This window comes from Nelumbo lutea, chromosome 4 (assembly GCF_056320005.1).
Source record: "Nelumbo lutea isolate HS-2025 chromosome 4, American lotus-T2T, whole genome shotgun sequence".
In the NCBI taxonomy this organism is placed as follows: Eukaryota; Viridiplantae; Streptophyta; class Magnoliopsida; order Proteales; family Nelumbonaceae; genus Nelumbo; species Nelumbo lutea.
In genome coordinates, this window is record NC_142687.1 from 32,117,017 (window position 1) to 32,261,195 (window position 144,179).

The following is a 144,179-nucleotide window of genomic DNA, read 5'->3' on the forward strand; positions in this document are numbered from 1 at the left end:
ACATTTCCCATAATTATATGTTATTATTTATGGAAGATATTCCTAATGCATGGTGGAATGTGTATATAGAATCGTTGTGAGGTGCCCTGTGTGAGGAGCAAATCCCAATTGGTGTTAATGGCGCTGACTTGTAATAAAACACAATAACAATGTTGCATCTCTTTATGCCTTCAGCATTTTTTTTCCCGATTTCCAATGCATATACCACAAAGCATGCATCCATACCAACATATTGCCCGCCTATATGATAGATGGTAAGTCATATCACATGTAGATGCTATATGAGAGTTCGCATCTCCGCTCCACCGCCCCTCGCCCCACACAATGTGCGACTGTCACATGTCTAGTAGCACGCCGTGGGGCGTTCTTGCATGTGGGGCTAACGGATGGCCATTAGCCCCAAAATGAGCCCAAAACCTCTCTCTCATATTCCCGCCCGCCCCGTGAACCTTAAATCGTGTCTGACCCCATTCTACTCCCCTCCACTAGAGCTTGGATCCACCTCTATCTTTGGCACCAGTGATCGCTCCGACCAATTCACCGTCACTAGGTATAATTCAACCCTCATATTTTGTTTTGATATTTGGATTTTTCATTTCAAATCAGAGATGATATTTTGTTTTTTCATTTGAAACCAGAGAAACTTTTTTCCCCTCTTCCTGCCCTCTCTTCGGCACCGACAATCGCTTCGGCCAGTTCATCGTCACTAGGTACTTGCAATTGTATGATATTTTGTTTTTTCATTTCAAACCAGAGAAACTCTTTTTTCCCTTTTCCAACTCCCTCTCTGGCACCGGCAATCGCTCCGACTAGTTCACCGTCACTAGGTACTTGCAATTGTTTGATATTTTGTTTTTTCATTTCAAACTAGAGAAACTTTTTCTTCCCTCTTCCAACTCCCTCTCTAACACCGGAAATCGCTCCGACCAGTTCATTTATCTAGTTTGAAATAAAAAACAAGATATCATCTCTGATTTGAAATGAAAAAACCAAATACCAAAACAAAATATGAGGATTATAGCGCACCTAATGATGATAAACTGGTTGAAATGATGGCCAATATCAAAAATGGAGTTGGATCTGAGCTCGAGCAGAGGGGAATAAAACGGGGTCAGACACGATTTGACTTTTGAGGCTGAGGGAGCAGGATGGGGCTAACGGGATGCAGTAACGGCCATCTCATTAGCCCCCCACACAGGATGCCCCACCACGTGCGACTGAACATGTGGCACTTGCATGTTGTGTGAGGCGTTTGTGGGGTGGGGCGGAGATGCGAACTCGTTATAAGATCAGCTTCCAATGTACACATTCCATCCCTATGGCCTGGATCGTTATTTTATTTTTCTCGGCAATCCAATAAAAAAGTTTCGTTGCTTACTTAGAGAGGTTACAAAGCTCCTATGGGGAAGGATGAGTGCAAAATAATATTCTCATCCGGTCCGGAGGTTCATCGTTAGATTCCAGCTGACAGTGCTCAGCTAGCCCTAGAAGCCAACTCATGGCCTGGATCATTATATTGTCTTTAATTCTCCCATAAACCGTCTCACAGAATATCTATTTATAATGACCAAATCAATTCAAATAGAGGACCCTTTCTACGGGACATGTGCCAATTCTCCTAATTCACATCAACCCAGTCTAAGTTTGGGAATAGTATATATATATATATATAGAATTCAAATATAAGGTTTTGCTTTTGCATTGTACAATTCAAGTATTTATTCCACACTTACCCTGTAATAGTAATATAAGGTTTTGCTTTTGCATTGCCGACTTCAGTAACTAACTCTGACCAAGTGGCAAACTTACCTGTTGAGGGTTTTTGTTCTAGGTTGAGTGGTTTAACCCTTTGACCTATACTTTATATTTTAAAAACTATGCATTCATATGATTCATTCATGTGATGAGACTTGTATAAAATGACTTATACTTAATATATCTTCTTCTAGACTTATACTTGTGGCAAAAGCAGCAATGTGAACTTTGTTAGGTGAATGCCTAGAACATTCTGAAACTATATATTTGATTATTACAGAAATACCTGCCCAAGATTGTTTTTGTTTTGAGAAGCTAAAGTATCAGGTATTCATTAGAAAATTGGGTAAAGATGTAGAGAAGAGGTACGTATATGCACAATTGGCAGCTATACATCCAGTAAGAAAATGACACAGAAAAAAAGGTATTCCATGTATCAAACTCCCATACCGCATATACAGATAGATAATACAATGAATAAAAACCAACAAAAATGAGTGTAGCAATTTGTTGAATTCTTTGGTTATGGTTAGCCATGATCAAATTGTTTATTTCTTTTTCCTTTGGATTGATGACATTGCTTGTCTGAACAAGCTGATATCTTTTTGTTCAAACATGAAATGAAACTTTTGCTTCTTTGATACCTAGTAATGCTAGCTCATTAGTAGTCTGTAGACAACTGGTAAGTGCCAAAACAAAGCCTATATGTCTATAGTGATGAGGTTGCACCCAAAATAACTATTTTGTTGGAATGTGTAGATCAGCCCCTCCCCCCTTCTGGTGGAAAAAGTACCATTAGCTCCCCTGAAATTTTATCACTATGGCCTAGCTAGTTGGTTGCTATAATTTTGGATGCTTCCTTCAATTAACCCGATTCATCTTTCTCTTTTCTCATTCCCTCTCTCTTCTCTTCTCCTCCCTCCTCACCACACCTACACACAGCATCTAAGCACCGCCCACACAACATCGACGGCAGAGTCCTTTGAAACACTCCAAGTTGATTAAAGTTATATAATTTTTTAAGTCTTGTAGAAGGAGGGCACACTGCCTTTGTTATAGTTTTCTTTCCTGAGAGATTCTTATGTACCAAATTTTGAGTTGCAGAGAAATTTGTACATTATATTTCTAGGATAAACCAACTAGGACGAACAGAGCAATTGCAAATTGTCTGTGCAGAAATGGTTTTTCCATGATATGTTGGATGTGGTGGACCAACCAAACCACACTTGTAGCATATGTGTGCAGGTGCAGCCAAATTCATACTAACGCGATCCGAGTCCACTATATGGGATAATGGGATTGTTGTTTCTTCCCGAGCCTGAAGCAATAGCATTATAGGAATATTTTCAGTTGAATGTCAGGCCTCTTTTATGGTTTAGAATCACTGGTCAATCTGTACACCCAATCACACAGTCATTTCTATCATCAAGAAACAAGAAACAAATTACTATTTACAGGATGAGGCTGGATGGGGGCTAACGTCTGGTTTGTCCCACCTAGATATCTCCTATTCCAAAATTGCTAATCAGATCTCAGATGTTTATAAATCCATTCACTTATTCTTGAAGAATGAAAGAGGAAACAGATAAACAAGCACACTGAGTTAGTTCAACTTTAAGCATAGATTCCAAAACTTTTACATTTTAAGCTCTTGATTCAAGGCTTGCCCACTTGTGCAGATTAGATGGCAGGTTTAACTTCTCTGACATTTCTCGTTAATGGAAAGAAGAAAAAGAAGCTTCTGATAGACCGAGAAATACCTACAATGGTATGCCGGCCAAAGAATTAAGGTTGCAGAGTAGGAGCAGTGGGGCGGGAGGAGAAGGAGAAGAGAGAGGGAATGAGAAAAGCGGGTTAATTGAATTTCATAGTTTTTTTGGGGGTCCAGACTGCTGTTACGTCTCGACTCCGTTAGTTTGAAATGTAAGAGGGAGGAGAGTGGCGTGTTCGATTGCCATCGGATGGAACAGAAAAAATTCTGTCCCTAGGGGACAGGCAATGCGAACTCCATTTCTTACTGCCTAAAACTATAGATCTTCATTCAAGATTTGTCACTCTTCAAGTGGTAAAGTTTTAGATACTATATCTATTTGCTTCTTTCATTTAACATTTTGTTTTGAGGGTCAATCCTCTTTTTGACTTGAAATTTTTATTAAAGAGGTTGTTTGGTATCGATAGCGTTTATAAGATGAACGTTTTGTAGGATTTTGTCTTGAAAAATGAGAAAATCTGCTTTAAACGTTTTCTATGATTTTTTACACCTCAGTGCCATTAAGCGCCACTAAACGCCATATAAGCCAAACAGTGAAAAATCAGTATTGAAAATGAAAAACGTCAATATTGATTTTTTTATAAATGGTTCACATGATTTTTAAGAGAGCCGTTTATCAATCAAATAACTTTTTAGGCGTTTTATTTTTATTTTGTTAAACGCATCTCCAAAGCTGAGTTGACACCATTTCTTCAAAAAGCTACATCGATACCAAACACCATCCAAGAAAAGGGTACCAAAATAGCATTCCACAAGAGGGCCCAAAAAAGTTCTTCACTGTTCTTTCCTTCAACTGTGAGAATCCAATGTAGTAGAACCAGGGTTGATAATTTTCATGACAAAGTATTAAAAACTCTAAGTAAAAGACAAGTTTATGCAACTTTTGGAAACTCTGCCCTGCAGACATGGTGAAACAAGTCACCCACCTTCTCTTCTTTGTGACTACACCGAACATAGCACATCTCTCTCTTTGTTTGGTGGAGCCTTACTTTCACCAACAGCACCACAAAAGTTTCTCCCATTTTTTCTTCCATTCCACCTGCTATGAAGTGAAGATGAAGAGGGTTCAGTGTTTTCGTAAACATTGGTTTTGACATTAAAAAAACACCTCCACCTTTCCAGGTGAGATAGATGTTTTCAGACCCTGATGGGAAAGGTCACTAGATAGGCTTTCATACTTCATTTTATCATTCTTATGCATTCAATTTCAGGTACTCAAATGAAAATTTTCTGTGCTTTTTATCTAATTACCTAAAAACTTAGCTAAATAAAAGAGTTCTTCAAACAAATTTGCTGCTCAATTGGGTTGCACCATTGTGCAGAAAATTTTCTGCAGCAACCAATAGCAATAAAAAATTATTTTAAATTTGAAATAAGGAAGGGAAAGACTGCGTGGCAGACTGCTATTGTTCTGGTGCAGATGATGTGAGTTCAGGATCAGGATCTGCTACAAAGAGTTCAAGTCAGCCCCCCACAAGACTGACTCCCACAATGTCTCACAGCACATCCTCGCAGTGTATTGGGAACATCTCCCGATGATAATACCCTGAATGATGATATCATCATGGAGAGATGTTTTCAATATACGGTGGGGATGTGATGTAAGATGTCCTAGGGGGCTGATTTGGTCTCTGCTACAAATAAGACATTTACAATGGGTTACTCAATCATCAATGAACATATCAGATTCAGATATGGATTCCTGATGTTCATACTCTTGACTGGTTCGTAGGCTTGTAGCCCATTGTCTATGTCTTGTTTGTAATAGATCCAGAATTGTTTCTTTCTCCCAGAATCTGAACTTGGACTGGGTTCGGGCCAGCGCCCTGGACTGAGTTCAAGCCTGGTTATGGCTTTAACCTAAAATATGTAGGGCGAGCAGGGGTGGGTTAGTCGGGGGTAAGCCTGATCTAATATTGACCCAGTCATCCATGGTCAAGATGAACCGTGAGCGACAATGTTTGCACTATAGAGCTGTAAATGCAACCTACCAGGTGACTTTAGGTTCTTTCAAAAGCAACGTATGATTTCAGAGTCTAAGATCTGCTACCTTTGTTAGTTCTGTACTTTTTGTGCATTTGCTTTAAAGTGACTGTATGGGAGGGCTTTGGCTTTAATTGAGCTACGTTAAGACTGTGTTTGGTTGTATTATTCCCTTCCTTTCCCTACCTTTTCTTTTAAAGTTTAAACCAAACACAGCCTAACTGAAATATTTAAAAATTTTATCTATTTTTGTCATATTTTTTCAAAATTTAAAAAATATTTAAAAAAAAAATTAACGAGTCATACTTGTTAATTAGGGTCTGAGTACCATTGATTTGCTCATAAGAAAAAGAAGACGTGGCAGGCCTAGAAGTTATCATCTGAATTTGCCCACTAACACTCTGTTGGCGGTTTGAAATGGATAAGTGTCTCACTTCTTTACCGGGCAAGTTCTACCTCCTAAGAGGTTGTTAACCCAAACCACGATGGTATTTCCAGTCTCAACTCTTCCTTAGCTACAGGATCCAACACCTATAGTCTCTCAAGGGGAAAGCTAACTATTCAACCTTGACTTATCGAGCTCAACCAATATCGTTGTATCTATGCCCCCATGTCTCACTACAGAGAGGACCATCTCATCTTTGACACTTGCATCTACTACCCATTGTCACTCATTCCAATAGGTACGCCTTAGTTCTGTTCTTGCCATTTCTACTTCAGTAATCTTAATCCTAACTCATCTATTGCTATTGTTTAGCATTATGAAAATCATTCCCTGGAACATTAGAGGAGCCAATGATAATAAAAAAATCCGAGAGTAAACTAAACTCGTCAAACAAGAAAAACCGGATTTGTTATTCCTCTTGGAGACCAACTTGTTGCACCTAGAAGTTCATCTTTGGCAAAAAAAAACTAAGATTTAACAACTTTGTTTATCATGAAGTGTTAGGACATTCCGGAGGTCTCCTTTGTGGTTGGTTGGATTCAATCTCTGTTAACATCCTCCATGTTAGTACCCACTTGATTCACCTACAAATTTCAAATTACCCCCCAACAATCCTTGGCAACTACTGCTTTTCTATGGCCATCCAACCCGACATCTTCGTAAAGATATATGGCTCCAACTTATCCAATCTCAAGAGCTCACCAACCTACCCTGGATTCTCATTGGAGACATTAATGATGTTTACAAATTAGACAACCACAAATCCTTTAGAAATAGAAAACCCCACCTCTCCAAGCACTTACAAAGTTTCATAAACAAATTTGATTTAATTGATTCCGACTTTGTTGTCCCTCCGTTCACTTGGACAAATGGGCAAAAGGGAACATCAAAAGTTCTTGAAAGACTAGACCGGGCCTTAGCTACCCCTTCTTGGTGTCAGATATTTCCCAATACCATGCTTCGACATTTTAGCTATAGCACTTAACACCTCACCAACTCCCCCAGGAGAAAACCACATTTTCATTTATTCCCTTTCTGGGTAGAGCACCCTGCTTGTAAACAAATTATTTCTGATTATTGGAATCAATCGATTCGTGGCTTCCCTGCACATCAAGTCATCAACAAGCTGAAATCTTGTAAAATTGCCCTCAAACACTGGAACAAGTGTCAATTCGGCTTAGTACAAGGCAACATCCAAAAAATAGCCAAAAAAAAATCTAAACCCTGCACATGAGAGCTCTAAATGATGCAAAACAAAAGGAAGCTTCAGTCACTCTCTAACCAATACAATTATTGGCTCTTAGAGGAAGAACTTCGGAGAGTAAAGTCAAGAGAATTATGGCTCAAAGAAGGTGATAGAAATACCAAATTCTTTCATTATATGGAAATTTTCAAAAATTCCAAGAATAATATAGACTGGTTAAAATGTTCTGATGTCTCCTGGACTTCAAGCGGTACTTCCATTGTACAAATATTCAAACAATCTCAAATGAAGGTGTGCGGGCAGCAAGAAGATTTTGACCCCAATTTACTAAATAACATACCTCTTCCCACTCTTTCTACACAACAACAGGACTCTCTGCTTGAAGAGTTAACCAGGGTGGTTAAACAATTCAGCCCTCATAAAGCTCCTCGGCCCGACGGATTTACCCCATTCTTCTTTCAACATTACTGGGATTTGATTGGAAAAGACACCCACTCAGTCATTCAGAAATTTTTTAATTCAGAATCCCTACTGAAAGAAATTAATAATACCAACCTGGTCTTCGTTCCCAAGAACAATAAACCAGTGGTTGCATCAAGTTATCAACCCATCAACTTATGTAATGTTCTTTACAAAATTTTATCCAAGTGGATGGTACTACGATTACAACCTCTACTTCAAGAGATGATATCTCCATATCAATCAGGATTTCTTAAGGGGAGACGAATTTTGGATAACATTCTCTTGGTGAAGGAGATTTTGCACAACATGAAGCACCAACAAAGAGGCAAAAGATATATTGCCCTCAAATTGGTCATGTCCAAGGCATTTGATTGCATAGGCAGGTCTTTTTTATATCATGTGCTTAAAAAGATGAATTTCCTAGATAAATGGTATAATATGTTGCATCAGTCCATGTCCACTGAATCTTACTCCATTAAAATAGCTGGTGAGTCTCACGAACATTTCACTCTGAAGCATGGTACAACAAGGTGATCCTATCTCTCCTTACATGGAGGCTCTTTCCAAACTGTTGGATAAAGCTTCATCATTAGAGCAACTGGAAGTGCTGCAGATTAGTCGCAATAACCTACCTATTACCCATCTCTTCTTTGCTGACAACTGCATCCTATTCTGCAAAGCTAAAGTTGAACAAGTAAAATGTCAGTTTACTAAAATCCTTTGAAACCATGTCAGGCCAAAAAATAAATTATTCCAAATCCAATATATTCTTTAGTCGAAATGTCCCTCGTCAGCACTGAAGGTTTTTCTCTCACATGCTACATGTCAGCAAATCTCTAGTCGGCACCAAATACCTAGGCACCCAAGTTGGTATAAATACCTGTCACCTCTCCTCACACAAAGAGATATCAAACAGGATCTCCACAAGGATTAATTCTTGGAGCTCTAAACTCTCATCAAAAGCATGAAGAACTACCTTAGTTGAATTAATGCTACAATCAGTTCCAGTTTACTCCATGTCCACATCGATTCTTCCCCAAACAGTGTGCTCTCAACTTGACAAGATGACAAGATCATTTTGATGGGGAGATTCAAATAAAACTTCTAAACACACAATCTCCTGGAGCAAAATTTGTCGTCAAAAGATGTAGGGTGGTTTGGGATTTGGTAAACAAATTTGGAGGTTATTAATTCTCTACTGGAATTTGGAGCAATCAAGTCAAAGCCAAATAATTTCCACATTCTTCACTATTTGCAGGCAAAAATTGCCACCATAGCTCCAAGGGTGGCAACAAGCTCACCAACTGGTAAGACAGCTACGATCGAATCTGTTGTGGTCCGTTAAAGATGGTTGTTCCATCTCAGCAACTAAAAACCCATGGATACCTACTCTATCAGGTCACATACCGCATCTGAAAGAATCAGTGACTGACACCTAGGCGCGAAGCTTGATGTTTTTAGAATTGCTAAACATAGATAAATCTTGGGATCTGTCAAAATTACATCATTTCTTCCATGAACCCACCATCAAACACATCTTACTCGTTAATCCAGGGCCAAGTCAGTCTCTAGATCTTCTTAGTTGGAAACACAATGCTACAGGTATCTTCTCCGTCAAATCAGCCTATCAACACATCATTGGGTGGTTCTCCTTCAAATGGCCTACTCACTAAAAACAAACGTGCAGCTTGGTTAAAGGAGACAGAGAGGACTTATTCCTTCTGCAAACTTCATGAAGAAACAGCACATCACCTATTCTTTCAGTGTACTTTTGCTCGGGCAGTTCGATGTGAAGCCTAAATTGGTTTAAACCCATCATACATCCAAACTTAGCCCATTTGTTCCATCATTGCTGACTGGTTCCAAATTTTAAGTACACACCATGGTAAACCACAATCTGTAAGGAGCCTAAGCTACTTCGGCCTCATCAGCTATCATATATAGAAAGCACGAAATAAATGCTTATTCGAGAATCTTACACATGACCCAAAGCAAGTGGTTAAGTCATCCTTCCAACTTTCTCTGAAAGAGATTTCATCTCAACCACAACTTCAGCCTCGTCTACGCTATTTTCCCCAAAATAATATGTCGACACTTTTCATTGATGGTTCTTTTGATCCAGATGCAGGTCATGGAGGACTAGGGTTTATCATCCAATATTCCAGTAAGCAACTTACCATTGCAAAAGGCACTCCCTGTTGGGCCCTCAACAGCTACGATGCTGAAATCCGAGCCCTCTTAGGAAGATTAAATGAAGCTAGAGCAAATGACATCACTGATCTTTTGGTATTTTTTGATAACGCAGCTTTGGTAGATTTTGCTACAGATAATAAAGCATCTCATTGGACTGAACAGTTGCATAGAAGTCATGTTAAAAGTCTAATTTCTTCTTTTGTATCTATACATTTTGTGCATATCTACAGACAAGACAATCGTATGGCCCATCTTTTTGCTTATGTTTCATGTAAGGGCCAGATAAAGCTACATTACAACTCTTCGTACTCTAGCCATGTAACTTTCTTGTTACGAATGGAATGTCTCTTTTTTTATAAAAAAATAAACTTAATGGAATGAGAGCAATAGTTGTCACAGAGAGGAGCAAAAAGAAAAGGGTAAAGGGGAAAAGGGAAAAAAAAATAGGGATAAGTGGGCTTAATTCTCACTTCAGAAATCTGAAATTGCAGCCCCCTCCTAATTTACTAGTAGCCCCCTCTATAAACTGCATCCTGCCTGTGAGTACGTAGATTGAGACCGAATCTGGTAGGCACACTTTGATAATGATAAACACACAGAAAAAGCACTCAATTGTGTGTTGACACCTGTCCCACAATTGTGCTTAAGTCATCGAGCCTGAATCTGCTATTAAACCAAAGTATGTTATCACACTATAATCCCGCCACTTCTATATTTGTATGTTGTCATTCATGGGAAGATGTTGATGTACAGTTGAACGGTCCTGTTAAAAGTGTCTTGACATTGCTCATCAGTACTCCAGAATTTTTCACAGATACTCCTATTTTCTTACTGTTCCAAATATTGGTCGTTCCAAAATTCGATACGATATCTAACCATGTTGTTGGATATGCATCCATATTCTATCTAACATTGATTCAGATTGTAGGACCATCACTTAGGATATGTGAGGATAAGTATCAAGGTAATGAATGAATGCAACTATGACTTGAATCTGTGAAAATGACAGTGTCTATTGTCTTTATTAGAGTGAAAAATACATTTGAATAGAAGAAATGTGGTCGGTGAATTTGTGTGATAGTAATTTGGCAGAGAAGTTGAATGTTATTTTTCAATAATTCAGAAGGGATTTATGATTAGATGGTGTTTCAATATGTTTATTAAAATGTAGACATTGCAAGTAATGCAATGACATTAACATCAAGCTCAAATTCTTGGGCAGGAGATTATTATTTCACAAGCATGTTTCTAACCAATCATTCATATTTCTGTTATATAGAGACATTATAGGTGTTCAAGTTCAAAGCTTAACAATGAAAAACTATATATATATATACATATATATATATATATATAGATAGATAGATAGATAGAGCATCTTCTCTACAGATAATTAAATAAGTATAAATTCAGAGGAAACTCCAAAATATGTTTCCATTGTTGTGTTTCCACTAGGTGACACCTAATGGCGTGAAATGTAATAAAACACAATAAACAATGTTTCATTGCACTTTATGTTTTTTTTTTTTTTTTTATTTCCATTAATGCATATAACACAACGCATCCATACCAAACACCACCTAATGGTACATAATAAGTGAGTATTATCACATGGAGATCATTGCATTTAATTCTCCCATAAATAAATAAAATAATATTTTAGCACCTCCCCACTGAAAAAAGGTAAAGAGTAGCTCTGTCTATAATGACCAAATTAATTCAAATAGCCAATTCTCTTAGTGCACAACAACCCTGTCTTAGTATGGGAGGAGTATAAATATATGTATAATGCAAATAGAAGGTTCTGCACTGTATATAATTGTATTTGTACTGTTCCCAAGTTGGAAGGAGTGTAAATAAAATATGTAGACTATATTTTGTATGTATTTTCACTGTATATATTTTGTATTTATACTCTTTCCAAACTGAGCCCAAAGTTCACCTTATGATGGAACCCTTTGCTCCTACATGGTTGACTTATTGATTTTTAGATCTAAATTAAATCTTAAACCCTGAACTTTATTTACCAAAAAGAAAACCTTATTTACTTAAAAACACCCTAGACCTTAAACACTATTCTACCAAAAAAAACTTAACCCTGAATCTTAAAACCTAAGCTCTAGACCCCTAAACCTAAACCCTGAGCCTTAAACCTCATACCCTAAAACCTAAATTCTAAATCCTCAAACTTAAACTGTAAACCCCTAAACCCTAAACCCTTAAACCCTAACCTTAAAACCTAAAAATGCAAAATGCATTTGGTCATATACATGTCCTCCAATCAGGTAGGAATCATATTTTCTCAAGCAACAATAATCTTGAAACTGCAATCTTTAGAGCATTATTTGGCTCCTACCATGGTTGGACATAAGTGTCCCACCACCTCTTGATTTTTAGATCTAACCTCTAAACCATATTCTTTAAAGCTTAAACCATAAACCCAAAGCCCTAAAAATATAAACCCAATCTTTCATCCCAACTCCTAAGGTGCTCACAAAATACGGATTGTAGTAAGGGGTTTCTAGCTAGCAAATCTAAAGGCTACATCATAATTAGCAAACCTACTATTGGCCATAGCATAAGTAGAGAGGAGGCTGGTAGATATGGAACTGAGAAGCATTGGCCTTTGGGCCCCAACTAGGGATGCAAATGGATCGGATCATATTTGAATTAAGGTATTTCTGAATCTGATCCGATCCGATTCAAACTATGAAAAATCTAATAAATTATTAAAAGAAAAAACATAAAAGTTTGTATAAAGAAAAACAAATAATATAAGCATTTTTTAACTATTTTCATCATATATATTAATATATACATGTCTTTTTAAGTAAATATGTTTATATATATATAGGTCAAATTGGATCAAATAAGGATAATCCAAACCCAATCTGATTTTTAACCAAATCTGATCCGAGAAAATCCAACAAAGGATTATCCAAATCCATAAAAATAAGATTGGATTTGGATTAGATCTTATTTTTCGTTCCATTTGCACCCCTATCTAGCCCCAACCATGGTTGACACAGAAGAGTTCTGATTGGTGTATCATCTGTTTGATTGTATTTGTCGTTGTTGAAACCGAATAAAGCATATTACTAATTTTGCTATTCAACTAGTGAATGACCCCGTACTAAGTACGGGGAATCAATAATGTTAAATTTACATTATAGAATCAATAATGTTAAATTTAAATTTATTAATATTTTAAATAATTATTAAAATTTTAAAAAAATATTTATTTCAAAAAATAGTTTTTCAATAAATTATTATAATATGGATTGAAAGTGGTTGTGGATAACTACTTTTGCATTTTCTGTATTATTTTAGGAATGAATTGAAAATAATGATGGTAGATTGTGGGCTTTAATAGGAATTTCTCAAAAATTGTCACGTGTCTAGCTTTTTAAAAAAATGAGAAAACCACTTCTCAGAATGCATTTAGTCATATGCATGTCCTCAAACTTAAACTGTAAACCCCTAAACCCTAAACCCTTAAACCCTAACCTTAAAACCTAAAAGTGCAAAATGCATTTAGTCATATGCATGTCCTCCAATCGGGTAGGAATCATATTTTCTCAAGCAACAATAATCTTGAAACTGCAATCTTTCGAGCAATATTTGGCTCCTACCATGATTGGACAAAAGTGTCCCACCACCTCTTGATTTTTAGATCTAAACCTCTAAACCATATTCTTTAAAGCTTAAACCATAAACCCAAAGCCCTAAAAATATAAACCTAGTCTTTCATCCCAACTCCTAAGATGCTCACAAAATATGGATTGTAGTAAAGGGTTTCTACCTAGCAAATCTAAAGGCTACATCATAATTAGCAAACCTACTATAGGCCGTAACATAAGTAGAGAGGAGGTCGGTAGAGATGGAACTGAGAAGCATTGGCCTTTGTGCCCCAACTAGGGATGCAAATGGATCGGATCATATTTGAATTAAGGTATTTTTGAATCTGATCCGATCCGATTCAAACTATAAAAAATTTAATAAATTATTAAAAGAAAAAACATAAAAGCTTGTATAAAGAAAAACAAATAATATAAGCATTTCCAACTATTTTCATCATATATATTAATATATACATATGTCTTTTTAAGTAAATATGTTTATATATATGTATATATAGGTCGAATCGGATCAAATAAGGATAATCCAAACCCAATCTGATCCAAGAAAATCCAACAAAGGATTATCCGAATCCATAAAAATAAGACTGGATTTGGATTAGATCTTATTTTTCGTTCCATTTGCACCCCTAGCTAGCCCCAACCATGGTTGACACAGAAGAGTTCTGATTGGTGTATCATCTGTTTGATTGTATTTGTCGTTGTTGAAACTGAATAAAGCATATTACTAATTTTGCTATTCAACTAGTGAATGACCCCGTATTAAGTATGGGGAATCAGTAATGTTAAATTTATATTATAGAATCAATAATGGTAAATTTATATTTATTAATATTTTAAATAATTATTAAATTTTCAAAAAATATTTATTTCAAAAATAGTTTTTCAACAAATTATTAGAATATGAATTGAAAGTGGTTGTGGATAATTACTTTTCTATTTTCTGCATTATTTTAGGGATTGATTGAAAATAGTGATAATAGGTTGTGGGCTTTAATAGGAATTTCTCAAAAATTGCCACGTGTCTAACTTTTAAAAAAAAAAATGAGAAAACCATTTTTCAGAATGATGATAATGGATGGTGGACTTTAACAATAATTTCTAAAAAAATGCCATCTATCTAATTTTAAAATGTTATATGTCTAAATTTGAAAAAGCTACGTATCTTAATGGTGGGGGCGGATGTCTTTATTCTAGTTCCGATTAATTAAGTGGTGGGTTTTGGAAAGTTAACGTAACTCACGACATCAAAGCATTTGCAGCGCTATCCAGCCATCCAGCCATCGAGAGACGCATCAACATCCATTTATTTGCAATGCCAACCCATGTTTGCTCTATATTTTCTGGGTCACTTGTCTCTCATAATCGAAGTGTTGGTTATTTTATTTTCTTGCATTAAATAATCCCCGACGTTGTACAAGGGTAGCATTTATATGTCTCACGGGATTAAAATCCTACTCTCAACCACCTCTTTTGATAAATGATGACAACATTCCCCACTCCCTAAAGAAGACAAGCCATCTACAATAATCTGTCACATATGCCAGGGGAGGAGTGATCCTCCGATAAGGCACGGAGCCACGGATAGATTTCAAATCATCTTCTCAGATGATAATTGGATCCTATGGAAGTTAGAAACTTTTAAAACCAGCTGGGAGAGCCTGAGCCCCTCTCATCACCAGCCAATGGTCTACAAATTAAGATTGATGTATGCCCAGAGCTAATTAAGCTAACAGCATGTTGGCCAGAAAACTCATTGATGAAGCAGCTTGGTACAGTGTCGAGAATTGAAGTATCAACCATCTAAACTGACATATAAATGTAATGAGCTATGAGTTCACATCCTGTGAGCCCGTGGGTTTATGAAAAGTGTGAACTCACCAACAACAATAAACAAGTATGCTAATTGAAAGAATCCGGTTGAACCAAACACGAAAGGACAAAATCCTATTTTTTTCGGTCATTTGGGATTTTTAAACTCCCTTCCATTTTCTCCTCCCCAGTGCTAAGCCCTAATCAAAAAACACCCCACAAACGACCTCACTGCAATGTGATGAAGAGGGGATTGTTATATTGAAGCACATCCACAAGATGAACTACCAACCACCTGTGGAGTGGATGGAGTGGGAGAAGTGGTATTACGCGCAATATGATTCGGATTTCTGTGAAAACAATGGAGATGTTGCAAACCCAGATGATGAATATGAGGCCAAGCCTGGCTTTGGGGGTGATGGCTCTTGTTTCATTGAGTATCGTCGAGTCCATGGTCGCGACCTGGTCTGGGTTCGTGGAGAGAGCAAAGTGGATTCTATCTACAATTCGACTTAATCATCAACACTAGAGTACTGTAGAGTGCTTGCATGGCTCGTGCTATGTAGATGGGGAATTGCAGCGAGGAAGAGAGAAATGGCCCACCAATTGTTATGGTTATCTAGATTAATTTATCATCCATGGAATGGTTGGTCTATCATCTATGGATGATTTATCCACAATTTAATTTAAATTAAAAAGTAATCCTTGTTTAATGGTTTTAAGTTAATGCGTTGTTGGTCATATACATGAGAATCTATGGCTTTGGAACATTTTGTTCATATTCAAGAGTTAAGATTTCCATCTTTTCTGGTTGATTACTTGAAGCTATATGCCATCACAAACCAAGATGGAAAGGTCTCCTTGTTGTGATAATTCCAGTGTGAAGAGGGGTCTTTGGACTCAAGAGGAGGATGCCAAGATACTTGCTTATGTATCAAAACATGAATTTTCTAGTCAAGCAATCAAGTTCACCAGTCCTATTTGGTTCTTGCCGCCGCAATTAGATTTCATCCACGTTAGGGTTCGGTGGAGGAGAGGAGAAAATGGGAGGGAGTTCGAAAATCCCAAATCACTCAAAGAAATGTAGTTTTGTCCTTTTGTTTCCCATTCAACAAACATGCAAACTCCCGTTAATATTAGTGATTTTCGTTTCTAGTCGATAGATTCACACTTCCCATAAACCCACGGGTTCACAAGATGCAAACTCTGGGCTATCATGGATATGGCTGCAAAACCATATACCACGGTCCACAGATACCGGGTGATCGATAATTTACCTTAAGCTCAAAAAGAACCTTGTTACGGATTAACTATTTCAAGCCGCCACCTCTTGATCAATTAACAAATCCCGTGCATGACTTTCAATTAATAAATTTTAGGGAAAAATCCAGATTAGTACCATGGGTTTAACGTCACTTTGGTCCTCAAACTTCAAAATGCGATAATTTAGTATCTGAATTTTCAAAACGTGCCAATCTAGTACTTACCATTAACCAGCTCTCAATTGCCATTTGAAAAGACACAAATATCTTTCAATGTCATCTAATTCTCTTTATCAACCATCCAAACATTGATAAAAAATGAACAATCCCAAATCCTTGCCTCTTCTATTCAATAAAGTTTGGATCACCAGAATGCCCATTGAGAAGAGACTGATGTCGAGAAATAACTTATAATACATCAAATCGAAATAAGTCAATCGAGGTAAATTACTCAATGGTGAGAGAAGAAAGGTTGGTATAAACTGGACGCAAAAGCCAAGCAAATTTATGTATAACCAACAAAAATAGGATTTATTTGGGCACATATCAATTTTCATAAGGGGACACAACTAATTATTTCTAGGGTAAATTGCTTAAACCTCCTCTAAATATTTGACGAATTTGGTAATTGCAATTGCCTCCCCCGAACCTTATTATATAGTTGCACCTCTGTTAAAATCCTCTGATAATAGGTTTGAAAATGTCCAAAATGTTCATATTATATTTTACTAAAATATTTATTTTCTAAATTTTCTCTTTATATCAATTATTATCCCAAATCTTTTCAATCTCTTTTTTTAAATTGATTTATTTCTTTCAAATTTTCCCTTCATAATTGGTATCAATCGCTAAAAGGTAAAACTACAACTTTAAACTTTTTTTCATAAAGCCATCCTCAATAGTAACTTAGTATATATTTTGGACATTAGAATTCTAACGGAGGAGTTCTATTTGCAACTAAAGGTGTAACTCGTGTGCAGTTCGTATTGTGCTGGCCTAGAGGCCAAGTCGGGTCGTGTTTCCCTCCCTTGGGATACTTTGGAGGGTTAGCTCGACAAAACCACAGCCCAAGCTCACGTGTGCCCATGTTATGGGACGATCTGGTCCACGAGCCGAATCTTGGGCCAAGCTAGGTCGCGGACCAAGTCAAGCTATGCTTTTTAAAAATTAAAAAAAAAAATAATGAGAATTTTAACATAAATTAAAAAATAGAAAAAAATTATAAAAGATCTTAAAATTTTATTTTATATGAATTTTAATGTATACAATTGTTTATATATACAATAATAAAATGAAATAATATAATAAAGTTGAAAATAAAATTATATATTTATATATTATATAATTATTATATATAATATGTATGGGCCCACTTGGTCGTGTCATATTGACCCATAGACCTAAAACCCTAGGCCTGGCACAACCCATACAATCGTGTTATGCCTAACACAACCCATAGTCTGTTGTTCCAAGCTAGCTCAAAGTCGTGCCAGGCTGTGGGCGGCACAACTACATTCACACCTCTACTTGCAACGTTGAGAAAGTTCAAGAGAGGTTTTAGTAATGGTAAAAAACTTTAGAGGTCAGCAATTTACCCTTGGGTTAACGACTCTGACAACCCTTATAATATTCCAATCATAATGACATCATTCACAACCCATTAAATAATAAATAAAATAATAGGAAATACTAATGTTACACTAATGAAAATCATATATAAGTGGGTTTCACTTGAAGTTTTCTCTTTTAAGAGAAAAATAATAGGTGGAGCCCCTTGAAATTTCATTTTTGAGCGAAAAATAATAACATGGGTCCTCTCTCCCTCTCCTTCTTCTTCTTCTTCATCCTCCTCACACTTTCCTATGTCTTCGTCAGCCGCTGCAACCCAAACCAAGCAATTGGGCTAGGCTTCTATGATGAATCTTCCCAATGCGAAACTCTCGTTCTCCCTCATCCATTAACTTGTGTCTTGACTACAACAACCTTCTGCCCTGGTCGCTAGATAAAGTTCCCTTATAGACTGTTCCACAAGATCCCTTCCCCAATTCTTCCTTGAAACCTCTTTGGCTGACCCTGATCAAACTTGACAATAAAAGTGATGTTGCAGCCCAAACCAAAACCCTTGACCTAAAGAGTTGAGACACTTGCAGAAAAGGGGTTCACTTTTTCTTGAGAACACCGCAACACAGCAACAAAAGGGGGGTGTGGGAGATATAGAGACATAAGAAGATGTTTACTACAAAACCCCCAACACCTGCATCTCTTCCCTCCTTTTCCAATCATCCAAACAACCCTAATTCTAGCATTAGCCTCCCGTTTCCCTTTGGTTCTCTCCACTTCAAATATGAAACCCACTTCTTCACTCCTCACTTTTCCTCCTCTCGAATCATGAATTTCGACAACGGAACTAGCAATATGGCCACTGGATCCATCCTTGCTTCAACATCAAAAGCGGCAGTTCAAACCCACGTAGATATCCTCGTGAAATCCCTCCCATTTATCTAGAAGTTCCGTGGCAAGACCATCCTCGTCAAGGACAGTGCTACAGCCATGAAGGATCAAAATCTCCAGGCATCTGTCATCAACGATCATCCTAGAATTCTTGAGCTAATCGATCATTCTATAATTCTTGGACCGATTGTCCAGCTGGCCCACTTGTCTTGCCACTTGTTCAGTCTATTGAGACAGTTAGCATGTAATTATAAATATTTGATTAGTGAAGTGAAAATTATATATTGTTCTGCTCACTCTAATACTTGTAAACACTTACGTTGGTCTTCATCACATAAGGTTACTTAAAGGACTGTTCGTTTCTTTTGAAATCCAACATCTGAAAATGCAATAATTACATCAAAAGATATATTAGTATTGGTGAAGTTTTTTTTCCTCTAAACTCTGAATGTAAAGAATATTGTTCTGAATTTTGAATTCCAAAAATTATCAAACATTCATTTTGGCCCTATATATGAGAATTCTTGTTTGTCTTTTTGGAAGTATCATTGAAAAACAAAAAGTTGTATAATTGCACTTTAGGCTTAGTTTGAAAAGAGTACAAATACAAATCTATAGAATACAAAACCTTATATTTGCACTGTACATATTTGCATTTGTACTCCTTCCAAACTAGTCTTAAGAAGTAAGAGGAAATGAATACCAAATTTTCTCTTAAATTAAAAAATTCCTCTTAAGAGATAAGAGTTGAGAGAAAATGAATAGGCCCTTAGTTTCTCTCATCAACAAGGTCGAAGCCACTGTTGTCAATCCATCCAGCAAAGATGGTCGCCTCTTCCCCACTGGTCCTTAAATTGATAATAGACCGAATTTCCTTGGGTGGTTGAGTGATTTGATTGTTTTCATTGCTTAGATATAAGAGAGAGGGAAGACAAGTCAGGGTTGTATCCTTGTCAGTTGGTTGAGTGATTTGATTTTGAGATGCTAGATTTTAGTTTCACTACGGTCAATAAAGTTTGGCCCGGCAAAAGGGTGTATATTCCCATTAGAATGATAAAGTATGAAATTGCCCGTGTCAAGTATGGAAGCTGAGGAAGTGGACTTGAAGGGAGAGAGAGGGGATTCACTTATATATTATTTTTAATATTTATAATTATATATTAAATAATTTTTCATTTTATTGAGCAAGATTTATTTGCAAATTTTTCATTTTAACCATGCCACATCAACATTTTCTATTATTTCATTCATTATTTAACATATTATAAACGGCATCACTAACATGCTTCCGATTGGCATTACTTTAAGTCTAGAATCTAAATTAACCTCTTTCAGTCGATGGCAAAATTGCCCTTTTTAGAATATTACAAGGGTTGTCAGATCCATTTACCCTTTATCTTAATATATATTATCATTTAAATGTGCCTGGTTGATAAAAAACTGGACGTGCCCAAATCAGTTCCGAGTGGAAAACAGTATCCGTTAAGCGTCAAATTGACGATGCACTGTACTGAGTCAACACTTGGGAGTTGGGAAATGCCTCTCATGCTTCTTTAATAAGGATGACAGAGACGTAAAGTTGGCAGGTTATTAAGATACGTGGCAACATGGTGACTGCATTATCAATTAATAACGATACAAATTCTTTAAATTGCTGAGCCTCCCTTTCCCAAACCATTCTCATTCTCATTCACTTAGAAACTGGAATGGTTATGAAAACCCAAAACATCATGAAAGAATCATCCTGTTCCTCCACCGCAGCTGGCTTCGTTCATCCTCACCTCCGGCCAATCGTGGCCAAGATGTCTCTCTTTGACCGTATCTTGTTCTATGTTAGTATCAGCTTCTTATCCCCTAACAACCCTTAACTTCTTTGATTAGCTAGTTATTGTTTGGTTTTTATTAAGAAGGGTGTTGTGTTGGCTGCTATATATATATATATATATAGGTTATACATGTGGTGGATAAGTTGGGGTTATGGCATAGGCTACCAGTTTTATTGGGGCTGGCTTACCTTGGGCTCAGACGGCACATGCACCAGCGTTACAATCTTCTACATGTGGGCGGAGTCAGTGGCCGGAGATACGACACTGAAGAGTATTCTTACCGGACGGCCGACGGGAAATGCAACCATCCCAGTGACGACATGATCGGCAGTCAGGGAACTTTCTTTGGTCGGAACATGCCTCCCTCAACTTCACACTACAAGGTCCGGTTTAATTCTTCTCAGCATAATTAAACTACACCTCTGTCTCTCTCTCTCTCTCTCTCTCACGCACACACTTGTTCTTCTTTTGGTAAGCTTCTACCCAAGAAACAGCCTGATCTCTATCAGTTATATTATTGAGCAGAACTAATTAAGAGGATAAGAACTATATATATGGTTTTTGTGATTTGAGAGCGTCTATCCCTTAACGAGTTAACCATATCCCTTATCAAAAAGGGTTCTAGCTAATGAGCCCAAGTCTCCGCTACAAGCCTACAACCAGTCAAGGGCCTTACCAATTTAGCCAGGTGGCATTCTCCCCCAATCGATAGATAATTCGTGGAGAATAAGAGATTTACGTCAGCTCATTCTTTCTCTCTTCCATGAAGTTCAGGACTTCAGTTTTAATTCAGGTAGGTTTTATTGCAAATAAATATTCAGGTAGGTTTTAATTCAGCTCATTCTTTCTCTCTTCCATGAAGTTCAGGACTACAGTTAAAAACAGCTTTCCAACTCTTTTTGTATGCACGTGCCTTTCCACAAGAATGAATAAAGGAAACAGCTCCAGCTACATATATTATATTGAAGCCACTTGTCTTGTGTTACATTATTATTTCTTTTTTTTTTTCTTTGAATTCATATCGTAAATTGCTGAAAACAAGGTTTTATAAACCGGAGTGGACATGGAATCATTTTGGCCACCGGTTGCTGTGTTGATCGGTTCAACCGTTTTGGTTTGAACAAAGGGCCTATTTTAATTAAAAATGGTGTTACCGTCCAGTTCAACCGGTCGTTGACCAAATCAATGGTTTTTGGCCGATGAATGGTTTTAGGGTGAAGCAAAACCCATTATCTGAATGGTTCCCAGGTCAATCGTTAAACCATGGCTGAAACCCCCTTTGAAGTTTCGGTAATTACAAATTTACAATCATCTCCATATAGGTAACAAGACACAAAAATGTTCAAAACACCTATGCAATTATTATTGAGATTGATTTCTGTAGAAAAACAATACAATTTTTAAATAGAGAATTTAAATTTAAAGTTGCAACTGGGCAAATTTGAAAAATAAATCAAATTAGGGCCTGTTTGGGAGGGCTTCAGCTTTCAATGAGCTGATTAGGAATTAGGATGCATCCTCTCTCTCTCTCTCTCTCTCTCATGGACATATATGTGGTTGATTTATTGAGAGAAAGAAATAGGGGTGACATGGGTGTCTAAATCTACCACGTCATTCCTCCGTGTGGCAGGAACAGTTTCCAGGGTTATAGAGCTAATGAATTTTCATAGATTGAGACTCACCAAGTCACAGCATCAAGGGAGCCCCGGACAAGAAATGGCCCCAGGGCCGGGGTCATTATTTATTTATTAATCGTGCTAGCTAGTCCATGGTATCTGACACTTACCATATTATCTCAGTGCAGATTGGTTCATGATTGAATGAGATGTCTCGATCATATTTAATACCAATTAGTTTCTCACCGTCCTGACATTATTTTGATGGCTATACTCTTGGGACGTTGCCTTCCTTGAATGTTGAATGTTGAATGCAGTTGGGTTCCCCATATCGCTCTATCGGCATGCTTTAGTTGAGTGACAAGTGCATTCGCATATGTTTGGTGAGGGTTTTTTAAATTCTAAATCCTATCTACTTTTCTAGACCTCCCAATCCCTATCCTCCTTAAAACCTGTAGTAGGTTGGATTTTTATAATCCAGACCCAGACCCTCCCCGCACATAAAACTGCAAAACCCTCTCCACATTTGAGGGTGGGTGGGTAGATCAGATTGGTGGGTTGGATCCAAAACTCACATCTCATTTCCTATTATTCCATATATAAACAAGTAAAATAACATATACAAACATCAGATTTTGCAATTATTTTATTGAAACATGTTAAAAACACATAAACCATCAATTATCCTTTACATATTATTATATTTAAGACCGAATACATAAGTTCATATGCCTTTTAGCCAAATTATAAAATAAACCCAAAGAGTTGAACAATTAAGGACAGAGGTGAGAAAAACAAAAGTTAAAGATATTATTGGAATTTAAAATTTTGACCATTGACCAAATGGGGGAATGAAACTCTCTCTTTCATTATAGGTAATGGACATAAAGCATAAAATAAATTTTATACTTATTTGTCCTCCAAATTCCAAATGAGGAACAAAAAAGATTTAAATCCAAGCATTGTTTTACAATTCTACTTATTAGCGAGTAATTCTTTGCTTTTTGTGCACACATATTATATACTTCATTTGAAATCATCAAGCCTGTACAATGTGGATATAGTCATGATGAGTATGTAGGCTTCCTCTTCATACGGTTGTTGCTAGTAATCTAACAGTGTCATATGCAGTTGCTTGATCCCCACCCCACAGTTGTAGCAACAAAGCTTTTAGCAAGGAAGAAGTTCAAAGATAATGGGAAACAATTCAATTTGATTGCTTGCTCCTGGATACAGTTTATGATTCATGATTGGATTGATCATTTGGAGGAAACCCAACAGGTAAAAATGTAAAACTTATGCAGTCTTCAGCAATTAGTTCTCTATCAAATAGTGGCATCTCAACTTTAATGGACTTTCTGCTGTGTTATATGTTCAACTATGAAACCCCTGGAAAACTCACATGATAGTTCAAAATGGTTGGGCATTATAGAAATGTATGTTTGTAGCCATCCATCTGATTAATAATCAGAGTATTAATTAGAACATGACCTGAAAACCACCATCTGCTAAGAGTCTTAACTGAACAATTATGACCCTCTATTTTAACAGAATTCTAATGATCAGATCTAGTCACCAGTTTATTATAATAGTTAATGAGATAAATTTTAAAGACATGATTTCTCAAGTGAGTGACATAAAATGATTGACTAGTGGTTTTATGTAGGTGGAAATTAGAGCTCCTGATAGTGTTGCAGAAAAATGCCCATTGAAATCATTCAAGTTTCTCAGAAGTAAAGAAGTCAAAACAGGTTCAGCTGATGTAAAGATTGGCTTCTTGAATACAAGGACTCCTTGGTGGTATGTTCAACGGTTTAAAGTTTCTCACTACTTATGCATTAAATATAATTATCTGTACTATTAATGTTCTTTTTTTCAGTAGTTTAATACTTCAAAGTGCTTTAATATTGCCATAAAGTCCAACCAACACCAAAAAACCTAAATGCAGGCTTTCTGAACTTCAAATGGTGATGCTCAGAGACCAGAAGAAGAACCCAGTGGCTTTGGATTGCAACCAACTGATCTTGGTAGTTAATCCATGACTAGTTCATTTTGACAAATTATACAGGACCTCCACTGACTGGATTATCCTGTCCTGCTCCCTTTTATGGTTTAAATATATCCTGTGATCACTAGATTGTATTTATCTAGATATCTATACTGGTCATAGACTCGTAGCCTTTTAACTGTTTAAACTTTTCCTTTCTTTCTTTCTTTTCTTTTAAACCAGAGTTAACCCCATTATATTATTGATCTTTAAAATGCACCACAAGTGGTTGTTTACATTCCCAAAACCTGGTTAGAAATTTATAATAAAAACCTCTTGTCCTGTGATAGATACTCTCTTTTGCTAACATTATACTGCTAATTTTCTTTCTCCATGCCTTTATACTGTGGTTAACTTCATAAATTTTGTTATCTAATTTCCACTTAAATGTGTTTGGTCTTAAAGTTCTTTTTTTTTTTTTTTGTGATTAGGGATGGGAGTGTAATTTATGGGAATAATGAGGAGGGCATGAGAAGAGTAAGAGCATTCAAAGATGGAAAGCTAAAGATCTCAGATGATGGACTCCTTCAACATGATGAAAAAGGAATCCCTATCTCTGGAGATGTTCGAAATTGTTGGGCTGGCTTCTCCCTTCTGCAAGCTTTATTTGTCAAAGAACATAATACTGTCTGTGATATGCTCAAAGTAAGTCTATAGTTGTATACATATATAGTATGTGTTCAATTTGCCATGAAAACCATTTGCATTAACATGTTAGAGAAGAGCATGAAATTTTGAAAAATATGATGCTGACTCTTTATGTCATGACCCTGATCTATATATAACACTTTAAGTGATTTGTCTTGGCTTGAAAGCCAAACTGATATATCAATATGCTATTTTAAATGAAGAAAGAAAGTACTTCTTTATACCATCATCACCAATTATAATAAAATAATAATTTATACAGTTTCACTTTTTGTTTTTAATAGATAATTGTTTGCTTTTAGGAACACTACCCTGAGTTTGATGATGAGAAGCTATACCAACATGCCAGATTAGTGACTTCAGCAGCCATTGCTAAAATCCATACTATTGATTGGACTGTTGAGCTCCTAAAGACCGACACTCTTCTAGCAGGGATGAGGATAAACTGGTAAGACAAATAAAGCAAATTGTTTCATTGATAGTATTTTCTTTTATATTGAGCAAAGCTAGAACAATTAAGATTCCTTGAAGCTTTGTGAAGACCTGAATCAAGGGTTAGGATCACCATTCAAGATCAAGTATGTAGGAGTCAAATAAGTCATGGGAATAAGCATAAAGGATTCAGGAACTGTGATGCTGTGTCCATTGATCATTGCCTAAACTACACAAATAAACATGGATAAATAAATCAAATGTAACATGCCATGAACAAATAGATACAGACTGTGGTATGCCATCCATTTTCAGCATTTCAAGTCCAGTGCCGCATTACATACTACCCCATCTATTTTATTTTTATAACTTTGACCATAATGTAGATCACACCTTCATCTTTAATTTAGCACATTTATCAGCTTCTTACAGTTGTCCTTGGTAAACTAATGCAAAAAGCAAAAACTGGTGCAGGTATGGGTTTTTGGGAAGGAGGTTCAAGGATTTGTTTGGTCACATTTGTGGACCAATTCTAAGTGGATTGGTGGGTCTTAAACGGCCAAGAGATCACGGAGTTCCATATTCCTTGACTGAAGAATTTGTAAGCGTCTATAGAATGCATTCACTTCTTCCTGAAACACTCCTTCTTAGAGACATTAATTCTACTGCAACTTCAGAAGAGTATTGCCCACCAGTCCTAAAAGAGTATCTCCCTCCCTCTTCCAAATGTTCTTTTATATATGAATTCACATAAAATAATGTAGAACTGCCAATAGTAATTTGGGATAGTGTTTGTTTTCAGGGTGCCCATGAAGGAGATGGTGGGGCTAGAGGGTGAGAAAAGGCTTTCAAGAATTGGAATGGAGCAGATGATGGTCTCAATGGGCCATCAATCATGTGGAGAAGTAACACTGTGGAATTATCCGTCATGGATGAGGAACCTTGTCGCCCATGATATCAATGGAGAGGATAGAGCAGACCCAGTTGATATGGCTGCCTTAGAGGGTAATGAATTCTAGCACTTTGTCTCTCTTCTTTATTCTTGTAGTACAGACAAATAACTTGGAATTGCATTGGCTTTTTAGTTTATAGGGACAGAGAAAGAGGAGTGGCTCGATATAATGAGTTCAGAAGGAATTTGTTGATGATCCCTATTAGTAAATGGGAAGACTTGACAGATGATGAAGAAGTTATTGAAGCACTCCGTGAAGTATATGGACATGACATTGAGAAGCTTGATCTGCTTGTGGGTCTTCATGCAGAGAAGAAGATCAAAGGATTTGCCATTAGTGAGACTGCATTTTTCATTTTCCTTCTCATAGCATCAAGGTTAGTGTGGCATCTCAGTGCTTTTCTGGGTAAGAGTGAGATTTGAAGTTTATAGGAGGCTGGAAGCCTAACTATTTTGGTGCTTGGCTAATTGATCTAAATTTGTTAAACATGTTTCTGATTGTCTTCCTACAGGAGGCTGGAAGCAGACCGTTTCTTCACAACCAATTTCAACTCGCAAACCTACACCGAGCAAGGCTTAGCATGGGTTAACAAAACAGAGACCTTGAAGGATGTAATTGATCGGCACTACCCTGAAATGACAAAGAAATGGATGAGAAGCACAAGTGCTTTTTCAGTTTGGGATTCGATGCCCAACCCAACAAACTACATACCCCTCTATCTGCGTCCAGCTCCCTGAGTTGTTTTAATTTGTCTTCTGATGAGGGAGATTGGTTTTCCAATCTTTTGCTATTTTAAAAGTAAAACGAGAAAGTGTACTTGTATGGGTTAAAAACAATCTCGTACTTTTTTGTGTAAAAAAATTCAATATATATGTACAAAACCAGTAGTAATCTCATATCATCAAAAGAATATATCTCATGACAACTTAACAAGTATTTATGGAATCCTCTCTCTCTCTCTCTCTCTCTCTCTCTCTCTCTCAAACTGCTTCAACCATACTAACAAGACCGACCCAGATGGAAAAATGTTTTTGAGGCCAAGGAGTTGGAAGTCTGAGGATCCAAATGTTTCTGAGGGGAGGAATCTGTAACCCCCTCTTTTATCAAAGTCAATCATTCATTAAATGAGAACAGGTACAAAAATAGTATGCCACCAAGCAGGAAGATACACCGATGTGAATGCAAATTTTGTCAATGACTACAGGTGCAAAGTCAGTTTGGTTTTGCACTTAATAAATCTTGAGAGTCTTATTTGGTTGTGAATTGTGATGGGGTGCAAAGATTGATCTCAAGGCTGGAATCAATTTATCTTACGTTGACCAAATTTCCGTTTAATTCTAATATAAAAATAGTGAGAAAACAAAATTGCTCTCACTTTTAGTACAAAAAGACATTCTTGATTGCGAAAAATATCCCTTTACACCGAACTGGAGTGCAAATTTACTTCTTCCATACGTGAAAAATATCCCTTTACACCGAAAAATCTTCTCAAAATAATTTCAAATTTTGAGTCACAGCTTCAAGGCTCAAAGCCTTGATTGGAAGGTCAATAGTGATCCAAGGTGAATTAACTGAGTCCGTTGTTAGCCGTTGGAGGGTGCATTTATACAGGTGCATCCATGATTTATAGAGATGGAACCCACATTAGTATAATAGTATTCTAGATATGTGGTCGGAGATGGATTTGTAAGGGGTATAAGAGGGAAAAAAGGGTGTTTTCGAAATTCAAGGCAAAGCTTGAGGGTAGTTTTGTATATTCAACAATAAACAGTCTCCTCTCCCCTCATTTCTAACCGGCAGGAAGAAACAGTGGGCAAAAGACAATCTAACTGAAAACTAAGGATGGCCAAATTCTCGGTGGGTGGAGAGGAAGACGATGGCGAGGGACCGAGCAGTCCAAAGAGGAGGAGAGAAGGAGGAGGAGAGGAAGATGAGAGAAAAGTTAGGCGGTGTACGAGATACCCTCACCGTGATTCGGTTGGAATAAGTAAAGATGGACCGGGCATCTCGGTCACCCTGATCGACCCAGAAGTGTTGGACTGCCCGATCTGCTTGGAACCCTTGACCCCTCCTGTCTTTCAGGTATTACCAGTCTCTTCTTATCTACCGTTAACGTTTCACTCATGCAAGTTCGGCAAAACAAGAAAAAATTGTCTAGCCATGAATTCTTCTATCTCAAGCAATTAATGTCTTTCCATTAAATTTGAGGATTTGGATATAAGCTTGGCTTGGTTTAGTTTGAATACCCTTTTCACTTCTGCTTCTAGTTGCTTAGTGGAGGAACTTTATTTCTTGAACTGGGGCATAATTGGTCTGTTCAACCCAACCATCCTGCCTTGTAACAGTGCATTTCGTTCAGATATGGGTATTCACCAATTAGAGTTTGATTTGTTTTGTGAATGGATTGGTTTGATCTCTGTTAGATTTCTTATTTCAGATTTGATGTCAACCCGTGCATTCTCCCTATACGGTAGATGGTAGGATAAATGGTTTTATCAATCATACGATCCATAAAGTTGGTTCCCAGTTGAAATTCTTTCTGTAGATCAAAATCAATGTTAATCTACTTGTTTCCTCTGTCCTGGATATACTGAATCTGTAGTAGTAAGTAGTAACCAATTAGGAAAGATCCGGTCTTCCCTGACTATTAATTACCTCTCTTGACATGCTGGATTCTCTGTTCTTTTGTGCATCTGATCCTCATAGCTTTCTTGTTTCCAATCAATTAATTTCATGTTTATTGTGTATCAAAAGTTTCAAACCTTATTCTCTTTTCCTTTTGGAGTTCTTTCGCTCAGAAAATGATGTCATTACACCTGGTCTTTGAATGTGGTTTACATTTCCATGGAATTTGTGGGTTCACTTGTCTAATGTTTTGAATTTGCTAACTAGGCCAACTATCATTACGCTCTAATTGATTCTTTAGGATCTTGATGCTCATCGTTTGTTGTTTTTTGGAACTCCTTTCCAAAAATGTGATATAGGACATGCTAATAATTGGGGTATGGTTCATCCAATTCACCTGTGACACCTTGTGCTTGACCAATAAAGCTTTTTCTAGGTATTGCTTTTTGTCTCACCTAGTGCTTTCATATGAGAGGTATAATGATTTTAGATTTAATGCAATTAAAGCATATCATATTTTTCTTTTTTTTTTCTTGAGAGAAGCCATATGTGGCAAAATTCATTAAAAATATGCTCAGAATACAAGATATTACAATCACTATCAGCCAGAAAAGTCCAAGAAATTGACAAAAAATGGAGAAATAAGTACAGATTATCAACCAGTCTGCTGAAAAAAAGACACCAATCCTGAGCACTGGGAGAGAGAGCTTGTGAGGACTCTGCAGCGTAAATCCATAAAACAACAAATCGATGTGTCAAACCTCCAAAAGAGATAAACCTGACAAGAAACTACTGAATAAGGCATCCCAACAACTAAATCAACAAGGGGTCTGGAGAGATTGTTAAACTCAAACCCATCTAGTGGCAATCAACATTAAACATTTTCTAGTTACAAGGTTCCTCTCCTCGAATAAGATCTCCTTTTTATTTAAAATTAACAAATCTTTCATTCTCTCCTCGTATTCAAAATTACAAGGTTTCTGTCCCTTCTCATTTTTGTTCTCTCTTATTCTTTGGTTTAAGACACACATACATATTTTCTCTGTATCTCCCTCTTGCATCCATAGAATGGAGATTTATTAGATCATTTTTAACATTTTGTAGATGGTACACCAACTAGTAAAACAATCTACCTCATAAAAATAGGGAAACAAGCTAAAATCACCCAGATTCTTATAATATTTATATATATATATATATAATCATTGACTAAGCAATGCCTAGGTGAGAAAGCCTATGTGACAAAGTGCCCCATTGTTGTTCAGCCTTGACTTAATACCTTGAGAGCTATGACTAGATGTATAGCAATTATGTACTTACATAACATGAATAAGAGCCAATATCTGGATGTTTTTGCACCTAATATATGGTAATTGAATTCAGTGCAACAATGGGCATATAGCTTGTTCTTCATGCTCTTCCAAACTTGAGGACAAATGCCCCTCCTGTTGCCGGCCTATTCAACAAAACCGCTGCCTTGCCATTGAAAAGGTGGTCGAATCAATCAAAGTATCCTGCCAAAATGCACCATATGGGTGCAAAGAAATGATCAGCTATGTTGAGAAGCACACCCATGAGGAGACATGCATCTATGCACCATGTGCATGCCCTGTTTCAGACTGCAACTTCCATGGGTCATTTGAACAATTGTCACTACATGTCAGTCACGTACATTGGGATTCTGTCAGATGCTTCCGGTACAACTGCCCATTTCCTGTATCTTTAGATAAAAATAGGCAGCTCCTTGTTTTTCAAGGGGAGGAGGACGGTGTTCTCTTTATCCTCAATAACAAGACTGAGCTCATTGGAAATGCACTCTCCGTGACTTGTATTGGTCCAAGATCTCCAAAGGAAGGGTTCTTGTATGATCTTATATCAAGAAGAGAGGGCTGTTCCCTTAGATTACAATCTTTTACAAAGTGCACTACAGGGCAGCTGGAAGGTTCTATTGTGGATTTTCTTCTGATTCCTTGTAATTTCTGTGGTTGTAATGGGCAGATCAAGTTGGAGGTTTGTATTTGGAGTTGTAGAGAACAGGACTGAATTATTCCCTGCTCACATCAAGAAAATGATGTTGTGTATGTTTTAGTTTAACATTATGTAAAGTATTATACATAATAGCCTTCTTTTTCCCATAATGTGAACTTGTTCCATTCTTATGAGCTTGTTTTTTCAGCTTTATTTATTTATCTAATTGGTTAGGGGGAAGAGAAACTTATGAGCAGTGTAATTTATTAATTTGTTAACTTGCGATGTAACGCATAAACCAGTTCCTCCGTAAATCTTTTGGATTTATTTAGCTTCACTATATCTCTGTCATTGCTCATGACAAAAACTTTCAATTCTATGCTTATCATGTGGGATTGAAAGGAATTGAAAGATAACAGACTGGGAACAACCTCCTCCCCTTTGTCTGCAACATGAGTTAAAAAAGAAAAACCATTCGTGTTGCCAAACATCCCCTGGTGCTTGGGCTATATAGAGTGTCATTTGATGGGATCCTGTTTCATTGGCCATGTAGAAATGGCCTCAAATTCAAAGCTCCATGAATTGATATATTATGGATTTATGATTTATCCCCAATGACTCAGGTAGCTATAAGCTATTTATGCTGGAAATTGCCAGTGGAAAGGATGGCAAGTTGCTCGGCACAGGGACCTTCCTATAGTCTTTACACCTCACCGTAGATGAATATGGGACTTTTTGATAATGGCTGAAGTGGCTGAATTGAATGGTTTATTGCTTTGTCTTGTAGTGGACAAGACAATTGTAATTAGAAAATAAAATATTCAAGAGTATAGCTTCATCTTCAGCCATTGAAGGGCTCACAACCTCCTTAACAACTTATTCACTAAGGCTGTATTTGGTTTGATTTTAAATTTAAGGCAAAGTTCAGGAAATTTGCGGAGTTCCTTAAAGATAACAATTGGAAAAATATTCTGTTCTAACTTCTGACTACATGCGATGGGTTACACAAATCCTGTTTCACCATTTTATTCTGTCTTTTCAGTTTCCATTCCTCTTCAATTGATGGTTCCTCAGTTTGAGTTTTCTTTTTGTCTTGACATCCAACTTCTCAAAATGTCTTCAACTCTTACCACTTTAATGTACCCTGAAAAACATGTTTTCTCCTAATTCCTTGTGGGCATTCAGCACCTGGCACCACTGCAACCCTTTGCTTCAAATTTCAAATTTGGTTCTCTTCCACAATTCACATCCATGGTTAAAAAAAATTCATCATGCAATAGGAAGAAATTATCAAATAATCTTTTACCTCTAACTTTTATAACACCTAACTACAATTATTTCACAACACCCCATTCATTCTTTTTGCACTCATCTCTCACGATCAAAACTAAATCTCACTGAGCGCACATCTCTAAATCCTTCTGGAAAACGGTGCCACATCTGAAATCCATTTTTTTAGACCACACTTGATGAGATGTTGGTTATGCATTTTTCCAAAAAAATCATTTACTTGGACCACATTGGAAATAGGATAAGGTGTGGTATGAGAAAACAAACTTTCTGCTGTTTTTTCGTTTTTTGATAGCAACAGTGTGCTGACATGGCATTGAAAATGCCTATGTGGCACCAGCAGCAATGGTCTCAAACAGAAAAAAAAAAAGAAAAGAAAAGAAAAGAAAAAATGTTTTCTGAAAAAATGACACGTCAATGCAGTATTGTTTTCTCAAAAAACACCTCTTAAGGAATTGCATTGATTCCAAACACAGCCTAAATAAAAGACTAATTCTTCTGTTACACGTGGACGGTGAACGGTGTAGCATAGATAAGACTGAGGAAGACTGTGATGTCACTTTGCTTGAACACATCCAACTTCATGAATTCATATTTGCAAATAGGTTTCTGAAAGAGGTAGTTACTGAAGTGCACTGATTGAAACAATTTTAGTTATACTAAAATTGCTATTCTTGTATTTATAAAGTTTGTTTTTGGTTTTAAAATGAAAATGTAAAAATAAAAATAATAGATAGACATCATGGAGATGAGTCTATGGTGGGGGGGTGTCAATTGGACTGGATTTGGCCCAATCCTATTCAGTCCAATATGAGTCTATTACAAATGTATCAGGTCCAATTCAATTCAATGAATATTTTGGACTGATCCAATTCAATGTCTAGACTGTCCAATAAAAAAGTAAGGCTGTTCAATCCAACCCAATCTAATGTAAATTCATTACGGATGGACCAGGTCGAATCCAGTCTAATAAATACTTTGGACCATTAAAACTGGATTAATGGTCCAATTCAATATGTGTCGTTCCTCCGTCCAATCCAGACAAATTGATTTATGTCATGAAATGGGACGATGCAGGTCAGCAGATTTCAGGAAATCTGTATTATTCTTTGTAATTTTACAGGAAACGCGAATGTCTTCTTTAACCTTTAGAAAACCAATTCCCGCTGGCGATGGCGATGGTTATTCAAGTGTTAACATGTTACAGTTTTGATGGTTAAACAGCCTTCACTTTCTTTTGTATTATAAAAACTAAATCACCTAAAGCGACGATTTGTTTGATGTGTAAATGAGAACCGGGACACCTCTCGTTTTACATGCATTTAGTAGAAGTGTTAATGTACCTTGTAAATCAATGTAAAATTTCATTCTTATCAATATTTTCATCGAAAATAAGTGGAAATTTTGTGTCGATAAAATTGATGTAAGATTTCCCTTCTTTGCAAGAACAAGCTTCTCTCTTCTGTCCTGCAACGTCTCCTCCGTCCAACAGCCAGAAAAACAAGCTTTGTTCCTCTCTGTGCTGCAACGTCTTCTCCATCCAACAACCAAAAGAACAAGCTTCGCTCCTCTCTCCTGCAACGTCTCCTCCGTCCAATATCTCCTTTCTATAAGAACATGTTTCATTTTGATGGAATAATCTTATAGATCTCCAAGATCTCTCTCTCTTTAACTAGGTGACCTAAGTTCAAGATATGGCTATTTCAAAATCTGCTAGGTCTGAGTTTCTGGTTTTAATAACAAATCATAATAATATGAAAGATTGGTTGTGATAATTCAAGGTCAGCTATCTATAGGTATGGAGATGTCGACAAGGGTTGTGCTGCTGCCGTTAAACAAGTCGGCGCCTGTGTAATCGTTATTGAGATAGACCCCATTTGCATTCTTCAGGATCTCATGGAAGGTGTCCCGCTGCTGACCTTCAAGGGCGTTGTAGCCAAGGCCGAATCAGGCATTCCGTCGGCTTGGTCGGTGATCAACCTCAAACTATTTAGGGTACCAAACCAGGTCTCCATTCATGACCCGCACGAACCTCTCGCTCCCTTCAGGCACCACCCTCACTACCCCTTCTTCGATGTAGACCAGTTGCAAATTTCCCATTTTCCAGACCGACACCGCTGCACTCCTAACTCCTCCAAGCATGCTTCCCGATTTCATCTGCATTTCACTGCCCACGCCATGGTGGGTTCTGGTGTCAAAACCCATACAGATCAAGGAAAGGTTGAAGCTGATGTCAGTCTTTGCAACCGCCATCTCTCTGATGTCGGGTTCCAAAACTAGCACCATTATCTTCTAAATCCAATTGGGTTTGAAGGGAGAGTTTCAGAGCAGAATGAGCATAAAATCTTTCACTTTTACACCGTAACAACCAAATGATATGAGAGAAAAATTCCAACACACCCAGGTTTCATTTTCCATCGATCATTAAACCGGAGTCACATTTTTCATCGGTGTAAAACTGAATTTACACCTAAAACAAACACAACCTATGATGTCAGAAGACATGACCAATCAAAACCCTTAGGTTGTGTTGTGTTGCAATGCAAATAAATTTGCACTGATGCAAAACCATGGCAGTGCAAATGATTTGAGTGTAAATTCTGACCTATTTGTGTTTTAAATTTTAGCTTATTTCGTTTGATTGCAGTATAAATGAAGTAAATTAAGACATAAAGTAAAATAAAGTAAAGTCCAAAACAAAATTAGACAAGAATTTGTATTTTTTACATTTACACACCCATGCATTTATACTAGTGCAAATAAATTTGCACCAAACGATTTTTTATGAAAACCCACCAGATTGGTTACTACTTTTGTGAAGTCAGACATCTATATTCAAAATGGAATGTAAACTTTTTAATAATCATAAAAACCTCCCCTATAGTTTCACTTTAGCAAAATCCTTTTGTCTATTTTTGAAAAATTGACCAAAATGGAAAACGTTAAAGAGATGATCATTTTTTCAAAATATCCATTTTACCCTTTTATGAATTAATGTGCATCTATTTTTACTAAAATAATCTAAAACACTGTCCATCTTCTTCCTCACAATGCAAGGGGAAGAACATTGTTCGCTGTCTCATGAGCATTCCTGGTACATGATGCAATCATCCTCCTCACCCTCATCAGCATCTCTTTTATTCTTATATAGAATAACCCAAATGCTAAAAACCAGGAAAACAAAAAAAGAAAGCTCCAAGAATGGATCTAAAATGATTGTTGTCCGGGTTGTTATCGTTTTGGATGGGGATTTCTGCACCTTAATGAATGCAGATGCACTATAATTAGTGATTTTCTTATTGTTGGCCATGAGGGAGAAGACTTGGGCTGGTAAAGAGCAATTCCCCATTGAAGCATTTTCATAATACTGAAAGAAAGCAGCTTTGCAGGAACAGGACTATTTGCAACACTCCATACTTGTATCTGTAATATCTGGATAGTAAGCAACATTAGTGAAGTAAGTAACGTCCTTGAGCTCTAGAAAACTGTGAAATTGAGAAGATTGACAAGATAGAGGAGTGATTTCAAAACACCCCTGATCTGGTTCCCTATCATTTAATGGCATAAAATAGCTTGTTTCTCCATCAGTTCCTTGCGGACAAGTACACTGCCCATTTGAGCAAATACTGTAATTCCCACACAGATCGTGGGATAACCACACTTCCCTAAATCCATGGTTTCTGTAAGCACATCTTTCACCTCCTGCCACTCGTTTGCCCACTCGTATGCTTTCAAATAGCCACCTGGACGGAACCACAGGAACGAGTCTATAGGAGAAGCATTCTAATCCGTCAGTGAGGCCCTTGCTGTGAGCCTCTGCTCGGCCACCATCTTCTGCCCAGGAACCAAGGTGTCTGTTGGGTGATCAAAACACTTCTAGACGGTTCGGTTGTTTTTGTCAAAGAGCACGAGATTTCCTGTCTCGGTCAATTTCATGCCGGCGACGGACTTCCCAGTTGTGCTGGTTGACCAAACCAAACTACCATCAAAGTCTCGCAATATCAAGTCTCCATCTGCAATGAGGTTCGAAGTTGCATTGCCTCTAACGGATTGTTACCATTGGCAGACCAGATTACTTTAGTGAAATCCATCCCATCCATGGTAGACACGTTGGTGATCGGGACAATGAAGACAGCTAATAGTGTTCTGCCGTTGTGCATTGTGAGGAAGAAGATTAACAGTGTTTGAGGCTATTTTAATAAAAATAAATACACATTAATTTGTAAAATGGTAAAATAGATATTTCATAAAATAATCATCTCTTTAACGTTTTCCATGTTGGTTATTGACGGAAGAGAGATATTTGTTGAATTTTTTAAAAATAAATGGAAGGTTTTTGCTAAAATGAAACTATAGGGGAGGTTTTTGTATTTTACCATATGATTTATCCACAATATAAAAAGAGGTGGTGAACTTTAATTTATTTCAGAACAAAATGAGCTCCCCTAAATTGATGTCGTTATGAAACTGCTGGCCGTATTTGGATTGAACGATAGAAGTGGATAACTGGTGTGAAATTTACAAAATCCAATTTCCTCCTGGCACCCACCTTACAACCTAGCTGTTTATTGGGAACATCTCCCATTAATAAAAGCATACAAGTAGGAAAATACTACTGATGTATGGCTGCAAAGGCTGTGAGGTGGATGTAAAGACCAATTTTGGGGAGGAAATCCGAAATTGAATTTTATAATTTTGCATGTAATAAAATAATTACTTCAATAGGGTTGCAACTACTGCGGCTCCAACTCCTCCAACTAGGAGCCATCATTCCAACCCAACCCAATTGGACTTTCCTTGTCAGGCTCTTAGATGGGCCTAGGAATTGATTATTGGATTAGATCTCAACTTATGATAAGCGAGTTCAGATTTGCTCCTCATAGAGTGGTAGAGGTGTAAATCAGGTTGTGTCAGCCCACGGGCCGAGCTAGGTCATGTTTTTCTTCCCCGGGGTATTTTGGGGATCAATCCAACATGAGCCACGGCCTGAGCCTGTGCAGGCATGTGCCATGCCGCAGGCTGAGCTGATCCATGGGGTGAATCCTGGCCAAGTCGGGCCACAAACTAGGCCAAGCCATAGTTTTAAAAAATTGAAAAAAAATGAAAATTTTAAAGTAAATTAACAAAATAGACAAAAATATCTTAAAATTTTATTTTTATATGAATTTCGATGTATACAATTGTTTATATATGCAATAATAAAATAAAATAGTATAATAAAATCGACAACAATATATATAAATATATGTGTGTGTGTGTACACGCTTATGTTTTCTCATGTTTTGAGAGCTATCGGACCCACATATGACTCTCCATGCTAAGTGAGGACTCTCTGTTTTCCTTTTATTTTATGCTTTGTTAAGATTTTTGGGTTGCTTTTTCATCTCACTCATGTGTTTGCTTACTTCTATAAGGGAGATAATAGAAAAAATTAAGAAAGCAAAATGTTTCCTTCCTTTATTTTAGCCCAACACATTCTTTTCAACTTTACACCAATCTTTGCATCGGAAATAAGCAAGCTTTGTAACTGAAATCTTCTCACTATATTCATTCTTCATCTCATTTTGTTTTCGCTTCAACAGGTTCTCTTCCAAGCATTTAGGTTCTCACCCAAAAGTCTTGATCATTAACTTTCTCACTCCTCTATCCAGTTTAGTCATAGAGTCCAAATATAATCAAACTTGGATCAAGGCTTGCGAAGAACTACAACAAACGTAACCAAACCCGTGAATGCGACCAACTAGATCCATTTTTTCAATTTTTGTAATGAAGAATCAATGGTGAGATGTGAGGACATGAGTCTATCATCATATTCTAATTGAGAGTAAGAAAACTTGTGTGAAGGTTCTTAAGCTATATGTTAATGGCTACTTTCACTTGGAATACAAGGATGTTGAATGGATGAATACACTGGACAAGTATCATAAGAAACTAAATGGTTTGTTAGAAATAAAAGAAAGACAAGAAAAATGCAAGAGGTTCAAAAAGGATTAGAAGGCCAAAGTAAAGGGAGAATAAATAGAGAAAGAGGTTGAAACAGATGACCATGTATGACTATTTTGATGTTCTATGTTGGTCCTATGACCCGTTTAAATATCTCTCAAATGGGACAAACCAAATTTCTCTAAACACAAGGCCATGTCTGGTCTTGCAATGGAGAAACATGGCAATTCTTAGCAATAGTACCGAACAACCATCGATTGAATGTCCACGGGTTGATGAGGTTAATAATTCCATTTCACTTATGATGAAGAGTTAATAATATGCATTCAGTTGTATTGCATTTTGTGCAGACACACCCTAGTTGATCACTTTAACCTATTAACAAATATGGAAAATTTAGAGTTAGGTCAACCTAAGGGATTTTTATTAACACCTCCACCTATGATTCACTATTCCCCCTTGAATTTTGATTCATTCCCCACCTATTATTATTCCAACTACACAATTGTACAAAAGTTTATGGGTGGACTGAATAATAAAAACCCTTAACATCATTAATCTAAAAGTTAATTTTGATCAATGTTTTAAAAACCAACCCCAATCTAGAATCATTTTGGTTACCGGTTTCTGGGTCAACGGTTTGATCATCTAGTTCAAACGAATATATAGTTCCAATTTAAAAAAAATAAAATATAAAAAAGTTAACATAAAAGGCAGTAGAAAAAGTATTGTCGAGATCAAATGGATCAATGGTTCGATCGATGGGGTCCAGTAGGTCACTGACCAAGTGAACAACTTCTGGCCAAGGAATAAGTTAAGGATAAAATGGAACCGATTGCTTGGATGGTTCTTGGACCGAACGGTTCAACTATCTAGGTCAATAATGGTTTGGAAACACTAATGTTTGATCAATTTAATATTCATTTAAATTACATTAATAAATTTTAAAATTATTTAATAAAAATAGTACAACTTGGATTGTGGTCAAATGAACTAAACATAAAAAAATGGAGAATGACGACTCAGCCCAGGGTCAGAATTTTTAGGCCCAAAGTACTGTTGGGGTAGGTGCCAACTCGGAATTGATAACAATTCACGAGCGGGCATTGGTGCATAGAGTGTGGGTATTTGACATTTTGAATGTTTATATATCTGTAGTGGAATTCAAAAATCCGCATTAGGCCTTCCGTACTTTTCCATAAAAAATGATTGAGTTGGGCTTGGACCAACTTAACTATCACAATGGTTGTGTCACTCCCACAATCTTTTAATAAAACTCGTGCATTGCAAAGGTCCCCTAACTAGTATATATATATATATATATATATATATATATGGCAAGATGGTCCACGTCAACATGCCTCTCCTTGCTCCATTACCCCCACCCTGCATTCTCCTTGATTCTCTCTCCTCTCTCCTTCCCACCACTCACATTAAGCCATATCACCTTTCCCACTCCAACTACCCAAAAATATTCCTAAAATATCTCTGTTGGACAGTTTTTGTATGCCCTTAGCTTCAATCAATTCTGATATACTTTTGATATTTAATATAAATAAATAAAGTATATTTTTTGTGGTATGCTTCTGTGTAAGACCCTAAAACTGGACACTTAATGAGACTTGTGTTAATTTTAAATGTTCATAGCCGTTGGATAAGTCTGGGGAGATTTATCCTACCAAGGCTAACACTAGTATGCTGTCAACTGTTGGGGTGGCTTGTCTCAGCTACCAGGGTGAGACCCAAGGCACACGTAGTGTAGGATTACTTGAACCCTTCAATCGGACTAGATTTCCAGTATTGCCCTGGACCTTGGAGATTGATGGGCAAAACTAGAAAGTTACACATGACCCCTAGACCCGATTATGGTACTACACTAGGTGTCGGATTGGGCTATTTTTTATGTGCCAATCAGTGAGACCCTTAGCGGGGGTTAAAACCTGGGTATGTTGGGACAGTCTGAGAATTCATCTGAGTGGGTGATCATATTGACGAGATCAGCCCCTTTGTCGGACAAAGGTAATGATCGGGGATGCACTCTCTCTAATGGAAAACCAAACTACTGGTAGTTGATTTCAATCGTTGGAATTTTGTGTTGCAAAATTTATATATATGATATATACTTACATATGGTTTCAAAATGTTTGCAAATGGTTTTAATTCCCGGGATCCATGTGAGTAGAGGGTGCAACATTGTTCCTTGCAGCTGAGGGAGAGGTCTTCTCTTGTCGGGCAGTGTTTGATCATTATAGGCTGAGAGGTTAAGTGTAAGGTCATTTAGGATAATACCTGATGGGTTAATCTTGCATCTGCCCACAGTCTCTGGGTTTTTATAAGATGGCTTGGCCTAAGGACCACTTAGTGTAAGTGTTGGGCCCATAGGGTCCATGTAATGGGCTCAGGGTGTTCACTGGGCTTCCTAGTGAATTCGGCTAGGCCTTGTAACAGAGGTTGGGCCGAACCCATGTGGCTAGTGTGTAGATCAATGCTTGGGTCCCACGCCATACAAAGAAGCCCAACTAGGCAACAGTTTGGAAGACTATTGAACACTTATTACTTAATGGGCCTAAAGCCCATTTTGAATTGGGCTGATTTGATCAGTCACTTGAGGGGGCGGATCTGAGATTAGGTTAAGCCCAAAAGCTGATCTAATCTATAAATAAGATTAAGAAGAGTCCTGATCCAAATACCGATTTGGATAAGGGCAACTCCTGATATGATTAGGAGGCTTTCTTAATCATTAAGAAAGATGAAGAAAACCCTAATTCGAATTACAAGAATTCAAACCCAAGGGATTTCGCAGATAGCACACCTGCATTCTGAAGATTAGATCTTAGAAACCCTAGAGGAGAAAAGCAGTTCGCCACCTTCTTCTCTAGTTTTATTATCCTTCAACCGCCACCAACCACCATCAATTCGATTTCTCTGTGAGGGAAAGATCAAGAAAGAGTTCTTGATATTAGTCTTTGGTGAAGGGTTGATTCAGTTCGGTGCTCATTGTTTCCAAAGGATTCTTGTGAAGGATTCAGTGCGTAGGACGCACTCTGCTGGTTCTGTTCCACAGCTGCTGTGTTATCTTCAACAGGAGCAGATCTTGGTGTCTTCTTTGGGCGTGAATACCAACTTTGGGAGATATTACTTCTCTAGATCAGGTATAATCACTCCCTTCTCTTTTGGTTCAAATCTGGTCTGGTTTGGTTCAAGTAGGATCCTTGAATTTGATTCTAAAATCAGGGAATACGATTCCAGTTGGAAGGAAAGTAGAAAATTTTTGAAATTTGCCCACCCATTCCGAACCAGTATTGGCGTCCATACGATGGATTCTACCATCCCTTTCAATCTCTTCTAAGCCATTAATTAGGAACTTATCATGTTACCCCACTCCCTAATCATTTACTAAAATCTCTCTCCCTAATTTATATCCACTCTCCCTCTCACTTAAAATATTCATATCAATTAATAAATAATTAAATATTGTTAGTATTTAATCTAACCCATATTCATTGAATATTAAATATTGGTTTTACAAAAAGAATAAATATGGTTAGTAAATTACCAAAATTAATTAATATTGCTATTAATTAACTTATTATGACTTCTTAAAGTATTTTGGGTAAATACTGTTATATTCATGTTAATTAACAACAATTTAAAGAAATTGAAAACTCTTTAACTAATTCTATAAAATTGAGAATTATATTTAACAATTATAAAAAAGTACAAAATTTTAGTTATTGCTATTATTATGGTTAATAACCGAATGTAGATGGGGGAATAAAATATTATAATGTTGGAGAATGAAATTATTAATTAATTTATATTGGAAAATAAAAGATAAATTAGTGTAATTTTGTTAATAAACTATCTAATAAAAATAAATATTTAATAATGTTCAATAAATCACCATAATTACAAAAATGCAATAATTTTTTCAAAAAATTTCATAAAACTACATTTTTGTAAAATAAAATTTTGGAAATTAAAAGATATAAAATTTTGAGTGTTTACTTAAAATGTCTTAAATAATTATTAAAAATTATTAAACTATTTTTGAAATTTTAGGAAAATTTATTACATTTGATAGATTTTGGAAAACTATTAAAAAAATGTAATTTTCATTGTAAATTATTGAAAATTATTAAAGATATGAGTGTGGGAAAGGAAAAACTATAATTTGAACCAATAATTACACAAATTATCAAGATAAATTAGTATAATATTGGAAAAAGAAAATTGTTGATTAGTTTATATTAGAAAATATAAGATAAGTTAGTGTAATTTTGTAAGCAAACCGTTTAAAAATAAAATAAATTATTTAATAACAATTTAAAAATAAATATGAATAAATTTTCAAAATTACACAAATGTAATAAATTTTTTAAAATTTTTATAAAATTATATTTTTGAAAATTAAAGACAATTTAGTGTACTTTTGGAAATTTACCATGTGGATGATTTTTCAGTATATCCTTTTGATCAATTTTGTTATCAAATTGAATATTGGGTTGATGGGGAGTGGGTGCCTTGCCTTGAACTCACCCAATATTGGGGATAGTGTACGGAAATTCAAGGACTCTCCATTCTTGATGAGGAGTGGGTGTCTTGCCTTGAACTCACCCGACATTGAGGACAAGGTAGGGAAATTTGGAGATTCCCCATCCCTAACGAGGAGTGGATGCCTTACCTCGAACCTGCTTGACACTAGGGATGAGGGGAGAAAATTCGAGGACTCCCTGTCCCTAACACGAAATAGATGCCTTGCCTTGAACCCACCTAACATTGGGGACACGGTGGGGTGGGGTAGAGTGTCTTGACTACAAGGTAGGGACAAGGATGGAGTGTCCCATCCCGAATATGCTCCATTGCCATTTCTTTATAATTGTTAATTATTAGTTTTATTAATAAAAATGTTAGCTTTTGTAATTATTTTTATTTATTTAAAATCAACCAAAATTTCATTTAGAAATAATGAAAATGATAAGTTATTAAAATTACTATAAATGATTAATAAAATTAAATTTGTTAAAAATATTTGTTTATATAAAATTATCAATAATTATTTTCTGTAAATCAACATTAAATGAAAATTACAATTATTAAAATTTTAAATATTAACAATAACTTTGAATACTTTTAATTAATTAACAGAAAATTTTGATTATTAATTTATCAATTTAAATAAAATTATTCAATCTTTCAGATTTTTCCATACATCATCATATCTGACACAACCTACATTATAAGTGTGAGAAATGTTCCCGATGTGCAACGTGCTGTGAGATCGGTGTGAGTAAAGCTTGGGTTGATCCAAACTTTCGCCAGCTGACCTTTCCCAGGCTCGACCAAACCTGTCACACATAGCCTGAGTTTTGTGCTGGGCTTGGGTTGGCTGGACATGTCCCAAGGTCCAAGTGTTTGGGAGGCCCATTCTACCAAAAAAAAAGTCCATAGGCCCAGATCATCAGACCCACCTCATAATTAGATCGTACAATTTCGTTAATAAATGAAAAACAGGGGTTTTCTGTCATTTCACATTTTCACTTTCATCCTCGTAGGGTAGCATAAACCCTAATCCCCGATATAAAAGAAAGCCGTTCAGAGAGCTCCTTCCTCTGCTGGTTCGGGTTGCGAAGGACGAAGTAGCAGCAGTCAAAACCCTAACTCTCGTTTCATCCCAGTCGTGTTCAGCCATGGTTAGTTAATTTTCGATCCGCAATCTCTTGCTTTGGAATAATTTCTTTGTTTTCTCTTGGCTTTGATTGTCGCTGTATCTCTTGTTAGTCAATCTTTATGTTTACCTCGTCGAAAATGAGAGCCTTTGACGTGAGAAAGTTTAAGTTTTTAAGATGAATACAGTCGTACTTTTCTGATCTACAAATTGGTTGTTTTGGTATTTAGACGAATCTAGTTTAAATGCTTGATGTAGTTCACTCATTTTGTTCTAATATTGTACAGTCGTTTGGTTATTTTTTGTAAGTTCGTGTCTGATTTCCCTAACGAAACTTACTATTCTCTTTCTAAGGATTGATTTCAGATTTTGTGGTTCGTATAGGCTATTTAGTGGTTAAGGGTTTTAGTAGGTATCGTTTTATTTTCTGGGCAGAATGGACGATGTCCACCATTTAATGTTTTTGCTGCTATATCGTTATTTGAAGTTTCTGTTATATCAAGCAAGCTTCACCATCTCCACGTTTTTTTTTCACTTTTTCTGGAGTATTTATCTGAATCTCTAGTCGGAACGTTCTTTCTCTCGGCATTCAATTTCTCATATTGCTTCTTTCTAATTGTTTCTTTTAAAAACATGAACTCATTTACCATCTCAAAAAACATGAGCTCATTTAGCACTTGAGTAATTTGCAGTGTAGAAACTTAGTACTCGACTAGTATAAATAGAACCTAGAATTATGTGCAATTAAATCACAATCTCTACATATCTCGAAATTATATATTGCCTTTGAACTTTTGATATATGTCAAATATGCAGTTTGACATAATGAGGAATCAATTATTATTATTGCCCTTTTGACATGTGCAGAATTGATATGATTGCCTATATGTATCTTTTTGGGGTTGGGGTTTGAATATGTTGTGATATTCTATGTGATGGCTCTGTGCAACTTGCATCATTAACCACACTTTTTTGTTGACCTGATACACGATGTCTCTTTTTGAAGATTAAGTTTGTAATATGGTTTAGGCATTTGATCTTATTGGCCTTTGGTTATTGCAATCCTCAGGTTAAACTTTTTGAATAAAGAAGCATAATCTTGAATGCTATGCCAGATGATATGAAAACATAAAGGAAAAACACATAAGTCAGTGCATTTATGTAAATTTGTTTTACCTTCTTTGTTCCCCAGTTGAGAATGCCATGTGTATGATACTAACTACAAAACACAAAAAGACACAATCCCACTCATATACTTCTGTTTATTTATGTATCTTTGATTTATTTTCTTGATTCTACAGTCTAGAAGGAAGGTCAGGGAGCCCAAGGAGGAGAATGTGACACTTGGACCATCTGTCCGAGAGGGGGAGAACGTTTTTGGTGTTGCCCACATTTTTGCATCATTTAATGACACATTCATTGTAAGTGTTATTACATTACTTGTTTTGCGATACATCTTCCTATAAGTCTTATTAACATGAGGTTTTTATTGCAGCATGTGACTGATTTGTCAGGAAGAGAAACCATTGTCCGAATTACTGGTATGGGTTTGCATCTTGGTGTTTTTTTTTGGATTGCGTCTGCTCATCTATTTTGGTAGAAGAAAGTGAAACTTCTCTTTTGAATTGGCTGAGAAATTATATTTTCCCATGATACAGCTACAGCACATCTTAATGGTTTTTGCTTGTATCATGCCTGTTTATCAATTTTGGTAGAAAAAGTGAAACTTCTCTTTTGAGTTGGCTGAGAAATTGTATTTTCCCATGACACAGCCATGGCACCCCTAATTTGTTAGGGAGTAGAAGCAGTATTAAGATGAATAACTATTTATCCTTCTACTACATTTCCTTGTCCTAACCATGGTATACAACAGAAGATTTTCTTATTTCTATTCTACCAAGCTCAAGTATTTCTGATGGAAATAGATTCACTGGATTCAATAGTCTATATTATCTTATCCCATTAATAAACATAATTTAGCTGTATTGTTCTAGAAGGTAATGAGTGATACTGCCTCTCAAGTGATTTTTGTAGTACATTGTCAGTTGCAAGTATCCCCAAAGCACTAGCCCACTACCAGTCTATGCACACCTCTGTTAAGTCTATGGTTTTCTATTCAGGTTGCATTAAATGTGACGAGGGCTTTTTGTTCATTCATATTTTACCTTCTACTTGTGCATGCTTATTCAGTAACTAGCATATGTGTTTTTTTTTTTCTGTCATAGGGGGTTTCTTTTTAAGTCACTGATTTGGATAATCAGTTGATTTATGCCACTGGCATTGGTTGTTCCTGAATCTTATGAGCTGGGACATTGTCAGTTATGATCATGCATGTCTAATGGCTTGTTATACAACCTTTTTTTTTTATTTCCTTTCACTCTGTGCATAAACTTTCAAACAGGTTAATTGATGTAACTTCCCCTTTCCGCCTGGTGCAGGAGGCATGAAAGTCAAAGCTGATAGGGATGAGTCTTCACCATATGCAGCCATGCTTGCAGCACAAGATGTTGCACAGCGGTGCAAGGTATTTTTCTATTCTGTATCTTGTGAAACCCATATTGTTGTACTTAATGTTTATCAATTTGCAAGAGCCAAGGAGAATGGACATATATTCAAAAGGAAAAGGAGTGTTTCCTTTTTTCTGCTTTTTTGTTATTGTCCTGCATCATAATAAATGCTTCCAAAGCTTAGGATATGGTTTTGCTGAAATTCATCTATGTTTTTAACAACTTAGCTTAGTTAAGGGTATCGACTGTACTATTTCAGTTTTATTTTTTATTTTGATAATTTTAATTTTTTTTGCTTAAGCTAGGACATGACTTGTTATCCTCACGTGATATTCTCCCCCTTATAATTCCTTTCCTTTTATTTTTCTTATGCAGCAAATTGACCTTTTAGTTTCTTTACTGTACAGGAGCTTGGTATTACCGCCCTGCATATCAAGCTTCGAGCTACTGGTGGGAACAAGACAAAGACACCTGGTCCTGGTGCCCAATCTGCTCTTAGAGCCCTTGCTCGGTCTGGGATGAAAATTGGTCGTATTGGTAAGATAAATTTTATAGTTATTTAATTTGATTCTTAAAGTTGACTGTATTGTCAAGTTAACAAGCTTTATTTATTCTTTTTATAGTCTATTCATTTAGGTGCAATGTTTTGAAAATTGTAATTGTATTGTAAATCGTAGAGAAAGTTGATTTGAATTGAATCGTGAATTGTGTCGTGAGTCATAAGATTATTTCTACTTTTTATAAATTTGTCAAGAAATTAAATATAGATATATTAAAAGGCTAAATATATTTAGGAAAGTGACTGTACCCTGCTTTTGATCTATATATATCATATATGTACCTAAAATAATAGAATTTACCACTTATACAATAGTAGCCTGAGATAATATAATCAAGTTTGGCTTGAAAGTCAAACAAATCCACATATATTGATTTTTTAACCTACATATGATGGAAAATAAACTCAGTTTGTAGTTGTAAATAACGTAAATAAATCATTTTCTAGTAAGGCTAAGGGCTTCAAAAAATCTCCTTTGACAACTAAATATAAACATAAACACAACAAAGTAGAGAACCGATTCTTAATTGAATTTATTTGTATTGTAGTGAACTGTAGAAATCTTATAAGTCGTATAAATCGTAAAATTTATGAATCAAATTGTAGGATTCAAGCAAAAATTGTAAGAATTTTGCTGAAGACGATTTGACATAAGATTCAAATTGAAATCCTTGGGATTCATGATTCAAATTGTGAATCGTATCGCAAATTGTAAGGTATTGACAACATTGTTTAGGTGTCATGGATTCTTTAATTCTAATTTGATTTATCCATGTTCCTTGTGTGTGGTAATTGTTTCTTTTAAACTGTATCTACTTCTACTCAACTCAATGAAATTCCTATGGTCGCTATTTGGGGTCGGCAAAAGGAATCTCCTGCCATTAAACTCCTTGATGAAGTAACAACATATACCTTTTGATCATTTCTCCTTGCTCTACTAGATCATTCTATTTGCACCAAGTCACTCAAATTTTGTGTGAAACATACATAGTTTTCTTGTATTCCTTAAAAATGCATTGTACACCAAATATTTAGAACGTTGTCTGTCATTTCAATTAGATCCTTTATTTCAGTACAGATGTGGCCTACAAAAATGTCCGGATTTGCGGATTGGTGAATTTGCTTATATGCTTGATGTTTTAATTGTGCGGTCTACAGGATGATTTCCTGTCTGTCTAATTCCCTTGTTCCTACTTCCTACTTGTGCCACTCATCTATCTCGGCATGCTTATCTCAGCCTAATCAAATTCAGGCCACAGAGATTTTAGATTTCCCAAAGTTCCAGGCCATATCTTATAGGATTTTCCCTGTTCATTATATGACTTGTGCTGATTGCATGGCATGTCAGTTTTTTTTTCTTTTCTTTTTTCTTTCTCCATTATGGGCCACCATTAAGGGAAAATGATAGGTTGTTCAATTAGAAATTAATTTTATTCCAGTGATCCAGTATAAAGAACATTAAGACCATGATTCTGGTCTCTCTTTGACAACTTGTTTTTTAAATGTTTCAGAGGACGTGACTCCAATTCCCACCGACAGCACTCGCAGAAAGGGTGGCAGAAGAGGAAGGAGGCTGTGAGTTCTCTTTTCGCAGTACCGAAACAATTGTGGGTGGTGGGGGTTATTTCCAGAGGATGTTTTTTCTAGCCGAACAACTTTTGTAGTCTTTAACATAAAGATAGTCTTTGTTATTTACAAAACAGAAGTCAGACCAGCAGCTACGCAGTTCTCTTTTTGGAGATTGTTAGGTTTTGATCATCGTGTTGTCATTCCTATTCTATCTACATGAATTCCCAGTATATATACAATGAATCGGGGTTTGAGTTGAAATCATATTGTTTCTCAAGTCGTCCAGTTGTAAGAATAGACTTTTGATTCTTACTTTTTCTTTGAAAAATTTGGACACTTCGCATCATGCTGTTGAACACTTGATGGCCCTTTTGTTTTTTATTGCTGCGGGGGTGTGCTTGGGTGGTTTATTGGTTATGCGTTTTCTAAGATACAGTTTGGTGTAGAGCGTTATGTGTACTTTCTGGTTTGAACTTATAACCTGGCTGGGTGTTGGTACTGGGTGGGAGAAATATCTTGCTTCTTGAGTTTTTGTTATGTGAAAGGTGAAGGTTTGACCCAATCTAATTTCAGTTTGGGTAGAATGTTGAAGCCCAGCCGACCCTACCCAACTGAAACGTGTTGTGTTTTCATGTAAATTTGTTTATCATTAGGGGTAGAGAGCATCTTGGTTTGTTTTTGCAAAAATAATTGTTAGTGGTAATCTGATAATGTTTATTTATCACACACACACTCGTGTATATGTAATATGTAATTTTTATTTAATTGGAAGGTTATATTCCAAGCCAAACTCATCAAATTGTTTTATTGTATGCGGTTGAGTAGGATTGGGCTAGTGGGGTAATTCGGCTCGGTTTTCCTCTTCTTTTTTGAACAAATACCCTAACAAAACCTGGTGTGTAACCTCAACTACAAGTAACCCCAACCTAAGTACCTCAATCTTCAATTCGAGGTTCTTTGCTCTAAAATATCCTTGCGTGAAGTTATCTGTGGATTGCTATGCTTATTATTGCTTAATATAGACTTGAATACATAAGTATGCTCATAAGTATACTAGAATACATAACATAAACCTTAACCTTCAACCCCACTCTACTACTGATTGATATTTTCCTAGTTCAAACCCAATCCCCAGCTCAAATCTTCAACCCAATGGACTAGGTTTGGCCCAACCCTAGTTGCCTCTCTATTTAGGGTTGGAATTAAGGTTTTAAACATCAATTTGGGATGGGAAATTAGGATTGCCCTCAACCAAGCCAGTACTGGCCTAAGTTTAACCTCTATCAAGTTCCAATGTTTTGTTCTCTTTTAGGCCAAGTTATTTACTACTGTACTACACAGCGCCCCTGATATGCCTCTTTCGCTATGCAATCAGCAGTACAACCGACGGATTCAGCACTAATTAGTTTCGTTTTGCTCAGCGCCCCTGATGTAATCTATAAAAAGTCTCATTATGAGTCCACCTGGCAAATCTTTTTCTCCTAAATGGGGAAAAACGATGGTGAGTACTAATGTGGTGAGTTCAAATCACCCCCACAAGACTGCCCCCCACAACGTCCCACAGCACATCCCCGTGCTGTGGGGCATCCCGATATTATCATCGGGAGATGCTCCCAATACACGGCAGGGATGTGCTGTGGGGCATTGTGGGGGGCTGATTCGATGCTGTTGCAGTGTAAACTTATTCGCACTAGTACAAAAAGAGTTTAAAATTTAGGGAAATTGTCTAAAACTCACCATGTATTTTACGGTGCTGTTGCAGTGTAAACTCATTCACACTAGTACAAAAAGAGTTTAAAATTTAGGGAAATTGTCTAAAACTCACCATGAGTTTTAAGCATTTCTCTTAAACTCACCACAACTTTTCAAAATGTCTAAAACTCACCATGTCACTAACTTAACGTTAAACAGACTAATAGGTGTTAATATATTAACCATTTTAACCTTCATAGAAAAATTTAAAAGATATACCAAATAAATTAGTGGGGGTTAATATATTACCACTTTAATATTTAGACATGATAAAAGGAAAAAGTTCAAAAAAATATTTTCAAATATAAAATGCATAAAAACATAGAAATTACGAAAAAATATAAAAAATTTTAGAGATTGCAAACAAAATAAAAAATTATTTTCAAATTATAGAAACTATAGAAATTGAAAAACAAAATCAGAAAGTACAGATTGTAGAAAAGATAAAAAATTATAGAAAAACACAGAAATTGCAAATAAATAAAAAATATAGGAAAATTTATAGATTATAGATAATAGAAAAATGTAAAAAAAAACAAAATTGAAAACTGAAAAAGACCATCTTTCCTCTAACTCACTATTCAAGGGTAATTTGGTCATGAAATTTGTTATTTGCACCTCTGTTACATAGCATTAACGGTGCACTAACGGAAGGTGAGTTTTGGAAAATAAAAACTTCCTGACATCATGAATTTTAGACATTTTGAAAAATTATAAGTTTAAGAGAATGCTACATTCTTGATTCTACAGAAGTTCCCCTATCATGTCAACTACTCAGTCATCACAGTTGCACAATAGCACCCAGTTTTTGAACAAATAATAGTGGCACATCTGATGGTTGAGATATGTAGATGGATCCGCAGATTGATCCATCCAGACTTTCAGATCCGTGCACATGATCAGATACTCTTCCCTTCCCTTGTTACAACTGCTACACACTTTACTCAGTACTCCGTTCAAGGAAAGCTCTAGACTTGTTTTCATGGCAGAAAAACATCTGAAAAATAATAGATAAATATGGTCTTGTACAATCTATGTACTAATTACAATAAAATAAAATCTTGCTATAAACTTTTAGTATTTACCCTCCCTTTCTCTGTGTGTGTGTGAGTGAACCTTGCATTTGATATGAGGACTAGTCTTGTGACCGACTATGTGACATATTACTACTTTCTAATAAATGGTTTAACTCAACAAGTACTGTGAGATGACTGTAACGTGTCACCTACAGGCAGTGGGAGGCATTGATAATCATTTTTGTCCATTCAGATTCTCGATCAGACAATGTCACATGTATGCCATAGACCTGAAGACGTGTGTTTCTATAAAGAATTACGACGTTCCATTATCATCATAAGAAAGCAAAAAGCATTGATTGATATGCCAAGCCAAAGTTGTTAAACCTTAATTCCGGGAAAGCTTGATGGAGTTCACCACTTCACCTTGATTCAAATATTATTGTTTTAGTAGGTAGCATCTTGATGGAGACACCCTCGAAATCTCTAGTTAAGTAAACTTCTCTGGTTCTTGGCCTCCTCATTGGATTTCATCTGGGTTTGTTTATAGAGTTTAGACTCTGAGGTCTGATGAATTCACATTTGAGCCTCACAAAAGCTCCACAATATATCCAAAATATTCCCAATGCACGCTCCTCTGTGATCTCCCATCTGATGGGATTGGAACCCATCATCATGTACAACCTGCCATATTAGTTGATGGGTCCTGCTCCTTCCAAAACATCGCCTTCTGGCAGGACTGAAGATTGAGCTTAAGGGGTTTGATGTAAAAGCCTTTTATGAAATTAAAAATCGTGATATATACAAGGACATGGACATCCACCAAAAAACCAACTAACTCGGCCCAGCTGTCCTCTCCAACAGCGACTTGGGTCCCAAATGTCAATACGATCTCAGCCCAAATTTCATTGGCTTTGGTGTCAAGCATCTCCCATATGCTGGGCAATCATGAATTCATGATTCAGCATGGGTCCCTGTAGGGTTTCGAGTTCCCTTTCTTCGGCCTGTATGGCTGGCTGTATGGCGATGGTCATGTCATCTGGGTAGGAAAGCACCCATTTGAGTCAGAGTTAGAACTTGGAAAAACATAGATTGTGCCTACCACCGTGTCTCCCTCAGCTGGTTTGGGCCTTGAGGTTTTGGGTTAGGCAAAAAGCTTTTCAACAACCGAAAAGATTTGACCCCCAAAGTCTACAAAATATGAAAAAAATAAAGGAAAAGAAAAAAAAGAATTATTGCATTTTTGTCAATTTCCTTTCAAATATATTTCTATTAATCACTGAAAAAAAAACTGCCACTTTGCAAAATAACATATATAAAAATATATCATTTCATTCCCCAAAAGCTTGTGCCTTAAAAAAGGGGGGGGGGGTGTCTACTGTTCTGTCCACCCTAACAATTGATGCTAATACAGTAAGGGTAGGTGTGTCAGCTCATAATTGATGCTAATACATAGGTGAGTATTGCGGTATTAGTGTTATAAGTGGAGGTATTTGAAATTTTGAATTATTGTAGGTTTGTAGTGAAATTTAGAATTCTGAGGTGGAGTATAGTCTATTTATCCTTAAAAAACGTTTTTCACCATATATTCAACCTCGGAATTCACAATTTGATCGTTCAGTTTGGGTCAGTGTCAAGGGGGGAAATATTCCTAATTCTTCACAGGGGTGATTCTGTTTATAGGGGAAGCTGTGAGTAAATACATTTGAAAACATAATTTCCCAATTCTGAGGTGGAGTGAACTGTAAAAAGGCCTAAAAAAAGATCCCCAAAAGTATGTGACCATATATACTTTTCGAATAAAAAGAAAAACAAAAAATGAAAAAGAATGGCCAAAGAAAAGACACAAACCAAATTTATAGTGGAAAAAAATTGGAAGCTAAGATAAAATAGTAGTGTTGGTTGACATTTTTTTTTTATGAATTCGACTATGATATCAGGAAAAAACTTATAACCAATGAACCAGTATCATATAAATGGTAACCAATCATGTAGTAACCAATGAACCAGTATCATGCCTTTTTTGATTGCCTAGTTTAACACTCAAATTTCTAGGAAATCCCCCTCAAAACTAAGGATGGTTACAAAGGAGCTTGCCATTCTCGGAAAGTTTCACCTATAACTCCTCTACGGTTGACCTTATCTCATTTTACACAATAAAATAAGGGAAAAAATCTAGGATTTAGGATAGGTATGGATTAGGGTTAGCATCTCCTCTTATTCATTCACAAGAACCTTTCTTATTTCAATTATGCAAGTTAAGATGGGCTCCAGAATCCATACCCTTTACTCTGTGATGCCTTTGAAAACTTGGCTTATTTCAATTAATCTACAAACCATCTATCCCCATCAGTGCAGCAAGTGCTAAGAAGTTTATCACAGAAATGAGAAACCATAACCCCAAATAATAACAAAAAATACAAATTAAAAAAAAGTTTAACATTTATGCATATGCTTCATCTTTAAATAAAAAATAGCAAAAAAAATCCTTAAATAAAATTAAAAATAATGTACTGGTGATTTCCTTATGAACATATTCATTAGGCGTCTGTTTAGAACCGTTGTTGTTTCTCTAGAAAACGGTGCCACATCAGTGTCATGTAGGAAAAAACGGTGCCACATCAGTGTCATGTAGGAAAAAACGGTGTTTAAGGAAACAACCTTCTATTTGAAACCGTTTTTCCATAGAAAACGGTGTTCCAAGCCATGCCTTGGAAATTGGGAAGGCATGGCTTGGAGCAACGCTAAATTTGGCGTTTCCTGGAGCTGCAGCTCATTCTGCCAACAAGATAATGATGTGACAGTGGATAATGGGTAGAAGTGCAGAAAACGTTTCCTGGAGCATTGGTACCAAACAGAAAAAGTTGTTGCTCCAAGAAACGTTCTACCTGACAGCAATGATTCCAACAAAAAAAAAAAAAAGGCGGTGCTCCAGGCCACACATCAGCAGCACCGTTATCTGAACTGTAGCATCAATGCCAAACATATACTAGATTATCATTTTATATCCCCATCTTCCCCCAGATCTTTACAACCGTCAATAAAGTTGACTTGTTATGAGATCCTTAATATGGAAGTAATTGAATATTGATACCAAATAATCCTCTATACGTATGGATAGATGTAGAACAGTCATAGGGTCTATGAAATGATTATTTTACTACTACTACTACTTCTACTACTACTACTACTAATAATACTAATAATAATAATAATAATAAACACAAGATATTCTAGTCGTTTAATTTCGAAATAAAAAATTTGGAAAGCAGGCCACTCCCATTGAATAAAATCACATTAAAGAAAACCCAAAAAAATTAGCTTTCCTATAATGTTATGTAAGCACCAAGTATGATTTGGGATCCGAACCTCTCCCTATTCAATTCTTTTTTAAACCGATGGCCCATTACTTGATACATCTTCCATGTACAAAAACTCATCATCATAAATATATATATATTTCACAAGCCCTCTCCTGTTTCCAGTTCCACCTCCAAGTTCCCCTCCTCACTCTCTCCCTCTTTTGTTTGAAACTCACTATTGCTTTCTGTCTCAGGAGAAGAAACAAAAATGGGTTTTCTTGACCATCTTCCAAACTTTTGCACTGTATCTAGCAAAAAGAGCAAACGCAAACCAATGCAGGTTAGCTCCAGCTCACACTTTTCATCTTGTGCTCTTTTAATCACTTCTTATGTGTAAGCTGCAAAAGAGAATGCCTTTAACCCCGACCTTCCTTTCTCTCTGGATTGGAACTTGTTATGTCAGTAGCCTTTTACTCAAAGCTGGTTTATTTTGTTTCTATCAGACAGTGGAGATCAAGGTGAAAATGGACTGTGATGGCTGTGAAAGTAGAGTTAGGCATGCTGTTTCCTCCATGAAAGGTTCAAAGACAAATTTTACTCTTTTTCTGCGTCTTCTCTCTCTCTCTCTCTCTCTCTCTCTCTCTCAAGACAAAGTTCTTTTTTCCATTTTACTCATACCTTAAACAGAAAAAAAAATGTAACCTCTTGGATTTGAACGCACAAAAGAAGTCCTTGTTGGACTAAGTTCAATTCTATTTCAATTCGGTTTCTGTTTATTTGCTTTGCATATTTTGCCGCTAGGTAACTGCTCAATATACGAGAAATTTGTAAGATAAACACACGCACACACACCAAAAGAAGAAGAAGAAGAAGAAGTCATCCATATGTACTTCCTGTCTTTCTCGATATATTTTTTCTCTGTTTTGTTTTCCATATATAAGATGGTTTGGTTTGGTTTGGTTGGTTGCCTCTAATAGAAGACGAGGACTTTAATTTCTTTCCAAATTCATCTGCAATAACGTAACAGAAAACTGAAAACCCTTTCTTAATTTCTTTCTTTCTTTCTATTTTTCCTTCCTTTTCTTTCACTGCATCTGAGTATTTTGGCATACTAATCCGATACATGAACCCCCTAAAAGCAGACAAAAGATGTTATAATATTAACACAATAATACTAGTGTCTATATCACGTATTAACATAATAGAATTAGTAGATTAACATAACGTTCCCCCTATGAACATCTACTTCATATGAATACAACAATTCTGATATCCATATTGTATTAACAACCGCCAAATGGGTTTCTTCTAATAGCAAGTTATTGTTTATTTCTTTATTCAATTCAGGTGTGAGATCGGTGGAGGTAAATAGAAAACAAAGCCGGGTGACGGTCGCCGGCTACGTTGAGCCAAACAAGGTCCTGAAGAAAGTTCAGGGCACTGGAAAGAAGGCTGAATTTTGGCCTTACGTCCCTTATAATTTAGTGGCATATCCTTATGCGACTCAGGCCTACGACAAGAAGGCACCAGCAGGATATGTGAAGAATGTGGTTCAAGCAAACCCTGCTCCAAATGCAACTGATGAGAATTTAATGACACTCTTCAGCGATGAGAACCCAAATGCTTGTTCAATCATGTAGAAAATTCCATGTGTGTGAGAGAGAGAGAGAGTCTCTACTACTGGTTTATTAATTTAATGGGTTTTAGACCCACAGATGAAAGTGGTGTCAGATGAGTTACTAGCAAGATGAATGCTGTGTTTGTAACCAGAGGAACTTTTTCCTCTTCTTCTTCTTCTTGATGGTACACTGTTGTTGCATCTTGTGACTTCATGGACTATCTAGGGTTGTTGATTCCAGGTTTGTCAGACATAATAAGATAAACAGAAAAGTGGTTTTTGGGGCTTTTTCGGTGACAATAAGTACAGTACTGATCCTTCTGTTTTCTGATAGAAGCCGATCTCATACATTGATGGGTCTAATCACAATTAGACCCATTAAATGATGATTTTGTGCTATCAATCGCAACTAAAATAATTTAAACATAAGTGGAGTGGGTTCATGAAAATTTCGAAAAATCCTATCATAGGTTTGGTTTCCTTTATCTTTATTTTTGTAGTCTGAAAAGGCGAATTTCATTCAGATCTACAGCTTGTTAATTTTGTCCTCTCTGGTGCTTGTTGGGCGCTTTTCAACCTATCCTAGATTGAACCAAACAGATCCACCCCGACCCATTTTCTCATTTAATTTCCTAACCTATACAAGGTTTCCACTTTCCAGGTTATGTTGGGTTTTATTTTTTCTCGCGTAGTTTAATCCGGGTCCAACACAGACCCGGATAGACCAACCAACTTTACGGGTTAACAGTATGTGGTATAGACAAAACATCAAACATTTATATCAAATCAATCCACAAAAGCTTTTGGGTCCTGGACTAAACTAGTTGTGACTTGTGACTTGTGAGGAAGGAATTTGTAAGTAAACAATAGAGGGATAGTGTCAATAGATTATTACTGAGGACACTCACCATTACCCTTACCTATTCACAAAGTACCTCACAGTACGACCATAGGCAGGACCTACGGGTGCCAATCTGGCGGAGAAGAAGGATATGCATTATTGGGCTGGTCCCACTTGAGGAACCTGTTTGGTCAAAGATCAGTTTAGCCTTATCTGATGAATACAACTCTTCTTTATTTTTCTCCTTGTCCATAAGTACATGATAGCTAGATATCAAATAATCTATATTTAAGAACCCTTGAAAACTTAAGTGGCCATGTTGGCTCTCCATATTTGCCCTTCTAATTTCTAAAGCAATTCCCTTCCTAAGACTAGCTATGACATTTAAGATTATCTCCGTCTATAAAACAATTTTTCTTTTCTTTTTGGCTCCTTCTAGTTTGTGGTGAGACTCGTGGCCACCAAAAAATGGTAAAAAACACAAACAATGAAAGTGGGAGAATGATTCCGAGGAGCACAATGCCAGGCTTAAGATTTATTTGACCTTGTTTAGTTCTCAAAGAGAAGTAGTTTTCTCATAAAGGAAGAGCTTTAATCATGTGCCTTTTAACACTGTTTTGGTAACTTAATTGACTAATTGAGTGATCCCCACACCAATCAATCATCTATTGTTAAATCAAAAACTTAGGTTGTCATTTCATAAAGAGAGATCTGTCTTGGATTTTAATAAATTAATCAGCTCCATTATTGATTACTTTAGCTCAGACACAAGCACTACATATTTTGAGAGAGAAAAAAAGGGCAATTGGGTTTCCCTTTTTATGATCCATTATCCACCACTCGATTGGTAGGAGCCTCGTAGAGGGGATATCTTTGATTAGAACTCAATCCAATAACCCCAATTGCAGAGTGAGGAACTGATAAAAAAGAACTCAATAATTGGACAGTTAGCGGCTTAGGGCCTTAGGCCCAACCTGTTAGGTTAGGAACTAGACTAGACTACTATCAGCCAGTTGGGCTACATATGGGCCCGATGGTACGACCCATTTGGCTATGTCCCACGTATAGGGATTAGGGAGATAGCCTAAGAGATGAGGAGGATCCTCTGATCTCGTCCTACCTCCTACGTCAGTCAGTATTGGTTCTTACAAGTAAAACCAGAGTGGAATGTTGGAGATAGGGTTCACGTTACTGTCATCAGTCAGTCATCCATCGTCAGTGCAAGTTCACCAACATACGCCTGTCGAATTCTGGTTCAAGGGTGGCTAGCCTAGCGTCACCATTGATTATCAACCCGATTTTTATCATACAAGGAATGATTTTGTGTGAATAATGCAGCAAAACTTGGTATATTAAAATAGAAAAATATTTCAGTGCTGTCTGTTTTGGGTAAAAATTTTTTGGCCATCTCCATCGAAGTATCTTTTGGTAGATATCTATGCATAGAAATATCTGACACAGTGACATTGAGCCTCTCTGGTACTATGCTTTGATTATTGATTAGTGAAAATTTCTACCTTTACAGATGTGGTTGGAGTGAGTCCATGCTTTTCTAAATTAAACTTCAAAAAGGAGTTTAGCTAATAAATTTGGTTCAACTTTTATTGCCTTTTCTATTTGAAAATTTGTAAATGGTGCACAAGCATAAAGTTTTATTGCAAAATGAATGTTAGTTGAGAAATTGAGATTCGATTTTTGATTCCTCTAATGTTAAGATATTCAAATGCCTAGTCACAAAGATCATGCTCCATTTACACTGATAGTGCAGTTGGATTATGTGTATGTGTGAGAGAGAGAGAGAGGGATTTGACTTTAATATATCTATATATTTAGATATCTGATTTAAATTACATTTGATTTGAAACTAAAAAATCCTCCATAAAAATAGCATAAATATAAAAAATTAAACATAAAACAATATATTTTTTTAATTGTAGATAGACAACTAGTTTTGTGTAAAATCCCAAATCCTACTTGATCCTAAAAAAGTTTAAAATAAAATTCTAAAAAGCGTTAAATGATCAATTGGAATTTAGTGGGTAGAGTTAAGTGGTAAATTTGCACCGACCCATAGATAGATAAATACATGGTTTTCAAAACTGGACCGGACAGACAGTTGAACTAGTTGATTCGAGAATCGGTCATGGGCCCGGTTTTGGTTTTGGACCCAGGAACTGGTGGTCAAAACCATTCGACCTGGGGTTGGACCAGACGGTCAAACCATTTGACCCAGGAACTGGTGGCCAGAATGGTTCTATTTGTGGTCCAGTTTGAAAACCATGGATAGATAGATAAATTACTAGCCTTTTTCTAGACAATGATTTTTAAGGGTGATATACAATTTTCCTTTATTCTTCTTATTTCTAATATTACTCGTATTTTTATTTTGTAAAATTGCAAATAACTTTTTATGACTTAGTTATAAATAATTTATATTTCCCGTTTTAGGTTGTGTTAGGCAATGTTCAAAGAACCAGACCGGGCATCGACCCAATAAAGGTAGAGGCTCACGGGTGAGAGGTTCGACTGAGGTTGAATCCGAGATTGGATTGTGATGATGTAATAAATAATATATAGACCATAAATAAAATAAAAAAAATACTAAATATAATTGACAATTAATCCAAAATAGAAATAAGTACTTCAAACCTTCAAAGTTTAAGACAATATGTCCCACAATGAAAACAAATACATCAACAATCCAATAAAGTTCAAGACTCAATCCTAATTATAACCACCATCATCACAATGACATTTCAAGAAATATCAATTCAAAAATTATAATGCATACATGGTAAACTAAAATTGATTTTAATTTTCAGCTATTTCAATATCAATATCACCTAAATTCAAAATATGAAATCAATTTATTCAAATTTAAATTTCTATTTGGTGGACTAAAAGCCTGAAGCAAAAAATCAAACCTATAACAAAACTACAATAATTAATTAATTTCAAGTTCAAGAATTAAAGAAAAATAAATGATTAAATGTTGCATAAATCAGATTCAAACTTATAGAAAAAGAAATCAGATTTAGGTGGTGGGAGGAGGAGGAAGAGGAGGAGGAGAAGGAAAGAGGGAAGAAGACTAGGAGAGGGCGGTGAACAGAGAACCGCCGCCACCGCATCGGCGGTGAGGCACTGGTGATGGTGGCTGGAGTCGTTGCACTTAGGTTAGGTTTGAAAAGGAAGAAGAGAGTCAGAGATCGATCAAAGAGGGTTTATTTTTGGCTGGGATAGGGATTTTTTTATTAAACCTTAGGGGCTGTTTGGCCCAATTTTAAGTTTTTTTTGTTTTTTTTGTACTAAAAATGAGAATGTTACAAAACCGGCCAGTTATGCAAAACTAGGACTGGTTCGCTGGTTCTCTGATTGAAACGGTCGAATAAGCGGTTTTTTGAACATACCGGTTTTAGGGGTATGTCTGGACCATCCAGGGGCTGGGTTATAGTTCAATTGGTTGGTCCGATCCGGTTTTTAGAACATTGGTGTTAAGAGATGAAAGGAAATGATATCTTACAAGGTCATTAATTTTTATTAGATAATAACATGCTTTGAATTATTTTTGTTTACTTTTAAACATAATAATTGTTTTATTATAATTATTTTAATTTTATTAAATAATAACTTAGGAGGTGGGCTTTGGCGCAATGGTTGGATTACCCCATTGAATCCTAAGTGACTAGGGTTCAAATCTTGGAAACAACCTCTTTGTATGTAGAGGGGTAAGGCTGTGTACATCTGTCCTTCCCCACACCTTGCCTTGGCGAGAGCCTTGTGCACTAGGCTATGATACCGGGAAGACACATGATACTAGAAATTCTTACAGCCAACCAGTTGGTGTCATAAAAGATAAAATTCACAGAGGTGCTTTGATTGGTCAAAGCTCTTCTCATACCATGTCTTTCCAGTATCATAGGTTTTCCCTACTATGAATCAATCTTTTGAGAAAGAAGGGTATTTGTCATTGTTGAGAATTGCAAAAACGCACCCAAGGTGTAGGTTTGAATTCTCACAAAATGCATACATTAGAATTGCATGATTATTTTAAGAATTCATATGAATTGGGTAAAACACCCAAAAAAGGTAGAATTCCTATCCCCAATGAAGGCTTCCTTGGTAAGTTATTTACTCGGCTAAGTTAAGTATATTTTACCCATGTTCTTTTATTTCTCAAGTAAATAAGATAGTGACCATTTTAGCCATAAAAACCATTATTAAAGGGGACAATTTTGTCTAGTCAAAGTGTTGGCAACTTTCTCCTGGATAAAAAAAGTTACTTACTCACCTAGGAGGTGGGTATCACTTACCTGAGTCCGGACCACCTGCAAAAACATGTTCCAACCCTCTACCATCATGATCTCACACCACACATCTCATACATGGTGGGTCCCAATATCATGGTGAGATGTGCGGTGTTAGATTAAGTTGGTAGAGGGTTGGAACATGTTTTGTTGGTAGAAAATTCCAAATCATACGGGTAAGTGATACACATGGAAAACAAATTTTTCATGGACCCACCTAAATATGAAAAAAGAACATGGGTTTCTTGATCAATAGGAACCAAAATCCCATTGACCAATTTTCTCCCTCTCAAAATCGAAAAAAAGGAATGGACTCTAAATGGCATTTTTGAATTTTATGCATTTTTTATTACAAAAATTTCAACCACAATAAACCAGTTGGGACATTGGCTTCTAGTTATCAGATCTAGAAACTTGAACAACCAAGCAGAAACCCAATTATACATTTCTTAAAGAAATCCTAGAGTAGTGCTTGGGATTGTAGCTAAGATTGATAAAATATCCTTCCAAAAAAGCACTTCAATGGAAAAACTTATAGAAAGGGGAAAAGGAGACTGGAATGTTAAGGCTACTCCGGAAAAGGAAGAATGAGCTACATATGATACACCCTTTGGATTGTTGGAGACTGTTTTGGTAGATAAACGCACAGCCTTTACTTGGACTGGTTCAAGGTATTTGTCCTCTTTAAAGTCTTGACCTCTATAATCTATTTGCACTGTTCTAGCTTTCTGCAAGACTAGACGAGAGTAAGGACAAAGATTGAGTGTCCCCGGCCCCCAGATGGATGGACCTGCAAGAACTGGCTCTGTCACCTTAGCTAGAGAGTGGTTGATACCCTCCTTGCAGCAGGTCTTCTCCCACTAGATATAGAGTGATGGGTACATGTCTCAACTCAAAGGGTGCCAAACTTCTTCTGTTCACACATGAAGATTCAAAGTGTGCTGACCAATTCAGACAACAAGACAAAGCTGACAACTTGATTGATGCAACAATGTCGTCCAAGCTAGAGAGGATGAGCATTATTGTGGGCCTTAGGTCGAAGCTTGAGACTGATAGTCTGATATTTGTTGACTGCAACTCTTCTTGTCAGAAAAACCCTCGGATTCTCGGGCATGGTAGATGCAGGTTGTACGTACGTAGTTTAGCTTTTAGTTGAAAAAAGTTTCAAAACCTAAGGATCAGTTTGTTTGTGCTTTGTAGTGTGAATTCCATGTGCACGAGTGCAAATAGGCTGAGTGTAAATTCTGGTTTACTTTTGTTCCAGGTTTGACTTTGTCTTATTTATTTATGAGAAGTAAAGATAGAAAGTAAAATGAAGTGATCTTCAGTTTATAGTTTATATGAAAGGGAATGGAAAGAGGAGAGTTATTTGTCTGACACTGAAGTAAGAAGCAAGATGATATAATCCCCACTTTTACATGAGGAAGAATTGAGGTAGGAGGAAGGTTCAAAATTTGTATCCAGTTCAGAGCAGAACTGCAAACAAACAGAGCTTAAGGTTCAAATTCAATCTATTTTGTTAATAATTCAATTTCCATGGATTTTCACATTATAAATGGGAACTTATATTATGGCCTCATTAATCCTTACAGGCTTAAATGTGGAACAGTGGAAGTGAGATCATTGCATGTTGATGGGTGATTATGACTCCTACAATCTTTTGAAGTCTACGACTGTCTGTACTTTATATATCAACTTGGTGCTTAGTGGGGCATTAGAAGCTGAAGTCTTGAGATATGCCCAAAAAAAAGTTCAAATGCAAAAATGACTGAAAATTCTGTTGCCTGGATTGGGCTGGGCTCTAGGATGGTAGATTGTTGACATGGCTGAAATGGGCTCGATTTATTGCCATTCCTAATATATAAAAATGGGGCCATTTGATGTCACAGTTAATTTGTAGTTGGTGGTGAACCAACAAACAACATGATAAATGGGAATAAACATGTTTAGTATCAATTCAGTTAAGGTCCATAAATAAGACTAACTACATAGGTGTGATCAATTGGGTCAGGTCAAATCAATCCAAATCACCATCGAATGAGAACTATGTCTCCATATCCAGCAATTCAATTAGACATCAAGACATGGAATGACGATTAGGGTCCAATCTAACTGGTTAGCACTTAACATTTGCGGCCCAAAATGTATGCTTGGTATATCGGTAGGATCCAGGCATATACATTACACCTGAAATTGCCAAATGATTGTATATCTTTATCATATTCATAGATTTGCTGCAATTGTAATTTGACTGTTTTCCCAACCGGGTCATTGGGATATTTGTGGTATTTTCTTTGATCTAGTTGAGAATACAAATTGGCGATTTTGTGGCTTTTATATCTTTCATTTGGCTGAAGGGATGCAATTTTAGAGAAGCAAAGGGTCCATAGATGTAGGACATTGGAAGAAAAAAGGAAACTAAAACAAAAAGATGACAAGATTTGAATATTTTATAGGAAACCAAGTAGGTTAACATAGCTTTTCATTGATATCCAGCATCTCAACCATCCATGAGGGATATAGCATGCCAATTGAAGACAACCCATACAAAAGACAAAAGAAACAGAAGAGATACAGATATCTACTAAACCAGAAGCACTATTACACTGCAACACTGGGAAGGATTAAAAAGAGGATGGCCAATGCCGCTTAGTGCTTCTTTCTACCAAGTAATTCCTTGAACCAGTAGGCAGACATCTTCGGGTACCTCTTGAGGGTTTTGAAGTCAACATAGACTATACCAAACCTTGAAGTGTATCCCAATCTCCATTCAAAGTTGTCTAGCAGTGACCATGCAAAGTAGCCAATCACATTGGCTCCTTCATCTACAGCTTTCTTGAGTTCAAGTAAATAGCTCTTGTAGTAATTGATTCTTGTAGTGTCATGCAACCCCTTGGGAAGTGTGACATTGCCAGGATCATCCATGCCTGCCATTAAAAGTGTTTGAGATAAGATTGAGCCCAAGACTGCATGGTTAATGTCATCTATCCATTCAATCTACAATTATAAGAGTGAACATGCAGAATATGAAAATAAACTATTTTGTGATGAAAATATTTTCAGGCACTTGTGGAGAGTATTAAAGAATGACTTTGCAGACTCCATAGCTGCCATTATGTTCCATAAGCAACCCATATTTCCTAATGCTATGTTTGTTTTCGGTGTAAGTACAGACCGGTGTAAAACTCCACTCCTGGTCTGTATTTATCGGCATTTGTTTTGAATGTAGTTTTACATCGAAAATCGATATAAACTCCACTTACAGTAGAGTTTTACATTGATAATCATGCCTTTCACTTTACAACAATTCACTCATTTAAACCGATTGATGTTGAACTCCACTGGTGTACTTTTACATCGATAAATATTTACATTGCAAACAAACACAGCCTAATCAATTTAGGAGAAAGTTTGGGTTGCAATTAGACCTCCTAACTGATAATATTGATTAAAAGATCATGATTGATGATTAAAAATACTGAGTTACAGGGTCGATTTGGTATAGTAACATATAATTTGTATCTTAAGACAACAGTAAAGAGGAAGAAAAGAAAATAGAAACATAAGAAAACGAATAACTTCATGGCTTCATATGTCATACCATTTTCTGATAAGATCACGGTAGGGTTCCCATAACGCTCTTTTATATAGATCAGAGCCTTGTATAAACCCCATGGCACCTCATAAAGCCAATAAGAGTTTGCCTGGAAATGTTCAAATTGTTCAGTGAAAAATAAAATATTGCATGTAATAGTGGAAAGCAAGATGAAACATCATCTCAACCATAATTAAGAGGTTGAAAAGGTTCTTTAGCCTTCTTGGGTGCTCCAAGTCCATCAAAATGCCCAACTTATTCAGAATTTTTCTTTCAACTTTCAGCTTTTATCATCAATAAACAAACATAAATGATAAAAGTTCAGTTATTTTGGTTACCCGTGGACCAATTGGCACCCCCTTTTTGGCATCTGCAAAGTCCAAACATAACTACAAATCAGTAACAAAAGGAATACTCATAGAACATACTTCTTGATAGAAAGTAGTAAGGGAAGAAGATATTACAAGCAAATCCTGCATTCCAGTCGTTCTGGTAGCCAGGAGGTTGCTTCTTGGTTTGATGTGGATCATACATGTAATAGGTGGTATATTGGTTGATACCCACAAAATCTATAGACCCCTTGACCATTTTAACCTCTTCATCTGTAAATTTGGGAAGCCTCTTTCCAACAATGTTCTGCACTGTTTTTGGGTACTCACCATATACAATAGGATGAAGAAACCTGTAAACCCACAATTGTCAAACTATCCATGAATAAATCCTAACACATTGCTAAATGATCATCGTGTTCAGTGAGATATTTAATCTCAATGACATTTATGTGCTTTTACCATCCAACATGAAAGTCCCTTGCTCTCTGGGCTGCTTGTTGATCAGCCTTTCCTCTGGTAAGTGGTTCATACCAAACAAAATCCAAGAGAATTCCAATCCTCCCTTTTTGATGTGCCTAAAATTATACAAGCAGATAATAAGAATCACTGTTAAAGGCTTTTATGTGACTTCTAATGTCAGATAAATTTAGACAAACTGGAAATATTGCACTTACCTGGTACTTCTCACGGTATCTCTGAACTGCAGCTGCATGAGATAAAATCAGATTGTGGGCCACAATATAAGGCTCAGTTCCAGAATTCCCAGCTGTACAGTTTCCATACGGTTTGGAACACCTTCCAGGAGCAAAAAAACCATTATCATAACCAAGAGCAGCAACCACTCTTGGCTCATTAAATGTCATCCAATTCTTCACTCTGTCACCAAATGTCTTGAAACAAAATTCGGCAAAATTCGCAAAGTCGTTCCTGTATGGTTTGTATGAATTGTCAACAGTCAAGCCAATCAAATGAGCATGTTAAAGATCCAGATTGTTGTATAGATGAAAGGTTAATCAAGCTTATTAGTCCTTTGCTTAACAATGTACTTACACAACTTCACGGCTTAGTAATCCATTGTACTTCTTCTCAAGTGCCAAGGGAAGATCATAGTGATAGAGGTTAGCATATGGGGTGATACCTAGAGGTGAAACAAATATAGTACTGTTACAAGTTCAATCAATTGATGTAAATATTCATGACAAATAAATAATGATCAGATCATGGAAGCTGAAAATGGTTGTGTGGCATTAGCTGGCATCACTCTTGGGTCCAATTCAAGCCATTACAGGAACAGGAGTGTGAAAATTGGTGATTGTAAAACTAGACTGAACCAGGTCCAGATTCCAGATGATCAGAACACAAGTCAGTGTCTTGAGCAATTGGCTAATACAAAATGCTGGACCGGACAATAATCAGGTTCTTGGGAGGAATTTACCTTTTGCAAGCAGGTAGTCAATCAACCTATTGTAATAAGCAACTCCCTTCCAATTTACCTTTCCAGCTCCATCTACATGAAAAGAGAGTTTTGCATACAAGACATCATCATTTCTTGGGCAATAGAAAGAAGAATGGATCAACCACTTAAACGCCAGTTAAAAGATAATAGTTGCCTGGGAAAATCCTGGACCATGAGATCGAGAACCGATATGCATCGAAGTTCAAGTTTGCCATGAGATTCACATCTTCCTGTAACAAAAAAATGTTACACTTCTATTTAAATTCACATCTAACAGAAGAAGAGAAAAAATTTGTTATATATGAAGTAGGTGGCTCGTGACAATACAAGTGTTCCTTTTTTTTTCCCTATATAGAACATTGTTTTTAAAGGTAATTGAAGTGAATTTACACTACGTTTTGGTTTCGTAGGCATTTGATAAGAATACATTTTTGTACCGAAAATAACAGCAATTTTTTTCTGATATATTTGCATTCGTGTTTGTACCCATCATAACCGGATATGTTTGGTAATAATACAAAATTCTGACTGGAAAACCAAACCAACTTTTCTGGTAGGACTTGTTTGGGTGCTAATGCCAATCCAACACAATCATCTCGGACTCGGCTTGTTTCTCGAAACTCAAAAGCCTGGAAGGCTGGCTGGTATTGGATCCATAGGGGCCAATAAAATCAAGGTGTGGTCCTCGCCCTAAATTGTAACTCCAATCACGTCTTCTTATTTTCAACATCTTTGGGCCTATGAGAAGAAGGCCCATTGTGGCTGTAGCAGTTGCTATAGATGCGAAATGAGAGTTTGAGTGGTTGTGGGCCAAATGCACTCTATGATTGGCGTGTGGCGTTAATATTGGTCCCATAGCCCATAACACTCAAATTCAGAATTAGCCCTTAGTCATCTACCAAAGGGAGTGTTTTATCGTTAACGTAGAATTAGAGAAGCACCCATTTTTTGCATGTGGATATAGGGCTATAAATAAGTTAGATTAGATCCAATTCGAATCCAAATTCTATCTGGTAAGATCTATATTTGGATACCTCCCTTAATCCTAATAAATCAGATTGAATTGGAAATTTTAGATTCATTTAATTAATAGATCAAATTTGAATATACCTTGATCTGATCCACCCAATTCATTAGTTATAAAATATTATAAAACTTATATTATATCATCAAATATTTTTTATTACATTCGACCCCCACTCCCTTTTTTTTATTTTCTTTCAAAGCCTATTTCATAAGGTAGGTCTAAGTCATGCCTAGTCACTGAAATGGGTCAAACCCACAAGAATCAAAGTTTCGCGTATGGGTGACCTACCTACATGTTACATGTCGTCTCGGCAAAATTTTGATCCTTGCGCGGTCATTAACATTGGTTACACATGCCATGACACAGCCAGGCTCAGATTCGCTACTCACGATCTGTTCCCACATCTTTAGCCACGGAACATTACAATTGCGCATTGGGAATATTTCTCTTGTCAATCAAGATGAGATGTTCCCAGTAAAGGTGCTGCAATGTAGGAACAAATTGTGGGTAGCCTGAATGGACACAGCCATCCTGTACTGTTATTCCACAATGCCCTAATGCTGCAATCAACTTGCTTGGTGCAATTATTGTATTCTTCGCTCCACCGATTTGGTGGGATCCACAATCAGAAATTTAACTGTTAGGGCCAACAGCTTAAAAGGATTTCTGAAAATATCACGTTATCATGAGAATGAATAAATTAATAATTATATATTAATTTATTTTAATTAAAAACAAAAGAATGGGCGTAAATGGGTGAATGCCCACAACGTGCGCAGCCCAGAAACTGCCTATAGTGTTGGTACCCAACAGCCAGAGCTTATCCGACAAAATTGGACGTACTATTTATGGGCCCCATCTTTTTAGATACGTGATTACGTGTATTTTAAATTGTGGGCCTGTTCGCCCAAGATTCGGATTCGCCTGCCCGTTCACGAGGCCCAGCGCTGGGAGAGTTTGTCCCGAGCGGCCCAGTGTGTAATGTCTACTTTTTGTCACTAGTGGGGACGGTGCACTGCGACTTCATACACTCTGCTTTTCATTGAACACTATTCGACGAATTCACATCTACCTCCCCAGAAAGAGCTTAAAAAACGTTCCACAGCACATCTTGAGAATATCTCTCAATGATAATTACGAAAGATATTCTAAATACACGCTCAAATGTGCGTGTGAAGCGTTTTTGGGGGGCGTTATTGTGGGGGCAGATGTGAACTCGTATTCAACAAGTTTACGAACGAAACACAGTCCCCTCAAGCGTTTGATGTTGATCAAACGGCTAAGAATGGTGATTGACATTGAGCTAACTTGAACTTACTTTGTAGCGGTGATATTGGTCCACCGACATCTCCCCTGTAGCGTTTTTTGCAACAATTCCTGGTGCATTTTTGGAAACGAGAAATGAAGGACTTGAATGGAAATAGAAGAGAAAGAGAAGGGCAAGGACAACAATGGTAATTCAGGTTTCCAGTGAGTATTTACCGGGAATTCTGACGAAGACGTCCCAAATGCTGGGGCCTCTACCCTCCTTGCTCGCCATTCCTTCTACTTGGTACGCCGACGTTGCGGTTCCGAACACGAAACCCTTCGGGAAGCTCTCTCTGCTCAGACCCCCGGTGTCGAACCGGGCGGTCTCCGGCCATGCATCCGGACCTGTCTCCGCTGCATGGGAGACGTACGTTATAAGAAAAAGAAAACAATTCAACAAACACAGCAACGGAGCTCTCATCGTTGAGCCCCTCATGAGACAGAAAGAGATAGAGATAGAGAGGTTTAATAGTTCGACTTGGGTTTTGATCGAAGGACGAAGCAGAGAGAGTGTGAATTTATAGATGAAATGGAAATAAATCGAAGATAACCCGTACGAGGGACAATGACAATGAATGTGGGTCCTTTTCTCTTTTTACTGGAATTACTGAATTACATTCAAATTATCAAAACGTAAATTACCAATTATCTTCTGCTGATCTGCATGTGCCGACTGCCGAAGCAGAAGGCAAACAGTAATTCTGTGAACAGGGCCACTAAGGTCTAAACATGCCACCTCATGAGTTGTTTATAGACAAAGTAGAGACTGAAACCGGCTCTGCTCCTCACACTTGGTGCCTCACACGCACATCCTAGAGAATATCTCTCGTACTTATTAGTTATAATTCAATGTGAGATGTTTCCAATACACGGTGAACGTGTCTGTGAGGCACCCATTTGTGAGGAACAGATCGTAGAGACTGGAGAATCCAGATCTGCTCCACACCAATCTTACAACACCTCCCAGCCGCACATTGGAAAACGGAAACATATCATGTAATTGGGATAGGGCTGCGTGAGGTCAGTGTGATGTGCCCCATCTATGAGGAATAAATCCCAATTTCCAGTCCTTATAGTCACTTGCAACCGAGACCGGATCTGCTCCTCACACATGGCACCTCATAGGCACATCCCCACCATGTATTGGTGGGAATATCTTCCCTACTTATGTGTCATTATTTATGGGAGATGTTTCCAATGCATGGTAGGATGTGTCAGTAGGGTCGATGCCTATGAGAGAAATAGATCACAATTCCTTGCAACCATACTATATTGAAAATATCTTCACACTTGTACTTTTTATTCATGAAGACATATTTCCCATGCACAGTTACAAGTGGTTGTGAGGACGGTGTAAAGAGTCTTTATGAGGGTTGAATCCAAATTTGCCACAGACAACTCCAACTTAAAATTTTTCTTTTAAACAAGAGGTGAACAAAATAGGCTAACCTGAACTTGGGTTGGTAGTTCAACAACTTGGGTTGGGAGTTCAACAAATTGGGTTGAATACTTGGATTAGGAATGACCCAACCTGACCTAGCTCATCCAACTCGCACCCTTAATACCCCAAATTTACATCTGCACCCCACAACATTTCACAATACTTCTTCACTGTTTATTGAGAATATCTCCCGATAATAACATCATCATCTCTGACACTATCATCGAGAAATGTTGAATGTGTTGTTTGATGTTATGGGACGCAGATCTGAACTCTAATACCCCTATGAGCCACTCTTGGACGCCAGTGTTTTCAAATTTAGCTGAATTGGATGGTTGACTCAATAAGCTTTTTGGGTCTCAGTTATTTGACATTTTTAATGGGCTGAATAATCTGACCATCCATCAATCTCATATGGTAAAACGTGACACCTTGAGTCCGTGTGCTTTCGTATTTTCTGTCCAATTAGAGCATAATAATGTATGTATTTAAAATCATGGGTGTTTATTCGTTAAATATTTGTACTCCATTTGTTTGTAAAATCTAGAAAATAAATAATGAATTCGTTTATTAATACTTAGGCGCCATTACGCATCACATTAGCAAAATAATGAATAAGTATCTAATTGTTGGAGGAAGCACTAAAATGACGCTTATATGGCAAATAAGTATCTAATTGTTGGAGGAAGCACTAAAATGACGCTTATATGGCAGCATTTATTCAATAAACGCACACGGTTCCAAACACCGCCAATATTACCATCAGTTGCTCCTCTTTGTTATCTCAGTCCAAGGTTGCAATGACAATTTATGAGAGATCGGATCCGCTCCTCACATTGAGTGCTTCACTAGCACATCCCACCATGCATTGGGAACATCTCCCACACTTATATGTTATTATTCACGAGAGATGTTCTCAATGCATGGTGATACGTGCCTATGAGTAGACCTGTTCATAGGCCGGGTAGTCTGATGGCCCAACCTGCACTCTGGTCAGGCTTGGACATGTAGTTAGGCATGCGGGCCTGATCTCGGACCCAAACACCAAGCCCAATTGTGTTTCGGGCTGGACTCGAGATTTGTCAAAAATACTCGGCCTGGCCTAACTAATTTATATAATATAAAATATATAATATATATAATATATTAATAATTTAATATATACATTTTTTATTTTTTTTCTTTATAATTTCTCTCTCTCTCTATTCAACCACTTCAGCGATAGCAGTAGCATGAGCTTTAGACTGGCTCGGGCCCAGACTCAGACTCGGGCCTTAAAAAAAATTATTAATGAAGAGTGAAAGCTCGGCCCAACCCGGCCCATGAATAGGTCTACCTATGAGGTGGGTGTGAGGCGCCCTATGTGAGAAAGATATCCCAATTCAATTTGTGAATAAGCCATGACCCAAAACCCAGCTATCACGAAGAGAAAGGAATTCACGTTACTCTAAACCACATACAAGTTAAGTCTATCATGGGACGGGAAGTAGACTTGGAACAAACAAAGAAAATAAAAAGCAAAAAAGAACAGCAAAGAAAAAGATTCCCAATTGGCTAAAATTTTACAATCATGTCTCTCCCCTTTTCTCTTTTTCCTCAAACTTGAAGTTGACCCTGAATTGTCTGCAATTATTACTCTTGCAAGAAAGAAATTCTAACGTAAAACTTTCTTTTTTCCTTTGAATTGAATGAACTTTAAATTCATGAAAAGAAGATAAAAGTGAATTTTTTCATCTGAATGATAGTAACTTAAAATGCTTCACCAAAGCTCCTTTGAAATTCACCTAGAAAGAGCAGATTTTTTTCAATAATATCCATAGAAAATACTATTTTGCGTTATAATATTCCACTGCATATAAATTGTCGTGGAAAACAAAACCTTCAAAAAATCACTTTATGGAACTTCTTTGATTCCAATCTTGTTAAATATAACCCACATTTCTTAACCATTAAGGCATGTTTTCAAAGTTAAATCCAAACATCAGAAAACGTTGGAAAGCTGTTTGTTTTCAATTAAGGATATGTTTGATTTGAAGGAAAAGGTAGAGAAAAGAAAAGAAAGGTAGGAAAACTTATACAAAGTTTGTAAAAGATTTCTTTACTTTACCTTTCTTCCCTACTCTTTCCTGCAAGCCAAACACAGACTAAAGGTCAGTTTCAAAGAAAATCATAGTCATTTTTCCTTTGTGGAAGTTCTTAAGAGGTGGAAATAAAACCCACCCTTCGCCCATTTTACCACTCACATTGAAAACAAACACTGTTGCATACATGCGGATGTCCTATTTTTGGCCCGGTGGGAGGGATATCAAACTGGAAGTCCTTTATGTGGGGGGTCCTCTTTAGTGATCTTAATCCATCATTCAAAGTTGAGAAAACACCAAATGGAGCTTAGGCCCCATTTGGTTCCCAGGAATAAGAGTCTGGAAGCAGAATCGGAATGGCTATTCTGGTTCTAACTGTTTGGTTGGACAGAATTGAAATCCTATTTTCATTCTTATTGAAATGACATTTTCCCATTTGAGGGAATGGTCATTCTCTGCCTATTTTCATTCTTATTGAAATGACATTTTCCCATTTGAGGGAATGGTCATTCTTTGCTCTTCCCTTCAAAATAAAATCTAGAGAAGTAAGAACAGACCCCAATGCAGATTTCCGATTTCTACTGCAGAGCTATAAACATTTAAAATGTCAAAAACCTACACTCTATACATCAATGCCCGGCCGCGAATTAGTATCAATTCCGAATTGGTATCCACTCCAACTATACTTTGGGCCTAAAAATTGACCCTGAACTGAACCATCATTCTCCCAATAAATTCTCATTCTTACTAATTTCAATTCTCATTCTTGTTCTTATCTAACTATACGAATAAATTATTCTGATTCCAATTTTAAAAAATTTTAATTTTAATTCCAATTCTAGCAACAAACCAAACAGGCCCTTAATTTTACTTCTTGAAAGGGCTGTCGGTGTATAAGCACTATTCCCACCACTAAAATTATCACATGGAAACTGTATCATTTATCTCTCTTTTTTTTTTTTCAATAGTACCGACTACTGAGAGAGCAAAAAGGTACAGACAATTTTCAAAATGTCAGTTTGAAATTATGGTACATCTGGTCCACTTCCATGGACATGTCCTTAATACGATAAGCGGATAAGGGGGTATTTCAATAAAGGGTAACATGTGGGCTGTATTCATGGGTTGGGTAACCTGGTGGGTTCCAGCTATAACTATCAATCAGGCCTGTTTATTAATAAGCCCATCATGACGTCAAATCAAACACCATAATAATATTATTAATTTATTATTCTTAATAATAATAATAATAATATTATATATATATATATAGGCTTACTATGAGAATGCTCAAGGTTATTTGATGTGGACCAGGCAACATCTCGGCCCTTATAGGACTCACATCTGGACTATTCGAGCCTAATTACCGCCTGGCTGCTTTAGTTATAAAATGTAAGGCACCCACACAAGTAAAGGATTTGAAACTTTTGGATCTCTAGTGCTTTCTTCTCTTAGAACCTAGTGCTACTTGAGACTTTGCTTAGACCCTTCGGTTCCAGGCTTATCACTTACCTAGTGCATATATTGACTTGATTGTCGGAATCCTCGCCTCGGATAGTCATCCGAGGCCTCTGACACTTTCTTCCTTGCAGATTCACTATAGTGGGAACAACATCTCGTCCTCCCTCAAACACCCTTCTCAATACCAGCCCTCAACTTCTACAACATCCAAAGGAATGACTCGCCTCGGCCAAGCATCAACAAAAATCATAGAATTAAATTTAATTTTTGACCTGCATCAAAATCAAAATAAATATTCGTTTTATAATAAAGATTGGTTTGTTCTTATTCAGACCAGGTTTTGAATTCAGGCATCAGCCTCGATATTTTGTATTAAATAAAGGGGGAAAGTTCAGTTCAAACCCGGCCTATGAACAGTTCAAAATCACACCATCAAAGCTATGGATGAACTAATAGAGATTGTCTGTTTATGCGAAAAACGGGAAAAGGCGCAGCTTGAAGCTTGCTTTGATTGAGTGCAACTACTGGGCCCTTAAGGCCCTCCCAGACAAAGCAGCATGTCCACTTCCTGGTCCCTACACCCTAAAGAGTGGTCATTGATCAAACTTGGTAGGAATGCTGGACCATTTGGGTTACGAATCATGGTTGGTGTTCACCCTCGTAAGGTTGGACCACTGAATGGTGGATCTTGATTTCTCTTCCTTAAACACCATATGGGCTTTAGCCCATATTTATTGCTAATGTTCGACATTTCTAATGTATAAGCTTACTTCAACTCAATGGCCTTTGTCTGATATAATGTCATATCAGCTATAAATACAAATGTTTCAGTGCTGCAATGGTCACTGAATGGTCACAACATATTCATCTCAGTTCAAATCTGATTATTAAATCTGACCCGACCCTAACCCGATAGGATGGGGTGGCGTGAGTGTAAATTTACCACTTAACCTGATCCACTGACATATAACCTATTTCACTCTACATACTAATATTAGACTTTTGTATATAACCATACCAACTGGATTATACAAATAATTCACAAATGCTTTGCAATATACCTTTTTAATTATAGAAAAACAAAAGTCCTAGACGAAATTCCAATAGTTCATTTGCCTTTTCCATTGCTAAGAATCTGTAATTTGTCCTACGAGATTTGAATAAAGAAATAGAGATTGCAGAATTTCAGGTGGTAATCAATTTATTAGAGTGGTCATGCACGTTTTGGAATTTCCCCAGTGATTGAAAATTCAACTAGGGGAGAATCCATGCATGTAAGAGGAAATATTGGTGTGACGTGTGAGATGAGAGATGGGACATCTATAAAAATTAAAAACAAACAAGGAGATGGGACATCTATATTCCAATCTGAGGTGGTCAAAAATGGGTTGGGCATCAAAGGAAACAGACAGATGAGGAGGTACATGCATGATGCATTGTAGCCCCTGTGCCATTATATTCTTCCCACATGTCAAACTCAAAGAATTCAATTAAAGGAGGAATATGCTTAACTTAAGATTGTCTCAGTGGAAATTAGCCTATTCATATTTGTTACTAAACCAGCTCAAAGGATTAGAATTAGAATCGGCTTGAGCTATCCAAACAAACAAAAGAAAACAAAATAAAAGCAAACAACTTAGGTTAATGCTTTTTAAGTAGTGTTACTATGAAATGGATCAAGCACATGTCATTATCAATCAATTTTCTCAAGCATCTCATGAGTACGTACACTTTGAAATTTGAAGCATCAAGAGAAAAAGAGAAGATGCCTCTTTTCACGTGGTATGGACTTTTCGAACTTCTTGTCCAAACTCCAAGCTCTCATTCTCCTGTGTAAGAAAAATCTCTTTCATTCGAGGGACGGAGGGAGAAAAGAAAAAAAAATCTTTGAGCATCGAGATTCGTTCCCAATTCCCATGAAACATTGACAGAAATGAGTAGAAAAAAAAAAAAAAAAAAGACAAGGTGAATGCTACGATGAAGCTGATGTTTTCCTCTATGGTTTATACGGCATGAGTCTCACAGTCTAGTTCTTTTCTTTTTTTATTTTGGCAAGATCACAGTCTACTTCATAATGTTACTTTTTTTTTGAGAAAATTCGGGCCTCCATTACCTGATTATTAACTAGCCGTTAAATGACATTTGAAAAAAACATAAATGCTGTTCAAGTGTTAATTTTCTTTATCCATCATATAAACGTTGACAAAAAACAGCAGCAACAACTAGTGGATCTGGTTCGTTTTATTCAATTCAATTAAGGAATTGATTTAGTCGTGTGAGTCTCTGGGACTGCAATTTTTGTTTTTATTGGCAAGAGCCTTTAATGCTATAATCACATTTAACAAACTTTCAAGGTTATCAGTAATCACCATTTCCATTCCATTGATGCTACTGTCCTTGGATGGGATTCTTAAGAGTACAGAACATAGTCTTGGCTGTAGACTATGTAAGCATTAGGGGAAACTAATATCATTTATTTCACTTCCAAGGCATTCTACCAGTCCTTGACTTGTGCATATAACTGGGTTGCACCCAAAATTCTCTGTACAAGATCAAGATCAGAGTATAATTGTAACAGCGAGCTAGAGCTTGCATTCACACAAAAAGTTTTATCTGAGGCATCTTTTCAGAGCCTGTTTACAATTTTGAAAAATGATCCTACCCCCCTGTAGAATTCTCTACCAAGGAAACTCTAGTTTCTATGTTTGAAATTATGGTAACTTTAGCTCATACAGAAGAATAAGCATGAAATTATAATTACTCCACTTTTCCCCGTTTTCACTGGCCCATAAAGAAGAAATAGGAAAAGGGAGTAGGGACGACTTTGGGCAACATGATGTTATGACCATGAATTTTTTGGACCGCAATTTATGTTGTCCAACAGGTATAGGATGAACCTATACTAATTCTACAGAATATAATTCATGACAGAAAACCCTTCTTATTCGAAGTTCAACATATCCATTTTATCAGCATACCCACTCTCATCACCACTTGCAGAGGTCTGATGAGCTGTTTTGTCCCAGTGCTCAGTGTTACACACTTCTTGTTCAGCATTTGGTCTGGCTCTTCTTGTGGCTTATTCTGTCTCCTATTATCAATCAATCAATTTGTTCGGCCTTTCTGGTTGGTAGTATTATCATGGATTGTAATTTGAGCACTATTGAATGAATTTTGCCTTTAGTCCATTTCCCAATGTTGATCACGGCTAAGTGGGGGGGTCTTGACAGGGATGAACTGGGATAAACAGCAACCTAACCTTTGGGGGGGTTTTGCACCAAGTGACCACTCAGAGACTCGAACCTGCATTCTCACACTTGTCAGCCAAGGATTTTATCATTGCACCAAGCAATAGCCCCTCGTCCAGCATCATTCTAATTAATTGAGTTGACATCAGTCCTTGTCTGTCCATGAGGGACCAGTTTGTGAATTTCACTGCCTAGCATCTTCAAAAGGGCTAATCTTTTTCTTGGGTTAGTCTATAATACTCACCACCAGGTAACAAAAAAGTTCTATATTCCAAGATTTTGTACTTGGGCATGTTCGTTTCTAAAGAATTTTAGAATTGATTAGTTTAGAATGTTCAAAATTCTTGCTTCTAAATGTTACAGATAAAATTATTGTATTTTTTTAGAAGTCCACCGTAAGAACCCTAATGAGAAGAAAGAGATGAATTGGTGAACCATCACTCTGTCATTCTCTCGAAGGCTCTCAAACTAATGGGTATCACTCCATCCGGAGAGACAAGGGCATCCACAGGAACATCATTGGGAATGACAGGAATGACTCCCTCATCCATTATTTGCACCGAGTATGAGAGTCCCACTGCAGTAAAGCATCAAAAAAAAGAAATTCAAAACATGCCATTTTTATTTGTAAAGATTAAATTCAAAGCAGTATCTCAAATTTTAATTAGGATAAGCCAAAATAACATACCACACATTACATTAGCAAAGAATAAGACAAGCAACAGGCTAGGATGCATACCAAGGAGGGGTTGTTTCCACTTCTGCTCTGTGGCAAGTTCTTGGTATTTCTTCAGGAGCAGGTCATAGTAACTAGAAGATTTCATGAAATAAAAACAAGAACCATGCAAAAAAGCAAAAGTCAACTGCATTTGATCAGTAATATGCACAAAATAGTTGGCTGCATTTACAGATAGAACAATATTTATGCAGAGAATGTCAAATAGTTGGGATAGAGCTAAGGCAATGATGAATAAAGAAATTGTTTTGCAGGTACCCAAAAAAAAAACAAGGTTATAACTTATAAATGACAATTAGATCAAGCAATTTACACTCAAGTTATTAAACAATTGAAGCTATGTTGTTTCCTTAAGAGTAACAGAACTTTTCAGAATAAAAAGTAATACTAAAGTGAGTATATAATAATGTATGGAAAAAATATTTCCTGTTTATGCAACCACCCTATTTCTGCTATATGAAGTACTACTGTAAACCATTCATTTGTTTACTTTCCGAGTTCACACCAGCCTCATACCCCATCTTGCAGATTTCCCTGAGTGACAGAAGCGGCTCAGAGTTCTAAAAAATTCATTAAAAGACTCTTTATTGTTAAGAATGTAACCTTACCAATACTAATTGGAGTGCAACTTAGGTGGGCTTGGATTAGGCTTTTGTCAAAATTTGAATGGGCCTACTCCCTAGGCCCAAGTCAAAAGCAGTTTAAAATGTTAATTGGACCAACCCAAGTTGCACCACTATTAATGAAAAAGAATATTATGTACAATGACATTTGCCTCTTCGTAAGGCTGATCTTCACTACTTAACCCCTCTCCTCATTGTTCCATACTGACCCCTTGTCTTGCAAGACTGCAAGTGAATTGGTCAAATTATTTGCAGATCTAGGTAACCGGATTACTGATACTTCCAATTTCATTGCCAGTTGTTTGATTTCCCTTAGGATATGCCTGTAATAGTTGTGATAAAGCTTGGATGATGATAATGATGCCTGTAATAGATATTTTCCTCGACTGTCCCTCTTTAGCCATCCTACCACAACTCTAGATTCTCCTTCCACCACTAAGTATCTCAATTTAACCTTTTACCCAACCTTAGACCTTGTAACACAGCCATCATTTCTTCTCAAGTCCCAAAACCCTATTAGACCCAAATAGATGGCCACTACAGCCCCATGGCATAATCATCATCATTATCTAAGGCTTGTCTCAATTATATGGGGTTGTATGAATCCTATTTTGTCATTCCTTTCTGTTCAGTGCTACATCCATCATTAAATTATGGGTGTTTAAATCATTTCTAATACTTCCACCCAAGTCGTTTTTTGGATGCCCCTAGCTGGTGGTGTCCACTCCCTTTGAAAGTTGGTTCTAGTTGACCATGTGTGGGCCATGACATTCCACCATCTAAGTTTTAATCCAATGCACTGCTCTTACTGAAGTATTTTCTATGGTTGCTTCCTTGGGCAATGTCTTCCCATTGAAAATCCTTGCATTCCTCTCCTCCCAAACAGACAAAAGGATGGAAGCCCCGGTACACCTCCACATGAATTTACCAATCTCCTTGGAAGGATTTGAGAATTTTAAATTAAAAGATAACTTCAACAGTGCTTATTTTGACCATGGTTTTCAAAACCGGACCAGACCGGACGATCGGACCGAAAAAACTAGGAACTGGTCACCTGACCAGTTCCATTTTTCTCCAAAGTCGTTTTTTCCCTAAAACCGTTGATTTTGGTCAGCAAACCGCTGAACCGTCCGATTAACCGTTCGAACTGTTCAAACGGTTTTGACCGTTTTTCAAATTTTAAATTTTTTTTTTTGTCAGAACGGGCCGGTCGTTCAGGTCGAACAGTCGGACCATTCGGACCGGTAATCGGACCCCTGACCGGTTCGGTTTTAAAAACCATGATTTTGACCACATATCTATGGATCTCAAGCTGATATCTGCCCCATGAATATGGTGGCAAGAGGAACAATTGTCTTTCCATGTGGAAGATTCCTAGGTCTTTAGACTTCTAGACTGAATGATACAACTATCAAGCCCCTACTATCTTTTTGGGTGCAGGTGGACAGAACCGGTGCAGATTTGCAATCTTTTTGACCCTACAACTTTCAGGTGGCCAAAGAGAAGAGGAAGAGTTTTGTGGATGTGTGTTAGAGCTGCTTTGGTGTGGACTGTGTGGGAGGAACGAAATGCTAGAATCTTTAATGACAAGGAGAAGGATCAAACATGTGTGTTAGAAAGTATCTTATGTAGGGCCATAAGTTGGGTAAAATCCTTGGATCTGTTTTCCACCTACACTTTTGATGACATGAGGAGAAATTGGGAACAACTAGCTAAAAGTTCTGCAATCAGAAGCAAGTCGGTGGTGGATTGGAAGCCTCCTGATGCAGGTGTCATTAAACTAAATTTTGATGGCAGTAGTTTGGGCAACCCGGGGCCATCTGGAATAGGGGGAGTCTTCAGAAATGATGAGGGTCAGATTGTAGCTCTATTTTCTGGTCCTATAGGGTGGGGAGACTCTGTAAATGCAGAACTCCAAGCTGTGTTACAAGGAGTAGAATATGCAAGAGAGTTGGCAGTGGAGCATTTAATGATTGAAGGTGATTCCAAATTGGTTATTGGATGGCTAAAAGAACCAGAGACGGCAGCCTGGCCGTACAGGGGGGCTTTGAGAAGATTTAAGTGGCTGACTTCAAATATTTCAGTCACACTTCAATGGGAAAGAAGATCGGCAAATGGGCTGGCAAACCTTCTAGCTAAACAAGGAGTACATAGGAATCAGCTCTTTTGGGCTCAATTGTAAGCTTTATGATGTAGTTTGGAGGCTGCACCTCGCGCCTGTTTGTGGGGAATTGTATGATGAATACTTAGTTCTTTATTTAATAAAATTTTCATTATCATTATCTATCAAAAATAAATAAATAAATATTTTCACAGTTGATTTTGCTGGAATTCTGAGATTTCATCCTGTTTTATTCTTAAATTGACATTCAGCCGCTTTGTTGCTGTTTCACCCTAAACAGAATTGAAATATTGTGAATCTTCAATGAAATTTAAAACCTTTTAAGTGATGCCTATAGTCAAACTTTATTAGCGACCCCACTAGGTTTGTTTCTGACTTACTGAAAACAAACTAGACTATCAGATTAATAAGCAAAGATGCATAAAAGTACCCCCCACCACGGCCCAGGCGTCTTCCAGATCTGTCAAAAGCAAGCCCTACCAACAAAAGTGCAAACAATGTCAAAATATATCAATGCAGCTAATTAAATCAAGAGACATTCTTGAAAGAGCTTACCAGGTAGAAGGAACAAATCGACTGGATCTCCAGCCTGCACCACTGTACCATGAGAAATAGTTTAGATTCATAATTGCATACAGTTCTATCAGCCTCCACCAACTGTATCCCAAATAAAGAAATAAATACCTAGTCATGAATTATAAAGGTATAAATTAAGGAACCATCATTTATTGTAGAGAAGGCTACCTTTGTTTTAGGCAAAGTGAGTTCACCACGTTTAAAAACATGGAGGCAGAAAGCAAGGTACCACGACCTTTAGATCAGGGGACCCCAAGATTTGGCCAACTATTTAGTATTTTTCAGACAAGTACTTGTTTTACAAGAATTAAAGAAAAGGAAAAATACCATCTTCACGTTGAATTCCATCACCATCTACAGGGGCCGGTTCCAATATATTCATTGAGTTTGGAATTAGATCATCAATAGTTGATATGTGGAGCATCCGCATATGGCTATTCCTGTCCTCCACCCGTGGAACATAGAGCTTTTTCCTGATCAGTGTCTGACCTACTTGATTAGAAAAATAACAGTAAGAATTTCCAAAAGGAGAAAGAAGTTGTCTTACATTCTTTTCATCACAGCAAGAAAATGCTCAACATATGATAACTTTTGTAATCTAAAGTACTCATTATGTTGCCTAAAAGGACAGCCTACCAACTAGATTACTTGTCCATATCATACATGGAAGAAGGTGGGACATGAACCTACCACTAAAAAGGCTCCATCTGGAAGAAACCACTGGGGAAAATGTACAATTTAGTCATTTGTTACAAAGATAACCCCTTAAAAAAAAAAAAAAAGAATCGCACAAAATGACCTTCCGCATCCAAGCTATTCTTTCTATTTTACAATGCTTCTATTCTTTTCCATAGGTAATTTTATTATATTATTTATTAGGAAATAATAACGTAGAATTTTTATGAGTACATGAAAGAATGTATATGATATGGACAACTAGTAGCAATGAAAACAGAAAGCAAGGAGCTATCACTATTAAAAAGAAAAAGACCCAGATTTTGCAAACTCAACACCATTGAGTTTAGTTCTCTAGGAATCCATCTGGTGTGAACTATAATGGAATTCAAAATCTCCCCAACTGTAAATATAGTGACCCAAAGCACCAAGGACTACTACCAAAATGTTGGTTCCACCCGGTTACCTTTGCTGGATCACTTGATGACCAAAGAACTGAGACTGTTAGATTAATAGATTATGTGAAGACCCATAAGGAAATCTATCAGCTTGGCTTTGGTGGAATCTAGATCATCAATGAAGCCACTTAAAAGTAAAAGTTCAATATATGCTGTCATCTGACTTGAGTCTACATCATCAATAGAAAAAACACATGAAGGAGAGCAAGTGTCACTGTCCTGAAGGCCTCAAATGAACCCTTAATCATTTCAAGTATACATTTTATTGTTTCTTCTCAAACCCCTAATGTTACTGCAAGAACTATATGATACCTGGATACCTATATAAGGGTGTTGTATTTGTATCATGTCAGATACTTCAATTTTTAGTGTAAATCTCATATCCAACACCATATCTAGCTTTGGCCTTGCCATATCCAGGTAAAATAACTATCAACTTCCAATAGATCTTACCCACTAGATCCAAGTTCATGCCTCTTACCATATTTCTTGTATGCATAATAGGATAGACATTGTGATTTGGGTGATCCAACATTTTGAGTTTAACCTATGATTATGCCTGTACATATGTTGTATTGCTGCTGGTGGACCACCCCATATGATAGTTGGAAGTACAACTCAGATAATTCTGTGTTTCCATGGAAAGAGATAAATAATACTATTAAAAAGGAAAAACAAAGAAACAATACAAAAAATAATAATAATAAAACAAGTACATGCATAGATCAGGTCAGTTTGTGTATGTTATAGAACTCATTTTGAAGAGGAGAGAGAGAGAGAGTGTTATTCAGAGATGGAGGGGCCACAAATGCAGAAGGTGAAGGACACTCATGAAATTTACAATTAAAAAAATAAAAGTTCCTCACACAGTTATAGAACCCATTTTGAAGCATCCATGTGTCATGGACAACATTTTAACAGTGTTAACTGCTTACAAGTAGGGTTGGGACAAGCTATTGTAATAGTCTTCCAATTGTTTCTTCAGAAATATCTTTCGGAATATAAATTGTATCCTTTGAACTAATGAATTTTGTGATGAATCTACATCACTTTAAATGGCACTTAGATACTCAAAGGAATAAAATATTCACCTTCAGCAGGACCACTTAAAATCTCTGACAAAATTTTTGATGTATTGACTTCTCGTAAGGCATCACAACTTATATACGCACATAGTCTTTCAGTAGACTTGAACCATGAAGATTCCAGAACAATATTCTGAATTGCAATATCTGCAGGGCAGAAGTGTTACAAATATGTGAATGTTTAGCAATTTCTTTAGTAAGAAAAACCAAACATATAAACATTGTGGACTTTGTATGTTGTCTTTGACAACTTACAGCTTTTCTTTGCAAGTATGTTGACTTCTCTGACAGGAAAGTTAGAAGACCATAACACAGAGAAGAATACATAGTTGCAAAAGAAATACTAAACAGAAGATAGAAAAACCGTTGTGGAGACTTATAATAGTAGCCCAATGTATTGAAAACATAATGTAAGGATTAAGGGAGAAGTATCTTTTGCATATTTACTGATAAATATGCTTTAGATATACAATTTATTAGGTTAATCCCTATGCAGAACTATCTTTGGTTTCTAAAGTAGCACAAAACTGTGGTCAGAAAGCAGGATATGCAGAAGTAAACTTCCAGTCAGCCATTCTCAAAAAAATGAGCCATCTCTGTTGACATTTTTAATAATGAATTAGATATCCTGGGAGTTCAAACACTTAGTTATCTAATATTTTTTTCAACATAGAGACAAACAAAACATTATCAAGGCCAATATTCCAATGACAAATCAGAACATCATTAACAAGATAAGGATATGAAAAGCAGTGTGTTTCAGTGTTTAACACAAGCAACAAATTTGGTGACTTTGGAAACATGAATTGCAGACTCCCATTCAAAGATTTCCTCTTGTATGGTGCAATATCTTCTTAACATAACTTTGTTCATATATCTATGAGACATGAAGAAAACCAATGTAAATTTTGCTGCTTTACATGACAAACTACATGATGGCAGAACAGTAATAGTTGAAAAAATATGTATGTAAGAATTGTCATGTGATATTCATCAAAAAAGAATTGTCATGTGTCTAAACCATAGATAAGGCATTTTCACTGATCCAATAATATTTCAAAAAGTAAAGTCTCCCTTTAACATCAATGAAAAGGTTGCCAAATTCCAAATTCTCTTTTCTTATTTCCTATCCACCCTCTAAATTTTGTATGAAGGTGGCATATGGTTTCTTTTTAGCAGAAGGAATTCAAATAAGAGAAAACTCAACTTCGCAAAGCTGCATCCTCCAAACTGTAAAGGTCCATCTGCATAACCCCATTTAACCATTCCACCTATATATAGGGTCAGCTACATGCCTAATCCCAACTATATGGGGTCGACTACATGAATCCTGTTTCACCAATCTGTTCTATTTAAAGCCACATCCACTGTTAAATTATTAGTGCTTAAATCATTTCTTACTACTTCTATCCATGTCCTTTTTGGTCTACCCCAAGCTCTTATAGCCCCTTCAATGTGTAACAGATCACTTCTAACTGGAGCAGTTGGTGGTCTTCCTTTTTTTTATCAATAACAGAAAGTTGGTGGTCTTCTTTGCATGTGTCCAACATATCCATAGTTAAATTGAGTCCTTAGATATCGCTTTTTCACCCAACCAAAGTCACCTTCAATTTCAACCTTCACTGAGCTCTTCTAGGACCCTCAACATGCAGCAAACAATTCTTTCTTATGGGCACCAATGGTGGCCTTCTATGGACACAGTGGTGGATCTATGTAGAAGCCAATGTGGGCAGCCCACACTGAGATTTGAAAATGTTTTATATATATATGAATTTTTTTTTTACAATTGCCTGTCAAATAAAATTTGATTTCTTAAATGAGAACTTATGTTTTCATGGTTCTAAAAGGCCTAAGCCAGAGGTGTGCCCCCACTGATCAAAGGTCCTGGATCCACCACTGTATGGACATGCTTAACCTATCTTACTCTAATATTTTTTTTTGTTTTTCATTTTTGTCACCTATTAGGTCCATTCCTTGATTCAGAACAACTTGATTGTAGATATCAAGTCTGTCTCGTAGGCAATTTTCTTTGCCTTACTAAAGGTTTGAGGAAGTCCTATAATGAATATTTCACTTAAGACTGAACTGCTCATTGTGTAATAAAAAAAAAAAAAGTAATTGCTAACAGGGTAGGTTTTTTGGAGGGAAATTGAATTGCGTTATTCCAGCCGGTTCTGAACGATTCATGTAAACGAGATTTCCCCCAACAATCAAACGTATTCATATTGGATCACAACTTTCAAATCACGTTTTGTTATTAACTGAAACATCGTAACAGAACAGCCTAGAATCAACATATAAACTAGGTCCAATGTGCTTGATTGCTTGCTTGCAAATATTAAAGTTTTGTTCTAAATTCTGAAGAGATCATTTGTTCATACACAACTGTACACGCAAAATATAGCTTGCTAATTCAGGAAGCTAAAGATATAATCTAAAGGTGCAGCCAATTTCTTGTCATTAATAATCTGTAAATGATAGATATACTCTACATTGATGATTTTTTTTTTTTTTGATAGATAATACTAACTCTACATAGATGATAGTTATGCTTTGAGCTCTGAATTCAACAAATTGAAAGATATAAAAGAAGGAATGAGTTAACCTTCTTGGGATCTCTGAGAAGCATTCATGCCCTTGAGCTCCTTGCGTACTTTGGATCGGAGGGTTCGCTTCTGGTGAAAAATGGGGTCTAGATTAGAATCTTTGCTCATTGTAACGAAGTAGCGGGGAGAGTCAGATGGTTGGCGCGGCAAGATTTCGCAACGAGAGGAGGAACGGGGAAAGATTTGGGCTACTACAGCTAACGACGATGACGACGTTATTGCCCAGACCGGGGTCATCACTCATAGGTAACGCCACCTTTGTCTCTTAGGTTAGCCCTACGGTCCCATTTCTTCTGCTACTGGGAGTGGTGGCCTGGTGGGGGGTTGGCGTTGAATGCAGTCAAGATTGAAGATTCTCTCTTTCCAATTTCTTCGTATAGATACGAGGATTTTCGTAAGCAACGATTCCATGCAATTCTGTGTACCTCGCCCTACAGACATGATGGGAGTGGTGGTGGTTGCTTCTAGGGCTGTTCATAAGAAAACCCAACCCGACCAAACCGATCCTACCCGAGTCGGTCGGGTTTTTCTCAGTACCGGTTGGTTTTGAGTTGTAAAAAATCATAAATCGATGGTTCGGATCGATTTTGGTTTTTATGTATAAAAACTAAAACCGACCCGAACCAAACCGATTTAGTAGTTACAACTTACTTAGTTCCTACTTAATTAATTTATCTTTATCCTAGTTACAACCTAACCTAATTTCTAGTCTTCTAGTTAGGAATGACATTAATGGCAAGTATTGTAAGACAACTAGACAGAGAATTTTTTTGAAAAAGTTGAAAAAAAAGAATCAAATGATCATAACTTCTATGGTCTTTTACACCAAATAGGCAATCAATTACAATTAGAATTAGGTATCATTTTTTACTTAGATTAGAAAGTTTCTTGAAATATACAAATTTCAGTCTTCTTTCTCTAATACAATTTGACTTTCTATTTTCTTGATAACTTCTATTTTAATTTGGTCCGCCCCCCTTAGCCCCTCAACTCAAGCACAACCTCTAATACAATTTGACTCTCAAGAATAAAAAATTTGAAATTTCAATTTATTACCATTGTTGAATTTAGAGCCGAAACGACTAAAACCAACCCAACCTAACTCAAACCGACTAGGTCAGTTTTACTTAACATAGGGTCGGTTTTGCTTAACATAGGGTCGGTTTCATTTTCAATTTCAGGTAACCCGATCAGGTCGGATCGGTTGAAAAAATCTCAATAAACCGACCCAACCCGACCCGTAAACAGCCCTTCATCTTTTACTCGCCAGGCTATGCTGACTCTATTTGTCCCTCCATCATTATGCAATTTGAAGACCAAACACTGATGCATTCAAAAAAAAAATGACCAACACGGATTAGGTAAAGACCACACCTAGCCCAAACCCAGCTCAGGTAAAGACTTTTTTTCTTTTCTTTTTTTTAGAGGTTGTGCAATTAGTTATAGACAAAATTATAGAATGGGTCCGTTTGATGTTCAAGAATAAGGGTTTAAAATAGGAATCCGAATGGTCCAACTATTTGACTGGGAACAATCAGAAACCCATTCTTGGTGAAATAGTACTCCCCAATTTGAGGGAATGGTCATTCCTCCCCCTCCTCTTGAAATGAGAATCCATTCCAAATAATTTTGATTTTGATTCTGATTCCAGATTAAACTAAACAGGTGAGGGGAATAGACTATTCTGATTCCCAGGGATTCTGATTTTGATTTCAACTATGAACCAAATGAACCCTAAGTTATTTAGGATATGAATGGGCCAAGATGTTAGTTGTAATGACCAAAATTTCAATTTTTATTTATAAATGGGCAAAGCGCAAAGGCTAGTGAGTAGCAAAGCACTTCTTATGTCTCTGCATTTACAAGTAATGCATGCTTCTTGTGCCCCAATCATGATGGGTTTCTTCCTCATTCCTTAGGCTTTGTGGTTAGTGCAGCTTGGCTTGGGGATTGGGGATCCTTTCTTAGCTAGATAAGAAATAGCAAACACTTTTGCAAATGAATAGGCCCTAAAACTCTCTCTCTCTCTCTCTCACTCACTCATTTTTTTTAGGTGATTTAACTATTTATGATATTTTTATTAACTAATTTTTAAATTCTTATTTATTTACGGGCTGAATTGGGCCTATAGCAGCCTTGAAGTATTGGGCCCAATGCAGGTCCAACCCATGCTGGATTGAAATAATCACCCCTAAGCAAATTCCTTTTGGTTTATTATATTAATGAGGAGAAAGAATAAAAAATAGTAAATGAATTTTAAGCAATTAAACGAAGTAATTGAGAGGAGAGAGAATTAGTGGAGTAAGTTATTTGAGAAGAGAGAGTTAATGGAATGATTAATGAGGAGAAATAATCAAAGGATTTAGTGAGAAAGATAAAAGAGAGTTAATGGTGAGTTAATGAGGAGAGATAATCAAATGAGTTAATGAGAAAGAGAAGAGAGAGTTAATGAGGAGAGATAAAAGTCTTAATGACTTAAAGTGAATTAGCTACTTGAGTTATTTTACTCAATTTTAAAACTATAAAATAATTAAATGATAGGGGAAAATGTAGGCATGTAAATAAATCAAATTCGAATTCGAAACAGATTATAAGTAATGATATTGGAATTTGATTCGATATCGGACAGATACCAAAACTTAGGTTCGAATTCAATCTTGATTATTAAGTCAAATATTTGATTTGGTTCAAATTCTATCAATTAATCATTGTAGCATAACCATAAACCATTATCTAAATCACTCTAATCTATTCTATAAGAAAATGAACATTCTTTGGCATTCAAAAATCAATTGAAATCTAAACATGTAAAAAGAAAAAAAAAAAAAAAGCTCTTACCTCAAAACCAAGAGAAATAGAGAAGAAAGGCAAGGGAGATGGAGGTCGTAGACTTTGTGGGCGGTGGGCCAAGTGCGATAGCAACAATCATGCGTTGCACCGATGCAAGTGCGACGACTGTGGTGGCCAGTGATTAGTACTAGATCACCAGTAATGGTGGACCAGTGGTTGCTTGGATTGGGTGGCAGCTAAGGATAATGGTTTAGAAAAATCAGAAGATGAGAGGCAATAGAGGAGAGACAGAGGATGTTGGACTGTTGGGCGTTGGCACTCTCGCTGATGGTGGTGTTAGCTTGGGTTGGGCGGCGGCGAAGGGATTGGTGCTTGACTATTGAATCGAGAGAGGAGAGATAAAGGATGAGAGCGAGAGAGGAGAGACAGAAGATGGGCAGTGGCCAGTGATTGGTGCTCAACCACTTAGTTACTGACGTTGCCGTAGATGGTTGTGGTTGGTTGGGCAGCAGTGAAAGAAGGGTTAGAGTTTTAAATGCTGAGAAAGTGAGAACGAGAAAGATGAGAAGATAAATTGAGAGTTCAAGACCAAGACTTGAGAATGGGAATTTCTTTTTTTACTTTTTTACCCTCTTTAAACTTCAATTAATTAATTAATTAATTAATTTATATATATAAAACAGTTGGAATATTTATCGGATCAAATCAATGCATATTTGAATTTGATTCGATAATTTAATCCGTAAGAAAAACATAGTCAAATTCGATTGAATATCCGATTCGAATTATCCAAGTTCAATTCGATTATGTTGAATATCGGATTTGAATTCAGATTTTCAAATACCGTTTCAAGCCTAGAAAAAAGGAAAGTCATGTTGACATGGCAAGCCAATTTTAATATATAGATAAGATACAAATTTCATGAGTGAACATCAAACAAAGGCTATACGTGGAATTGAACTTAAACCTCCTCTACAGAGTATAGACAACAATGGATTTAAAGAGTTAAGGTTCAACAGTGTTCACTGTGCATGTTTGTAGCAAAGACATTAATCAATAATTTCAATGTCTCCATAGTTAATAAAAGGGTGTGATGGTTGTTGGCATTTGGCACCATTTTTTGCGGAGTTGAAGCTTTGAAGATAAATCTATAAAATGAAAGGTTTAAGCATTTGTTAGAAAATATGGGGAGGTTTAAGTAATTTCGTTTGTTCAAAAAAAGCATACAATACCTGGTTCCACGAGATCCACAAGCTGACGCCCCAATCAACATGGAATGGGTCAAGACTAACGCCCTTCAAATCACTTTGGTGTGCAAGAATCACACAATGCTCTCGTGGGCCTTCAAAGCTCAAACCTCAAACTGATCGCCCACAAGATACACATGCTCTTCACCCTATGATTTAAAAGTTTTAAAGGTTTGTCATGATCTCGAAATCAGATGGACCCCAAGGAAGTTCAGCTTGGGCCCCCACTCAATCCACACTAAGTACTAGTAATGGATTTAGGTGTCAAATTAACTACTCTCCAAAAAAGATATATTTACTTGGTTCTTTGAGCGGTGGTGCTCGTAAAAAGTGTCGTGTAAGCTCATCAGGAGCTGTTACAAGACTGTGGTAGAAGGCAAAACTGAGAAGAGTAATGGCATTGATAGAAGAAGGGGAGGAAAATCCTGAAATCCAAGAAGAAGATGTCGAAGGTGAAGATTTTAGGAAGACATGGGAGTGGATAAATGTAAGAATAGTGTCTTTGCAAAAGTTCTAGCTGACAAAAAACTGAATATATTAGAGAGAGCAAGGAATATGATCAATGGAGAGAAAGGGTATAAAGTTAAAATTCTTAATGGAGGTGTGATCTGGTTCAAATTTAATTGCAAGGAGGATAAGGATGATTTTCCAAACAAGGAACCATGGCTCTTCAAGAGCTATCTACTACTATAGAAGGAATGAGAGCCAGAGTTGAACCTTAAAGGAATGATAAGTAGAAAGGTCAAGAATTTTGGACGTCCCAGTTGAAAGTATAACGTCGGTGATAGGAGAGAGTCTTGCAAAACAAATTGGGAAGGTGATTCTAGTTGGGGATAAGAAATTCCGAACGAGTAACAACTCACATATGGTTGGAATGTTTCTTCGAGCCCGAGTGTCAAACTTTTAGGGAGAGGTCACGAGCATGATAAAATCACATAAGATGTCGATTGGGATTCAAGGTAAAAAATTACGAACCATGGCTTAAAGCACCGAAACGAGTACAAGAGCAAAAGTTGGTTAATGTGGAGGAATCAGTGGTGGACTTTAGGCAGGCATGGTTGCAAAGCCAGAACTCTGACTGGAGACTAGGAGAAATTATTGCCAGAACAATCCCAATTGAGGTGGATGATCGTTCACTTCAGGAGACTGGTGCACCAATGTCAGGTCAGATTCTGGAAGAAGAAAGGGGCAAAACTTTCCGGAGACTATTCGCAGGCAAATCGAGTCAAACAGCGAATGATAGGATGGGTACAACTCCTATGCTGATAAGCTTTGAAGTGGTCATTTCGCTAGCTAAAGAAGTGGGAGCAAGTGGCCTCATAGAAAAGTGTGAACATTGATTGACTGTAGACTTGCCACCGTGGCAAAAGAAACAAGGAGTTGCTGCAAGCCTGAGTCGGACATTTACCGTTGTATTGGAGCACGGAAGACATGGGTTGCATAAAAAATGGACTCGGACGCTAGAGGCTTTGAAGCTGGTGGTGACAGGTGAGCAAATCCCACTTGGTGCAATTAATAACCAGTACCATCCCCATGAATTAAGTTAGCCGAAGCTAGAATCTAGTCCAACACTGGTGGAAGTAGGAGATACGCAGACAGAATAGTATCAAAGGAAGATTGAAGCAAATCCTCTTTTGATAACCAAGAAAAATGACGTGGCATATCACTGTGGGACAGAGACCTCGATGAACAGTAGTTCAGATCTGGAGCGAAGTAAGAAGCGGTGAAGACTAGCAGACCCGGTTCCCATTGATGAGATAATGGATTCGAACCCCAAGAAAGCAAGAATTCTGGAAGGATGTGAAACCAATGGTGGAGAAGGAATTCTTGAGACACAAGTGGATCTGATGGAGACCTATTCGATTACAGTGGGGGTTGGAGAGGAACGAGCAGCGGAAGAGGATTCTCAATCTGAAGACTCAAAAGACTCAACGGAGAGTGACCCATACAGAACTCTAGTTTGCGAATGAGTGAAATTGAAGGAGAACTTGGGGCTGCAGAAGATAGTCAAGGCATGGAGGTACTCCTATCTATAAACTCATTGAGTTGTTTTCCATATTGTAATGCAGTTATATTATTAGTTCATCTTGCATTGAATTTTTATTGTAATATGAAATTATCAATATTAAAAGGAAAAATGATATCATCAATAAAAAAAGAAAAAAATATTAATTAAAAGAAAAAATGAAGAAAAAAAAACTCAAAGAATTGGTAATAATTCGATTTTAAAAAGTAAGATGGAGATAGTTAAATTGAAAAGATTGAGGAGGAAGGTGCACACTTGGTTCAATGAGAAAGAAGGAACCACTAGTTTTCGGTGGGTGGCTTCCCTTAATCAGCCCCCCAAGGGGTCATGTTAATCCTCATTTGGAACTGCTAGGGGATTGGCTCTCCCTTGACAGTTCAAGCTCTAAAGAGAGTCTGGTTGAAGAAAAAACCAAAAATAACTTTTTTGGTGGAGACTAAATGTTCCATTTTGAATTATAAGAAGAAACTAGGTTGGTTAAGGGAGTAGGAGTGTTGAGGTGTGGGTGCTAATGGGCTCTTAGGGGGGCTAATGTTGCTCTGGGAGAAAGAGGTAAACCTCTCAATCAAGCTTACTTGTGAAAGACTGATTTTGGCACAAGTTCAAGAAGAGAATGAGGAACTGTGGCACTGCTCCTTTACTTGTGGTGAGCCAAATAAGCAATTGATAAACAATTTTCTGGCTTTATGGGAGAATTGTGCTATAGTCCAAGGGCCTTGGATCTGCATAGGAGATTCCAATTTAATTTTTGATATCCAAGATAAGATGGGGGGGAGGGGGTAATATGAAGGTAAGGAAATTGGTTATGAAGAACAAAAGATTTATTAACTCATTAGGGTTGGAACCTATAATAAGCTATGGCCCGAGGTATGTTGGGACCAATAAGAGGGATGGTTTGGGTCATATAAAGGAAAGACTTGATTTAGTCTTAGCCAACAGAAGGTGGAAAGAGAGCTTTGAGGAAGCCAGGGTTCAACACCATCCTTCCCTAGGATCAGATCATTTACCAATTCTCCTAGATACCTGTCCTCCAAAAGAGAAAGCTAGAAAACCTTTCAAATTTGAAAGATTGTGGGCTACTTATGATGAGTGTGAAAAAATTATTAAGGAATCATGGATTGCTATCGAGGGTAAAAACCTTCCGTTCAAGGTGAACATAACTCAGAAAGAGTTGAGAGGAGATCTAAAGAAGTGGAACAAGCAAGTGATTGGGAAAGTGCAGGATAATATACAAGCTCCTTAGCTGGAGTTAAGTATGGAAAGGAAAAAACCTGCAAGTTCTTTCAGTGCATCGAGATTGAAAGAAATAAAAGAAGCATTGGACAAAGAGTTCAAGAGGGCGGAAATGTTGTGGGCCAAAAAATCAAGGCAAAACTGGTTAAGACTTGGGGATCAAAATACTAGATATTTCCATTAGGCCACCATTCGTAAAAGAGCAAGGAATAGGATTATCTCCCTTAAGAATGAAAGTGGGGAGTGGTTTGAAGGGCAAGATCAAATGACAAAACTTCTAGTCTCACATTTTGAGGAGGCTTACAAAACAACCAACCCAAGTAATATTGGTAACCTACTAAAGGGCCTCCCAAGGGCAGTGATAGAGGAAGACAATTGATCACTAGTGGAAGATATACAGGATGAGGAGGTAAATGAGGCTTTATTTCAGATGCATCCTCAAAAAGCTCTGGGACCTTATGGGTTCCCAAACTTCTTTCAACAATATTGGGACATAGTGAGGGAGTTAGTGATAGGAGCAGTAAAAGAATTTTTCCAGACTGGTACACTTTGCAGGGATTTTAACAAAACTTTTATTGCTTTGATCCCAAAGTGTAAAAGACCTAAAACTCCAGGTTAATTCAGACCTATTAGTCTATGTAATACCATCTACAAAGTTATTTCAAAAATTTTGGTGAACAAATTGAAAACCTTCCTACCCAAATTCATCAGCCAAAATCAGAATGCCTCCCTAGAAGATTGATTACAGATAATATTCTTTTAACTCATGAAGTAATTCACTTCATGAGGACTCTAAGAAAAGGCAAAGCTATATGGCAATTAAATTAGACATGAATAAAGGTATATGATAGGGTCAAGTGGAATTTTGTGAAATGGGTCTTAAAAGGATTTGGGTTTGATGGGAAGTTCATTAACTGGACTATGCAATGTATCTCAACATTTTCCTATCAAATCTTGATTAATGGTAACCCTAGTAGAGTAATTAACCCTACTAAAGGAATTAGGCAAGGAGATCCCTTATTCCCATATCTCTTTCTGTTATGTTTGAAGTGTATCTATGACTCTAATCCACTTAAAAACTGAAGGAACTTTTTTTGAATCCAAATGAATAGTAACTGCATGCTCTACAATCACTCGCCTCTTTTTTTGCGGATGATTCCAACATTTTCTCCAAAGCTAGCATAGCTGATGCAGGATGCATTATGGAGGTTCTGAAGCAACATGGGGAGGTCTCTAGTTAAAAGGTGTATTTTCTAAATCTGAAGTCTTCTTCAGTCCAAAGTTACACCTCAAATTCCAAAAGATACTTCCCAAAGTGCTAAAAACAAATCAATAAGTATTCCTTGCTCCTATTTGGAATTGCCTCCTATTACAGGTAAGTAAAAAAAAAAAAAAAGACCTTTTTAATTTCTTATTGGACAGGATTGATCAAAAAATAAAAAGTTGGATGATAACAGGATTATCTATGGCTTGAAAGGAGCTGATGGTAAAATCTATTTTAACCTAATCTCGTAAAAGTAAATTTTATGGAGGGTTGGGGTTTCGAGACCCACATGCCTTTAACTTAGCTCTTTTAGCTAAGCTTGCATGAAGGTTCTTAGAAAACAAAATTATCCTGTGGTCCAAAGTAATTGAAGCCAAGTACTTTCGAGGCAAAAGTTTTTCGGAAAAGTACGGACAGGCTCAATGCAGATTTCTGATTTCCACTGTAGAGCTATAAACATTCAAAATGTCAATAACCGACATTCTATGCATCAATGCCCGCCCTTGAATTGGCATCAATTCCGAGCTGGCACCTGCCCCAACAGTACTTTGGGCCTACAACTTCTGACCCTGGGCTGAACCGTCATTCTCCCAAAGTTTTTTGTTAGTTAAAGCCCCTACAAACTGTTATTGGGGATTTAAAAGTCTCCTGGATGGAAGGGATATTATCAAGGAAGGGGCTTGTTGGAAGGTCGTTAATGGACAAGTTGTTAATCCAATTGCAGACCCTTGGATCCCAGATATTTCTTTTTTAAGCCTTATGGTCCTCGTCTTCCTGCCATGATGGGTAGAAAAATTAGGGATTCGATTGACCCAATATCCAAAAATGGAAGAGTGAGGTGGTTTCCACAATGTTTGGAGAATTTTTAACTAGAAAGATTTGCTCCTTAGAGCTTCCCATAAATGAAGGAGCGGACAAGCTCATGTGGAGTCTTTGACCCTACGGGTAAATTTTCTATAAAATCAGCTTATCACATGGTTATACAAAAATCAGATCAAAATAATTCTATTAATTCGAATCAGGCTATTTAGCACCCTAGTAAATGGAAGAAATTGTGGGCCTTGAATATTCCCCCCAAGTTGAAGTCCTTTTGTGTGGAGATGTTGTCTTGACAGTCTAGTAGTAAATCAGGTGCTAGCTGACAGAAATGTGATGAAACAAGATAACATATGCCCATTATGCAAGAAGGAGCCTGGAAGTCTGAACAGGAAATTAAAGGAATAATTCTGGGGTGGACTCTCATTTATAACATTTTCTGTTTTTCTTATGTGGTGTATTTGGAAAGCTCGGAATGCATTTATTTTCAATGATGCAACTCCTAATGCAGGTTTATCTGTTATTATTGCTAATTATAGGTGGATGAAGGAAGTGATGAAAGCTTCCCTTCCCGAATCAACCGCCTCTTCCACTAATTCTCACCAGAATGAATTTGTGGTTCGATGGATCATGGATGCCACCCTTGGGATCTGTAATTTAATTTAATATTGATGGAAGCTATTCAGCAGCAGGACGAAGTGGTTATGGTTTTTTTTTTCCAAAATGCTGTAGCTTCTTTTCTTTTTGGTAGATGTGGTGTCTGCAAACTGGTTTCTCCCTTGTATGCTGAAGTATTTGCATGCAATCAAGCAATGCTGTTATGCTGCCAAGAATTTAGGTTTTGTGAACTTAGTTCTGTGTTTTCTGTTGTTTCTACCCAAAAAAAAATTATTCAAAACTGTTTTCTTTATGGGAGAATTAAATTAGCCGTTTTATTCATTAAAATACTGTTTTGATGAGCCTGTTTACTACAATATTTTAATGAACAAAAACTGTAGGGCAACGGTTACGAATGGTTAATATTGTTACTGCAATCCTCCATTGAATCGTATCAAGATCCATGATGATCCCTACAATAGAACCCTCCATTTTTCGAATTCTAAAAGCATCCAGGCCCACCACTTGTATTGTCAATTAAGTCCACCTAACATAAAACGAGAGTAGAGGAGCAACTTGGGTCGGGTTGGGTTGAAAATGTATTAAATTTTTAATGGGCCCGAACCCTAACCCTAAAACAAACCCGATGTAATTGAAATGAATGAGTTGAAATTTGAAAACTCTTGAAGAGTGTTTGGAAGTCTAGTTGGACTAATGCATTGCATAAACTTGCCACATCAGCATTTATGGTTTAATGGTCATTCTGTTTATGCAGAAACAAAAATGCAACAAAGTGCCTGAATTTTAGGAGCTATTTAAAATTTTTTTTTTTAAATGTTTACTGGAGGGTAGTGGGGGACATTGTAATAAGACCCTTTCTGAGTTATCGTATGGCCACATTGAAAAGTGAAGAAACAGAACCATTTTCTAGTAAAATACTTTAAACTCACCACAGCATTGTTTCTTACCAAAAGGGATTTTGGCAGATGTGCTTCTTAAATGCAGAATCGGGTTGTGTGGACGTGCAGCATTGGGTTGTGTACTTGTGTTTGGGTGGGGACACAGCATCCTTAATTATGGCCCACCTCTTCCAATAAACAATCAGAGCACCACCACAAAAGAGGGCCCTACAATTTCCAAGTTATGGGTCCTACACTGGTTGTGGATCTTGTGTTCTCAAGATGCATTGCTCTTTGGCACTTGGATGATGGATCCGAATCCGAATAAAAACCCCCAAAAAACATCTTCTGAGAGTCAAGTAGTCAACTATTAATTTAGATTTTGTCTCTAACCACCAGTCACCAGACAAACACCCTTCCTCGCGATATAACACAACACCTGTGTGTGTTTTCCGACGGGTACAGACTGTCCGGTTGGGGAGGCTGTAGCCCGTAGGTGGTAGACCTCAGCTCAAACAAAGGCTGTGAGCGCAGCCAACCAAAAGCCAAGAACGGACACTCGGCGTCTACATCGTGGCATTTCTGTTAATACCGCGAGCAGATGAGATTCATAATTCATTCTTGCTGTGGAAGCCACTGTCATCTCATCTGTATGCGCTCAGAGGAGCTTTGGGAGAGAGAGAGAGAAAGGAGGTTTTGAGTGTTTCCGACCGAGTGCAGAGTGTTGCAGGTGGCAGTAATGATGGATTCACACACAAACACCTTAACACCGTATCTTTGCGTGCTGCCCCAAAATTAAAAAAAAAAAAAACCAAATAGCCCAAAAGACGCGAAACCTATTTCCTCTCCCTCTCTCTCTCTCTCTCTCACTCTGAAGTCTAAACAGAAACAGTCTTCTTTTTTACGGATACATCTTCATGGAAAGAAGCGATAAACAAAAAAACCTATCTATAGTAATTCACAGTAAATGTTACAGTCTGCCACTTTGTATAAAACCGTCAGATTAGAATAACTGTACTCCAACAACGTCTGGTAGCTGCGTGACATGAGGGAGAGAGAGACCATCAGACCAGTCTTTTGAGAGTTGAGACCCAGATGACTGTGGTTCAGGAACTGTGAATTAAAAGCCAAAGAAAATGAGAAAAAAAAAAAAGGCTTGCTTTTTGAAAAACTGAGAGGAGAAAAGGAAATGGGGTGATAACCGATAACCCAAAACTTTTAAAAGCAGGGAAGTAGTCCTGGCAAAAATTTCATTCAATCCGCGAACCCGACCCAATCTAATCCGAAAAAACAGGGTTAGAGTCTCATATGTTAGATACCCGAATATGAAAATGACCCGAACCGAGCAAAAACTGGGTTGGGTTGGGTCATAGGTCATGGGTTAATCCGTTGACCTGATTGTCAATTCTAATTGAAATTATTTATGCATTGTTAGAAGTTTTTATTCTTTAATTTTTTCTGTTTATTCTTTACTTTTTATTGTTTATTCTTTAAATTCTTAAATGTTCAAGCTTTTTATTTTATATTTGGAATTTTAAGATTTTTTTTTTAATTTTGACATTTTTATATAATTTTTCTTTATTTTTTGAGTTTCAATTTTTTTTAGGATGATCCAAATTGATCCATGGGTCAATCCTAATCCAAACATTTAAGGTTAAGGTCTAACATTTGACAACTTAACCCGACCTAAAATCAACTTGAAGTACCTTGACCCAACCCGAACCCGACCCACCCAACCCAATTGTCAGGTTTACAGGGAAGCGATCCTACGCACTGAGTAAGCCTTGGGACCTCTGTTGTGTTAACTTCTTATTGGCTAAAATGCCCAACCTTATTTTTCCGATCCAAAGAGTGATGCAAATCATCGGAATTATTGGGGTTTCTACAGCGTGACCGCTCCCGCCTGAATATCTCTCTCTAGTCTCTACCTATTCATCTTCATTCTTCTATCTTCCAGAAAAAAAAAAAGGAGTCGCCGTGGAAGCAATTGAAAGGTCAGTCTAAGACTGAGACTCCTGAACAGACCAGACCGCCTTTCTCGTGCTCCCCCGGTAAGTAGGTGGGCCCCACGCCTCCCAAGTCACGGGGCACACACACAGAGTCACACTAGAATCCATCATCAGTTGGTTATTTCTCGTCTCATCTGGTGTTGGTATTATGATATATATATATAATATATTATTTCTTCCTCTTCAAGTCTTCATCAGTCTTCTCTCCTCACTTCTCTTTTTTCTTCTTCTTCTTTCTTCAGTCAGAAGACTCTCATCACCCGCTTTTGGCTTTTGCATCTATCGCCTTCAATGTCTCTTTTATCGTTCTTCCAACCTCATTCTAGGCTTCAGCCTTCGGGGAGTGTTTGGGTCATGCCCAGTTCTAGTAGTGTGTAGTGATGAGCATCCCAAAGCGTCACCAGTTTGCACCAAAAGTCTCAAACTGCTCACCTCTGATACGAATCCCGGCCGTTGTGTACTTGAGGCGTTCTTTGGCTCTCCTTTATAGGCCTGCTTACTATGTAGCTCTGGACCTATATAACTGGGTTTCCTTGTTTAGCTTTTGATACCAAGGCAGCGATGGAACACGTGGCTAATTTTGTGTACGTCCCTGATCATTCACGTCACTTTGGATGTTTTCCTAGGTTAAGAGTCTGGCTTAGGTTAGGTTAAAATCAAACCCCAATCCCACCATCCATCACAATCATCCGCAGCCTGAACACTAACATAGACAGTGATACTGCAATGGACCAATGGGTCTCAGACAAGATATCCCATGACCCATGTCCCATCTAGTGGCTCGAGTGAATGATTCTTGAACTATGACTTAAGGGAGAGTTGTCAAAGTGTCCCATCCTAAACCTAAAACCGAAATCAAAGACACTAATTCCCATTGTTGTTTTTAGACTCCACACTGTTAAAATTCTTGGCCAACTCCAAACCATGTCCCGGGATACACATGATCAGATTCAGCACCACACATCTAGGCTATAGAAAAGTGGGTCAGTCCAGTCCAGGTGGGTCCCTCGTCTCTCTGCCCAAGTGGGTTCCCTTTCCCTCTCACCCTCTCATCAGTGTTTTAGATGTGTATGTGGTCTAATCTAATATTGCCATTAACATCAACTGGGGGGGGGGGGGGTGACTGTGTGGTCTAATCTAATATTGCCATTAACATCAACCGGGGTGGATCCTCTGATCCTCTCTCTCTCATGCCTTGTTATTGGTTGTATTAATAGTACGCTTAACATCTTTTCTTTCCATTTTAGAGGGTAACAACAAGAAGGCAAAAAGAAAAACAGAAAGTTGTACATGGCTTCAACCATAAAGCGACAACCTAAGCCTTGATGCTTGTGCCTTGTTTTTCTTCCTGTCGCTTTTATGCTTTGGATTTCTAAACAACTGAATGAAATGCTAATATGTATTCTTTTAAATTAATGGTTGAAATGCTCTCTTAATTCCTTAATAAATGCAGCTTAAAGAACAGTTTGGGTTTTCAATTATAATTGAACAGTGAGGCTTCACCGCATCTAGCACCCAAGATATAACGAGAGGTGGTTTTCTACCGAATGCACTGCCTAAAGCTGATATCATAAACTAAAAGGTGTGCATAGTTTTAAATGCCAAGGCCTTTCACAGTGTTTTTGGAAACTGGAGTTGACTGCGTGGTCGGACCAGCTTTAATTGGAACTGAGATTTTACCGACCTGGTTCACCTATCCAATGGAATCTTTTTGAGAACCAAATAGAACCAACAAACCGGACATTTTGACCAAGGAATTCACACCAAATTCCCAGTCTGGTGTTTTGTTTTGATGCTAAATTAATTTTCTACTGTCCAACTGCTTTGAAGTTGAACTAAATCAATTCCGTCAAAAGCATTAGCTTTCAATGCAAAGCGCCTTAAATGGTTTGCCAGGTGGTGCAAAACAATTGGGTAATTTGTATCATCTTTCGTTTATCTAGAGTTAATTTGCTTTTGTCAATTGATCTTATTCTTATGGTTTGATTCGTTTCTTACCAAAGTAAAAGCAAAAAGTACTTTTTCTTTTTTATTGTAAAAGATACAAAACCCATCAAGCAAATTTATGTATAAACCATGAGAAAGGACAAGAAAAGATCAGAGGGAGGAGCAGAGGACAATTTTCCTCATTATTTTTTTTTTGAATACACAATGGATAACTGGTTGTTTTCCATTACAAAGCAAGTATCGGAAATTTGGTTTCCAAAAGAGCCAACCCCAGTTGTTGTTTCCAATGGAAGGGGCATACTGCATACTCAAAAAGCAACGCTAATGTACAGCCCCACCTTTGTCACCACGTTGAACAACAAGATGGCTGGAAATCATATTGAGGAGTAGTAACTTTTCAGTGAAAAGTTGAAATCATGCAAAAAGAAACCATTGGTTATAAAAATGGAATGAAAATAAGAAAATCAACTTTGTCAATTTTTGTGTATTGAACATTTGAACCATAGGCATGCATCATCTTTCCAACAAGACTATGGCAAGATGCTAGCTCTACCATTGAAACTTGGCTCCAAAACTAGTTTCTTTTCTGTTGATTTTTGTTGTTTTGGTAAAGGTTAATTCTAAGTTTCTTTTTTGATTCCTTTGTTTGGGATTTTAGAAAAGGCAAAACTTAAATTTTTTTCATGAAAAGCAAAAGAGAAAAAAGTCAAAAACATAATGTACTTCTAGATAAAGTTGAATTCGGAAACAATTCATCACAGTGACAATGCTTTTGTGAGTTTTGTAGTAAAGGGTGTAACCTTGGGGTTTGGGTGGGGGGGTTCAACAGTGGAGTCTAATTGGGTATTTTGCATGTAGTTTTTAAGAAATTCCACCTGGCAATTCTTCTTTTCTCCTTTTTTTTTTTTTTGTAAATTCATACATCTGGAAGCTTTTCATTATGAAGTAATGAACCAAACAATGTGATCTTTTTTTTTGGGTGGGGACTCTCTGCAATGTAACTAGGGCTGGGCTACATCTAACCACCAAAATTAGCATGGGAAGGCCCTATATAGTAGAGCTTGATGGGTCCTTATCTGTTCTTGTTTTCCTTTTCCCCTTTCTTAAAAAAAAGGTATATTAACTCTCAATTCCATTAACTTTTGCTACCTTGTGACACTTCTCTAATGAAATCACTTCTAAGCGACCTGATTTCCCCAAGATGAGTTCACATTGGTCCAGATTACTTCAACCAATCAGATTAAAATGTGGACAGGCCACGTCTCCTCTACCCTTCTGCCTCAAAGCTCTTTCTAGCTGAGAGCTTTTGTTTTTTTTTTTTTTGGTGGGTTAATAGAGAAAGAGGGTTTCAGCATTTCTAATGACTGAGCTACTAACATTTCTAATCCATGCTCTGAAGTAGTTAATTCTTTACATATGTAGGAAAAAGAAAAACTGGAAATGAGGGAAAAGTTAATAACAGCTGGTTTGTAGGAATGGAGGAGGAGAAAGTATGAAACATTATAGGGGACATGTAAATGCCTCCGAATTAGGAGAATTTGAATGAGAAATAATCATTGAACCGCAAACAAAATGGCAAAACGAGAATTAGATGATGATGATGAAAGAGAAAATATATCTTTTTTTTTTAAGAAAGAGAAAATATGTCGTAACTGGAACCATTATGATGCCATATGATATAATTATAAGAAACATAAATGAATTTCAAATTATTTGGTGTAGTGACAAAATCTCTGGATGACATGCATATTAGAACATAAGTTCGAGTTTGAGAGTGGACATATTGCGTGATATAGACCAACCTTAAGTAATGGACTTTTATTTATTTATTTTTACGTAATTGGGTTTTTTAAGTTCTAAATAAGACCTTTCTTATATATGCCATTAATCTTTGATCTTTTATTTATTGATTAAGAGTTACTTTTTAAGCTAGTCCTTTGATTTTTTTTTTTTTCTGAATTACACCTGAAAAATGAGGACATAGGATTATATCGACCAAGATCAATGAAAGCCCAACAAGAAGCTGATCAACCTCTAACAAATGTCCAATGCACTACTAGACTGAAACTGAAGCAAAAGCAGGGGAGATTGGGCAGATAGAGTATATTGCATTTTTTCATCAATGAGCTACGTACAATGTTGACCTGTCTCTACTCAAATCTCGAAGGTAAGAGAGAAGGGTCTTGTTGCAAAGGGGGCAAGGAGGCAAGGGGTCGTCAGGTTTGCAGATTTAACTTCAAATTGGTCGAGACTGACTCGGGTTATCAAAGAAACAATTGAAATGACCAAACTGTGCAAGGTCCAAGCTCAAAAATGGTGTTACTCGATCCAAATTATACTCTACAAGTTCTGAATCTGAATTAATGGTTTAAACTTAATGTTTTGTTTGTTTGGAATAAAGACTATTTCATATATTGTTGTGTTGGCACTACGGTCTATTTCCAAAACAATAGTCTCCCGAGTCACAGTTGGTACTCAGGCCGGCCTGGCCTGGTCCAGTTGGTACGATATGGTTCCGATTCATGCGGTCTGATTCGGTGTTAGAAGAGAAGAAAGATGGGAAGAGCAAACCTTGAGCTGTGTTTGGTTTGAAGGAAAAATGTAGGGAAAGGAAGTGAAAGGCAGGAAAATTATACAAGATTTGTAAATATTTTCTTACATTTTCCTTCATTTCCTTAATTTTTCCTTTAAACCAAACATAGCCTGACTGAGAGACTGAGAAGCGAGACTGTCAAGTTTGAGGAGTAGAGGTGAATGAATACTTGAATGATAGAAAAATGAAGAAGGGTTACGTTGGAGTTGCAGGGTTGCAGCTTTGAAAAGATATCGAGTCTCGCGAGAAAATGGGGTACATGTGACAATGGGGCAGGGATAGAAGTAAGACTGTCAAGTCACTATTCTTTCTTTATTATTTAATTATTATTTATTCAGTATTTAACGTCAAATCACATCATTTCAGACACCTCCCTACCCCACCTACATCTCTCAACCCCATCCTCTCTAACGTTTCTTTCTCCTCACTTTCAACCCTTTTTTTTTTCCTGTAAATTACCTTCCCCTCTTCTGCTTGCCCGTTTCTGTTTGTTTCTGAGTTTTTTCTTTTTTCTGTTTTTGGTGTTAGTTGTATTATTCTTTATTTTAATCTCTTTCTTTTTTAACTCTTTAAACCCATGTGGGTTTGTTGCTGCTGAGAACAGCGCAAGGGAAGAAAAATCTGTTGAAGAAACTCCTCATGCGCCCCTTTTTACCGCTACCACATTAGTTTTTTTTTCTTCTTTTCTCTTTTTGTGCAGAGAGATCTTTCATTCCAAACGGCACTGAAGAAATGACTAAAGATGAAGACTTTAAGCTCCTCAAGATCCAGGTCTCTCTCTCTTTCTCTCTCATACTGAACACTCTTTCTTTGGGCTTTTTTTTTAATCTAAATGACAAAGGTTATCTGTGGTCTTTTCTCACAAAAAAATTCTCTTTGTTGGGTTTGTTTCTCTCGATCTCCTACAGACTTGTGTTCTCAAAGTAAACATACATTGCGATGGATGCAAGCAGAAAGTGAAGAAACTCCTTCAGAGAATCGAAGGTACTCACTTTCTCATTGTTGTAAGATTTGAATCTTTGTTTTTGTTGTCATATTAGTGGGTTTTACCGGAAACTGTGAATGCTGCTATTGGTTGTTCCTTGTTCCTTTCTTTTGCTACCGAGGAAAGGAATTTTTTAAAGCTCTGAAAGCTAGTACCAGTTATTCCCTTCTTAGCTATGGAGGAGGCTAATTCTGTATCTTTATATGCGCATTGGGTGGTAATAGATTAATCGTTACTCAATGTTGAATGAGAATGGCAAGGACTTGACTAAAGCTCTGAAAGCTAGTGTCGGTTGTTCCCTTTTTAGCTATGGAGACTAGGATCTGTATATGTTCAGTGAGGGTCACAGAGAGAGAGAGGGAGGCTCTGTAGATCCTTTCCCCCAGTTATTCTGATATGATTACTATAAGATAGTGGAAGCCTATTCATTATAGATTGGTTTTAGCTTAAGAAGTGGGAGGTTCTGGAGATTTATACCATAGTGGCGACTATTTTCTCTAAAATCATGAAAAGCATCCGTTGTAGATTGCTCTGTTGTGAAGCTAGAGAGCAGGGGTTTTTTCTTCTCCTGAAAGCTTCTGGAGGGGAGAACAGTAGTAATTCTTTAATCTTCTGTTTCACTGTTTATCTACTTTGTCGGTATAAATTTGTTTACTATTTTCTTGTGCTTTTTTTTTTCCTTCAGGTGTTTACACAGTAAACATAGATGCAGAGCAACAGAAGGTCACAGTTTCGGGCAGTGTAGATTCTGCTACTTTGATCAAGAAGTTGGTCAAATCCGGTAAACATGCAGAACTTTGGTCTGCAAAATCCAATCAAAACCAGAAACAACAGCAGCAACAATCTCATGGCGCCAAGGATAACAAAACCAACAATGACCAAAAGCAAGGTCTAATCAAGGGGCTCCAAGCCTTCAAAAACCAGCAGAAATTCCCCATATTTGGCCCCGAATATGATGAATTTGACTGCTCTGATGAAGATGAAGATGAAGATGAAGAAGATGAATTGCGGTTCATCCGAGATAAGATCGGTCATCTGGGTCTTCTCAGGCAGCAAGCAAATCAGGCAAACAATGCCAAGAAAGGAGATGGTGGTGTTCCTGTCAACAACAATGGGAAGTTGAATAATGGTGGAAATGGGAACCCTGGCAAGAAAGCTGGGGGCGGTGGGGGAGGGAACCCTACCCAGAATATGGGCATGAAAGCTGCCACTGGAATTGATCAGAAGAACATGGGAGCTACAAAGGTGAACAATGTCCATCTAGGCGGAGGAAATGCCACTGCTGGTAAGGCAAATGACATCAATACAATGTTGAATCTATCAGGATTTCATGGCCAAGGTGCAGGTATTGGTGGCCTTGGAGGCAATGGATTGGGGATTCAAGCCCAGGCAAACAATGGGCTTCAAGGGTCTTCTGCAGGGTTCCCAGGTATTGGCGGCGGGTTTGCTACAGGTGGGCAGCATCTGTCACCCATGATGATGGCTAATATGCAAGGATACCAACAATTCCAAAATCCCTCTTCTGTGGTGAACATGAACATGCAGAACAGACATAATATCAACAATATGATGATGAATGAAAGTAGGTACATGCAACCCCAGATGATGTATCATAGATCTCCCATCATCCCTCCTAACACTGGTTATTATTATAATTATGACTACAGGCATGCCCCACACCCTGGCTTTTATCCTGAAAACAGGGGTGATCACTCAGCAGCATATACGTTCAATGATGAATACGCTAACAGCTGTGCAGTTATGTAAAGATTAAAAAAAAGAACAGGTTTATGGGCAAGAAGTAGAGACAGGGCGAGGTTTATCTGTTTTACTTGAATTATTATTAGCTTTTGTAATGTGGTGGACGTTGGCCTTGTAATGGGTGGGGTTAGATGGGATGTCTCTGTATTGCGGAGTGGTGAATCTTTCTTGGGTTTTTATGTCTAGTTATTAAAAAGGATGTTCTTATTTCCTTCTAAACTTTTGCTGGTTTGTCTGTGTCTTCTCCTCTGTTTCTGGATTCTGTTTGTTGGCGTGTATCTGTGTGTGTGGACTATGGTGAAGTGGTGAAGTGAAGTGGATATAGACTAATGGCACTAAAAATAATGATTAAGTGGAGATTAATCAACACATGGGTTCTTCAGAGTTCAGAGTATGAGTCAACTTGTGGCTCCTTTTTCTACTGACAGAAGACAAGGTCATTGCCTACTTTAGTTGTACCAACAGACATGACTCGGAGTAGAAAGTAGAAAGAACTTGGGTGACATTTGCATGTTACACTTGTATTAAAAAATAGTACACTGGATTAGGTGGATGTCCACGTGTCTTTCACGTGCACAATGTTTTAGATGTCATCAACAATCACCCTGTCACCCACTCTCTGTTTTTTACTTTATTTTTGTATTTTTTGTCCAAGTTCAAAGTTCAAACTTTTGGTCGCTTGCATGGTTCCTAGTTTCTACATGCTTGGTTTCTGCCCTTGGGAGGTGGACACACTCAAGGCCAAACGTACTGAAAAATTGGCTGTGTTGAGCCCACAGTCCGGTGGCTGTTTGAGTTTTAATACCCAGTATGAGCAGGGCTTAATAATATATTTAGATTCAACAGTCTTGGTCCAGACAATGGATGTCTTACCAATGGTCTGAAACTGTCAACTCCTATGTCGAAGTTGCATCTCTGATTCAAATTTCAAATGCATGGTTTGAGCCTCGAATTAAATTATTATGTACTTTTGAGAGCCAAACTCTGGCACATAGACTGGCAGATGCTTGGGCCATTTAATCTCTAATTCTATATGATAACCAAATTTTTTAATTAATGCCGTCTAACCAAGATTATTATTTAGCCTGACAGAATTTTTTGTTAGATGAACCTGAGTATGATTCAGATTCATATATTTATTGGTTGGGACCCCCGCTATGGGCTTTGGTAAATTAAAATATGAAATTGATGGAGCCCTATGGCATTTAATTTTTTTTCATCTTCATCTCTGGAGAATACGACATTATTTTCAGATTTGAACATTTGATTAATCTAAAAAACTGAATTAACCAAATTTCATCGTGGTTCGATTATTTTCTTGATTCCTCAATTTGGTTTCAGACTCGGTTCAGTTTTTCTTATTAGAGTTTAATTCAACTTCGATTTATTCGATTTGATTTTTTTACTCAATAAGCTGGATGCTCATCCCTATTAAAAAAATGAGCTCCTAATTAAGAATTTATAAGCCCTTAGGCCTGCCTCATGAGAAATTAAAGAAAAGTAAAACGTCACTCTCTTCAGCCTCAACAGTAAACATGGGTGACCGACATGCTCTTTAAAATAACAGTGAAAGACAGCATATATTCGTGGTGTGATGCCGAATTTTACAGCGAATCCCAACTCAGTGGGTCACGTGATCCAATCACGATTTTTTATATTTTAGTATGGATCGTTGTATGAGTTCATGATGCTACCCAAAAGAATTTATTTAGAAACCTAAACGCAACAATCTCGATTGACTAATACTTCTTTTTGGTTGAAATTTAATCAATATTCGAACTTCAGAACTTACAAGCATGGTTTTCAAAACCGGACCGGACTGGTGACCGGTTCCGTTTTTCCCCAAAACCAGATTTTTGCCAAAAAAACATTGATTTGGTCAACAAACCACACTGACCCAGGCGGTTGAACCATTCTAATTGTTCGAACCGGTCAAACCATTCAACAGTTTTGACCTTTTTTATATTTTATTTGTGTCAGAATGGTCCAACCGATCGGTTCAAGTGGTTGGACCGTTTGACCCTGGAACTGGACCCCTGACCAGTTCGTTGTCCGGGTCAGTTTTAAAAACCTTGCTCAGAAGTGTAACACAAGCGAAATGAAACAAATTGAATTTGTTTATGAAGGTTCGGTTTGTAAGGATCACACATCATGTCTCCCTGTTTACAATTAACAAGTAGCTAAACCTTGTTCCTGCAAGTTCTGTAATGGGTAGTGTTACCTAGACTACCCAGAGCAATCTCATTTTCCACGAAACCCTAATAAGTGCATGGTTCTAAACTCCTACCTAGACTGAATAAAAAACTAATTGTTTTCCTTCCTTCTCTTTTTTTTTATAAGTCAATTACCAAATTCAAAAAACCTTCTTTTGTGTTTATGTGTGTGTGAATCAGGACTCAAAACCAATATTTTCCATCAGAATGTTCCAAAGATCTTGTTTATTTATGGTCACCTAATGGGTTCAAATCAGTGGGTTCAGGCCAGCTATACTGATCAGTAAAATCAGTAAAACTTGTACTGATGCTGTCAGTATTTATGTAAGGTCTTGTTATAATCCTACAACTATGGTAACAGGAAGATATTTTAGTAACTTCAATTCTGAATGGATTGGATAGATAATCGATTCAAACATGTATGAACCACACTCCCTAGAGTCTAACAAACATAATCTAGATATGTAATGAATAAAAGGAAACCAACGTCCAAATAATTATAAAGATTGAAAAAATAAAGACATCGAGAACAAGAAGCAGGGCAGGCTAGAAAAGAAGATTGAATTGAATTTGAGCTCAATAGTTTTAAAATGAACGAGGCTAAGTAAACTTGGAGCTTAGTACCTTTTTGGAATGATTTCAATTTGTTTCTGGATACTGCATTTTATAGATACTGAGATGTTTTCTCTATGACCCTTTTCAAGGGTCTAAAGATTAGCCCTCCTAGTCCTCATTTTGTATGCTATAGGTCCTCAAACAGGTCAGTTCCTTTGCAGTTGACTTTTTACGGTTCTGAATCCTCTCAACTATTCATTTTGTAGAGGATAAAAACTATAAATGCCTTTCTGAATCACCTATACTATAAAAAAGAGAAACCACATTCCTGGAAGCTTTACAACTTTTCTAGTTTTATCACATTAGTTTACCCCTGGTGTAAAATATTAAAGAGTTACACAGAAGGATTTAACTACTTCATATTGAGAGATGACTAAGCTATATATATATAGATAGATAGATAAATAGATAGATAGATAGATAGATAGATAGATAGATAGATAGTTTAAAAAAGGGATTTTTTAAACTTCGATTTATAATAAATTTTCATTTACTATGGGATTCTTTTCCTCTTGCTACAAATACTACCCAGATAGGGAAGAGGGGAGGGTAACCCATCCCTGAATTCTCAACCCTGATGAAGGAAAGATTTGATCCCAAGTATTCACTACAACCAGCAGGAGACTCTAGCATGGTTAAACAAAGTCATCTCTAGTCCTCTGGTTCTGTCTAGCTCCTCCTCAGTTAGACCCATAATCCATTTAGAGAATGGCAGCTTGGCACTCCATACGGCAACTTTGGTCCAGTGTCAACAATACCCAGAGGTCAGAATAGTTCCCAACTGCCAGAGGAAACGTTAAGAGTTCCTCCAGTGAACACAATGACCACATCCCAAGATATATAATATGGTGGGTATACAGGTGTAGAGATACAGCAAAGGAACCTTAGTTGCTTTTTATATGTTTTTCATATGCAGTCCCATCTTTATTTTATATTTTTAGGCTTTTGTTAGGCCACTGTTTTGTTATTTTACTCTCTTATAGTCGACAGGGTATTTTGGTCTTTGTAACTTCTTTTATTGAAACATATAAAAGGCAATGAGGTAGGTAGCAGAAACATTACATTCTGCTCTCTCTCTTCTCCTATTTCTCTTATTTTTCTCCTTTCCTCTGCTTTTTCTGGACAGATCTCACACTAAACCTAAGACTGCTACAGCAGCTATTCCAAGTTGGTATCAGAGCAGGTTTAAATTTAGGTTGGGATCTCATGTATGCTTAACCCAGCTGGCTACATGAGACTCTGTTAGAGCTGGAGTTTCAAACCTTTTCTGCTTGATTCTTGGAGGTGTGGAGATCGATGCACTATTCAAGTTTTTTTTCTTTTTTTTTTTTCTGGACTCTGGGTTTTGCCCAGTGACCAGGAAGGATCAGAGATGCTACTTCGATTGAGGTTTAGGGATTAAACCTCAGATTGAAAGTGGCGCTCAGTGCTTTTTGGGTTGTTTTTTGTTTCTTCTAGCAATCGACAGCAGGAGGAAGGCCTCTAGAAGTCTCTGGAAGGAGTTGCTGGAGTATAATTATCTTCTCCATGTTCTTTCTAGGGTTTTTCCTTTGAGGAACAACCAGTTTTTTTATTGACTGTGAACTGTGGACAGCTTGGTTGCTGTACAACCATTTTAAGATCTTTTTTTATATCCAAAAGATGTTGGGCTGTGTGGTATCTTGCTTGGTTCAGCATGGAGAATGTTGGGAATGAGTTTACCATTGGGGAAAGACTTGTAGGGGTTGGTAGTGTGACAGACAACTTCCAGATTACTAAAATTAAATTTGATGGACCAAACTATCTTGAGTGAGCTCAATCAGCTGGCTATTGGAGGAAGAAAGAAAGGAGCCATGATGGCTATTGGAGGAAGAAAGAAAGGAGCCATGATGGCTATTGGAGGAAGAAAGAAAGGAGAAAAAGAGAAATAGGAGAAAAGAGAGAGCAGAATGTAATGTTTCAGATGCCCCCTCATTGCCTTTTATATGTTTCAATAAAAGTTACAAAGACCAAAATACCCCTGTCAACTATAAGAGAGTAAAAATAACAAAACAGTGGCCTAACAACAGCCTAAAGACAATAAAATAAAAATGGGACTGCATATAAAAAACGTATGAAAATCAACTAAGGTTCCTTTTCTTCTCTACATTATTTTGGTACTCATGAACAGCCCAGGCCAGTTCCAATTTCCTCTGAGATGCTAGGTTCAGGTACTGCGACTTCACCTACACCTCTTTCTCCTTATCACCACCATGCTTTTGCTTCATGGCTGCCAAGGCTGATTCTATTTGGGAATTTTGTAGCATAGCTTTCCTTCTCCTCTCCTCATTATGCACTAGAGAATAGGCTTGGGACCAGTGTTTTAAAAGGCATGGGTACGCCTACAGGCACGCAAAGGCGCTCCCAAAACACCTTAAGGTGTTGCCAGAGGTGCTGACAGCTCTGAGGCGTACGCCTCAGGTGCAAGAGGCATATGCCTAACACCTTAAGGCGTTGCCAGAGGTGCTGACAGCTCTGAGGCGTACGCCTCAGGTGCAAGAGGCATATGCCTAGGGGTGCTCACGGTTCAAGTAACCGAACCGTGGACTTTTTTGTGAACCGAACCAGTAGTACCGGTTTTTGGAAAACCAGTAATCGGAACCGAACCGAAACCAATCAGTTAACTGACGGTTCGGTTCGTCTGTTTTTTCAGTTTTTTTGACTCTATAATATTTATTATATAAATATATAATAAAAAATTATAAATATATATATAATATTATATTTTAAATAATAAATAATATATAATATATTATAAATATATCTTTATATATATTGTGTATTTATTAATTTATAATATATAAAATATATAATATATATAATATACATAAATATATAGAAAATATATAGAAAAACATGTATACTGGTTGGTTCGGTTAACCGTTGGCTTTTTAAATTGGTTAACCAAAACCGAACCGGTACCTTCAGTTTTTTAAAAACACCAAACCGGTCGGTTCAGTTTCGGTCGGTTTTTTCGTTTTTTTTTGCACACCCCTATGTACGCCTCTTGCGCTTTTTTCATGAGGCGTGCTAGAGGCATACGCCTTATGTGCCTCATGCACATCTGATATAAAAAGACAAAAAAAAAAAGAAAAAAGAAAAAAAAAAGGAAAGGAGAGGAAAGGAAAAGAAAGGGAAGGGAAAGAAAAAGAAAGAGAAGAAAAAAAGAGAAAAAGAAAGGAAAGGGAAGGGAAGAGAAGATAAGGGGAAAGAAAGTGGTTTGCCCCCTACCCTTTCGGCTGGGGGGCTTCGCCCCCTAAACCCCCCCGCCCCCTTTTCGATGCAACCCAATTTGTTTTTTTCCCTTTCAACTAATGTTATGCATCTTTATTTTTCTTAATATAAAAGATTTTTATTAAAAATAAAGAAAAAAAAATGAGATCCCCCCTTCCTCTTCATCCTCCTAACTCCCCTCCTCTTAAGGAGGCTTGTGCTCGGGAGGCTTACACCTCACGCCTATAGGTAGTGGAACGCCTCACTTCACGCCTCCATATTTTAAAACATTGCTTGGGACAAAGTAACACTTTCCCTAGTGAGAAGTTGCTGTAATACAATATCATATTCAGAATTCAGCCTCACTAGGAATTCAAAAACCCTATTTCTTTCCACCAACTTGTTATAAATTGGTGCATCCTTCTGACTCTCCCATTCAATTGTCTCTAAGTGATCAGTTTCATGCCATGGGGACTTTAGGGTTGAGAAATAAATTGACACAGGTTTCTCCTCCTGTTGTCATTTGAATTTTCAGCTCATAAGCCCAAGCTACATCAATGGGCTGAGAATAAGTTTCATTCATGTTATCCCAAATGTCCTTAGCTGTCTTTTCCCAAAGATAATTTATACTGATATGAGGCTGCATTGAATTGCAGAGACGTGGCACAATTAGGTAATTTTCTTGAACCCATTTACCATGTAAGGGATCTTCCTTGGCTGGCTTCTTGGTAGGTAATTCCTGCTGAAAGATTTTATAAGCTTAATTTCACCTCTCAAAAGTGAAAAAGAGTGAAAACTACAGGAAAGTGTAGAATGAACAGTGAAAGTTCACTGAAGGGTTTTAGAATGAGATATTAATGCCCCTCCTGTAATGCAACTCTTTTCTTTTGTTTTTTCTAATAAAATCAGTAATAAAGCTCACGTGATTGTCACTCCACCCCACTGCCCTGAGCTTCAAGGAACAAAAAGACGAGATATTCCAATCCTTGAGAACTAGTGAAAACCAACCGGTGCAGCCATTTTTTACTACCTGAGCACATTCCAAGCAAAAACACACACCCTACCAGTTTATAATGACAAAAAGAAACAAGTCTAAGTTTATCTCTAAAAATGTATTTTTCCACTAAGAATTAGGGATGTGCCTCCTGTGAAATTTGGATCTGCCCAAATCACCCCAAAACCACTAACTGGGATTCCTTTCTCAAGACCATGATAATTCCAAGTACAAAATAATGTGCAACCATGAGACTTTTATTTCTTAAGCCTTTGTTCCTTCGTTGCAATACTACCATGATTTAGACGTTGAGAATTTAAATATTACCTTTCTGCAACTACAGTTATGGGTTCAGAATGCTTGCAGGTGAGTGAGAGAGACATCATGTCCAGGATCAATCTATCCAATGCCTTGGCAGTGGAAATAGCTTAAAGACATTAGCGTGATATCATGGAAATGCCTTGTCATACTCATCATTTTTGAAGATAAGAAAGAACATGATTGTCATATATATATTTTTTTGAAGATAAAATAAAATTTTTTTTAAAAGAAAAATAATTACATCAAACCAAGAGGGTGATAAGAAATCACCACACAACTTCCACAACAAAGGCCACAAAGAGTTCAAAAACAACAAGTAGGAATGAATCCAGAACTTTCCAAGATGAAACCAGAGACAAAATAAAAGCTAAACCAGAACAACACCCTCGACCCATAGCTTGAACCACTGTGCAAATTGCACCGCAAAGCAAAAACAGGCTAATTTACTTCCTGGACCAAGAAACTAGAGGCTTTAAGCGAAACCTTGAAGGCAACAAAAAGCAACCCCCACTAAACGGCTGCCTTGCACCACCCCATCATTCTTCATCCACTATTCCTTCCTCTCCCCCTTCACCTTCATCCCATGCCTTCCCTCCTTTCCCCCAAAACTCTTGATTTATTAGACTTTTCCCTTCTTTTTCCTTTCAAATTATTCAATTGCTTTTCTAACCACTGCTCCCCCCTCCCCCCCCCCCCCCCCCCAAAAAAAAAAAAAAAGTAATCCAAGAGACTTCTCAATTTCCACCTGTCTATCCACTAGTCTATCAATAGAATTGGAGCTACGTGAACAAAGCAGAAATATGCAATTGTTTAGAAGTGGAGATGTGCGTAAAGTCTATAGTTGACAAGCAATTATACTGAAACGACATAAGATGATAGTGAAATTAGTGAGTGATCAAGAAACAACATAAAATGACTATTGCAGACATGAGCATTTTGAGATGCATAAGAGAAACAAAACTAAAAGTTACATTACTATTGTGAAATTAATGGTAGCAATAACCAGCAAAATACTAGAGAAGCAGTTAATGACAATTTGGCCTTGTAAGGGCATCTCGCCAGTGAGAAATGCTTTGAGCTATCTAAAGGTTCTAAATAAAGAAGAGGAAGGCCCCGAAGACCCTGAAATCAGACAATGAATGAATATTTGTTAGCCTGCTCTTGTACAGAAAATATGGCCTTGAATAACACAGAAGGAAGAAACTAGACTTGTGCTGCCAGTCCCACCCTATGCATGTTAATCATATTAATCATGATGTTTGCAATCTGTATAGAGATCATGTATTTATGTTCCAGGACTACTAAACCTAAAAGCAACAATCACCTTAGAAGTGTATCAATTGCCCAAGGAAAAAAAATTAAACATCATGATAAAATTCCAAGACAAATGTCAAGAAGCACTCTAGGCTTGCAATACTTCTTGAATAATAATAACACATCACTACTGTTACCTGATACCATGACAATTTTTTTTGAAGGTAAGGTATATTGTAATTTTTTTAGAAGATTTAAGTATGAAATCAAAAGTATGCATGTATGGTTCTCTGTAAAAAGAGTTTCTGTACATCTAAAAAACCATTAAAGACCCCAAAAAAAGTCTATTCAAAAAAGGAATCATCAGTGTTACCTGAGACCAGTAGTTGTTAATGAACAGGGAAAAAATTACAGGGACGTACCCTGTAATTTGGGGGTAGTGATGCTTAAGGGCCTCAAGTTTCAGTTGCTTCTTGACATGCCCATTCACAGTTTGAGTAGCTGAGAGAATAAAATTGCAAAATGACAGAAATGAGCATCGCCAATGCACAGATTGTGGGAAACAAGGTTCTAAATATTGATACAGGCCGAAACGCCCCAATCGGCGTATCCGCCTGTATCGTGCTGCGCTGTATGTTTTTTCTACTAGTTTTTTTTTTTTTCAAATTGGTTCAGGGGGATGGTTTAAGGCCCATCTACCCCCTGAACAAGGTCAGACCCCGAAACACCTGTAATAAGAATGTATCAAGGGGTCGCCGACACGATATGTATCGGCTGATACGTTGCCAATTTTCGATAAGAACTAGGGTAGGGCAAAACAATCTCATTTGGGGATTTTTAAATGTTTCAAGGCGCCCATGACGTAACAGACTCCAGAGAACTGACGGAATGCTCCAAATAACTGACGGATTTTTAAATGTTTCAAGGCGTACAGAGTACGTTGTTGTCGGAAGTGAAACTTGAGGCCTGTTTCACTACCCCCGAAGTACAGGGACCACCCTGTAAACTAATTTTAACATAATCATGAAAAGTCAACTGAAAAGGAACTAAATGTTTTAACACAAAATAATGACCAAGATGGATCATCTTTAGACCCTTCTAGAGAAATTATCTGCAAACAATATCAAATGAAAATACTAAAGAATATTAATTGTTGACGTTTTAACATTGGAAGCATAGGATGGGCGTGGAGAAGATCAGATGCAATATCACAAAACTATGTGAAAATAAGAAAGCAAACTTAAACATGCATTCGAGACTGAAAGTCTTCAAGCACCAATATACTAATAAGACATACACGGCTTTTAACTTTAAAAATACATCTATCATCCTCCATAAAATATTTATAGGTGCCACTGTTTTTGCCATCCAATCAACTAGATTAAGGGGGTATTCGCTAACATGAATGATTTTGTTTTTCAAAACAAGGACAGTTACCAATCAATTAGAGCACCTAAGTGCACAGTCATAGGGACTAGGCTCAACACCAACAATTACGGAATCACATCAGCTCCTAAATGGCGTGACACTCACCGAGAACCGTTTCGAGGACTGGAGCTGGAATAGATTTCAAACATACAACATAACATGGTAACTGAGAATCGACCAAATAACAAACAGTAAGACATGAAAACGGAACATCTAAATCTTAACAAGGCGCTTCCACCGAATATTAGAATGTCAAGAGCTAATGAAAATAGGCCTTGACAGAGAAGAATTTTGTTCTTTAACTGAGTATCGATGCTGAAGAGTGTGGTGCCGTGCTTTACAAGCTTTGTGTGCTGCATCGGAATCTATTTGCAGATGGGGTGGAATGGATTGGAAAGGTTCTTTGCTACGATTTGCCTTTAATGAGTTCAATCTTTTCTTCTTTTCCTTTTTTTTTTTTTTTTTATACTCATGCTTATCCGCTTATGCCAATCTCTCTTCGTTCAAAATGGCGGGAGACGAGCAATGAAGGAAAAGAAACGGAATAACAAACCACGGAAGCACCAGAGTTTTCAAAAATCTTTCCCAATAAATAGCCCGGTTCTATTTTCGCACCATTCTTTTTAGATATTGACAACCATGTAGGGCATGGAGTGGGCCTACTCCTCTTCAGCATGCAGCCATGCGGCATGGATACTCAGGTAGGGCACGAAATGGAGCGGGCCATACCCAATCCCAACAACTGTATAAGAATTGAAATATCAAATAACCAGTTTTTTCAATTGGACTAGGTCCGACTTCGATAACGATCCTTCTTCGTGTCATCGTGTGTGCGATTGACGATGATTCCCTTCTATATTCAGTCTCTCTTAAAAATCACATTTGTAGGACCCGCTGAACCTAGCAAGGGTAATTACCTATCTGCCAAGAAAAAAGGGTAAATACGTAATTCCAGTCCCTGCTCCAAATCCATTCTAGTACTATTTCACTTTTCATCGTCTCGTCTCTCATACAACTCCACAAATCCATCAGGTATGACTTAGACCCCGTTCGTTTTCACTTACCTAGTCTGGCGTGGGTAAGTGGATTTATCAGGAAGTGTTTCCTAAGCAAAAGTTATTATTTACTTAACCCGTAAGATAATTAATATTTGGAAAAATTCTTTACCAGTACCCTGTATTTTGGCTCGAGTGACAATTTGGCCCCAAACTTTACGATGTTACAATCTAATATTCAAACTTTTAAAATGTGAATCTAATACCCGAACTTTCAAAACTTTCAAAATATGAAAATTCGTTAACCGTTAAGTAACATTTGAAAAGTCAAAAATGCCCAAAGAATATCATCTAATTCTCTTTATCAACCATCCACACATTGACAATAAAATAAACAGTCCCAAATTCTATATTCTTCTAAACAATCACCAACTTTTTTGAATAGAAGATGCTAGGATATGGGATTGTAAAGTTTTTTGTCAATGTTTGGATTGTTAACGATATGCATTTTTGTCAAGTTTTTTTGTCAATGTTCTAGATTCTTCTAAAAAGGCATTTTTCACTTTTCAAATGTCACTTAACAGATTGATTAATTAACGACAGGTATTGGATTGACACATTTTAAAAGTTCAAATACTGAATTATCACATTTTGAGAGTTCCGAAACCAAATTGTCACTTGAACCAAGTACAGGGTGCTGATGAGGAATTTTCCCTTAATATTTTCAGTGGATGAATAAACAACTTATCCACCTGGAGGATATCAGCTACTCTCTGAAAGGTTTTACTTACCATGGAACCCATTAAAGCAGAGAAATTGACCAATTGCCCAGTTGACCAACTTACCCCCGCAAGATACCGGCAAATCAACCAGGCCTTAAAGACAACAGTTGGGTTGGCACTTGCACTTTCCCTTCTTTTTCCTTGAGTATCGACACATCGGCCCCGGCCCATATCGGCCAATACATATCGGGCCAATGGCTTCCTGATATGGCCCTCCAGGGGGTTGTATCAGGTCAGACCAAGGTTCAGAGGATAGCCGGGACTTAAACCAACCCCTCTGAACTGGTTTAAAAAAAAAAAAAAAACTTCAAATAAAAGCACCGATACAGGCCGAACACAGCCTAGTGGGCCATGGGAGCCATGGCTGACCAGCCTATTGTCATCCCTTCCCTGCCAACAAAGCCCAAATTATGTTTGCTGTTTTAAGCAGTTGACGATTCACAGTAGGACTACACAAATTCAAATAAGCTCCCATATGTTTCTTTCTCTAACTATGCTTATTCTACTCACCAATTCTTAGTTCATAAGAAGTTAAGAACAAAACGAATTCTAAACCCTAAATTAAGAACATCATATCCACAAGGACAAAAAGGAAACCAGGTATGAACTCAACAAGCTTACTGTCATCCCGTTAATACACCAAAATTAAACAAAACAAACAGAAATCACAACAAATCAAATTCTGTTGCAGGTACACCCCCCCCCCAAAAAAAAATATATATATGTATATATATATATATAATAACTTTCAACCATCTCGCTTTCCATTTCTAATGCCAATATATTTCCAACATAATAATCATTACTTATTAGAAACAGCTATAACGATAGCCCTTTCAAATTTATGTAGGTATGATCCGTAAAGTAGCTGGACAATAGTAGGATTCATCACCATCGTCATATTATAATCATAGGCAACCACTGGTATGAAAAGAGAGGAGAACTACCATACCACAATAACCAAGCCGCAGCATAGCAAAGCCCCAGAATAACCAAAACTCAGCCGTCAGCCCCCAACTGTTGGCAAGAGGACAATGCGTATCTTGTTGAGATGGATACATCAAAGCCCTTCTATACAAATAGATATTACTGATTCACCTTAATACTCCGAAATTCTGGTTGAAAGCATGAAAGAAAGCCCATCCTTCACTACCAAACACTACATGCCACAAGAAATGTAATTGTAAGAAGAAACAATACGCAATCACTTGTTTTTCCCTCTTTTTTCCTTTTCCGTTTTCCCACTTCTGTGCAATGGACAATCTGTGGACAAAACAAATGTACGATAACATCGCACAATCACCAAACTTCTTATTGCAAACCTGAAAACTGTTTTGAGTGATTGCACTCATCTTTGTTACTGTGGGGTTAATCTCCACACACGAACACATGCATCCTCACCTGAGCTCACAACACTGCATTCATCAATGAAACCCACTCCATATACACCACCCAAATGAGCACCTTTTATGGTTATTCGGCTTGATGCAGGCTTTTCAATTTCATATATTATGACACATGTATCTAATGATCCAGTAGCAACCATGGTGTTGTCAGGAGACCAAGCCAAACAGTTTATGCGGGCAGTGTGGTATAGCATGTTCTTGAGCTTAACCTGCAAAAGATAACCTTTCAAAAATCAAATGCATGTTCTAGAAATCTGCCACATAGAAAAAGAAATCAGCATTTGAAGAAGAATAAGAGCTCTAAGAATTGGAGATTAATTTGTATCATACAAGTTTCTTTTCAACTAAAATATGGCCTGTATGGGGCTGGTCCTTGTAATAAGTTTAAGAAGGTCTACAAGAAGAAGACATTAAAGGGTGGTAATTGGTTTGCTAAGATTGGTGAATGTCTGAAAAATGACCAGAAAGAAATGATGTCATGCATTATCTCCTAATGATGCGGAGTAAGATGACATTGTAAATAGAAAGAGAAGAGAGGAGAGGAGTGGACCTTACATGCAGTGGTGGTGGTAGAAAGAGATGAGAGGAGAGCCAACTCACCCAAAATCTCTTTAGTTTTTTTGGTAGTACAAGAGTGAATCTCAAGTAGGAGGTGGGAATTGCTGGCATTTTGGGAAGAAGAATAACAAGGTAAAAGGGTGGCTTTGTCATAGGGATGAGGATGATTTCAAATGACAATACTTATTTTAAGGAGGAATAGATTTTGGAGGGTGGACTTGTTTCTATTGGTCAGTTGTTAGAAGTTGGCAAGGGGTTTATTGGATGGAATTTTATTTTAAAATAGGGGTTTTTCTTTTTGCTGGATTTGCAGGGGATCATATTTTTCTTTTCTCTCATTGGCGATATCTTATCACCTGGCTTTTTTACTTTTCTTTATCTTCATTTTTCTTTCTCCTTTATTATCAAAAAATGAATCTGCCATCCAATGTTTTAAGTAGAAGAGGAAAAAGATGTTCATTTCATCTAATAAAAAATCAGCAAATTTTCTGTATTTTCAAAAAATGGAATTTTAATCTTGACAGGAAATCCGTGATCTTCTGAGAATCCATGATTCAAACAATCAGTGCTTCTAAAATCATAGCCACAGCATTGCATCATTATCTAAATTTTTTATGCATCTTTCTAGCAGAGGGGCCGTGTTGCAGGGCTTTCCAAAACTAAATTACTGTATAGGAAAAAATGAATTTGCAAAAGATAAATTTTTTAACTTAAAATTTTTAGGAAAAAAGATTTACTTAAAATATGTAGAAATTTATGGATAATAATATATTTAATTTAATAAAATAAATAAATAAATTCAGCTTTGAAGTCAATTTAATATAAATAAATCAATTTTGTTCTTAAATAAAGAATACAAATCTTTTTTCTCAATTTCTTGACCGGGCTTTGGGCTTTATATGGAGCCAGGGTTGGGCTCAAGATCTAGGCCCAATGGTCTAGTCATGCTCAGGATTGGGCCTGAATATGTTCCATAGATATAAAGGCAAAGCCTAGCGTGGCCTATGAATAGGTTTAATCCAGGGGTGGAGAGTGGAGACAGGGGGAACCCAAGGAGCCATGGCCCCCCTATGGCCCAGCAAATCCCCACTTTTCATGTATATTTTCCCCCTCTCCCACTCCCCACCCCAATGGTTGCCCCCCCCCCTTGGCCATCCGTATTTATCCCCCCTATCCCTTATCCCCAATGGCCATCCATATTTATGCTTGTCAACGGTCTTTCTAGCTTTTGAAAAAGTCTTAAAAAATTGCAACCAAACGGTCTTTAATCTTTGAAGATCTACTTGTGAAAGCTCACCAGTCTTTTAAGGTCTTGAGCTTTTCGAAGATCTTCTTAAAAAGAACTGCTAAACGCTTCCTTAATTTTCGTGAACAGTTTGTAATCAATGAATAGTTTGTCAGAGCTAACACAGTACCCCCCCCCCCTCCCTTCACCCACTCTCTAGATCTCAGTAAATCTCATCACAACCCATAGGACTCACTCTCTCTCTCTCTCTCTCTCTCTCTCTCTCTCTCTCTCTCTAGATCTCCATGCATCTCGTCACAACTCATAGGATTGGATTACTGCTAGCAAGTGGATAAATATAAATAATAAGGAATTGTATATGATTTCTATGGTTTAATTTCATACTAGCAGGAACTCGTGCGATGCACGGGAAAATTTGAACAACTTAATAATTTTATTTTTCGTTTAATGTTGATTTATAAAAAATAATTATTGTTAATTGAATATGAACAAATATTTTTTAATAAACTTAGTTTTATTAATAATTTGTAGTAATCTTAATAATTTTTATTCTTTTTATTATTTTTAAAATAATTTTTGATTAACTTTAACTAAATAAAAATAATTATAAAAGCGAACATTTTTATTAATTCCATTAATAATTAACAACTATATAGGAATGACAACGGGGTGGGTTTAGGGCAGGGCACCCCATCCCTTTCCCTGTCCCATAGTCAAGACACTTTAGCCCATCCCCGCCCCGGCCCTAGCGTCACACGAGTTCAGGGCAAGGTAACCACTCACTGTCAGGCGAGTTCAGGGGCAAGGCACCCCACTCCTCATCAAGGATGGAGAATCCTCGAATTTCCCTGCCCCATCCCCAGTACTGGGCGGGTTCAAGTAGAGGTGTAAATTGGGTCGTGCTGGGCTGGCACGACACGACTCGCATGTGGCCTGCACAAAGTGAGTCGTGTCGTGCTGGCCCAACGAGGCATCCCGGGCCGTGCCTCCCTCCTCTAGGATAATTTGGGGGGGTCAGTTTGGCACAGCCCACGGCTTGAGCCCACACGGCCCCACTCCCTAATTTATCTTTTATTTTTCAATATAAATTAATTAATAATTTCATTTTCTAACATTGTAATATTTTGTTCCCCCATTTGTATTTGGTTATTAATTATAATAATAACAATATCTAAAATTTTATACTTTTTGATAATTGTTAAATATAATTCTCAATTTTAAAGAAATTAGTTAAAGAATTTTCAATTTCTATAAAATGTTGTTAATGAGTTAATTAATAACAATATTTAAATAAATGAATAATAAAAGTTGAGATAAAGAATAGGAGAGAGAAAATTAGGTGAGAGTAGGGGTGCAACTTGGGCAAGCCTAACCCTAGCCCGAACCGGCCCAACCCAAAATTTTACATGGGTTGGGCTTGGATTTTTGGTCCTCAGGCTAGGCTCGCGCCTAAAAAGTTAGGCTTTTTAATTTTCGGGTCAGGCCTGGGCCTAGCCCTTAGGTAGCCCTAGCCAACCCAACTATACACATTTATATATATATATATATATATATATATATATATATATATATATATATATATATATAAAATTTTAGAGTGGGTTCATTGACCAACCCGAGTGCATCATATTACAATGCAAGTTGAGCTCGGGTTGAGAAAGTCGGGCTTGACCTCAAGCCTGGTCTTGGCTTGGGCCTTCCCAACTTTTAGGGTTGGGCCTGGGTTAACCATAAACCCGACCCAACCCGCCCGACTTGCACCCCTAGTTGAGAGAGGAGGGATGGAATTTTATTTTATAGGATGGCATAATTGTAAATAATAATAAAACAAATAAATGCTTAGATAATAATAAAAAAATAATAAATGAATAAATAAAAGTCTCTCTCAATGTCAAATCTCCTTTATTTTACTGATTTATAAATAATTTATTTAATTTTATTAAATAATTAAATGCTTAAATAATAATAAATAAATAAAAGTTGAGATAAAGAATAAGAGAGAATTAAGTGAGAGAATTGGGATGGAATTTTATTTTATAGGATGACATAATCATAAATAATAATAAAATAAATAGATGCTTAGATAATAATAGAAAAATAAATAAATGAATAATAAAAGTTGAGATAATGAATAGCAAGGAGAGAACTGGCCCAACCCAAAATTTTACATGGGTTGGGCTTGGATTTTTGGTCCTCGAGCTGCGATAGGGCCCAAAAGGTCGGGCTTTTTTACATATATATGTATAAACATATATGTATATATGTGTACATATTTGCATTAATATACATACATATGTATAATTTTAGATTGGGTTCATTGACCAACCCGAGCCCAGCCCAAGCCCAAACCCAATCCAAGTGCATCATATTACAGTGTGGACCGGGCTTAGGTTGGGAAAATCAAGCTTGACCTTGGGCCCAGTCTAGGTTCGGGCCTTAAGCCCAACCTTTAGGGTTGGGTCCAGGTTAACCATAAACATGACCCAACTTGCCCAACTTGAACCCCTAGGTGAGAGAGAAGAGGGATGGAATTTTATTTTATAGGATGGCATAATCATAAATAATAATAAAATAAATAAATGCTTAGATAGTAATAAAAAATAAATGAATAAATAAAAGTTGAGATAAAGATTAAAGAATAGGAGGAGAGAATTAGGTGAGAGAGAATAGGGATGGCATTTTGTTTTATAGGATGGCATAATCTGAACTAATTATATATGGCACTTTTGTAATTTTCAAATATGATAGAGTCAGTTACAAGTTTGAAGGTTTGTCTTAATGGCACTCTATAGTTGTCATGAGACCCATTGGGTTAGTTCTGTTGTGAATTAATAAATAGAAAATAAAAATAAAACAAAATAATATTAATGAATAGAAAATAAAAAAACAAAATAATACGATATCTACCTGTATTCCTCTCTCTAAGCCCATATCCATCTGTTTGAAACCCAACCAATCAGTCATTTTCCACATTTTACATTTTACCCAATAGCTAATCCCCCTTGCCCATTCTAAGTAACTGGCTCGTACCATAAGTCTCAAGATTAGTTTCATGCGTAAAACCCAATAGCTAATCCCCCTTGCCCAGTCTAAGTAACTAGCTCATACCATCATCTCGAGATTAGTTTCATGCGTAAAAAGGAGAGAGAGAGAGAGAGAGAGAGAGAGTGTGAGTGGAGGACACCACTAACGGGTTAAAAGATTAACCCAAGCTACAAGAATGACCCCAGCTGATTGGTTTCATACGCGAAAAGGAGAGAGAGAGTGGAGAACGCCATTAACCAGTTAAAAGATTAACCCGAGCTACCCCGGCTACTGGTTAAAAGATTGCTGAAAAGGAAAGAGAGAGAGAGAGAGAGAGAGAGAGAGAGAGAGAGTGGAGGTAGTTGGAAGATTTGTCCTAATGTGGTATTTCTGTAATTTATAAGAAAAAAAGGCAAGAGAGAGAGAGAGAGTGGAGTTAATTGTAATTTAAGCTGATCCAAACCACAAACATCTAACCTGCCCAAGGAAGGGGATATCTGACCCGAAGCCTCTCCGATGCATATTTTTCCCTCCATGGAAAGAAAATACATGGAAAATTCATTAAAAAAATGGAAAAACCACAAGCTTTTGTTGTATTACCTCTCGAGAGACACGGTCCCAAACAACAGCTTCTCGATTGGAATCCCCTGATGCAAACATAGAAACATCTGGGGAGTAACATATGACAGTTATAGCACCCCGATGCTTTTCAAGCACTGTTTCTTCAGTAAGTGTATCACCTGTGATGGAATATATGTGCAACTTTCCATCCTGCCCACCCACAATCGCCTCACTTCCATCAGGTGTAATCGTAGCTGCCGTCACAGTAAACCCAAGATTGATGGTTGATACTATTGTTGAACCACGAAGCATGACAACTCCTGAATCAATTGAAACCAAAGCAAGTCCAGGAGAAAGATGGGCAAGGCTCAAGTCCTTTGGCTGACTTCCAACATCAACAGGTTCTGCATCTCCAAATTGATCCCCAAGAAGAGCATTTCTATATACCTATATTTATGAGGAAAGAAAAGAGAATATTAAAGCCAGAAAGACATGAAACCAAATACAAAGACATTGACAATTAATGTGATCTATATGTGTCTGGAAGCACATGTTTAAACATTTTAAAAATGCATAAAACTAGTTATTCATAATACAATAATAGAAGATAAGATGAATAAAATAAGATATTCATTTAAGCCTGTAATTTAACAATGGATATGTCACTAAACAGAACAAAATGGTGAAACAGAATTCATGTAGCTGACCCATTTGGGACTATGTTAGTCTTTGGTTGGAGGAAACAATTTATCAAAATCATTTCTTCAAGAATCAGTGATTTTGAAGGGTTTGGCGAATCACAGTTTTTCTCCAAGAAAGTGTGTTTGGTAGAAATGATGTCACATCATTTATTTACACATTATTGGCATGGACATGTCACTGTCATGCCAGAAATCAATTTGAAAATCACCCCCCCCAATTCATGAAGCTATGTCCCAAATCTTCAGGCATCATCTCAAATCACAACGATTCCTCTTTTGATTTTCAAGGAATTGGTCTTACCAAATTGGAATTTTTACATGATTCATGATTCAGGGAATCAGCTGATGTGGCAAATTCATAAATCAGAATTCAGCAAATTGATCCTTTAAATAAAAAATCTCAAGTTTTCATAATTATGCATACAATGCAACACATCCAGTGTTTCAAAAGGCATGCCTGAGGCACAAATACACACAGAGGCAAGGTGCTTTTTAGGTTGGGTGCTGATACGGGTATGGCTCCAGTTGGCAGCAACAGGTGCCTCACCTACGTCAAGGGAAAAAGGGCTCTACTTGGCCTCAATGCCTCAACTCTGCAGAAAAGATAACAGTTCAAAGAAAACAAAGATGATGAAAAATCGGACTGCACCACAAAGGGATTTATAAACTTAATTTTGACAGCAGAAGTTTTGGGAATCCAGGCCTTTTGGCCTTTTGGGATAAGAGGGGCATTTGAGAATGAGGATTTAATATCATATCTATGCATTTGGGTCCAATTGAAGTAGGTGACTCAATAAGAGCAGAACTTAAGGCTGCAACTTATGGAGTGCAAAAAGCTATGGAGATGAGAATGGAGAAATTAATCATTGAAGGTGACTCCAAGGTGGTTATAAATTGATTGCTGAATAAGGATAGAGACTTATGCATAAAACTGTACCAGAATAGAAAGAGTATGGACAAATAAAATGAAAAATATATAGAAACATTTTTCAGCAAACATTGTTCACCTTGTTATCGAATCCAGATGAAATAACTTCTCCTTCAGCAGCAGTTAAACATTTAATTTGAGCATTCTCTTTCCTCACTAATTTGCCACTGTATCCAATGCCCTGAATCCATTTGATAATCAAACCATCATAGCTGCTAGACAAGATGGCTTTGCCTTGGAGAACAGATAGTGACGAAACATTCTTCATGTGCCCAGAGAAACAAACTGGGCTTTTATCAGGATCACTTGCTGTGTATACGCTAATAGTTCCACCAAGAGAAACTGTGACAAGATGGTCATTCTGCCAAAGGCATCCAACCAGCATATCATCTACTCCTCCTGAGCCAAGACATTGTAATGTTTTCTTCACTGTTCCAAGCTTACCATCATCAGCAATTTCCCATATCTTGGCAGACTTGTCAGCAGACACAGTCAGTACCTAATATCAATAGATTCATAGTTTAGATCAGTGCACAACTATGCAAGTAAGAAACTAAGAATATGCTTATAGTAGAAAAGCAAAATTATGCTCAGCTGCATAGGTTAGTAGTGAATTCTGACACATGTATCCAGGGTGACGGAAATTTAAATCTAACTACACACATCAGTATAATTATACAAGAAAAATAATCAATTACCTACTTTCTGTGGGCCTGTTTGGGAGGGCTTCAGCTTTGATTGAGCTGCTTTCACTGAGCCACTTTGAAGAAGCTACTAAAAGTAGCTTCACAAGAAAGTCAATTTGTTGACTGAAAGAAAGCATGAAAAAGCTTTCTGGGTTTTTCACCAAACATAGCTTCTGGGCTTTCCATGTGGGGCCTACATTGCAAAGCCAGAAGCTACTGCATGAAAGCCCTCCCAAACGAGCACTATAGCATTTCTAGATGTCATTAATATAATATCCAAATTTTATGCTCTTATTCATTTAAGAAAAAAAGAATCACCTATTTAGTACTAACATGAGATGATTTTACTGACAAACAAGTAAATAAAAGGAAATGGATGGAGAAATTCCACTCACACAGTTCTGTTTCACCTTGTTAGAAATGTAAAATCCCTGAGTTGCAATTCATAATTTTACTAAGTTACGTATTTCAAGAAAAGACATAATTTTAAGGCCAAGTCTGGAATTTTCAGATGTTCATGTAGAAATGAAATTGCTGGTCCCAAAAGGTAAAGATACAGAAGCTTGTTAAGTAGCCATGATGAAGGGAGTATATGTAGCTTTTGAATGATGGAGAATATGGTCCTAGATGAATAGAGCTGCAAAATAGAAGATTTGTGTAGCCAAACCTAAATATACATGGCAAGGCTTTGGTAATGAAGATAGTGTTTGTATATTGACAATAGGATGTTGGGAATAGCCAGGTGCTATAATTGATGTTAAACTAGTCTTCTCCGATTTTATCTTGAAGTTTTGAACATTTTTTCTTGGAATCATGGAGTTGAATTCCTATAATAGAAATCCAACAATTTGGTTGTTGTTGCTGATAAATTGTCCTTGTAATGGCTGCATCATGATATTATGTTAATTAAAAAAAAAGCATACTTATCAAAAAAAAAATGCAGTTCTGCTTTGTATGAGAGTGCATTCACAGAAGGCTTCTTCAAACTATTACTAGTGAAGATAATAAAGAGAACTAGTGAAGCAAAAAATTACAAACTAAAATGGATATAGGACAACTTAAACTAATCATATACACCAAACATGTCTATAAACTCAACTGCAAATATCCAAGCTCCAGAAACCCTTACTTCTTTACTATCAGGACTCCAACTAACAGCATAAATGCTCCCTTTATGGCCATCTTCAGAGGACAACTCTCCAATCTTTTCCCCAGTCTTCCCATCATATATTATCCCCTTCTTATCTGAACTCACACTGATAAACTTGCTGCCATCTGGAGAAAATCTTATACAATTGACGAAATTTGAATGGTCCCTGTGGATATCGGAAAAAAGAAAAAGAAAGAGCATTTCATGAATTCGGTATTTCACGAAACAAGAGCCATGCACATCTAATCAGCCTTGAATTTAAAGTTGCAATAGCCTGCCCCGAAGAAATTGGGGCTTAATTGCATCAACAAGACCGTCCATAAGAAAGCTTGCAGACAAATGGTTCAAGCATTTTATTTACAGCATTGCAGTGAGTTCCCTGAACTTGAAGCAATTTGTTAGACCTTTTTCAAGTGTAAAAAAGTTCCACAAAAAGGGGAATTGCAAGCCAAATCCCACCTCAGGAGAAAACAATTAAATGATATATCTAAGTTCAGCATTGGAGTTGTGCCAAGCGCAGGTCTAAATGAAATATGATCTAGTTTTTCACATATGAAAAAAGGCATGTTCTGCATGTACCACAGTTACTAGGTCATGTTGTTGACTTTTAGCATTCTGCTCTCACAAGACTGTTGGCTGATCTACAAATCACGTTGAACAAAGGTGTTTGCTCTGGAACACAAGAATCTTACCTCTCTAATCTTCTATATTATTTTATAGGATCTGCTGGATTTGCATTTTCTGCACATGCATAGCCACCAAATGCCACTGGATGTGCATTCAGTGGCATCCAGTGGGTTGCAAGTCCATATATGTATTATTCTGGAGGAAAGCCAATACAAGTATATGCAACCACCAACACACGTAGATATGAAATGCATCTCATAAAATTAGAGGTCATATACTACTCAAAAAATAAATAAAGAAATACAACAGTTATATCTATAATTGGCAGAGCATACCTGTGAGACAGCTTGAATTTAAACGGTGGTCCTTCATAGAAGTTCACCAAAAAATCCTCACCACATGTGACAATACGGAATGGTCTTGTTGGCTTAAAAGCACAACTTAATACTCGTCTTGAATGACCATCAAATTCCCCGACATTAGAGCCTGAGTCCCACCTGCAAAATTAGTGTGCCCTGATTATTTCACAGTAAGAGAGGATGCCTATGAGAAAAGGAAGCAAAATGCAGCATATATTGAACTCTGAAGAGCTGTCTGTACTCCATATTTCTTCCCTAAAATGGAGGAAAAAAACAGTGGACTATGGCATGCAACAAAATCTAAAGGTCGTTATCTTACTCAGAAAGATTAGTTACCCCTAAGCGCCATTATATCTACGTGTGAGATAAAAACAGACATAGAGTAGTACCATCAGGGGTGAAATTTATTGGACACTGTAGGAAATTAAGGGAAAGAGTCATTGGGCGGAGATTAAATATAAAATTGGAAAATTAGTAATTCAATTTCAATAGGTCAAGCATTTAGGCTATTTCCTTTCTTAAAGTAGTTGATGGAGAACAGAGGGAAATCTTCAGATGGTATATATACACATATGCATACATAAATGCATATACACGATGTATTTCTGTATGTACGTTCGCATGTACATATTCATGTATCTGTATGTAACACATACGCGTGTTACAGAGAAAGCTAAAATAATTTCCAATGCCTACAAGATAAATTTTATTAACTAATACTCAAATAACGTGTTGTATTCACTTGATGTCATTAACTATCAAATTACTCTAATTTCATATTCTGATTCGATTGACTTTATCAGAATTTTGAATCAGTTCTTCCATAATTAAAGCATTCTTAATGCTATTCTTAATTCTTCTAAAGTAATAAACATTAATTTTTTTTTATAAGTAATAAACGTTAAAATTTTCAAAAATTTACATTTTTTTTTCTTTCTCCCTATTTCTATTGAAGCAAGAGCAACAACACCCAAGACAAGTGAGTTCATTGACGGAGTGAAGAAATGGAACTCACATAAAAGCACGAACAAAGGATTTGCCTTTCCCGTCACCGGAAGCGACGATCCTGAGACCATCAGGAGACCACTGGAGGTCGTCGATCCGACCGGAAAGAACCTTAAATTCATTCTTGAGGACGAAATCATTGTGTGTCCCCCAGATCCTGATCGTTCCGGACACATCAGCGGAGGCGACCCACTCACCGTTGGGAGAGAACCGAGCGACGGTGGCCTGGTAACCGTGCTCACCGTATACGGAAACTTCTAGAGGCTTGTCGAGGTAGCGCATAATCACGGATCTTCCATTGCAGTAGAGGATCGCATTCGATTTTGGATCGCCTGAGATTAGTATCCCCCGCCCTCGCTCCGTGGAGGGGGCACATGCATATGTTTCTGCAAGTTGCGCCATTCTTCTTCTTCTTCTTCTTCTTCTTCTTCTTCTTCGGATTTATTTACCAAATTCTGGTAATTCTTATGCCCTCTTCGCTGCTGTCGAGAGGGAATGATGTATCGAACCCGCGAAAGAAAGGAGAATGTTGAACAGTGAACGTGTGTAATGTACACGCATTTCGCTATTCGTGTTTTGCGCTACGAAACCGAGTTGGACATAGCGGTCATTTTGTTCTTTCTTTTTCATCTCCTGTCGGTCTGTCACCACCCGACCTTCGTTAATAATAGGTAGGGATGCAACTCGGGCCGGGTTGAGATCAATTAAGCCCAACTCGAATAGCCCAATTTTCTTTACGGGGTTGCATTGGGCTAAGGACGGACCAGGTTTGGGTTGGATTAATTTGCTTGAGCCTTGAGGCATCAGCCCAAACCCCAATCCATCCAAAACCGGGTTAGGTTGAACCCTATGTTGGCCAACCTGATTTTTGTAAACCCAATCCAGTCAGTGTCATAATATGATTGGGGTGAGTCGGGTTCAGGCTGGCCCACATCAAAGTTGCAGTCCTGCTTTTGAGGTGTCTCACGTGATCGGCTGAAGAAAATAGGCCACGAGTCGTGACTCATAATGATCAGATGTGGGCCGGGAATAAAAACCCAAAAAAGGAGGCAAGGCCAATGTTGTAGTCAAGGCAACAAGCTACAAAGTACAAGCCACACCTGTTGGTATTGGACTCAAAAATTCTTCTAAGGTCATGTTTGGCGTGGCTTAAAATAAGTGCTTTAGCACTTATTGCGTTTTAAAAGCCAACAGCACCTTCAAAAATTGCTTAGTGAGAAAGTAGTAAATGGGTTTTTTTTTTTTTCCATCTAAAAAGCCCATTCGAAAAAGCAGTTGATGAGCGGCTTATTGCTTCTTACGTTTCCAAGAAGCACTTCTTCATTTTCTGTGTCCTGATTTTGCCCATTTACACTTTTATAAATACCCAAATTGTCCCATCAAATCTAAAACCCTCCCCCCAAATCCCCAATCTTCTTCCTCACTTCTCCTCTCTATTCTCATTTCTCGTCAATTGCAATGGTAACAAGCTACAACCAAGTTCTATTTTCAGCCTTTTTTTTGTTGTTTTTATTTCACAAAAGGATGATTGTTGATTATTGATTTCAATCACTTCATCTCACCCCTTGTTCATTTTTTTTTATTATTGTTTGTTTTGAATCAAATGCATCCATGTTATGGGCCCGCGTGTAGGATCTCGTTACGGGTCGGTCCATGGGGAGAAATGCCTGCTTTCCTTTGCGCCTTTCCTTCCGTGCAGACCCTATTGTGGAAAACCGAATGGGTGATTTGTCCAAAAAACCATCCGAATTCTCCTAATGGGTGATTTGTCCAAGAAACCACCCAAACTCTCATTACTCTTCTCTTGACTAGAAACTGAATACCTTTATTTCAATTCGTAGCTCCTTAAATAGGAGATTACAGAAGGGAATTCCTTGTTGGATTTGGCTAGGCTAGGGTAATCCAACTTAAACTCAAACTCCTAATTACCTACTCTTAATGGTAACACAACTCTTACTTAAGATAAGATAAAATAAGATAAGGATAAGGGATAAGGGATGGTAAAGTTGGCGGCGAGTTGGTGAGCAGAGCTGATGTGGTAGGATAAGTGTGGACCCAACCTGATGAGCTATCGTGTGGGCCCTGCCCTACTACTGCTGCCTGGCGGTGCACGCGTCTCGCAGTGCTGCTGCCATGAGGTGTGTGCTACTGTTGTGCGGTGTGTGCTGCTGTCTAGTGCTACTGTCGTGTGGTGCGTGCTACTTCCTAGTGCTACTGCCATGCGGTGCATGCTGCGCACTGCCAGGCGGTGCGTTTGGCGTGTTGCCGGGCTGCTGTGCAGCGTTGCCGGGCGGTGCATGCTGCTACCTATGACTGTGTCGTAGTGCGCTGCGGAGCGGTGTGTCCATAACATCACACCCTCCTACTACGAGCTTGTCCTCAAGCTTGAATTGGGTGTCAAAAACACCGTCAAAGGAATCCTGGATAGGTGGAATGGCTTTGCCCTCCTGGATCGGGTTCCCATGGAGGGGGTTCATCCTCATCTCCCTCTTGTTTCACTAGGAGGTAGAAAATTCTCTTGCACTTGTGCCTTGCTGAGTAGAGTTCATCGCAATTAAAACACTGCCCTTCGCCTTGCGTTTTGCCATCTCAGCCCTGGACAAGTGCTTAATGGGGGGTGTAACGACACTGCTCCCTACATTGGAGCCGATCTAGGATTGGTGCTTGTCTGTGGCTTCCGTTCGTGGCTGGCTACTGAGTATGGAGCCACTCCGACTGGTTTCGAGGATGCCCATGTTGATGGAGGCCGCCCCATACTGATGGTTCTGTGGTTGAGCTGTAGTTTGCGTTCGAAGGCGCATGCTAGGTTCATGGCTGTGACCAGGTTGGGAGGGTGTTGCATCTCCACGTCCACCCTTAGGGGTTCTGCTGGCCCCGCGATGAACATGTCAACTTGTTGATCTGCGCGAACCGAGGTTGCTCTGGTGAGAAGGGTTTGGAACTAGCGTTGGTATTCTGCCACAGTTCCAGTTTGCTTGAGGTTGACTAACTCGCCTAGCGGTTTGCTTGTCAACAATGGTCCGAACCTGAGGAGACAATATGACTTGAACTAATCCCAGCTAAGTCCTGGTTCCTCCTGTTTCACTCGGTAGAACCAGAGTTGCGCTTCGTCTGTTAGATGAACGCTGCCAGGCTGACCTTATCCTTTTCCTTCGTTCGCTAATTACGAAAGAATTGCTCGCAGCGGTACAGCCATCCCAATGGGTCGCCACTGCCGCTGAATGAGGGAAACTCCAAACGACTATACTTGGGAATAATTGCGGTTGTCGGGGCAGCGATCTACTCTTCGCTGGATGCCTCTGTCCAGTCCGGACGATGACTGTTTGTGTTGGCGATTCCCTCAGAACTCCTTTCTTTGTTGGAGAGGAATGCTTCCAGCAAGTGTCGCAGCTCCCAGACATCTTCCTTGACTTCACGAATCTCCATGCTGGTTTCTACTAGACTATGTTTCAGTTCGTGGACCTTGGATGATAGCTGCTCCATATCGCCCATGACATTTGGCTCTGATACCAGAATGTTATGGGCCCGTGCGTAGGATCTCGTCACGGGGAGAAAGACCTGCTTTCCCTTGTGCCTTCCCTTCCGTCCAGACCCTATTGTGGAAAACCGAATGGGTGATTTGTCCAAGAGACCACCCGAACTCTCCTTACTCTTATCTTGACTAGAAACTGAATACCTTTATTTCGATTTGTAACTCCTTAAATAGGAGATTACAGAAGGGAATTCCTTGTTGGATTCGGCTAGGCTAGGGTAATCCAACTTAAACTCAAACTCCTAATGGTAACACAACTCTTACTTAAGATAAGGATAAGGGATAAGGGATAAGGGATGGTGAAGCTGGCGGCGAGTTGGTGAGCAGAGCTGATGTGGTAGGATAAGTGTGTACCCACCCAGATGAGCTGTCGTGTGGGTCCCACCCTACTGCTGTTGCCGGGCAGTGCGTGCATCTCGCAGTGCTGCTGCCGGGCGGTGCGTGCTGTGTGCTGCCAGGCGGTGCGTTCGGCGCACTGTCGGGCTGCTGTACAGCGCTGCCGGACGGTGCGTGCTGCTGTGCGACCCGCTGTGCATGTTGCTGCCTATAACTGTGCCGTAGTGCACTGCCGGGCGGTGTATCCATAACACTCCACCAGTGGATTTTGCAAGGAATCAGGTATGATTCTTGCGTTTCCTCCTTTTATTCCTATGATGAACATGGATAGATTGAAACCCCTTGCCATTAGAAACATTGATTTGTTTATAAATGCTACAATCAAATGCCTCCGTTGATTTGTTTATAAAATGCTCGTGTGAAAACCTCTATAGACTTGGCAATTTATTTGGAGCAAAGAAAATGGCGTTTAATGGGCATGAAATGCTGTTTATACATTTTTTTATGTTTATAAACGATGGAGTGCTATGCTGTATTTATGTTGGCAAAAACTCATTTTTTATTAAGTAATGTTTATAAATACATACTATTTTAAAAAAGCACAAATGGTCTCAAGAATATTACTAAAATCTTTTTAGGATAAAATTTATTTTTTTATTTAAATTTATTGATAAAAATGAGGGCAAATAAGATAATCAGTTATTGATATTAAATGTATTGAAAAGAAGTAATTTTAACATACTCAAATATTCAATTCCATCTCATTAAATCCAACATTTAAGTTATTAATCTGTATTTATGTTCATTGAATCATATATTTAAGTCATTTTTGTTTTTTGTATCGTTAAGTTCAATTAATTATATCTATACTTAATAAATTAATAATTTCAATAATATAAAATCTTGTATTTTTAAAACTAGAAAAAATAGTGTTTTTATTTAGATGATAGTAAGAAATTAAATCATTTTGGATCAATCGATATTGCCACCACTACAAGAAAAATGGCTTAGGCTGGTGGTTTTTATTTTTTTCTGGCGGTCTTATCTAATGTCAGGAAAGATCAGAAAATTCGAACAAAAAAATTGACCTGTTTGGTAGCCGACGGTAAAATTTTAATTAAAACAGGGATCACGTAACGCAACACGCATCCCAGCGTTTTTATTGGCAAATAAAATTAAAAACAATAAAAATCGAGATATAATTTTAAGGGTCCCGCCAAAATGGTTAAGTTGCGCCAAGAGAGGGGATCGTTAATGCCAAACGACCAATCCCTCGATAAAAAATCTTCGGTTCCATGAATCTTGGTGCCATTACTTTCTTGGTTTCTTTGAGAATATACATCTTTCTCCCTTCACCGATTCAGAGAACTAAATCCCTAATCTCATGCCATTTATCTTCTTGCTTCTTCGAGCCTATCCTTCTCTCTTGACCGGTTCGGAGAACTACTTCGTGTCCTTCATTCTCAATGCTAGAACTGTGAAGCGACGAATAGTTGAAGCCACGAACATAGAGGTTGATTTGAATTCTAGACCGATTGAGAGAGGTTGATTTGATTGAAGCCACGAATAGAGAGGTTGATTTGAATACTCGACTAATTCAAAGAGGTCGATTTGAAGCAATGAACTTGTGAATAATACCCCACCGTTTTGAAGATTTGAAGCCAGGGAGTTTGCAGTGTACGCAGAGAGTTCAATCGAATACCCACTGTTTGAGGATTTGAAGCTAGAGAGTTTGCGATGAAGACAGAGAGTTCAATCGAAGCTTCATTCCTGGCACTCCATTTCCGCTACTCATTCTGAATTTTTGTCTACTGATGCTTGTGTGATTTGAATACATGTGCTTATTTATTTGGTTAGTTAAGGCTGTTTAATCCATAATAGTAAATGTGGATTCTAGAACTCCTGTATATATTAGTATCTTGCTTTCATGAAGCCGTGTTTTAGATATGCTTGCCTTTAATATGTTTTTAAAATTTATCTTGACTTTAAGAATGTATGTTTAGAAATGCATTGCAAAATATTTATTATTGAATAGAGATAGAGCTTAAGAGTTGCGCTTTCACCTTTCATTTAATTAAAATAGGGATTGATGGCAAAAAACTACTTTTTAGAGAGCTAAATCCCTAATCTCATGCCATTATCTTCTTGCTTCTTCGAGCCTATATATCCTTCTCTTTTGACCGATTCAGAGAACTACTTCGTGTCCTTCATTCTCAATGCTAGAACTTTGAAGCGACGAATACCCACCATTTTGAAGTGTGCACAGAGAGTTCAATCGAATACCCACCGTTTTGAAGATTTGAAGCCAGAGAGTTCAATCGAAGCTTGATTCCTGGTACTCCATTTCCACTATTCAATGCTTATGCGAATTGAATAAATGTGCTTATTTATTTGGTCAGTTAAGGTTGTTTAACCCATAATAGTAAATGTGGGTTCTAGAACTCCTGTATATCTTGCTTTCATGAAGTCGTGTTTTAGATATGCTTGCCTTTAATATGTTTTTGAAATTTATCTTGACTTTAAGAATGTATGTTTAGAAATGCATTGCAAAATATTTATTATTGAATAGAGATAGAGCTTAAGAGTTGCGCTTTCACCCTTCATTTAATTAAAATAGGGATTGATGGCAAAAAACTACTTAATGCAACTCATCTATTACTTTGCCCTACAAGTCCAGCTTTTACTTTTAGTGCGATGACTTACCATGTTTGTATTCTGAGTTTTCTCAGAATTGCATAGATTTGGGAGTTGGTCTGGACTAATTTCGAAATCTTGTTATATAATTTACAAGATTTTAAGCTGGAAAGCTTAAATTGTTTTAATTGTATAACCGTATGTCCTAATCTGCATCAACCAACATGGTGATCAATACATTCACAGTCCTATCAGCTAAAGATAGATGACCAAAGACAATATAAGAGGCAAAAAATGGCAAGCACCAAGAACCAGCCTACCAATATGCCTAAGTCTAGCATAGTTTAAACCTAGAAGCATGGTGGTGATACTCTACAACCTATCTATAAATGAAAGAATGCCATGCATATAAAACTAGCCAGAGAACTGATAAACTTGCAAGAGAAAAAAACAGAAGTTTAAAGCCAATATTCAAAAGTTCGAATAGATTTACATGCAAAGAGACACTTTACTGGTGTTCAGAATTACCTGACAAAATCTCTTTAGACTGCTTTGAGCAACCGATGAGTATACTTCGGTAAAGTAGTAGAAAACTGTCACAGAAAGTTCTAACTCAATTCAAGAGATCATTTGACTTGTTCCAGAAACGTATATAAATCAGTCAAAAGCTAAGTAAAAAATACTGAATTGATAAATAATACTGATATATAAACAAAGAAATCTATGTATTCTTCCAAAATTGTTGTCCTACTACAAGGTGACTTTAGTGTGCCATTAGATCTAACAGATGAGTTGGGTTCAAGTAGGACCAATGGACGGACAGGTTAGGGTGAAGGGTTCAAATCCTTTCTTAACGTTATATATAAAAAAAAAAAAAATCCTTTCTTAACATTTTTTACTATGTATATTATTTTTATAAAATATCTAATATATATGGATTTATAATTGGGTACCCTAAGTTCAATCTTATAAAATTTTATGTCCTGCTAGGGGCGGAACAGGTTGGGAGTATCCAAAAATTCCCGTGAAATTGTCATTCCTTTCAGATGTCAATATTCCTAGAGGTGTAAATCAGGTCATACAAGACATGGCAAGACCCACATGCGGCTCATGCAAAATATAGGCCGTGTTGTGCCGGTTCGCAGGTCGAGTCAGGCCATGTATCACTTCCCCTTGGATATTTTGGGGGGTTGGTCCAACATGGCTCATGGCTCGAGCCTATGCGGGCCTGTGCCATGTCATGCCACGGGCTGGCTAGTCCATAGGTCGAGCCTTGGGCCAGGTTGGGCCAAACCATGTTTTTTTTAAATTTTTAAAATATAATGAAAATTTTAACATAAATTAAAAAATATATACAAAAAATAGAAATGGATCTTAAAATTTTATTTTATATGAATTTTGATGTATACAATTGTTTATATATACAATAATAAAATTTAAAATAAAATTATATATTAATATATTATATAATATATATACACATTATATATTATATATAAAATATATATATGGGCCGTGCTGACATGTGAGCCCCACAGTCTGCTCTATCGTGCCATGCCGGGCCGACTCAAAATCATGTCAGACCGTGCCGCCATTTACACCTATAAATATTCCTTTGTTGAAGTCTTGGTCATTTTTTTCACATTTAATTCCTGTTGCTGTGCCTGAAACCAAATTTCAAGAAATCTCACCGAAATTTAAAATTGGATCTGCTCATATCTTTTTTGTTTCATTTGTTAATGAAAATATATTAAACGGTAGTGCATCTCTAATTCACCTTTTGCTCTATCCCTTTATTTAGAAAATTTTCTTTTTTTTTTCAATTTCTTTTGAAAATGAACTATAAAAAGTTTGTCTTGCTGCAGGTCAAATTTTTATAGTTTGTTGAACGCTAGAATTTTTTATTGCGGTCTTTGTCTTTGCCTTCATATCCTAATCATCATTTTGTGAATTAATTAACATTTAACATTATGAGCAGGAGATCACTGTTGTTGCCTAAGTTTATCTTAGGGTCTGTTTGATTTATAGTCAAAATCGGAATTAATCTTTCAAATTTAAAATCAGAATGATCTATTCTCATTGTCTGTTTAATTCAAATAAAAATGAAAATGAGAATTAGAATTAGTAAAAATAAAATTTTATTTCCAAAAATGAGACAAAGGATGACCATTCTCTCAAATGGGAAAATATCATTCTAGCAGGAATAAAAATCTTCTACCCAACCAAACAATTGGAATTGGACCATTCCAATTCCGATTTCAGACCCCTATTCCCGTGTTCCAAACAGAGCCTTAATGTTTTTATATACAAAATCCTATTTCAATTGATATAGGTTTTAGTTTCTTTCTGGGCTGTGTACAATTCGGCTAGAACCTTAGTCGGATACCTTTTGAAGATTTTACATTGTATCCGATTTAGGTTGGGTGGATTGAAATTTTAACAAATTTCCAATCCGAATTTGCCCAAATTGCACCTTTACCTGTACCATGGTCATGAAAGAGGTTGGATGTCGAAAGGTCCACCCAAATCCAGGTCCAGGTCCACATATGAATGATAACAGTGGATTCGGTTCTAGCTTAATCCGTGTAGGATGAATCCATATCCAATCCATTTCTACATCCAGATTGGATTATGTGGTTGGATAGCGAAGTAGCAGGCATATATGGTTAGACCCATGCCTGCTCTAGATTTTGGCTGCATCCTGCATATATGGGAATGGATTAATGTCAGGTACCGGGCCGACTGCTCCATCAGTCCATTGCATGCCTAACTCTTAAATTTTAAGGCTGCATTCGTTTTTAATGTAAATCCAAATCAGTAAAAAGGTTCAAAATATCAATAAGGCCGATGTGTATAAAGACGTATTGGCCTGTATCAAAGCTTATTTTTTTTAATTATTTTTTCAAAATTTAAGTGTCGTTTGATTGCACTTTTCAGAGGTCTGTATTCAAAAATGTTACTTTTCAGACATCACCCCTTGTTTGGTTTTATTTCTTAAAATTGGTCTGAATTTTATTTTCAGATTTGAGAATAATAGGCCTTGGGCCGGCTCTTGATGTGCTCAGATGCAATTCAGAGCTGGTACATAGTCCAAAATATCCTTATAATATTTTGGAAATGACATGAGTTACCCCTAATAACCCCAAACCCAAAAAACCTAAACATTAGACCTCTCTCTCTCTCTCTCTCTTCGCCCTGTCTTCCTACCATTGTCGCTGCAACTTGCAGCAGCTCTCTCTCTCTCTCTCTCTCTCTCTCTCCCTCCCCTGTCTTCCCACCACTGCCACCACCACTACAACTTGCAGCGGTGACTCTTTCTCTCTCTCTCTCTCTCTCTCTCTCTCTCTCCCCCCTGTCTTCCCACCATTGCCACCGCCGCTACAACATGCAACAACGATGGTTCGGTGAATAATAATAATATTTTTATTAATTATTAATTATTTTAATATTTTTGTTAAACATTAATTATTTTTATTAAATTTACTTGTGTTAATTATTAATTATTTTTATCAAATAGTAATTTTTTATTATTTCATAAAATTTTAAAAATTATCTTAATTTTTATTTGTGTAAATTATTAATTTATTATTTATTATTGGTATTATTTCAATATTATTTTGGAGTTGAAAATTATTTTTTATGAGATAATGCAAAATGAATTCAACATTTCCAAATAGTATGTTTTAGGGGTAAAATAGTAAAATTAGTAAATTTAAGATGGTAAATGGTTGATCCAACACAAACAAACTTATGGATTCAGTTCCTCTAAAAAGTAGAAAAGCATCTATGACTCTTTTTCAGATTTTCAGACACATTTAATATCTTTTTAACTTTTTAGATCTAAATTTTCAGATTTGCCAAACACCACCTTAGTTCAAAGGGGTTGGTTTAAGATATGTCTATCCCCTGAACTGGGTTAAACCCTGAAACACCCCTTGTAGAGATGTATCAAAAAGCTCCCGATACGGTCCAATATGTATCAAAATTTCAAACCTTGCGAATCGGATATCAATTTTGCATCCAATCAGTTTTGCTTCTTATTTGTGATAATGATTTGCATTCTTACCTGATGCAAAATTTGTATTTTCTGTTTCATTTGCATCCATTAGCCATGCACATTTTGCATCTAAAAACTAATGCAAAATTTGCACTTCCTCCTACCTTAATCATCATATAAAGTGGGGATTACGTCAATTTGGTCCCTACTTTCCCCAAACAGACAAAACTATGTATTTTGCAAAGGAGATTTGTTCCGCAACCAAACAGAGCCTAATGCATTGAATTGTAATGTAAGTTTTGGAATTCAAGTTCCCAAGTACCCCGTAAAGCAACTTGACTCTTGGAATATCTTCTATTATTTCAGTCATTGAAAAGCTGAAGTATAGTGAGAACTGAGAAGTATGTATATAAAAGCTGTTTCCCCATGTGTAACAGTTCTCTTTGTTTTAGAAGTCAAGTCAGAACTGATATCAAGTAGCAGAATTCAAGTTCGTGTTACCTTATCCACCATTAGAAGGTCACATGACCCGTTCTGAAAAAGTAGATTACCTTTAGCGATTGAAAACAAACGAAAGGAAAATGTCTCCCCACCTTCCACTACTAGCACGCCTGACGCCGCTACATCCTTGCCTGGGATAATGTTACAAACGTCCGAGACACGCAGAGTACTTATTCCAACTTTTCTTTCATTTTCAGTTTAAATAATATTCATGAAACAAATCAATTTATTATTCATCTCAACTCAAGCTCCAGCCGCCTACACCCCCAAATGATTTACCTCTATTTGGTTGAGACCAATGGAAATCGGAAAAGTATCCATTTGTTGATGAATCGGAGCTTGTTTGGTTGTTTACTTTTACATATTCCTTCTAAGTTCTAAGGGGAAATTATATGGTTCAATTCAAGGACATAGAAACTGGACCCCAATCATCACAATGCTCACGTGGATAATTGTCTCGTCTACTTGATTTTTTTCATCTCTAGTGGGCCATTTGGCCCATCTAAGAGTCTGGTAGCTCATGAATTCAACTGTCTCCATCAGTATGCCTTCTGGTTCTTCCAAGAATCCAAGGTATTGGTCTCCAGTAGATTGAGAATGATGGGTTTCACGTCTCCGTATCAAAGGAATGACATTGATGTAGTAAAAATTGTAAAAGCGGATGTCTCTTTATCAAAGCAATGCCCTTGATGGGCCGGTTGACGGATGACTTGGAAGTTGGGTCAACCCAGGAATCTTCCAAGTGGTAGCCTAAATGGACCAGCACCACTAGGGCTCGGCTCTTTGTGGGCTACCTAATAGCCCATTATTCCTTGCCTATTAGGCTATTACCAAACTAAAATCCCTATTTCTTCCTTTCAAAAGTTCTCCATGCCATCATGATTCATCAGCAACATGAGCCAAAGCCTACTCGAATGCCCGAAGGCACAAGGATGTCAATGAGACAGGTTCGGTATGGTTCTGCTTAACCTGAACCGAATTTAACCATACCTGTCCCATCCCATGTAGAGCTGGCCGGGTCAGTGTTGGTGCAGGGTAGGGTGAGATGAAAGATGAAAAAACTTAATAAAAATAATAAGAATAAAAGATAAAAACACTTTTATTTATAAAAAAAAAATATTGAAATGCATATGATATGAAAATCTTGAAATGACAAATACCCTATCCCTCATCCCACCCAAACCCATTAAAAAAATTATCTTTTTTATTTTGTCTAAACTTTTTTTCTACTTTGATTTTCCTTATTAGTCAAATTATTATTTTTTAATCTAATTTTCTTTTACTTCTCACTTTCTTCACAACCAAACACAATATTAAGGAATAATATTGATTCTGGTAGAGGAAATTATTGGAGTATAACAACGTAGGCAATACACCAAGAAAATCTCTCTGAATGATCACCAAAATTGGCCTCCCTAATCCCCAACTACTCCTCTAAGAAAAGAAAATTCTAAGAATAAAAATAAAAGCAATAGCAATAGCAACTACTAATTCTGCTACTATTTATCCTTCTGGTGAATAGGGCCAATAATTCCCTTGCAATTTATGTGCAAAAATCAATGTTTCGACTTTTGTAGAACTGGACTGCACATAGAACCAGAAAAGGCCATCTTGCTTTAGCCAGCAATTCAGCCACAGAATTCCTGTTTTCCTAAGCCTTAGTTCAAAAGAAAACAAATACAAATATGTACAATGCAAATACATATAAAATATAAGATTTTGCATTCTATATTTTTGTATTTGTACTCCTTTCGAAAAAAGTATAAATATAAATACAATGCAAATACATACAAAATAGTGCAAAATACTTGGTTTTGCATTCTACATATTTGTATTTATACTTTTTCTAAGCTGAGCCTAAATTTCATTGAATAGGAAAGGGGTCCAGTTGTAGTAGACCCTTGTCAATGCCTGACTTCATCCCATTTTCAAAACATTAGGTTCAATTTGGAAAGAGTATTAATACAGTGTATATACATATAAAATAATAGAAAATACAATATTTTGCACTCTACATATATGTATTTGCATTCTTTTCAAAGTGAAACAAGCTGCTTCGACAAACTGCTGCAAATTCATTGCATTTACTGAAGTATGGTTGGAAAAAACAGAGAATGAAGGTTGGGCCTGAAAAAATGATTTAATTCAAATTGGATATACCTAATTCCAAAATTATCCATTGGTATTCGGATTTAAATACTTGGATCAAAATGGAATATTATATACCATTAACTAATTAAAATAAAATGATCAAATTATTCTATATTATTAATAAATAAATTAGAAATGACTTTGATATATTATACCATGAATAAATAAATAAATAAACTAGTAAATATACAAATCATAATTAGATCAGATTGGATTGGAGGAATGGGTCTCATACTTTTTTTTCTAATTATATATGGGTCAAATTTGGATGTTCTTAAAGCTATATTTGATTTGACAGAAAATAAGAGAAAAAATAAAAAATGAGGGGAAGTTCTCAAAGTTCCAGCCTAATGGTATTGGAGTTGATGTCAAATTCAGACAACCATTTGTAATCGTGTAGGAAGGTGGGATTGGAATTTATTAATACCCATACACACCTTGTATCACCATCACCATATGAATTCAGCTCTTTTACTCTCTCTAAATG

At 37.2% G+C, this 144,179-nt stretch overlaps 8 protein-coding genes and 2 long non-coding RNA genes across 17 annotated transcripts; 7 read left to right on the forward strand and 3 right to left on the reverse strand.

The window, feature by feature from the left end:
* The first annotated feature begins 294 nt into the window (after positions 1–294).
* Positions 295–2,402, forward strand: LOC148855019 (uncharacterized). The gene is made up of 2 exons (XR_016112584.1): positions 295–550; positions 639–2,402. It is a non-coding gene; the product is annotated as an uncharacterized LOC148855019 (long non-coding RNA).
* An 18,250-nt stretch (positions 2,403–20,652) lies between these two features.
* LOC148855020 (alpha dioxygenase) lies at positions 20,653–27,456 on the forward strand. Of its 2 annotated transcripts, none has more exons than XM_088982061.1 (10): positions 20,653–20,808; positions 20,925–21,595; positions 23,550–23,699; positions 24,085–24,218; positions 24,897–25,110; positions 25,416–25,561; positions 26,020–26,250; positions 26,348–26,550; positions 26,631–26,874; positions 27,010–27,456. In XM_088982061.1, exons 2-10 carry the CDS (start codon positions 21,566–21,568, stop codon positions 27,233–27,235), a joined length of 1,578 nt encoding a protein of 525 aa, XP_088838187.1. In that variant the 5' UTR covers positions 20,653–20,808; positions 20,925–21,565; the 3' UTR covers positions 27,236–27,456. The 2 variants fall into 2 exon arrangements, with proteins under 2 accessions (XP_088838187.1, XP_088838186.1); XM_088982060.1 differs by having other exon boundaries at positions 20,925–21,185.
* An 843-nt stretch (positions 27,457–28,299) lies between these two features.
* Positions 28,300–31,282, forward strand: LOC148855021 (E3 ubiquitin-protein ligase SINA-like 10). Its single transcript, XM_088982095.1, has 2 exons — positions 28,300–28,580; positions 30,507–31,282. The coding sequence occupies exons 1-2, from the start codon at positions 28,341–28,343 to the stop codon at positions 31,164–31,166; spliced, it is 900 nt and encodes a 299-aa protein (XP_088838221.1). The 5' UTR covers positions 28,300–28,340; the 3' UTR covers positions 31,167–31,282.
* A 12,654-nt stretch (positions 31,283–43,936) lies between these two features.
* Positions 43,937–48,904, forward strand: LOC148855022 (small ribosomal subunit protein uS11z-like). The gene is made up of 6 exons (XM_088982062.1): positions 43,937–44,017; positions 45,294–45,413; positions 45,488–45,533; positions 46,431–46,516; positions 46,907–47,036; positions 48,570–48,904. The coding sequence occupies exons 1-6, from the start codon at positions 44,015–44,017 to the stop codon at positions 48,635–48,637; spliced, it is 453 nt and encodes a 150-aa protein (XP_088838188.1). The 5' UTR covers positions 43,937–44,014; the 3' UTR covers positions 48,638–48,904.
* Positions 48,905–54,753: 5,849 nt separating this feature from the next.
* Positions 54,754–56,615, forward strand: LOC148855023 (heavy metal-associated isoprenylated plant protein 21-like). 2 transcript variants are annotated; one of them, XM_088982065.1, is made up of 3 exons: positions 54,754–55,037; positions 55,201–55,276; positions 56,045–56,615. In XM_088982065.1, exons 1-3 carry the CDS (start codon positions 54,966–54,968, stop codon positions 56,335–56,337), a joined length of 441 nt encoding a protein of 146 aa, XP_088838191.1. In that variant the 5' UTR covers positions 54,754–54,965; the 3' UTR covers positions 56,338–56,615. The 2 variants fall into 2 exon arrangements, with proteins under 2 accessions (XP_088838191.1, XP_088838190.1); XM_088982064.1 differs by lacking the exon at positions 54,754–55,037 and having other exon boundaries at positions 55,093–55,276.
* Positions 56,616–63,908: 7,293 nt separating this feature from the next.
* Positions 63,909–69,742, reverse strand: LOC148855024 (beta-glucosidase 44-like). The gene is made up of 11 exons (XM_088982066.1): positions 69,353–69,742; positions 69,189–69,247; positions 66,998–67,073; positions 66,823–66,894; positions 66,438–66,525; positions 66,062–66,314; positions 65,847–65,962; positions 65,520–65,737; positions 65,394–65,425; positions 65,062–65,164; positions 63,909–64,387 (listed from the first exon to the last, which is right to left on the reverse strand). The coding sequence occupies exons 1-11, from the start codon at positions 69,612–69,614 to the stop codon at positions 64,110–64,112; spliced, it is 1,557 nt and encodes a 518-aa protein (XP_088838192.1). The 5' UTR covers positions 69,615–69,742; the 3' UTR covers positions 63,909–64,109.
* A 7,965-nt stretch (positions 69,743–77,707) lies between these two features.
* 5-FCL (5-formyltetrahydrofolate cycloligase) lies at positions 77,708–86,731 on the reverse strand. 3 transcript variants are annotated; one of them, XM_088982068.1, is made up of 7 exons: positions 86,290–86,731; positions 83,691–83,831; positions 81,794–81,955; positions 81,446–81,487; positions 81,321–81,366; positions 78,149–78,219; positions 77,708–77,986 (listed from the first exon to the last, which is right to left on the reverse strand). In XM_088982068.1, exons 1-7 carry the CDS (start codon positions 86,525–86,527, stop codon positions 77,847–77,849), a joined length of 840 nt encoding a protein of 279 aa, XP_088838194.1. In that variant the 5' UTR covers positions 86,528–86,731; the 3' UTR covers positions 77,708–77,846. The 3 variants fall into 3 exon arrangements, with proteins under 3 accessions (XP_088838194.1, XP_088838193.1, XP_088838195.1); XM_088982067.1 differs by having other exon boundaries at positions 81,794–81,958; positions 86,290–86,635; XM_088982069.1 differs by lacking the exon at positions 83,691–83,831 and having other exon boundaries at positions 86,290–86,636.
* Positions 86,732–91,770: 5,039 nt separating this feature from the next.
* LOC148855026 (uncharacterized) lies at positions 91,771–96,611 on the forward strand. The gene is made up of 2 exons (XR_016112216.1): positions 91,771–92,347; positions 96,206–96,611. It is a non-coding gene; the product is annotated as an uncharacterized LOC148855026 (long non-coding RNA).
* A 7,464-nt stretch (positions 96,612–104,075) lies between these two features.
* On the forward strand, positions 104,076–106,676 carry LOC148855027 (uncharacterized). 4 transcript variants are annotated; one of them, XM_088984731.1, is made up of 4 exons: positions 104,081–104,482; positions 104,620–104,695; positions 105,382–106,278; positions 106,364–106,676. In XM_088984731.1, the coding sequence occupies exons 1-4, from the start codon at positions 104,444–104,446 to the stop codon at positions 106,468–106,470; spliced, it is 1,119 nt and encodes a 372-aa protein (XP_088840857.1). In that variant the 5' UTR covers positions 104,081–104,443; the 3' UTR covers positions 106,471–106,676. The 4 variants fall into 4 exon arrangements, with proteins under 4 accessions (XP_088840854.1, XP_088840857.1, XP_088840855.1 ...); XM_088984728.1 differs by having other exon boundaries at positions 104,076–104,482; positions 105,382–106,676; XM_088984729.1 differs by lacking the exons at positions 104,081–104,482; positions 104,620–104,695 and adding an exon at positions 104,873–105,292 and having other exon boundaries at positions 105,382–106,676.
* A 12,217-nt stretch (positions 106,677–118,893) lies between these two features.
* Positions 118,894–131,179, reverse strand: LOC148855028 (transducin family protein / WD-40 repeat family protein). The gene is made up of 6 exons (XM_088985383.1): positions 130,552–131,179; positions 129,513–129,674; positions 128,530–128,716; positions 126,794–127,213; positions 125,125–125,532; positions 118,894–119,905 (listed from the first exon to the last, which is right to left on the reverse strand). Exons 1-6 carry the CDS (start codon positions 130,941–130,943, stop codon positions 119,648–119,650), a joined length of 1,827 nt encoding a protein of 608 aa, XP_088841509.1. The 5' UTR covers positions 130,944–131,179; the 3' UTR covers positions 118,894–119,647.
* Positions 131,180–144,179: the final 13,000 nt, after the last annotated feature.

Excerpts from the sequence above, each read along its gene's own strand:
- LOC148855020 (XM_088982060.1), top strand. The coding sequence starts at position 20,683 with ATGGTTATGAAAACCCAAAACATCATGAAAGAATCATCCTGTTCCTCC. Across the intron at positions 24,219-24,896 it reads AATACAAGGACTCCTTGGTG|GGATGGGAGTGTAATTTATG; the intron begins GTATGTTCAACG and ends TTTTGTGATTAG. Across the intron at positions 26,875-27,009 it reads TTCCTTCTCATAGCATCAAG|GAGGCTGGAAGCAGACCGTT; the intron begins GTTAGTGTGGCA and ends GTCTTCCTACAG.
- LOC148855021 (XM_088982095.1), top strand. The coding sequence starts at position 28,341 with ATGGCCAAATTCTCGGTGGGTGGAGAGGAAGACGATGGCGAGGGACCG. Across the intron at positions 28,581-30,506 it reads TGACCCCTCCTGTCTTTCAG|TGCAACAATGGGCATATAGC; the intron begins GTATTACCAGTC and ends AATTGAATTCAG.
- LOC148855022 (XM_088982062.1), top strand. Across the intron at positions 46,517-46,906 it reads ATGTTGCACAGCGGTGCAAG|GAGCTTGGTATTACCGCCCT; the intron begins GTATTTTTCTAT and ends TTTACTGTACAG. Across the intron at positions 47,037-48,569 it reads GATGAAAATTGGTCGTATTG|AGGACGTGACTCCAATTCCC; the intron begins GTAAGATAAATT and ends TAAATGTTTCAG.
- LOC148855023 (XM_088982064.1), top strand. The coding sequence starts at position 55,108 with ATGCCTTTAACCCCGACCTTCCTTTCTCTCTGGATTGGAACTTGTTAT. Across the intron at positions 55,277-56,044 it reads TGCTGTTTCCTCCATGAAAG|GTGTGAGATCGGTGGAGGTA; the intron begins GTTCAAAGACAA and ends TATTCAATTCAG.
- LOC148855024 (XM_088982066.1), bottom strand. The coding sequence starts at position 69,614 with ATGAGGGGCTCAACGATGAGAGCTCCGTTGCTGTGTTTGTTGAATTGT. Across the intron at positions 65,738-65,846 it reads AGGGACTTTCATGTTGGATG|GTTTCTTCATCCTATTGTAT; the intron begins GTAAAAGCACAT and ends GTGGGTTTACAG. Across the intron at positions 64,388-65,061 it reads CGTGATCTTATCAGAAAATG|GCATGGATGATCCTGGCAAT; the intron begins GTATGACATATG and ends TTTTAATGGCAG.
- 5-FCL (XM_088982067.1), bottom strand. The coding sequence starts at position 86,527 with ATGACCCCGGTCTGGGCAATAACGTCGTCATCGTCGTTAGCTGTAGTA. Across the intron at positions 81,959-83,690 it reads TTTAAGTGGTCCTGCTGAAG|TAGGTCAGACACTGATCAGG; the intron begins GTGAATATTTTA and ends TTTCTAATCAAG. Across the intron at positions 77,987-78,148 it reads GTGGAAACAACCCCTCCTTG|TGGGACTCTCATACTCGGTG; the intron begins GTATGCATCCTA and ends GCTTTACTGCAG.
- LOC148855027 (XM_088984728.1), top strand. The coding sequence starts at position 104,444 with ATGACTAAAGATGAAGACTTTAAGCTCCTCAAGATCCAG. Across the intron at positions 104,483-104,619 it reads TTAAGCTCCTCAAGATCCAG|ACTTGTGTTCTCAAAGTAAA; the intron begins GTCTCTCTCTCT and ends GATCTCCTACAG. Across the intron at positions 104,696-105,381 it reads ACTCCTTCAGAGAATCGAAG|GTGTTTACACAGTAAACATA; the intron begins GTACTCACTTTC and ends TTTTTCCTTCAG.
- LOC148855028 (XM_088985383.1), bottom strand. The coding sequence starts at position 130,943 with ATGGCGCAACTTGCAGAAACATATGCATGTGCCCCCTCCACGGAGCGA. Across the intron at positions 128,717-129,512 it reads AAATTCAAGCTGTCTCACAG|GGACCATTCAAATTTCGTCA; the intron begins GTATGCTCTGCC and ends CGATATCCACAG. Across the intron at positions 127,214-128,529 it reads GGAGTCCTGATAGTAAAGAA|GTACTGACTGTGTCTGCTGA; the intron begins GTAAGGGTTTCT and ends TATTGATATTAG.